At 47.7% G+C, this 144179-nt stretch overlaps 1 protein-coding gene across 2 annotated transcripts; it reads left to right on the top strand.

Moving 5' to 3' along the window:
* Window positions 1-30939: 30939 nt before the first annotated feature.
* Window positions 30940-88696, top strand: LOC138471810 (syncytin-A-like). Of its 2 annotated transcripts, none has more exons than XR_011268517.1 (2): window positions 30940-33271; window positions 49897-50304. XR_011268517.1 is itself a non-coding variant. In XM_069609646.1 (2 exons), exon 2 carries the CDS (start codon window positions 86713-86715, stop codon window positions 87985-87987), a length of 1275 nt encoding a protein of 424 aa, XP_069465747.1. In that variant the 5' UTR covers window positions 30940-33271; window positions 86476-86712; the 3' UTR covers window positions 87988-88696. The 2 variants fall into 2 exon arrangements, 1 of the variants encoding a protein (XP_069465747.1); XM_069609646.1 differs by lacking the exon at window positions 49897-50304 and adding an exon at window positions 86476-88696.
* The last annotated feature ends 55483 nt before the right edge of the window (window positions 88697-144179 follow it).

Here is a 144179-nt window from a genome sequence, read left to right as displayed (position 1 = left end):
AACCTTTGAAGCTCATTCTCTAGATGGATACAAGCAGGCCCATGTACACACCCAAACTCTACCTGTGCGGCCACATTTTTAGTGAGGGAAGTGTTCCCCAGGTGGGTGGGGTGGGTGTGAAGTGATGAGATCAGATAATGGGGCTCCTTTTTTAAATGCAGTCTTTGAAAAGATTAGCTTGCTGCTTGGTATAAAGCACAAGTTCTCGTCGGCGTATCATCCAGAAGGTAATGGGGGCTGTGAGAGGCTCAACGGCTTGTTAAAGGAAAGGGTAGCCAAGTTGAAGCTCACTCTAAAGAGGGAATGGTTGCACTGCCTTCCACTGGCACTGTATGGTCTTCGGAACCAACCTGGCTCTGGCCATCATCTTACGCCACATGAGATAGTCACAGGAAGAAGGATGAGAACTCCCATCACACCCCGAGATAGAGCTAGATGTGACGCCCAGTCCACAGGAGAGGTTCTAGATTCTAAATGCACAATTATCTGAACTGCATGACATCTTGCCTTACTGTAATTTCAGACCAGCTGCAGCGACAAAGAACAGGGTGCAAGGCAGCACAGAACACAGAAAGGGACACAACACCAGACTCAGTTCAAGGTCTACGTGTTCCACTTGTCTTCCATGGAGACATCGTCTTGGTGAGGAACCACACGAGGAAAAAGTGGGACGAGCCAAGGTTCAACGGACCACTCACAGTTGAAGAAGTCACTCCATCTGCAGTCAAGCTACAAGGATGAAGAGCTTGGATCTTCCTGGGTGATATCAAGCCATACATCGGAGGAACCCCCCTGCCTGCACCCCACCGCAAAGCGACTACAGACAACAGGGAAGAACCACAGCACGTGCAGACAAGATCCATGACGAGAAAGAAGGACGCATGACCAGCAAAGTAAAGACAAAAAGAACTTTTGCAAGTTGTGGCTTAACCTGGACACTTCCTCTAAGCAAAAAAGGGGATAAGGACATAACAACTGCATAAGCCACGACATGTGTTGTTGATTGAACTCTGAACCAAGCCACACTTAAGCCTTGATGAGGAAAAGACTATGACAAACTTTGATCAAGGATACGTACATTGGGAACAGATACAGCATCCCGATTCATCCAAAACCGAGACTTTGTTTGGAAGCACTTATGGTGTCCCACAGTAGAGACATCACAAAGGACGTGGTTATATATTTCAACCTAGTGGTAAGATCTTACCCATCACTGGTAGGGAGGCTCACCAGTGTTACAGACTTTCTCCAAGATCCTGAAAATGAAAAAATAATAAGACAACTGCTTACTGTCATTGCTGAACAATTTATCGTACTCCCTGAGTACAGTGAGAAGGAAACAAATGCTTCCACCACAGGCGGAAATAGATGAACTCATCAATACACTTTTCTTTCGCATAATCGAAGATTGCCGGGAGAATAACTGATACATTGACATTCCTTCGAGATCCAGCAAACACGGAACATTTGAGCCATCTGTTAAATAAGATCAGTATTTTGGTCGCACACCACGCGACCGGACAGTGTAAACATTATTTACGTCAAGGAAAGAACGTATAATCCTGAATCTCAACAAAGACTGGACAAATGTCCCTACCCACCAGAAGACAGCAGATTAGCACACAATGTCCTTTTTCACCTAGTTACCGACTTTCCGGAATTGGTGGGGAGGCCTGTCGAGGTTGACGTCCTCACCTTCATTAGAGAGCCATTCCTGTATGGAATAATACTCCAAGTAGAACTTTCCAACCATCAGAGAGAGTATCTGAGGAGATTCTGAAGAGACTTTGCCAAGGGACAGATCGAGGGAGCAAAGTCAAGAACCTTACCTGTTATATTTGTTGTCATTTCTTCCCTATTTTTTCATACTGACCAGTGTCCAACATGTCCTCAGGACTGAAGCAGATTCAGGGGGTGGACTGGGAACTCGTGTACTTCGAACATGCACAGTAAAGGTGCCTCATTGAAGTGTTATTTTAATCTATTTTTCCCATAGTTTAGCAAAGGAACTGTATCCTGTATTAAGAGACAATCGTCACTCGCAAGCGGGGGGGGACACTTGTGAAGCACCTGACACAAAACTCGGAGAACGATATTGAGTGGGGAACAATAACATTGACATTTGGTGAATGATCGAGAGGAGGGCCCAGAGCAGTAACCTGGTCCTCCCACAAGCAGAGAGGCACCCCGCTTCTCTGGAAGAAAATGCTGTCGCCTTACATATCGAACTACAACGTATTTATGCATTGTATTTATCATTATTTTACTGTCATTAACGATCAGAACTGCATTTTTTATTGGTGCACAAAGCATTCCAATTTCAGTGCACCTACCTGATAATGCACGCATGAAACCCACAAAAGCACCCAGACTTTATATAGTCATTCCAGTCCCAAGGAGATCTGAGGGTAAAGTAAATGAACTTGAAATGAATCTGATCAATAGTGATATACACATATTCAGGTTAACAAATGTACAGGAAATTTGGAGACAGGGTCAGCACGAAATGAATGATGAAAAGTCACTGACAACTACACGCGCACACACACACACTGAATGCACACGAACCAGGCCAAGCGTTAATGACCAAAGAACCTCAAACGAATGCAGCAGAGAAGAGGAGACTGCCTACTGAAAAACCCTTCACAGAAAATAGTGAAAGAAAACGAGAAGAATTAAAAGAAAGATCATAGAAGCAGTCTTGTCAGAAGCACTTCAGAAAACAGAAGCGGCCTCAGAAAGACTCCGCAAGGACACAAATGTTAGTAGACCGTCTATTTCCACACCTAACCAGAGCGAGAAAACGACAAGAGGAACTGAAGAACAAAATCACAGAGGCTGTATTATCCAGCACGCATATTACAACACAAGAGACAAGTACCAGACCTACAATACAACCATATACCGGACCAGTGTCAGGCTGGTTGGCATGGGCACTTGCACGCAGCAGAGAAAAGATGCATGAGAACCAGGAAAGAGCTGCCAGACTCTTGTCAACTCAAATGGCGCAGATGAAGAAGCCTGCACCATGGACCAGGATACCCGAGAGCCCTCCAGCAAGAAAAAGCCATACAGAGGCAGAGATGTAGTTATAGCAAACTACAGGAAAACACTAAGAATCGAGAGAAGCTTACATGAAGATAATAATGAACTAAACGATTACCTGGACAGCACAGCACATATAGGGAACAACATTTGGTACCAGCACATGAAAGAAGTTGGTAGACGAAATTCAGAAGAAGAATGCTTTGTTTGTGCACTTCTACCGTACACCATGGGGAAATCTAAGATCTTCATGGCTGTAGAAATCGATGCCCCGACAGCACGCTGTCTGTCACACGTAGCAATGTGCAACACCAGAGGCCAGTTCATGGGAAATGATGCCTCATTGATATGGGCAACTGAAACATATTATCCCGATGAAGACGATTATGTTCAGGACATTAAGGCGAGAAATAGAGCCCATACTAGGAATCACGTGATCAGGTATGAGAAACCTGAAGTTAAAGGAGTAGGGATAAGATGGGAAATAAACTGAAGATTGAACGTCCAAAGAAAAACTTCAGAAGAAGCTCAAATTTGGAAGAACAGAGGACAAATGCAGATTTGGGGAACAGTGCTTTCACCAAACGGATGGGAAGAAGGAGTAGTGATCTGTGGAGCATGGATGCCATAGAAAACTCACAGAGATTGTGCAAACCACTATGGCCAAAGATTACAAGATTACTGACATGGGCCGAAGACAGAGGAGGACCCTTGCAGATAGTGCCACTAGAAAGCCCGAAATTGTGCTTCAGGAACAATGGCACAAGGAAGATAGGAGAAAATCAGAAATGCGGACGTATTTGTGAAGCTCCAGGAATTACTCATGGGACCGCAGTAATCATGGATCATTACTGGGCATGTGGATCCAAAGCATACATCAGACTGCCGAAAAACTGGGGAGGTATATACACAATAGTGAATGTCCACGTTCCAGCATTAGTGACCCCGAAAAATGACCTGAATATTGATAGTTTCCCGAAAGCAGATGCTCACCTGAGGAAGAAGAGATCTGTGGAACCAACGACTCGAGTGAAGAGAGAAAATTATTTCTCTGCCAAATCAGAAGAAGCATTTCATGCAATCCCAAATGAACACAGGCTGTTCAGCCTCACCTCATCAGTGCTTGCGACAATCCTCATGCCAAGATTCCAAGTTGGAGCAAATACTAAATGGTTGTAGATAATCAGAGGGGACTTACTGCAAACTATCAACTCAACAATAAAGGGATTCAACGCGATGAAGGAAGAGTTAAAAGCCACCCGACTGATGACTCTCCAGAACAGATATGTACTTGACATGATCACAGCTATGGATGGAGGAGTTCGTGCAAAAATTGGAGAATCATGTTGCACATCTATACCTTCTCATGACGAAGAAAATGGAACTTAAACAGAAGCCAAAGGTATGCTGACAAACCTGCAGAACCAGATGATCAATGAAACCGACGAAGTTGATGATGACAGCTGGTTTGGATCACTGTTTTCATGGGTTCCACAATGGATGGCAGATGCATTCAAGTTCTTGGGAGCCCTGCTAGTAATGATATTACTAGGATTTTGTGTTATCAAGATAATAATCTCGCAATGCCAGAAAACTGTGAAGAAAGCCCTAGGGATGAAGCATGATTGATGTCAAACCAGGATGGAAGCCCAGAGATCTAACTGACGATGAAATAAGAGACTTTGTGAAGGCAAGCGAGCATGTGCCAGATGGTACAAAGTTTCATTATCCCAGAAAATGCAGAAATTATGAAGAAAATCGATCTATTGTAGCCCAAATGGACAATGTCATCTAATGACAAGGAACAAAGACGAACATGTAAAAACAGCAGGAAGCCTAAAGGGAGTGCTAAAAACATGGAGTCCAAAGAAACATTCTTTCAAACCATCATGTACAAACCCAGAAGATGAAGAAGAGATGGATACAGAAGAACCAAGTAAGATGAATCCAAAAGAGCAAGCGGAAGTGGTCGATAAACCCACTAGAGGGGGGAGTGTAAAGGAGGTCCCAAATATATCCTGCACTCCAGCCGCCCATTTTGAAGTACCAAGAACGTTTGCACCGAGATATGTGACGCATGATGAGCAAATAAACCAGCAGAGAGCCACATTAGGGCTCTGCCCAGTGCCCATCAGAAGAGCAATACCTATGGAAGTGCCAATAACCAGACAACCATGGCAGCAAGGTATCCATTGAGACAACCCTACCAGCAAATGACACGAAATGAAGATTGCTTAAACACTGTCCCAGAAGAAACCCAAAAGATCTTAATTGAAGACGAATGGTGACGACACAAGGGCCCGGACAGACTCACAGATGAAAGAAACGGCAACCAAAAGATGACGCACAGAGACAAAACGCCATGAATAAGTAGAAGAGATGACGTTGAAATATAAAGAAACTTAAACTGTAAAACAGGATGAAGCTATTCAACCAGCTAATGCCTGAACATATAACCACAAGAAGCTAATAAAACAGTGCAGCTTGCTATGCTTAGTAGAAGAATAGAGCGGCAAGCACCAACTATATATCTACCTCAAAGAAGCACACTATGTACGTGTGAGTCCACTTTATACAAAAGCACAATTAACCCAGGTTACTAAGCATCAAACAGGACAGGATTCATATTCTAGCTAAAACAAGAACAGACGTCGGAATCGAAACTCAGCAAGAAGCAGCTTGTGCCTGGGAAATCGAGGTCAAACCAAGAGAGGGAGGCAGACAGAGCTTCAGAGAATCGAAACTTAAGAACAGAGCAGCCTGCCCCGTCAAGGTCGAGATAAGGAGGCCCAGGCAGGTGGCACGCCGAAATGAGAATTAAAGGCACAAATAAAAGGAAAACTAAGCAGACTCACGGTATGCTAGCACATGGCCAGCCAAGCGAGAAGAGGCACCTATGCCTGGCTGTCTCCCAAACAGAAGATACCATAACTTTTCCTGACAAGAAGCTACAGTTTCGATGCCGACCACAGCCAACTAATTGACACATAGCACTAAAGTACAGATTGATGGAAGGGAGGCTGGGTGAATCTTGGGACATCCTGCATCTGGTTGACCATTCTGCGTGCTGCTAATTAAAGTGGAGATTTATGCATGGGGTTGAAGCCAACCCAATCATAGTGGACCAAATAATCTAGGGTCCTATAGATAGTAGAAACATTGAGACGTTCTACTTTTAGTGATGTCTACATGAGTAATGTTAGAGGGAAGGGCGTAGACGCCCACCTGATAAGGTTTATCTAATCCTCACACTCTGTTACCATATAGAGATATTGTACCTATAGTAAAGTTACCTTTCCCAACCAATAGAATTGCATGACAAACTTTTGAGTGTTACACGTCAATGATGACGAATTTTGGGTATAACTGTCACTGTTTGCATGAAGTTCTTGGGAGTTGAAGCGAGACAGGCTATCGCATCACTGTTGATTTCCATGTTTCCTCATTTTCTGTACTTGGCATTAAATGGACTCCCCTTTGCCAAACCATTGAGTTGTCCTTATTGATTGGTGTTGGAGTAAGCAATCCTACACGTCATCCACCTCAGGGTGCAACTATCTTGTCTTAAAGTATTCTAGAGCGAGCTCTGACTCTCTGGGCCGGTCAGGGGTCACTCTCTCTCCTGTACATGGTCAAAGATAGTTACAGCATTTGACTCAGACCCTATGTTGGGCAGTAGTAATCTTGTCCCTTGTGTGGGGAAACTCCTAGGTTTTTAGTGCGTATTTAACCCCTTAAATGCTATGCAAATAGGATGGGCATACTCGTCCTTGGCACTCATGGGCACCCTCCACATTTGTTTACATTTTGATCTCATGGCTAGAGTTGCTCTTGGGTAAATGATGCACCCTTGTGCAAACCGGGGAGTTTGGTGTAAGAATCAATTGTCGGATTACAGAATAAGGAATTATATATATCCCACAACCACTTACGTGCCGATACCCTTTTTAAAGTAGTGGAGGTTTAATAAAGTCTAACCCCCTTTTCCATGCCTTGACGCCTGCTGCTGGTCATGGTCTATTTTGTGTTCCGTAGCAGGCCAAGACATCATAAAACATTAGCAGTGAACTTGATTTACTGTGCTAATTTTGAAACTGCAGTCACATGTATCGAAAAGCATCATGGGAAACCATTTGTGTCCCCAATAACGTGACTCAGCTCTCAGCAGGGAGCCACGTGCAGTACTTATGCACACAGTATCCTAAAGGGTCGATTTTTTTTTTAATAACCTATTTTATTGGTTTTATAACATATAACCACTGGTCCTTGCCGGGCCAGATCACATTAATGTTTGATGGAATATGTGCTCATACAGATGACATATACTACATGGCATATTTTATGACAATTGATAAGTTCTCCATTGCAATGCTCATGCCCCCCAGTTTAGGGTGCCGAGATCCTGAGATTTAAAGGTTCATATTATGTTGTGTGTTCCCATCTGTGCCAGATCTTGTCTGCTTTTTCTGGACATCCCCTGGCCCTGTACACTCTCCTTTCAATGGCAATGCAGATTTGTACATCAGTAATCCATTGGCCTACTTGTGGCGGTTCTGCTGCTCCCCAGAGTTGGGCTATATTTCTTTTGATTATTGCTGTTGCAGTCATGAAGCATAGTTTTTCATATCTAGACAAATCTATCTTGCTGTCTGCTCCTAGTAGCAGTAGTTTAGGGTCTCTGGGGATCGTCTGTTGGAAGACCCTCGTGAGGATATCGCAGCACTGTTGCCAGTAATGACTGATACTTGGGCATTCCCATAATATATGAAAGAAGGTCCCTTCCTCACTATGGCAGCGTAGGCAGTTGGGTTCTGTTATTTTACCCCAGCGGTATAGGGCCACTCTCGGGTAATAGATTCTGTGTAATATTTTTAGTTGGACCAGCCGTAGTCTAGTTGATATGGCGGTTTCACGGGGGTACATTAGGATCTGCACGCAGTATTCTGGCATGATTTCCCCCACCTCCCCTTCCCATTTTGTCTTGAGCCATGTTAGTTCTGGTGTGGCAAATGAGGTAATAACGTTGTACATTACTGTAGTGACTTTTGCCAAATGTGGTCTGTGATCACGTTCTGTTCTAGCGGGGTGCTATCTGACATATCAGAGAGGCTTGGGAGATGTTGTTGTAATGCATGTCGGAGCTGTGTGTAGTGGTACCTTTCCACTTCTGATAGATTAAAGGACAGAATCAGTTCTTCGCAGGGTCTAATGGTGCAGTTTACTATGAAATCTCCTACTTTGTTTATCCCACATCTGACCCACGTTGGCCATTCCGGCAATGTGGCTACCTCGGAGAGATTCCTATTGTTCCATAGTGGTTGTATTGGCGTGACCTTGTCCTCCCATCCTATAAAAGCGTGCGACTCCCTCCAGATACGAGGTGTCTGCAATGCTATATTTCTGGGGTTTATTCTGGGTGTTGCAGCGTATAGCTCCAAGTGGGGTGATGCTCGTACATGCGGTAGCGTGATCTCCGCATGCAGTGCGTCATTTATTACCGACATTTGGCTGGGCCAATAGTATGACTGTAGCCTTGGCAGGCCAATGCCGCCTTCCCATATTGATCTTTGCAGTGTTTGGAGAGCTATTCTCAGGCATCCACCTCCCCATAGCAGTTTTCTGAGTGTGCAGTCTATTTTTTGGAACGTCTTCCCAGGTATATGCAATGGGGCATTCTGAAGTATGTATAGGTAACGAGGAAGTGTTAGCATTTTGAACAATGCAGCACGGCCCAGTAGGGTCAATGGCAGGGACGTCCAATGTTGCACATCCCCAGCAAAGCGGTCTTTGATGGGTTGAACGTTATTGGGTATGTAATCATTAAGGTCTATTATAATCTTAATACCCAGATACTGAAAGTGGTCAGGAGCTGTTCTATATGGGCAGTGTTCTGGGGTTTCCATGCCTAGTGGGTTTAATGCAAAAAGTGTGGATTTGGACCAATTCACCTTTAGGTCACTGAAGGTCCCGTATTTTTGAAGTAACTGTGTCACTATGTGCATGTCGGTTACCAGACATTTGATCGAAAAAAATTGATCGACTGGACAAATGGTCGAACCAATTTCGTCGAAAACCAAATGGTCGAATTTTTTTATTTTTACCCCCATTTTTTTTTGGGGGGGTCCCCCAGAACCCCTTTTTTTCCTAAAAAAAAACTTTTTTCCCTAAACTACAACCTTAAAAATATATATATAAATGAAAAAAAAATTCGACCATTTGGTTTTCGACGAAATTACGTCGACCAAATGTCCTGTCGACCAATTGTTTTCGATGAAATGTCCGGACACTGTGCATGTCACCTTGGGATCTCGCATATATATCAATAGGTCATCTGCGTATAGTGAGACTTTGTCTTCCCAGTTTAGCCCCCCCGGGATGCCTCTCCATGTGGGTGTATCTCTTAGCAACTGGGCCAAAGGTTCCATGGCTAATGCAAAGAGGAGGGCTGATAGGGGACAGCCTTGCCACGTCCCTATCCCCAATGCAAAGGATCTAGACATCCAGCCATTCACCCTCACTTCGGCCACTGGCACGCTGTACAGTAGTTGGACCCAGGACAGGAACTGCTCCCGAAACCCCATTTTACGCATAATCTCCCAGAGTGCCTCCCAGTGGATAGAATCAAATGCCTTTTCAAAGTCTATTGCGAGGACTGCTAGGGGGATATTCAGGGTCTGGGCACGCTCAATAGCTAGGTGTATTCTTAGAATATTCATTCTTGTGGATCTACTAGGCATGAAGCCACATTGGTCTGGGTGAATCAGAGATGATATGACCCACTGTAGGCGTATCGCTAACAGTTTGGCCAGTATCTTTGCCTCAGTGTTAATAAGGGAGATCGGTCTGTATGAGCTACACTTGTCTGGGGGTTTATTTACTTTGGGTATTACAATTATCGTAGCTTTTCTTAGGTCCGCCGGTAGGCATCTCATGGTACGGGCCTGTTGGTACATTTTGAGCAGGTGTGGGGCCAATTCGTTACCTCCAATCTTTTTCCAGGTTTCTATGGGGAAGCCATTCAGTCGAGGTGTCTTACCGGATTGGAGTTGCATCATGGCTATTATAATCTCCTCTTCCGTAATTTTCTTTTCCAAGGCAGCAGCTTGCTCGGCGTCTAGGGAGGGGAGGGAGATCCCTTCTAGTATGGAGGCCTCAGGAGGAGACGCAGGTGCCCTGTAGAGGTCCTCGTAGTATCTTGCAAATTCTTCCGCTATCTCCGCATCCGTGGTTCTGATTGGTGGGATGTGATTGTTCTTACCTGATTGTGCCCCTCGTCTCTCTTTTTCGAGCCAGGCAAGCATCTTCCCGTCTTTGTCACCTGTTTCATAGACTCTGGCTGCATGTGCCTTTTTTGCGTTGTCCAATGCAATGTTTTGCAGTTTTGTCTGGGCCAGAACCAGGGCTCTGTTTGTGTCAGCGCAATCCTGGGTTAGGTGTGTTCTCTCTGCTTGTTTTACATTTGCCTCTGCTTCCCTCACTGATTCCAAGTGCTTTTTCCTTTGTCCAGCAATCCAGGAAATGATTTCCCCACGTAACACCGGTTGTAGGCTTCCCATAGTGTGATGTGGCAGTCTACCGATCCTTCGTTTAGTTCAAAATATGTCGTGCTGGCATTCTATAAACGTTCTATTAGCTCATGAGAGCCCAGATGATAGCTGTTCAATCTCCACATCGACGGGGGGGTTGGTTTGCATGTTGTAATTGTCAGGAGCAGGGGGGAATGATCCGAGATGCCCCTTGGAAGGTATTCCGCTTGTGTTGCTGTGTGTATTATTGCTGCTGGTACAAAGAAGTAATCTAGGGGATGCATGCACCCCAGAGTGGTAAGAGTATTGCTGTTCTTCAGGATGTAGATCTCGCCACGCATCTCTGAACCCAAATGCCTCTACGAATGTGGCCAGGTTGGTCCGTCGGTCGGCGTCTCTGTTGCGTAGGTGTGTGCGATCCTGTGTATTATTCATGACATCGTTAAAGTCTCCCCCTAGCACCAGGATGTCCTAGGTATCATCGGTCAGCAAGGGTGTTATATCTTCCATTAACATGGGTTGTAATACAGGCGGAGCGTAGATCGCCAATAGGGATATTGTTTTGTTCCAGAGCGTGCCTCTGGCATACGTGAATCTGCCTCCATTGTCCTGCGTTGTTTTCGTGAGGGTGAGTGGCAGTCTTTTTGTGTACTAGTATCAGTACTTCCCTGTCTCCCATCGTAAAGCCTGCCTGTGTAGCAGTGCGATAGTTGGAACGATTAAATAGCGCATTGGTTGTACCTGCTATGTGAGTCTCTGTTAGAAAGACTATATCTGGGCCATGTCTATTCAGGAACTGACGTAACAGTCTTCTTTTCAGGCTGTTTCCTAAGCCATTCACGTTCCAGGTGAGAAGCTTTAGGGTTTGAGTCTTATTATCTTGCAGGGTTACCTCAGTACTCGCAGCTCTGGATGACATTGTTGCCTCTTGGGTTGGTGGCTTTGCCCGCCTCTGACATGTGGCAGAGAGCAATGGTTAAGATTTGTTAATTCTTGTTTTTTGTATTCCACAACATTCTGTTGAGCTTTTCGATCTTCTAAAATTATGTCCAACTCCCCCCTCCCCATACTTCTCCCACAACTGAAGCATCTGTCGTCCCTTCATAACTAAAACACTAATCAAAAAGAAAACTGGTTATCCACTAGGTGGTCACTTCCTTGTCCGGGGGGCGGCTCTGGTTTGGCCGCCAGCCATTGTGTACCTTGCGATTCATATTTCTGTTTGGAGCATAGGCTCCGTTACGTTTCAGTGTGCAGCAAATATATTGTGTTTTTGTGGTTGTTGCTTATCTGTTGTTATTCATTTCCTTGTGGCAGCATTTCCTCTTGTTGCTGTTGGGGTCTGTTGTCTGAGAGTCTCTCTGGATGTGGTCCAGTATGTTCACCCCCTGTTTTCTTCTTGATACTCCAGTCGCCTGCTATATGTCTCACTGCCCAGTTCCACGCTTCTTTTGGGTCTGTAAAATGCACTGTGGTTCCATTATGGTATATTTTGAGCTGCGCCGGGAAGATTAGGCCGTATTTTGTTCCCAGTGCCTGTAGCCATTTTTTGAGTGGGTCAAAGGATTGTTGTGCTTTTTGCACTTCCCTGTTGAAGTCAGGGAAGAAAGCAATTTTGGATCCATTGTAGATGATGGATCCTTTCGATCTTGCCATCTGCAGTACGGCATCTCTGTCCCTGTAGTTCAAGAATCTTGCGATGATTGTGCGTGGTGGCGCCCCTGGTGTAACGCTCACCTGATTCCCACGGAGGCGCTGACCCAAACTGGACTGCTACAGTTGCTTCTATGACTATGGTGAGGCGTAGAACTCGCAAGACGCTCTGGGCAGGACCTCCGAATATTGACTGTCTGGCTTGTAAGGTGAGTTTTCTGCAGGTGGAAGAAAAAGGGGTAATTACAAGCTGGTTGGATAAGTTCTCCCACCAATCTTCTGCTTTTCCCACTTCTTGGTTCTCGACTGGTCTCCACGAACTCTCACCTTTGGTTTAGTAAAGCCGAGCTCTCCATCCTGCTTCTGGTGCAGGGGCGCGTGGAATCCAGTTACGTCACTGGATGATTTCAGTGTTTAGGCTCAGTGTCCTCTTGTGGCTTGTAATAGTCCTTCAGGTGCCGAGGAGCTGTTGGCGACACCACCACTGCTGTGCAAGAAGAGGCTCGTGAGTATAGAAGATCTGAGGCCGCTTCTGAAGGAGCACCCTTTTATAATGTCCTTTTCTGTCTTTCAGGTGCCGAGATGCTGTGGGCGATGCCGCCGCTGTTGCACGTGCGGTGGCACGTAAGTATAACTGAATTGTGGGCGTTTCCAAATGGGTGCCTCTGATAATGTCTTTTCCTTCCTTTCAGGTGCCGAAATGCTGAGGGCGATGCTGCCGCTGCTGCGCGTGAAGAAGCGCGTAAGTATTACTGAATTGTGGCCACTTCAAAATGGGCACCTCTAATAATGTCTTTTCCTTTCTTTCAGATGCCGAAATGCTGAGGGCGATGCTGCCGCTGCTGCGCGTGAAGAAGCGCTTAAGTATAACTGAGTTGCGAACCCTTCGGCTCGGACACCACTAACAATGTCTTTTGTCTTCCAGGTGCTGGGATGCTGCCGAAGCGAAGGCCGCGGTGAACTCCGGTGTGATCACGGATGGATAAGGTAAGCGAGCGCAGCTGCGAGCGTGTTGCCCGTTTTCTAACCTTATGTCTTTATTTGCAGGTTGTCAGAGACTGGACTCTTGTGGCTGAATTCTGGTGAGTAGATGTTCCTGTGCCTTTTCTTCATCCAAAGGTTGCTGCTCGAGAAGCTGAGGGTGTGTCTGGACCTGGAATGCAGGAGCCGACTCGGTGAGCGTCCTGCTGCTGTTGCAGAATAACGCGAAGCATGTGAATTCTATCAGGCGTGGTTTAAATAGTGGAGAAGTGCTTTGGTGCGTATTCTTCCTCCAGCCTCACCCAGGTAAGAAAAGAGTTCCAGTGTCAGAGGATTAGCATCAGCCCCACCCAGGTAAGAAAAGAGTTCCTGTAACTTCACCCAGCTTGGATTGTTCTAGGTGAGTATGCAGCATGGTCTGCCACAGGTAAGTCCACCCAATCACTACTGCACACTTTAAGAATATGAGCCCGGCGCCCATGGCGCCGGGACTGTGGTTCCTTATGAGCCTGGCGCCAGAGGCGCCAGGACATGATCCAAAGGGCCCCTGTAGGGGTCTGCTGGAACCGGGGGTGTGGATGATGAGCCTGCTTCCGGGGACGCTGGGCCGGTCTTGGATCCTCGGGAGTAGCGCTCATGACAGCACCCCCCCTCAAGGCCCCTCCCAAACTTGTCCTCCCCGGGGGTTTTGGTTTATCGGGAAAGGTTTGGTGGAATTTCCTGACTAGACGAGGAGCATGGACGTAGTCATAGGGTTCCCAGGATCTTTCCTGGGGTCCGTAGCCTTTCCAGTCGATTAGGTAGAATAGTTTTGATTTGATGATCTTGGAGTCCAAAATGTTTTTAACTTCAAATTCGGGCTCTCCATTCACCTGAATGGGTTCTGGAGGTCTGGTCAGTCTGGTTCCAGGTTGCATGGGTTTCAAAAGAGATACGTGAAACACAGGATGTATTCTAATATGGGTTGGCAAATCTAATTTAACGGCCACTGGATTAATTATGGCCGTAATTGAATATGGTCCCAGGTATTTGGGGTTGAAGGTGCGAGGTCCTTTTAGCGATAAATGTTTGGTGGACAACCAGACTTGATCCCCAACCTGGTATTGAGGGGCATCGCTTCGGTGTTGGTCTGCTCCTTTTTTGTACCTTTCTTTAGCTTGTTGTAGATGTGCAGTCGCTTCCTTGAAAGCTTGGGTAATAACAGAGTGCAACTGATCTACAGCGGGTGTTCCAAGATCTTGAGGTAGGTCGAGGTTGGAGGTTCGAAGATGAATTCCATACAAGATGTAGAAGGGACTCTTCCCGGTTCCCGAATGAACTGAATTGTTGTATGCATATTCAGCTATCCAAAGGATGTCCTTCCAGTTGCTTTCAGACTGTTGTAGCATGCATCGTAAATATTGTTCGAGAGTCTGGTTTGTTCTCTCGGTTTGCCCGTCGGTCTGGGGGTGATGGCTGGTTGAAAGTCTTAGATCGATTTGAGCTGACCGACAACAACTACGCCAAAAGTGAGAAATAAACTGGCTTCCTCTATCAGAGATTAGTACCGACGGGAAGCCGTGTAACCGGACAATGTTTTCAAAGAATTCTCTGGCTAATACTGAAGCTGAAGGTAAGCCTTTTAGCGGAATGAAGTGGGCCATTTTAGAAAACAAATCCACAATAACGAGAATAGTGTTGTACCCGGAACAAGAGGGTAAGTCTGTGATGAAGTCCATGGAAAGGGTATGCCAGGGACACGGTGGAATGTCTAATGGTTGCAGAAGACCAGCCGGCCTTTTCTTTTGACCCTTGTTTTGAGCGCGCACACCACAGGACATCACAAATTCTTTTATGTCTTTTCTCCATGAAGGCCACCAGAAGTGTCTCTTCACTTTTTCTGTGGTTTTGGCGATGCCACGGTGACCCTCCATTAATGAATTATGATAACAGGAGATTACCTGTTTTTGTAAATCGGCGTGTGGTAGGAATAATCGTCCTTGGAAATAAGGCAAGTCATTGTTTACGGTGAAGTTCTCTCCTCTTTGTAACCAGCTCTGTAAGTCTGATGGGGTCACAAGTTGTTTAGTTTTTGCCTCAATATCCTCGATGGATTGCGAAGAAATCAGACCCAAGATCCTTTGTTCAGGAATTATTGGTACGGGTTCGGGATTGACAACGTTATCTCCCATTCCAATTCGGGAAAGAGCATCCGCTTTGCCGTTCTTGTTGCCCGGGCGGTAAGTGATCACGAAGTCAAATTCAGCAAAGGATAGAGCCCAGCGAATCTGTCTGGAGGATTGAGCTTTGGCGGTTTTCAGGTACTGTAGATTTCGATGATCGGTGATCTCCGTAACGGTGTGTTTGGCCCCGAGGAGATAATGCCGCCAGGCCTTAAAGGCGGATTTAATAGCTAAAAGCTCTTTGTCCGTGATGGTGTAATTAATCTCAGGCGCCGAGAACTTTCGAGACCAAAACGCCACAGGATGCAGTTGGTTAGTCTCTGGATCCCTTTGTGATAGAACTGCTCCCATTGCTAAGCTGGAGGCGTCGGTTTCAATGATGTAAGGGAGATCCGGGCGTGGGTGTTTCAGTATTGGCGCCGAGGTGAACTTGGCCTTTAGCTCTGTCTTGATATGGGCAAAATCTTCCTCGGGGCCAGCCCTTTGAGAGCAAAAATACCCAATTCAGCCCAAAATACAGGTTCTATTGTGCTGAGCAGTGATCTCATGCTAGTGACAAATGACACCCTCAAAGTTTTAGCATATTTATTCTAAGCAGTGAATTTCATATACATTTGGGATTAAAGTTAGAGAATATTACAAAGCATAAAACAAAGAGCAATGCAAAATATAGTGAAACATGGAACTTAGATAAACATAGAGAAACATAGAGAAATATAGAGAAACATAGAGAAACACAGTCTTACGTCCCTTTAATCAGCACTGGGAGACCATGGGTTTTTCATAGAAAAACAATGCTGGAGGACACCGTGAGAGCCAATTCCGGGCACCTGACTGTACACGAATCAAGTCCACAGACGATCTCCCCCTGATCCCATGTGTGCATGGATATTTTATAATCTCTTGCTGTCAGTCACCATGACGCATAGTTCCAGAACTTTCCCTGTGAGGCTGGTTCATGGAAAAAACCCAGCTCTCTCTGAGATGCTCCCTGCTCGCTCCTACCCCCTCCCTTGGTTCCCATCTGCGCTGGCTGAGGAATGTCTTATCAGTACCTTCCCAGAGAAAAGGAAGATTAGCTTGGAGCCAGGGCTACCGTTAGTGAGGCTGAATATTCTAAGGGAAGCAGGGATGTATTAACCCCATCTGCAAGCTCTAAAAGGCATGCACTCATAGCTTAGTGTTTATAGCGCTTAAGACTGGCTATCTAAGCGCTATATAGGTGCCATGATGTTCCAAACACTCCAAAAATACCTATTAGGTACAGAGCTAGGGGTCCTCCCTGCCTGTCTATCAACAATGCTTAATGTGACCTATTTCATACTAGGCCTGCATATTCCTTGTAGCTCACTACTGCATAATGGAAGTGCTACAACAGACTACTGTCAGCATTTTTAGCACATACTTTGAATACACTATTGGCTTTCAGCGGCTAATGCTGTCATCTAAAGCCCTGATTGGCAAGGTTGCAATTTCGTGTATCACTACATTCCACCCCTATTCAACGTGTGTGCGACAAAATGCTGACTAATACCTATCAATATAGTATTTAGTGCAGTGATAAAGACCTTGGGGCTTTGCAAGAGGTTTAAGCAAACTATCTTCTAGCGGTTAGTTAGCGTGGCATGCAAGGTAAAACACTACCTAAACAAAAATGTACACAAAGTGAACAGTGACATATACCCTTGCCAAAACCTGGCCTACACAAAAATACCTACACAAAGTGAACATGGACATTTACTCTAGCCAAAACCTGGCCTACACAAAAATACCTAAATCAATTTTGTATAACTGATTGTCAGTTAAAAAGCAGCATGCAGTTAAAATGTCAAGGCAATCCAGTGTAGTCTAATCTACAATGCACTATTGCATTTATGTATGGTTACTAATTCTAAAACCTGGCAGCCTTTCACCCTAAGGGCCTACCCTCCCCCTGATCCCCGGGCATTCAAGCGTGACTATGGGCTGTGTGACTAGACACTTCCCCCAGGTAGGTGGAACCCAACCAGAAACCATCTAATTTCGTGAACAAGGTGAACCCATGGGCACCAGGTTATCTAAATAAAAACAATTCTACTAATTTACATCAAAGCATGGCATGTGTTATTCATGCAATCAAAAAGCAAGCAATTCAATCCATATGTATGCTGGTAACTGTAGCTCTGCGTGCCAGTGTGTGGAGGATGGTTGCCCCCACCCAGTAAAAAGCCAACACCTGCTGATTTAACAATGTTTGCCATACAATGCATCGTGTGTATTTAGCAGTCTTGTTGACCTGCCCTATGGCAGACAAAAATGTCTTCATACCTAAAATTCTGCCATCTTCAGTGGTTGTCAATACTTGTAGCAGTGTTGGGCGTATCAATGGGCCCCACTAGGCCAGAAGTTCTATAGCAGAGCTGGCATCAGAACCCATAGTGGCTAGCTTATTGTGCACAGTTTCTATGTCACAAGCATATAAAGCTCCTGCAATTAATGAATCTAGCTCCCTAGCTACGCACACTCTGGTGATGGGCCATAGAAATGGACTCCATTTGTAGCAGCTTGGTAGTACTAAGGAAACATTGCCTCATAAATCTATGTCTAAGTGTATCACTGTAATAATGAAGGTGTGCATTACCAGTCTACCTATTGTGACTTGGAGAATACTCTTCTTCAAGTGGGATATCTACCATATACACTATTAGTTTTAGCCACAAACACCATACTACTATCCGGCAGTGGCTGTTTCATCACATTAAACAAATTCATTTAGTCAAGTTATAGTCCATAAAATCTTGGCGAGAACACTCGCTGCAGTTCTTGGTCAGAAAAACATCACATTAGACAAATTAAACAAATGGTATCCATTCAGTGACAAAAGATGCCCGACAATGTGCCAGGCCAGTACACTAGCAATTCCATGTGGATACTCATTTGTAGCGCTTTTCCAAAGAATTATTCCAAATGTCTACAATCAAAAGGTGACTCTTTGCATCAGTGTGCTGGAGACAGCTGTCCCCACAAAAACATGAAACTGGTTGGTTTAACAAAAACCGTGTCACACTCTGTGTCATAAAATCAAACATCAAGTCAGTCATGGTTTCATTTACCTGCCTTAAGCTGGCTGTAAAAGTATCCAGTGTTTCAAAGATTACCATTTCAAATTATAGCTCATACACTTGGCAGCATTACTTCAATTAAGAATCTTAACCTACGCACAGGTGACTTTGATGTGCGCACTCATCTTATCTCAAAATAAATTACACTCCTGCTTGCATAATTCTGCTGCCCCAACAATTCATAAATCATTTTCCTGCCTACGTGCAATGTAGAATATTTTTTTTTTTTTCAAAAAACAAAACATCTCTGGTTAAAGCAATTCAGTTGGAAGAGTAAAACCATTTCGTTTTTTCAGATTCATCTCAACAGTGCATTTAAAAACCATTTTTCAATGTGTTAGCATTCTTGTGGTGCCTGATGTTACAGTCCACCACTCATTGTCCATAGTCCTTTAAACGAGAAAGGGCAAAACATGTCAATTAAGTTATTTCCAGCAACTGAGTCATTTGAATGTGTAGCATCAAATACTTGATAATTAGCCAAGTCTGCATCGTGCCAGTTCAGCAAAAGTTATTACTCTGTTGGACACTTTTCGCAGGTTGCAGCAGCGTTGTGCGGTGCAGGGCACGTTAAAGTTGAAATAGCATGTCGCAGTGGCTCGCTTTCTCTGAGAATGCGTCTGACCCTTCTTTGATCAGTGTCACCCACAAACTGCATATTAACTTTCTGATATTGTGAAATGCCTGGTCTTTTTTGCCTAGGCAAAAATACAAACAAAAATGTTAGGATTTCATCAAAAGTTCAATATCATTATTCTTCATGTTAGGATGTCATCAAAACTTCAATATCAGCGTTATCCACCCCTTCCCATAATACCACCCCCATCTTCAAAAAGTCTCATCAGGTAACTACACACTTTGTCATTGCTACTGCAATTATTTATCACCCTTCTGCATGTTTCTGGGGGCTTATTTACACTCAACCATACGGGGTGTAGCTGCCTAATCACAAACTCATTTGTGCAATGCAATCATAGCTGGTCAATGGTACCTCAGACTGATCTGTGCTTTTACAAAGCCATATAGTAAGTACCCAGGTCGCACAATGCTTTTCTTTTTTCACCAAAGCGATCACAAATGCCAGGCGCCAACTTGCTTCCAGTGTCTCATGATCTTGGTTTAGGTTTGCCCTGCTGGCATCACTCCATTTTTCAAAGGTAAAGTCTTTCAGTCCAATGCCGCTTACAGTTGTACAAGCAGCAGCTTTGTTTATTCTTCATACAGGCAGTGTTTTTCAGGCCTCTGGTTTTTTCACTTGTCATTTTTTCAAAGGGTGTTTGCTGTTTCCTGAACCACCCCTTTGAGTGCGATAGTCTAAGTCAGTTTCTTTTGTTGCTTCAACAAATCATTCATTCTTGCACTAAGCCGTGTGGCTTCTGGATCATGGCTAATGTGCAGTGTTCATGTTGTACTTCAAAGCCCCGCTCTGCATGTTGTCTCTTGCAAAACGGCTAAGCACTTTTGTCAGTTTTGCTTCCATCTGGAATGCCATAATGTCTTTGTCAGTTACTCCATCCCTGGCAATGTAGCTTGCAGTTTGCCAGATGTGTATTTTCTCTTCTCAAAGCGCCTAGAGGTTTCTTCTCCAGTGCACAGCGCTTTACTTCAGTTCACATCACATGGAGCATTGGAATGCAGCTTGCACAGCAATAGCGTTTCACTTCACTTCACATCACATCACATGGGAATGCGGTTTGCACAGTAATGTCTGTTGGAATGGGCAGCTGTCTTTTCTTGGCCCATTCACAGATGCATAGGTAAATGTTCAGATGTGATGTGCCCGTCTGCCATCCTGCATGAAGCCTTTGTTCCCTACCACAGTTTACTGGGCAAATTCTTTACTTTTTGAACAGCTCTCTCTTTTTGCTCCCCCTTCCTCAGGAATGCAGGCATGTTTATCTTTCGTGTGCACCTGGCAGCGCCATGAGCACGCAGCTTATCTCTTTTGCCTATAACTCTTATACTGTGGCGGCTTCAATGGGAAGCACTCGTTTCAGACAGTTCATCCAGATTAACTCTTTCTTGTACTGTTTCTGCTTTTGTTTGCCTTCGCGCACCTCGCCCAAAACAGCTTCAAGGCACAAGCTCTGCACACACAGCAAGACTCTTGTTTTCAAAAGCGGCACTTTTCTTGTCATCGGATTCTACTCCATGTAATTTTGCAAAATGTCAAAGCGTCTTTTTTTTTCTTGTAATGTGCGATCTTTCAAGAGAACTCACAACCCATTAAATCTTTGTGCTATCTTATCACACACAGATGTTAATTCTGTTGTACCATTGCCAAACTATAACCACTCAGTTCAGTGCATTTAAAAAATAAAAAATGCCATATTTAGTTTGCAGCTCCCTGCACGTTTTTTTTTTTTCTGCAAGAACAACCCACACTCTATTGCTTGTGGGCTGTTTAATGTGTCAACAACATTTTTCCCCATGTATCACAGTCAACAGGACACTATTTCCAAATCATACATCACTTATAAGGCAACAGCATAAATCCATGGCATAGCATGGGGACAGTCAAAAATACTCCAGGGGCAATTTAGAAAAATATAAATTGTTTTTCCCCCCAACCATTGCAAACTGATTCTGCAAATTCAAATCAATACACAAAAATCGAAAATCCAAATAACATTCACTCACTTTCTTTTTAAGTGAGTCTCTCACCCATTAAAAGCATGGCACAGCTTAAAATGCAATATAACCATTTTAGTGTGTTTCCTTTAAACAGAATTTGCCATCATTAGCACATGGAATTTTACAGTTGCCAAAAGAAAGAAAAAAAACTCTTTAGGCTCTCAGCACAGATGTTACTCATTCTCCTAAGCATGGCTCCTCATTATTCAGGAATGCCAACATTCAAAAGCATACATCAAAAAAGCGAACCTTCGCCTCCGAACATTACAGCCCCCACTCGCTAGCACACTGGGGCTGAGTCAATGGTTAAATCACTATTCACAATTTGCATGTCAAATCCCTGCAATTATTTTTTTCCTGCCCTCATGACAGAATAGAGATGAGAACTCCGTCTCACTATGCATTCCAAATTACAACTTTAAACTTGGGAAACCGCATGATAAAATTCTTTTTCTAATTGAGCATACATCTTTCTTAACCATTCATCGGAGTGCTTTAAACAAAGCCATTTCCCGCTCGTTTATCGCCTTGTACTCCCTGGCACCAATCCCATGCAATAAGTCAGTCACGACTGATTTACTGAAGGGAGTCTTAACCACACAAGCTATCGGCCACGGCAAACCGACACAACATTGCTGCCTTTTGAAGTCTCAGAGCTGCAGTGAGACCATCAAGGAAATGCGACAGCCTGCTCCCCACTCTACACTGTGTTCTCTCACACCATTTGTCATGTCATAGCATGGCACTGCTCTTCACAAATCCCACAAAGCTGCCACCAAATGTCTTGATATGGGCAAAATCTTCCTCGGGGCCAGCCCTTTGAGAGCAAAAATACCCAATTCAGCCCAAAATACAGGTTCTATTGTGCTGAGCAGTGATCTCATGCTAGTGACAAATGACACCCTCAAAGTTTTAGCATATTTATTCTAAGCAGTGAATTTCATATACATTTGGGATTCAAGTTAGAGAATATTACAAAGCATAAAACAAAGAGCAATGCAAAATATAGTGAAACATGGAACTTAGATAAACATAGACAAACATTGAGAAATATAGAGAAACATAGAGAAACACAGTCTTACGTCCCTTTAATCAGCACTGGGAGACCATGGGTTTTTCATAGAAAAACAATGCTGGAGGACACCGTGAGAGCCAATTCCGGGCACCTGACTGTACACGAATCAAGTCCACAGACGATCTCCCCCTGATCCCATGTGTGCATGGATATTTTATAATCTCTTGCTGTCAGTCACCATGACGCATAGTTCCAGAACTTTCCCTGTGAGGCTGGTTCATGGAAAAAACCCAGCTCTCTCTGAGATGCTCCCTGCTCGCTCCTACCCCTTCCCTTGGTTCCCATCTGCGCTGGCTGAGGAATGTCTTATCAGTACCTTCCCAGAGAAAAGGAAGATTAGCTTGGAGCCAGGGCTACCGTTAGTGAGGCTGAATATTCTAAGGGAAGCAGGGATGTATTAACCCCATCTGCAAGCTCTAAAAGGCATGCACTCATAGCTTAGTGTTTATAGCGCTTAAGACTGGCTATCTAAGCGCTATATAGGTGCCATGATGTTCCAAACACTCCAAAAATACCTATTAGGTACAGAGCTAGGGGTCCTCCCTGCCTGTCTATCAACAATGCTTAATGTGACCTATTTCATACTAGGCCTGCATATTCCTTGTAGCTCACTACTGCATAATGGAAGTGCTACAACAGACTACTGTCAGCATTTTTAGCACATACTTTGAATACACTATTGGCTTTCAGCGGCTAATGCTGTCATCTAAAGCCCTGATTGGCAAGGTTGCAATTTCGTGTATCACTACAAGCTCTTGGAAGGCTTGCTCAGATTCTGCAGACCATTCAAAGCGCTTATTTTTTCTTAAGAGGGATGTGATGGGTTGTACCACTCGTGAAAACTCTGTAATAAATCTGCGGTGAAAATTGGCAAAGCCTAGCATGCTTTGAACGCCTTTCACGGAAGTAGGAGATGGCCATTTGAGGATTGCGTCAACTTTTCTCGAGTCCATGTGGACTCCTTTGGGTGTCAGAATAAATCCCAGAAATTCGACCTCGGTGACATGAAAGGCACATTTCTTGAGCTTGGCAAAGAGTTTATGTTGGCGAAGTTTTTCAAGGACCGCCCTAACATGATTTCGATGATCAGCTTCCGAAGATGAGTACACAATAATGTCGTCTATGTAGACGACAACACAGACATCAATGAGCTCTCTGAGGACGTCATTCATGAAATATTGGAAGGCGGCCGGCGCATTGCATAGTCCGAAGGGCATCACTTGGTATTCAAATAGCCCATACTTAGTGCGAAATGCCGTCTTCCATTCATCACCTTCCTTGATCCGTACCAAATGATAAGCTCCCCGGAGATCAAGCTTGGTATAAATACAGGCGTTTTTCACCTGGTCGAGGAGTTCCGGGATCAGAGGTAAGGGGTATCTGTTTTTTACTGTTATCTGATTCAGAGCACGGTAATCAATATAGGTTCTGAGGTCACCTTCTTTTTTGGGTACGAAGAACAGAGCCGAGGATGCAGGAGACTTTGACGGACGGATAAAGCCATTGGCCAGATACTGGTCTAAATACTGTCGCAGATGAAGGTTCTCAGGCTCGGTGAGGGCGTAAATCCTACTGCAAGGGGGAGTTGCACCGGGTAGCAGATCTATCTGACAATCGTATGATCTGTGAGGTGGCAAGGTGTTAGCCTGTTCCTTTTGAAAAACATCTTGGAACTCTCGATACTCTTGAGGTAATTGTGGACCGTCAGTCGTTGCTGACGCTAGGCCAATGCTGGGTCGTGGATAGCAGGTTGGTGCACACTCAGGGAACATTATCGTCTTTGCTCGCCAATCAATCTGGTGTGTTTCTCCAACCAAGGGATTCCTAGGATTACTTGGAATTGAGGAGCCTTGATCACGTCAAACACAATTACCTCCCAATGCCCGTCTTGGCCTAGTAACGTCACTTCAGCAGTGGTATGGGTTACCAGTCCGGAGGCGATTTCGGTCCCATCCACCGTGGTAATGACGTCTTTAACCGCCTTTGGACAAAGAGGTAGGTTCATCCTGGAAGCCAATTCGCGGTCCACGTAATTTCCTATTGCTCCACTATCAATGTATGCCTTAATAGCATGCAAACGTTCTGGTTGCTTTGGGTTTACGAGGACCATAGGCATTATGAAGTGCAAGGTCAAAGAAATGGTTTTTAAGCTCGGCAAGCGGACCTCTACACTTGTCGGGCGAGGTCGTTTCCCGGCTCAGGCTTTTCAGAGTTCTTGTCAGAAGCTCCTACTGTCTTCTTAGGTGGTTTTACCGGGCAATCTCGAAGAAAATGTCCAGAGTTTCCACAATAGAGGCACAATTGCATTTGTCGTCTTCTGTCACGCTCTTTCTGGGTTAAGGGACCCTTTACGGCCCCAATCTGCATAGGTTCAACGGTGTTGACCCCTTTGGCGTTGCTTTGTGTTTTCGTGAATACTCGTGTTTCAAACCTGGATCGGTCCGCCTTTCTGTTTTGGAGCCTATGATCCAATTGGACCACCAAATCAATATATTCCGAACAGTCCTGAGGAGGATTCACGACCTGGGCAAGGACGTCTTTAAGTTCACCACGCAGACCTCTGTGAAATAGCGTGATCCTTTTATCCTCGGGCCATCTAGTTTCCACGATTAACCTATTAAAAGATGCAATGTAGGCTAAGAGGTCCTGGTTGCCCTGTCGCAGGGAGAGGAGTTCGTTGTCCAGGGCCTGCCCTTGGGAATGTCTTGCAAAAAGTCTCTCCATACTCGCCTGGAAGGCTGAGAAGTTCCAAAAAATTGGGTCATCCTGTGTAACCAGAGGGATCGACCAATCAGCGGCGCTGCCGCTAAGATACGAAAGTACAAAGGCTACCTTGGTCTGGTCAGTTGGAAAGGCTGCGGGTCTACAAAGAAAGTGCAGTCGGCATTGATTTATAAACACTGCAAATCTTTTAGGGTCACCAGAAAAGCGTTCAGGTGGTGCCAATGGCACATTTCCAGGTAGGTTGATTTGAACGGGATTGGTTGAAGTAACTGGGGTATAATTCCCCTCTGAGTTAGGTAGAGGAGTTTGCCCCGCTTCACTCTGTAATAACTGTCTGGCGAGATCGTCAGTTCGTTCTTTTGACATTATCAATTCCCTCTTAAGGGCGTTCGTTTCCTGGCGAGCAGCATGGACTTCAGCTCTTAATTCCCCCAACAACTGGGCCAATTGGTCTGTGTCGGAAGTTTCCATAGCGCCTGGGTAGGAGATTATGGGTAGGCTTCGCGTTCTGTAACGCTCACCTGATTCCCACGGAGGCGCTGACCCAAACTGGACTGCTACAGTTGCTTCTATGACTATGATGAGGCGTAGAACTCGCAAGACGCTCTGGGCAGGACCTCCGAATATTGACTGTCTGGCTTGTAAGGTGAGTTTTCTGCAGGTGGAAGAAAAAGGGGTAATTACAAGCTGGTTGGATAAGTTCTCCCACCAATCTTCTGCTTTTCCCACTTCATGGTTCTCGACTGGTCTCCACAATCTCTCACCTTTGGTTTAGTAAAGCCGAGCTCTCCATCCTGCTTCTGGTGCAGGGGCGCGTGGAATCCAGTTACGTCACTGGATGATTTCAGTGTTTAGGCTCAGTGTCCTCTTGTGGCTTGTAATAGTCCTTCAGGTGCCGAGGAGCTGTTGGCGACACCACCACTGCTGTGCAAGAAGAGGCTCGTGAGTATAGAAGATCTGAGGCCGCTTCTGAAGGAGCACCCTTTTATAATGTCCTTTTCTGTCTTTCATGTGCCGAGATGCTGTGGGCGATGCCGCCGCTGTTGCACGTGCGGTGGCACGTAAGTATAACTGAATTGTGGCCGTTTCCAAATAGGCGCCTCTGATAATGTCTTTTCCTTCCTTTCAGGTGCCGAAATGCTGAGGGCGATGCTGCCGCTGCAGCGCGTGAAGAAGCGCGTAAGTATTACTGAATTGTGGCCACTTCAAAATGGGCACCTCTAATAATGTCTTTTCCTTTTTTTCAGATGCCGAAATGCTGAGGGCGATGCTGCCGCTGCTGCGCGTGAAGAAGCGCGTAAGTATAACTGAGTTGCGAACCCATTCGGCTCGGACACCACTAACAATGTCTTTTGTCTTCCAGGTGCTGGGATGCTGCCGAAGCAAAGGCCGCAGTGAACTCCGGTGTGATCACGGATGGATAAGGTAAGCGAGCGCAGCTGCGAGCGTGTTGCCCGTTTTCTAACCTTATGCCTTTATTTGCAGGTTGTCAGAGACTGGACTCCTGTGGCTGAATTCTGGTGAGTAGATGTTCCTGTACCTTTTCTTCATCCACAGGTTGCTGCTCGAGAAGCTGAGGGTGTGTCTGGACCTGGAATGCAGGAGCCGACTCGGAGAGCGTCCTGCTGCTGTTGCAGAATAACGCGAAGCACGTGAATTCTATCGGGCGTGGTTTAAATAGTGGAGAAGTGCTTTGGTGCGTATTCTTCCTCCAGCCTCACCCAGGTAAGAAAAGAGTTCCAGTGTCAGAGGATTAGCATCAGCCCCACACAGGTAAGAAAAGAGTTCCTGTAACAGAGGATTGGTCCCTCCCAGCCAGTGGCTGGGACTTCACCCAGCTTGGATTGTTCTAGGTGAGTATGCAGCATGGTCTGCCACAGGTAAGTCCACCCAATCACTACTGCACACTTTAAGAATATGAGCCCGGTGCCCATGACTGTGGTTCCTTATGAGCCTGGCGCCAGGACATGGTCCAAAGGGCCCCTGTAGGGGTCTGCTGGAACCGGGGGTGTGGATGATGAGCCTGCTTCCGGGGACGCTGGGCCAGTCTTGGCTCCTCGGGAGTAGCGCTCATGACACCTGGTTTGACTTGAGGCCCGCTCAATGGAGAAGAATTTTGAGAAGGATTTTGCATCATATATGTCTGTGAGCCCCTCCTCGAGGAATAACTCCACACTTGCTCCTTCTGTCTTCTCAGGGAGGCCAAGTATGTGGATGTTGTTGCGCCTGGATCTCCCTTTGCCCTCGTCTACTCTTGCTTCCAGGATCTTGAAGTGGTCTAGCATGCCGGACATGTGTCTGTTGACTCCCCATAGGCTGTCCTCCGCTTCCGAGATGCGTGCCTCGGCCTCTCCGGTGCGCGAGGTCAGTTTCTGTAGGTCGTGTCTCAGTAGGGATACGTCAGCGCCAATACTGTCCATTTTCTTCTCCATTGACGTTCTGGAGCTGGCAATGGCAATCATCACGTCTCTGAGGGAGATGTCGTCCTCCATGTTGTCAGGTTCAACTGATGCCGGCCGCTCCGGTGAGCGGGATATTGGTGTTGTTGTGTATTGTTCTATCCTGCTTTGTGTGGAGGTTTTCCTTGGTTTGTCCTTCCCCATGTTGGTTCAGTGTCTTGGTGGTACAGGGATTTCTTCCGTCACGGGGAGAGGTGGGGGGAAAAGGGGGCGGTCCTGCAGTATTGGTTCTCAGAAGTGATTCAGAGACTTGAGCTTTATGTTCTACTGGATCATGGAGTCAAATGGAGGGGTACACAGAGCGGGGTCCTGCTTTGTTAAGTCCACTTTGTGCTGGGAATATCTGTAGTCCCCAGGACTGAGGATGCAGCCGTATTCACCACTTTGGGTCCTATTATATGCGCTTCCACTGCTTACAGTGTTCTGTCCTGCTTGTTTCCCACTCAACAGTGTTTTTTCCTCCTCTCTACGGTGTAAGTTGTTGGTTATTTGGCACAACCGGGTCCACCGCGATACTTGGTTATCAGGTAGCTCATGTAGGATGTGCGTACCCGGCCGTGGGATCTTGGCACACGCCCTGGGGGGGTTGATGATAGTGTTGCACGCTGCAGTTAGTTGTGCCCAGTGCGGGTTTTCTCAGGGGCCAACAGCTTTTGCGTGTAGTGCACCACTGTCCAGCACACTCGGGTACCTGCAAGGTATTTGCTAGGTGGTCGTGTGGTTTCCGGGGTGCCTAGCGGGTTTTATCTTCAGGCATCGTTGACTTAACAGCACCCTGTGCGTTTGTTGCGGTGGGCAGCTGCTCTTGGTTGACTCGTGCCTATAATGTTGCTTCAGTGACGTAGTTTCAGAGTCTCAAGGGGTCATTACCATTTAGCCCTGGTAAAGTTATGTCCTCTTCTTGTTGTGACACATGGTTTAATTCAGGAGGGGTGTCTGTGTGACCATAGTAGCATGAGGCAACAATATCCAGGTCATATCGTGCCACAGCAGAGGCTGCTGGGGTCTGCGGGGACTTTATGGCAGTGTTGGTGCAGTCAGAGAGCGGACAGGGACCCGGACCCACATCCGCGGTCACCGCCCTCCACCAGCCTCCCCACCTCTTCCTTACCGCTGTTTCTGGTGGACGGGTCCCTGCAGCTCCGATGGGTGTTGCCGCTGTGTTGGGGAAATTGGCGGGCGCTCAACGCGAAGCAGAGCGCCCATGCCCGTGTCGTGGGGTGGGAGAAGGCCGCGCTACGGTCCTCTTGGGCCTCGGTGCTGCATGTGTTGCTTGCGCACCCTCGAACCCCCAGGTCATGTCCACTCCTTGCTGCTGTGTGGTGGCGGGGGAAGTGTCTCTCCAGCTCGGGCTCTGCCCGCCGTTGCCGTGTACCATGGGTATGGTGATCCACCACGGAGGACAGCAGGCGCAGACCAGCCCTCCCCGCTCACATACACCTCTCGGTTCTGACAGGTGGGGGCTAGTGCATGGTCCACCTCCTGCACTCCTGTCAGCGCTGCCGGGGATGGCTCTTTCTTGGCATCGGCTGCATGGCTAGCGTGCGTATGCCTCTCATAGGTGCTATAATTAACCAACTCGTAGCACTCATTTTATCACCAAAAGGTGAAAGGTTGGCACTGACTCTCCAATGACAAGCGATCGTCCATCTGACCTCATTTGACCATTTCTGTTTTTGTATCATGGCACCTGCAGTTCTGTGAAGGGAGGGGATTGGGGTGAGGAGTGGGTTCAAATGTGTTAATGCATAATAAATATGTGGTGGCGAGTGTCGCGATGAGACGCGTATGGTATTATAGCGACTGTACTGGTGACGTCTAGGCGCTAGCAGTGAGACATTTGTCTTGTCCTTTAACAAGGCAGGTGTCTGACGTTTTTTGGCAGTGCAAGTCTGTGATCCTGTTTACTGAGAATGCCTTCTGTGGTCTGGAAGGACCAAGGGGGTGAGGGAGCCAAATGTGTACCCAACAGCACAACATGTTCTAATTAAGCCAATAGATCCGGCGTGGCGTTTACTAGAGAGCCTCCAGACACCTTTCCGTGATGTTTACTGGAGAGCATCACTCCAGGCACCTCTCTGTGGCATTTACATGAAAGCTCACAGACACCCCTCCGTTGCCTTTACTGGAGAGCGTCACTCCAGACACCTTGTTACAGTAGAGGTGGTGAGAGGTGGAGCTAGATTGGGCATGCAGTGAGTGTTTGTTTTAACAGGACTTCAGTGAAGGACACACATGGGGGCTGAAGGCAGACCTGTCTAAGACAGTTTTATTACACCATTAGTGGATTTTCAGCTCCAATTAAGTCCTTAACTCTTGAAGGCTGCTCTGAGTAAACACTGCAAAGTTTGATGGTAAGGCTTGTTTAAAGCAAACTCAAAGAATTCCCATGGAGAGGTGTTTTGGATGGGGAGGGGCAGGAACTGGGTGACACTCTCTCTTGCAGCGATTATGACACATCCTATGACCACGCAGTGGTCAAAACCTTACCCTAACATCCCCAACCTATCCATAACCTCTCCCTAAACCTCATTCCGGTTTCCCTAGTACTTCCTCTTTCCTATCCAACCATCATCACCCTAACCCTCCTTCCCTGCTGGGGTTGCAGAGCCCTGTATAAGCATCGACTTGCAGCAGGTTCCAAAACCGCAGTGGGGGTGGTTGGTTAATGCCACTCCTGCGCCTCGGAGCTGTGGACCCTGTCACAGAACTGTATGCAAAGTTATGTTTTATGAGTTGTGTTGTAATGTAACAGACACATGAACCCTCCATAAGTAGCATTTTCCGTAAAGTCGTGAAGTGACACTATTCACGGATGATGGTTTGAGGGTCACTTTTTAGCAGGAGAGAGGTGGGCCACTTTTTTGAGGTGAGGGGTGGGCCACTTTTTTTTGGGTCTCCGGGCCTATTTCTTGTCCCAGTCCGACCCTGACTATGGTGATCTGCCTTCCTGTTGCCGTCAGTAGCCAATCACATAATATTTAGCTCTTTACATTATCCTCTAATTGTGTCCTGTGTGTCCCGTGAATGCCATGAGAAGTTGGCACATGCAGACATTATCCCCCCCACCCGTTTTCGTTTTGCTACCAAAGGGAAAACAAAAACATGGGTTCGTTTTTACATTTTAATTACAAGACACCCTATCTCACTGTTAGTTATTTTACCAGCCACGTTAAAGTTTTAAAAGCTATGCTGATGTCATGGTCTGTGTGGTAAGATGGTTTTCTTTAGCCAGCAGTATCCCTGTAAGCTGAATCGCGCATGGCTTGACCGACGCCAAAGCACTTTTCATACCTTACGGTGTCTTAATTAGAAGAAAATGTGTGTCTTTTGATTTAGTTGATTGTATGGGTTTTTGTTATTAAAACACTTTAAACAGCTTAAACTAGTCTTTACAAGTCTAGAACTACTCTTACTTGGGGAAAAATAACAGATTTACTGCACAATAGCTCGAAAAGAAACCAAAGTGAAAACGGTATATATTGTAATGTGATGTTTTTCTAGTAAAATAAAAATGGTTATTGTCTAAGATCCAAGCCATTAGAAATGGACGTGCAGGGGGAGGGCACTGTTGGGCAACCAGACAAGATGGCCGCTTGAATGTGGTGCTCCAGCCCCATAAAATCTGATTCTTCAATAAAGCTGTTCCTGCCTGATGAAATATTCTCTGGACGACATTTGTAAGGTTTGGAAGGGTCCGTGCACCCATGAGTAAAATCCTGGAGTAAATCGGTGATCCGGCGAGGTGCTGCTAGCCTCTAGTGATTCGGCTGGCCAGCTCGCTCGTGAGCGGCGTGCTGTGAGTGGGGGAGGTGACAGGAGACTCTCCCCGCGTGGTGCTGGTGTCTCTGTGTAGCTGAGGAGCTGTTACTTCGTCCGACTTGTGAGCACAGCGGTAGTGCTCCACAGTGGTTCGCTAGTTGCTGATTCTACGTCCACCGGACCTTGCCCCGACAGGCGGCGCTTCCTGCTGGCCCCGAGACAATCTGCAAGTGCCCCCCGAGACAGCACCCACAGCGGCTTGGGCACATCTTCGTATTGCAGCGGGGGCTCCTCTGCGTGCTACTGGATCGCTGCTCGCCCTGAGGGCCTACCCAGTGTGGTCCACCCTGCGCCCTAGGAGACCCTGCGCAGTGGACGAGTGACCCCCCCCCAGGGCTCCCGTGGCCCAGACTGCCACAGCCCTTCGCTCAACCCGGGCAGCGGTCTATGGTGGGCCCCCGGCGATGCGATATTGAAGCCTCATTTGGTCGCGTGTGGCCTCCCAGCCCTGCTCATTGTACTCCTAAGTGATCCCGGGGACGCTGTGGGCCCACTACTCTTCAGGTGAGTGTCGCCTGGGGCAGCGCGACACCCGCACCTGAAGGGCACGTTCTGACTTTGCCCATCCGCCTGTGCGTTGTCGGCACCTGCATCCCCCGTCCCCCCCTGCGCTGTGACTGCGCCTTTGGTCTGGAGCCGGGGGATGTTTGGGGGCGCAGTCCGGGTGGATCCTTCTGAATGCTCCCTTGACACCTCTTGATCCACTGAGGGGGGCAATTGTGTACATTTTGCGGTCCCCCTCGGGGGGCTCTGTCTTGTGGTGGCGCAGGGCACATGGTGGGGGACTGTGACCCACGGTGTACATTCTATCTGAACCTGGCTTGGTGGCTGGAGTTGTGATTAGATCCACTCCCCTATATGTGAGGCCGTACTTGCTTTAGTCTTCCTGTGGCGACCGTTGCTGCCTGATTCCCTGGGGTGAGGGCGCTGCCTGGTGCTCCAGTGGGCTACAGAACAAATCCATCCTAAGCCTGCTGGACGCCCTCCAAACTTACCTCGCCCACTCTGTGGTCATGTAACTGGTCCGGCCCGCTCATTTTGGACTGAGATTCATTTCTGGAATGGAGTCGCCATAAACATTGCAGGCTGGTCCCCTCTTTGGTAGTTTCCCCCCTTGCTTCTCACTCTGGTGTCCAGTGCAACACATCATTTCCCTCCTGTGCGGCTGAACCTGAGCATTGAACTACATCTGACTGGGACCATCACCATTGAGCGCACTGCCCTATGGGGCACATCTGGGTAGCGCCTGGCTATATCTTTTTGCGGTGGCGGGCTCCCCCTGGCGCAACATACTAAAGCGCTGTAGCTCCTGGAGGTCATCCCACATTAGTTGACTCGTCTACCCTTCTACAATAGCCATGATCAAGGGAGCCACATCCAAGAAGAAGGGCCCTATGGACACTTACACCTCCACCCTAACTACTTCCCAACCTGCCGTGAGCAACCCCCTGGTCGATGGACGGGCTGCCTCTCCTGCGACTGCTAGAGAGGACCATTTGCTGGCGACTGTACAGAGTGGCTTCCTCGCAGTAAATGTCAAGCTGGATGATATAGTCTCCACCATCGGCTCACTGAAGTCCAAGTTGGAGAAGGAGGGAGCCCGCATTACGGAAGTCGAGACAAGGGTCGGTGAATACGAAGATCAGATTGCTAAGCACGGCCGTGACGTCGCTCACCTGCAACAGGAATTTAGTAAAGTCCACAATAAATGTGATGACCTCGAATCACGCTCACACCGCAATAACATTCGAAAGGTGAGAATTCCGGAGGCGGCTTGCAGAGGTCCGATGGAGCAGTATGTCGATAATCTTCTCAAGTCACTATTTGACCCTACCAGGTTCTCTCAGCATTTCCTGGTGGAGAGGGCCCACTGTGTCCTAGCCCCGGTCCCCAAACCGGGTGCCCCCCTCGTACCACAGTGGCGAGGCTACTTAACTATCACGACAGAGAACTGGTACTGCGCATGGCTAGGGAGACGGGCGCCCTGTGCTATGAATCCTTTGACATCCACATCTTCCCCGATTTTGTGGCAACTGTCCTGGCCAAAGCACAAATCGTTTGACCCTGTGAAGAAGCTACTGCGAATGCGGTAGGTGCAATATGCTTTGCTGTACCCTGCCAAACTCTGTCTGCAGCATGGGGGTAGAGCCCTCTTTTTTGAGGATACAGTTGATGCGGTGTCCTATATAGAATCTAACATCTCCATACCACTACCAGCGAGGGGGCCCAGGGGCGCGGGTAGTGACTCTCCGCGGGACAATATCCCAGACATTATGCATAATGATTGACCTTGGCGCACTACACGATCTACCCACTATCTCACAATAAGGGCATAGTTTCAATTCAGTCTGGGGCTGCCCCACGCTGCCCGACGGACTTTCTGTACGTAAAGGCTAACTCACAGTGGTCCCCATAGAGTCTTAAATGCTGTTAAGTGTATGGGAATGCATTGTCAAGTTTGGGGTGACGATGTGGGTGGGAGGACCGTTGGGGACTGTTTTCTATTGCAAATGTTTCAGACATGTTTGTGCCAGTGTTATGCAATCCCTTAGCTCTGTTGGCTTACTATCAGGACTGTTCCAATATTTGTTGAAAACCAGTGAGGACCTTTCTACTCGGGACATAGGTGTCTCAAATGTACTTAGTGACCAACAACAACTGCTCTCAGATTTCGTTGATCTGCAATATGCTGAATACTAATATCACCTTTCTAGCCTGGAATGTACGCAGCCTTAACCATCCCATGAAGGCCCGCAAAGTGGCAGCTTACATAAACCACATAGCTCCTAAGGTAATAATGTTTCAGGAGACTCATGCCCTGGGTGCCACTTGCGATGCATTCGCCAAACCTTGGGGTTCCCAGCGATTTTACAATACTTACTTGTCTCAGTCTCGTGGGGTTCTTACAATGATACACCGCTCTATACAATTTAAGGAAACCAAACGTAGCATTGACCCGATGGGTAGATATGTTGTAGTGCGGGGCTCCCTGGCTGGGGTTAGGGTCACTCTTGTGAACACATACAGCCCAAATATGGACGACCCACAATTCTATGGCCAAATTCTTGATCTCCTGCTCGATTATTCTCAATCACAAATCATTTGGGGGGTGATTTCAACCTCATACTTGACTGTGTGTTGGATCGCTCAAGGGACATGCAGAGGGAACTAACGGCAGCCGGGTGGATGCTGTTGAGCGTGATGAACCATTTAGACCTATCAGACCCGTGGCGCTGCCGCAAGCCGTCCAAAAGTGAGTACACGTTTTATTCCACCGTTCATGACGGCCTTTCCAGAATAGATTTATGGTTGATACCCTCTGTGTTACTCTCACGAGTGGCTGAAGCTGCAATACACCCACGCACTCTTTCGGACCATTCTCCCATCACATTGTCACTCCTATGGCATACATCTATGGTGCCCCGCCCTCTTTGGCGCATGTCCCCTTCTTGCTTATTGGATTCAACTCTTCTAGAGCATCTACATACTGAGTCTGAGGAATTTTTCCATAGGAATTCTGCATCGGTTGACAGAGTTAGTACGGCTTGGGAGGCCTACAAAGTGTGGGCAAGAGGGGAGATCATTTCCACTGCCTCTGGTGAATTGCGTGAGACCAGACAGAATCTTGCGGACTTAGAGGGTGATATTAAAAAGCTAGAAGACGAATATGCACACACCCGTGACTGGACGCTCCTGGGTAGTATAAAGGGAAACCTCCTGAGGTTCAAGGAACTGGCGGACAAAGAGGTCCACTTATTATACCGCCCAATTCAGGCTAGGAGATATGGTGAGGCTGACCGTCCAGGACACCACTTGGAGCTGTCGCTGGGATGGGAGACGGGGACACAACATATCACAGGGATCCTCGATGCTTCCGGTAATGTCCTGAACTCTCCCGAGGCAGTGAACGCTGCATTCCATGGCTTCTATAATACATTATACTCCAACTCCGACAGATGCTCCCCTGCGGAACTGGAGGCCTATCTCGACTCAATACCCTTGCTAAAACTGAATGAGGAAGCACACCAGGCGATAAATCTTCCTCTTTCTGTCGAAGAAATAGATGAGTCTATCAAATCCCTCCCCTCCGGGAAGACCCCTGGTCCCGACGGCCTTGGGTTCGAGCTATATAAACAACTGAGTGCAGTTTTGGCTCCCAATCTGCTTTGTACGTGGGAAGAGGCACTACAAACTGGGACTCTTCCCACCCTCAATGACTGAAGCATTGGTTACTGTGCTACTAAAACCAAATAGACCCCCCCTGATGACATGAGCTCATACAGGCCCTTGTCCTTAATAAACTCTGATAGTAAAATCCTTGCCAAACTACTGGCTACCAGGCTCCTCCCGTATATGCCAGATTTAGTCCATCCGGACCAGTCTGGGTTTATCCCTGGGAGGACCACGGCGTACAATCTGCGCAGAATATTCGGTATAATTCTATAACAAGACGGAGGTGAGCATTATGCTTAACTCTTTAATTTGCCACCAACACAGCAATTCAAAATTTATATGAACTTTTCAAAACAAATGTTTCTTTCTGCGTTTAGTAAAAGAAATCGTTTAGTTTAAAAGTTTCTCCTTCTCTCTAGAGGCTCCACACAGTTTCCACTACAAGTCCCATGAGCCTCCTCGTAACCAGTAGTCCTTCCTCCACCAATACGGTGCTTATCCCTCCTATAAGGACCAACAGCACAACGTTCCTTCCTCTTTCTTTTTGCTGCCAGCATACGAGATAAGTGCATTATTCCCAGATTTAAATGTGCCGCTCTCTTAGAGTTTACTTCTTTTATGATGTGTAGAAGTATTGCGGAGCGTATATGATTATATTAAAAAAAATATATATTATATTTATAAATGATATTTCTTACTTCATTTGATACACGTGCTATCAGTATCTCAGTCTGTAGCGCGGCGCCCTCGCGCCCGCTCCAGCTCATAGTAGAGCGGCTCTGGAGAGCTGCGCAACGAAGAATCCCAGCTCTAGGCTTGGGACGCTGTGGAGTCAGAGCCGCGGGCACTCTCACTTTGTGAAAGGCAGCCGGCCCGCTCCACAGACGGTCGCACGGAAGGCGTGCACTAGGACCCTGAGGGAGCGGGAGGACACGAGCCTTCCCGTCTCCCCCCGGGCCCTTCCGGCGTTCGTTTCCCAGAACGCATAGGTGAAAGGGAAAGAGAGCTGCATGTGCGAGTGGCCTGAGGAGGAATTAAAAAAAAATAAAAATCTTTATTTTGATTATTACACAGAGCACGTCTGGATACAGCTGCTGTCAGCAGTATTAAAAAAAAAAAAGGATACAATTCGGCTCGTGTCTCGTGAAGGCCTGCAGCCCTAGTGCTGTCTCATTCTGTGGGCCCAATTTTTCACAGTCGACAAAAGAATATTAGCTTTGCTAACACAAGGAGATCATGGCCCATTATGAAGGGGATCACTCTACAACTCCAGACTATAGTGAGGAAGAGTGGGAGGAAGAACCCTCTCATCAAGAAACAGAGCTGTCGCTCAACTTTAAGAAAGTATTGGGAGAATCAATGTCCCTAGCAGTCTCAGAAGGTGTGCAGCCAATCGCTCAGAGACTGGACATGCTTAAAGCATGGATTTTAGAAAGAGACCAGAAATCCCCCAGAAAAAAGTTGCCCCTTAGCCCAGGCGAAGGCCCATTGACTGGACACCCCTCAAGGAGGGGTTGAGCAGGGGTGTAAAGCTCAGAAGAGCAAAGACTCTTTGACCCCCCCCGAGCAAGGAAAGGAAGGTCGACCAGGACCCCCACAAGACAGGCGACCCTGTCGCAAGACTAAAGAAGGCCTTCCTGGCGAAATCAGCAGAACGCCAGACCCCCTGCCCCAGGGGTGGATAATTTAGGGGACATAGACGAGGGCTACTCGCCCGATAATGAAGGAGGGGAAGAAGAAGACCCGGAAGAAGACAGAAACAATATGTTCGATCCGGAGGCCAAAATCCACCGAGTGGATACCCTCCCCGAAAGTAGTGCTCTACATGGCGCAACATATACGCAAACCGCTTGACAAAGAAGTACGATCTCGCATGAGATCTGAATGTCCCCGCCCAGACCTGCCTGACAAGCTATCCGAGACTCCCGATCTAGACCCAAAAATGGTTACCTTCGTAACAAAAGCTTCCAAAGATGTCAGGAAGGGCGTGGATAGAGCGTGGAGTGGGTACCAAGACAAGGTCCTTGACTTAGCAGGCCCTCTAGCAAAAATTATGGATCTGGCTGAGAAAAGCCAAAGACACCGGGACCGCCATAGATCCTCTCGTCCTAGCAAATTGGGCACAAAGAGCCGTGTGTTTCCTGGGTAACGCCAACTGCGCCCTCTCATCAGAGAGGAGAAGAGGAGCACTCCTGAAAATTGACTCAAAACTAAGCGACTTATCGTCATACAAAGCGGGGCAAGGAGCAAAAGGATTCCTGTTTGGCGAGGCTTTCGCTAAAGAAATGTCGCAATTTGTGGGAACTTATTCTGCCCTCAAGAAATCTCAGAACTCCATAAAAAGAATCTTTCCCGGGGCGAGTTTTTGCCAGGGCCGGACGCTAAAGGGGCCCAGTGTCCAGTCGATATTCCTTTCATCGCAGGCACCAAGGTCATAGAGCACAATATTGGGAGGGAAGACAACAGGATGCCTTCTTCCCCTCCAGAGCGAAGTTCCCGAGAGGTCGCAGACAAAGAGGAGCCTACAGACATGCAGGTGCCGCTGGTGGGGAGTACCTTGAATGTACAAGTGGGGGGCAGGACCCTTAAATTCTTAAGCGCATGGCATGCACTATCCAGCGATGCTTGGGTTTTACACGCCGTAGCAGGCTTGCGCATAGACTTTCTAGGCGACCCCTTTCAACGGCAAGAGCCGCAAGCGATCCTCCTATCAGAGCAGGAAGCAGTGCTTCTTCAGAGCGAGCAAGTGAAGCTTCACCAGAAAGGCGCGATAGAGCGCAAGACACAGTCTTCTCCGGGGTTTATAAGCAATATGTTCCTCTTGCACAGAAAAGAAAAAGTCCGGCCGGTTATCAATCTAAAAAACCTGAACGAATGGCTGAAGTACAATCACTTCAAGATGGAGGGAATCCGGGGGCACTGTTGCGCACGACGAAGATGGCCGCCTGAATCCTGAGTTCCTGCTCCAGTGCAAGATCCGTTCAGAAAACATCAGTTTTGGAGCCACCTAAGCACCCACAAATGGCTGTGTAGACCAGCCGAGGCCTGGTCCCCAACGTCTCCAAATCCTGGTGGAAATCGGTCTCTGGCGCTGAAGTTACGCCGCTCTGAATTTTGCCCGACTGGTGTTGGGAGCGCGATCTGGCTCGGAGTTCCAGGCAGAGGCAACGCGGAGCCGTGGACTCTGGCGAGGAGGAGGCCGTGTGGGGGCGGGGCCATTGTCAACGGCCCGTGCCTGACTCGCGCCCGCGTTGGACGGCTACGGACTGAGAGCTGTTCAGCTGTGAAGACGAGGAGACGCTGAGCCCCCCTCAGGTACGACACCAGCTACCCTTCTGTGGCCCCCGCACTCCGGAATTTGCTGCGGAGACGCCACTAGACATGGCGGTGACATCCTGCTACGTGGCTTCCCCTTGCAGCTGGAGACACTCTCCGTGCTGCGCTCGGCAGGGAGCCGGCGCGCGGGACGCGGAGGAACTGGCCCCAAGTGATCTGACACTCCCAGTGGACGGGAAGCCGGTCTCTGTGTTACGCGCGCGCCCGTGCCAGCTAAGACATTACATAAATTTACGGAGGCCAATGCCCACGGCTTCATGAGGCAGCGGGAAGTGAGGGGCCCCTGTACCAGTGAGGGGGGATCAGCGGAAACGCCCTATTAGCGGGCAACATTGCTCCGGACATTATATTGCATGCCCTACATCCGTGAAGTCTGCTGCGGAGCCCTTACCTCCCGGTTCCCATCCAGAACTATCTGTTTGTCGTGGGCGCACATACACAGGAGATTACACTACCTTTGGCAGCTCAAGGCACGGTCGCCCTGGCGCATGAAGCCCTGTGCTGGTGGCCTGGCCGACCCCACGCACTGATGGACACCCAGACATCTATATAAGCCCTGTTTGGCGTAAACTGTGGCGCACCCTGAGATTTGACACCTAACTACGTGGGAGAAAATATCCACCGCTGGTGCCTAACATTGGATTTTAGTACCCTGGTACTGGGGGCTCTGCCGGAAATCTACAGGCGTCCTGGGAGCAGGGAGGGTGAGGCGGAGGACCCCTGGTGCCCTAGCGGCACACTCTGTCGTCCTGATCCGGGTGGCTTCACCGAATATCCATAAACTACGGGCGGGGGCTCGGACACCCAGCAGTAAGGGTAACTGAACCAGGTACTGTGGGACGGCACCATGGGCGAGCCACACAAGGCTGGGAAGGGAGGCAAAACACCCAGTAACAAGAGGAAGGGTCCTATGGATGCATTTACCGGCAGCCAGGCGCCGAACGCCATAACTGAAGTGCACGCTGACGCTAATGAAACCCCACCTGCAGACATTGAAGGACGGGGGGACAAGCTGGCCATGCTTGTGGAAAATGGATTCCGAGCAGTGAACATGAAACTGGACGACATAGTGTCTACCATTGGCTCCCTGAAGGCTAGAGTTGAAAAAGAGAGCATACGTGTCACTGATGCAGAAAATAGAATTAGCAGTAACGAAAACGCTATCTCACAACATGGCCGTGACATCGCCCAGCTTAAGGAAGCCATGTCTAAAATGCAACATAAATGTGAGGATCTTGAATCTAGATCGAGACGCAATAACATCCGTGTGGTCGGCGTGGCAGAGTCATTTGGGAAAGGCCAAATGGAAAAACAACTTGAACAACTGCTTAAAACACTATTTGGTCCTGAGTCATTCTCCGAACATTTCTTGGTGGAGAGAGCTCACCGTGTTCTTGCCCTGGCCCCCAAACCAGGTGCTCCCCCTCGCACAATAATTGCACGGCTGCTTAACTATAGAGACAGGGACACAATCCTGCGGCTGGCCAGGGAGGCTGGAACGCTTCAACACGAGGAGTGCCTAATACATATATACCCAGACTTTTCTGCCGCCCTATTGATCCTACCAGCAGGGCGGCTCCATTTCATGTGACTATTGGAGATCGGAGCTAATCAGGCGGCCATGTGAGGCAACATGGCTACCCCGGGAATGTTCCACGAATTTCTTTGGGTACATCGTCAAGTTGGGGGTGATGATGAGGGTGGGGGGGAGGTAAGAGGGGTTGGAAATGGGTGTTCTTGGTGTGGAAATTTGGACCACCTGAAGGGGTTTCATTCGAATACAAGGTTGGCTTCGGCCGAAAGTTTGGTCAATGCCAAAACAAGCTCGACCACGGTTATTGAGTGGGTCAATATTCCGCAGATGATGTGGGCGGTGGGTGGGACAAAGTTGGGGCAGATGTCATGGGTTCCTGGTGTCAGATCGGGATGGTTCAGGGAGTTTCTGTTTAAAGGAGTTCGATTGTTAAAATTGGAGAGCGGTTACATGGCAGAATGGCCGTATCACTTGCGACAGGGGCGAGGCTACGGACAGATGATCTTTACAATATGCGGGTATGGCACACGCTGATAGGGGCTTAAAAGTCAAGCTACTCTCTTGGAATATTCGCGGGCTTAACAACCCAGTGAAGGCGAGGAAGGTGGCAGCATATGTTACACGTCATGATCCTCATATTCTTTTCATTCAAGAGACGCACTGGGAAATGTCAATTCTGCATTCCTGCCACGATGGGGCCCCCAGAGATACTACACGGAATACTCAACACAGTCTAGGGGAGTGTTAACCCTCATACACCCCAAGCTGTGCTTTAAATACCACTCCAGTAAAATAGATCCGCTTGGCAGATATACACTAGTCTGGGGGGAGTTGGCGGGATACCAAATAATACTTGTTAATACATATGGGCCAAATGTGGATGATCCACAGTTCTATTGTACGATACTTGATATGCTGACTACGTCAGGGGAGGCACTGATAATTTGGGGCGGCAATCTCAATACTATTTTGGACCAGTCCCTTGATCGGTCCACTACTGACCCCAGGTCCCCCTCCAGAGCCGCATTGGTTGTGCGGCAGTTGATGGAACAGATGGATATGGTAGACGCTTGGCGCACACTGCACCCTACTGAGAGGAAATTCACATTTTACTCTTCTGTCCATGATTCCCATTCACGTATCGATTACTGGTTCATTAGCTCACCCCTTGCCGGCATGGTCGCCAGTTGTGAAATACACCCCTGCACCCTCTCTGATCACTCACCAGTAACACTTGGCATTCAGCTGGGTGATGCCCCTCCTCCAGTTAGAAGGTGGAGAATGCCCCCGCCATACTTAGGGACACTAATATTTGCGAAGCCCTCCATACTGAGATCACAGAATTTTTTTAAATAAATGAGGGATCGGTGACCACTTATGCTACCCTCTGGGAGGCATTCAAGGTCTGGATCCGGGGTACTATCCTGGGCAAGTCCACGGGTATGCTTAAAGCTGTAAGACGAGAGCTGGGCGTAGTCGAAACTAAAATAGGCCTGTTACAAACTGAATATGGTGCCACACAGGACAAGGCAACGCTATCGCAAATGCATGTCGCGTTGAAGGAGTTCAACGAGTTAGCCAGCAGGGAAGTCTTATACATGGCTGCGCCTGCCAAGGCCCGTAGATATGGGGAGAGTAATAAGGCCGGGAAATTCTTAGCTACCATGCTTAAAGCAGATAGACATCGGAGTCCAATCCCTGGTATTCTGACACCCACTGGGACTTTGGTTAATAAGGAGCAAGACATTAATTCCACCTTCGCTGAGTTTTATTCCTCCCTTTACTCCAATCAGGACATCGAAAGTAAAGAAGACACGTTCCGGTATTTGGATAACCTAGACCTCCCTACACTGACCACTGAGACCCGTAACATATTAGATCAGCCCATCACTATTGAAGAAATTGTAGAGGCCATTAAATCTCTGTCAGGGAGCCGCGCCCCCGGCTCGGATGGACTTAGCGCGGAACTATATAAAGAATTTAGGACTGAACTAGCCCCACTACTGTTAAAAGTGTGGGAAGAGGCGATGGATCAAGGGGCCCTTCCAGAATCGATGCACAAAGCTATTATCACTGTCCTCCTGAAACCCCGTAGACCTGCACATGACATGGGTTCGTATAGACCGCTCTCCTTGATCAATACCGATGCAAACATTTTCGCCAAGGTGTTAGCCACCAGACTCCTGCCGTACATGTCGATCCTTGTCCACCCAGACCAGGCAGGCTTTATACCAACTAGATCTACAGCTCTCAACCTGAGGCGCTTGTTTAACGTTAAATAACACATTGATCGCGCAGCAAAGGCTGCCGTGGTGGCCCTTGATGCCGAGAAGGCCTTCGGTTCTGTGTCCTGGTCTTATCTCTTTCTGGTGCTTGAACGGTTTGGCTTTGGCCGATACTTCATCAAATGTGTACAGCTACTATATACTCACCCGATTGCTAAGGTTCTGACCAACGCCACTTTATCCCCCTCGTTTAGGCTCTATAGAGGTACCAGGCAGGGCTGTCCCTTTTCACCTCAGGGCTTAGGATGTCCGCCCCCCCCCAGATCATTTCACTATATGCAGACGACACCCTGCTATATGTCCGCGACCCAGAAGAGAATGTACAGCTCATAATGTCAGACATACATGAGTTCTCGGAATATTCAGGGTACAGAATCAATGTTCCCAAGTCCGAAATATTTCCCCTTACAGATTGTACGGGTAACATTGCTGCAATTGCTGGGCTTAGGCCCACTCCGACTCAAGTACGTTACTTGGGTATCATGGTGGCCAGGGACAAACAATTGTTATATACACAGAACCATGGTGAACTGTTACTGAGTTTGACGACCAAGTTCCAAACACGGGCTAGCCTTCCCTTGTCCTTGTATGGTAGAGTGGCTATTCTCAAAATTGTAGTCTTGCCCAAACTCTTATATTATTTTAAAAACATTCCGATATGGCCCGGCAAGTCCTTTTTCATGAAACTCAGGTCGCTCGCCTCTAATTTCATTTGGAATGGGAAGACGGCCAGATTGGGGTGGGATAAGATGGTGGAAGCGTTCTCACGGGGTGGCATTGCTGCACCAGATTTTGAACTATATTATCTGCCTGCACAGGCTCAATTTGTTAAACACTGGTTTGACCCTGAGGACACATCTCCCCACATTCCCATGGAGAAACATGCTGATCGCCCCAATGATATCAGATCAGTTCTTCTTAACCCTGTCTATGGAGACATATGCCCGTTTGACCCGGTATATACAACCATACGCGCATGGGCCAAGATATATAACAGATTAGGCCTTGAGACCCCCTATTACCCGGAGGTCCCCCTGTGGAACTTCTCGAGTATATCCCCAACATTGATAAAGCCATTCAACAATCCTGGGATCCTAACAAGCTATTCACACTAAGGGACATGTTCCCAAATGGCACATTCTGTGAACTCACTGACTTCATCGGGATGGTGGGAGGAGACCTACTTAAACGCTTTCAATATCATCTTATGAAAACTGCTTTTGCGGCTAGATGGCCATCTTTCCCGTTCGAACCCCAGGTGCATGAATGTATTAGGGCAATAGTATCCCCTAACAGTCACAATAAAGGGGTCTCGTTGGTATACTCATTAGTACAGACCCACTCCCTGTCACGTAATATGATGAGAGAAACCTGGGAGCGGGATACAGGCACTCAGATTGATGAAATACGGTGGTCACGCTTCTGTCAACTCACCAGATCCGTCTCTATGAACGCAGGGCTACGGCTGATCCAGTTTAAAGTTCTGAATCAGCTTCACTATTCCCCCGCCAGACTAGCCAAATTTGTTGAGAGTTGCACGGGAGCCTGCCCCAAGTGCAATGCACCAAACGCGGGTCCTTACTGGTCATGCCCTTTGATTATGGAATTCTGGCGGGAAGTGGCAGAACTCCTTGAAGACATAACGTCGATTCCGGCGACTCTGTCCCCTTTGAAGTACTTGCTTGGTGACATTAGTAAGGTGAAAGAAACTACGAGGCGCTTATTTAATATTTCATGTGTTGTCGCCAAGCGCTGTATCCTTAAATCATGGAAGTCTACAACTGCACCATCCAGAGCCAATTTCTTAAAAGACTTATGTTTGGTAAACGACGATGAAGAACTTTTTGTTTTATCGGTCCCGACACAGTGTCGGCCCAAAGACATTTGGTCGCTGTTATGTATTTACTTGTGTTCCCAGATACCGGACGAGGATGCTACGCCTCTCTCTTCACCATGATGTGTGATGTTTGTTGTGTTTTTCTTGTTACTCTGTATATCTGTGCCAGTACCGTACATGCCTCAACACCATGTCAAATTCTATCTTTTGTGGACAGTCTGAATGCTAACCTGCTCTCTTAATAAAATAAATGTTTTTAAAAAAAAAAAAGATGGAGGGAATCCATCTTCTCAGAGACCTGTTGCGCGAAGTCGCAACTACAGCCGGTTCAAAGGATAGAATTTCTGGGGTTTACCATAGACACAGTGAAAGCGACTCTGGAACTCCCGAACCAGAAAGTGAGAGCAATAAAGAATGGTTAGCGCATCTGGATCTGAAAGACGCATATCTCACAGTGCCAATAGCAGAAGCCCACCGCAGGTACCTATGTTTTCGCTGGAACAGGGAGGTGTGGCGCTTCAAATGCCTATCTTTCGGCCTCGCCTCAGCCCCATGGGCCTTCACCAAACTGATGAGGCCAGTGGCGGCAGCCATAAGAGAAAGAGGCATTTGGATCATAATATATCTAGACGATATTCTGATCCTAAGCCAGAACAAATTCTCCCTAGTGTTAGGCAGAATCCTGTGCAGTGCCCTTAGGGACCACTACACACAATTAAGACCACAGGTGGCAATACAAGTTTTACCTTTGGTACAAGCCTGTACTACTAAGTTATAGTGGTAGCAGTAGCAGAGCAGCCAGGCTTATCTCAAGAGTATATGAGCAGTAGCAGAGATTACACAACGGGACCACAATTACTGTGGCTCAAGCCAACACTCACTCAAGGTTTCAGGTAAAAAATATAAGTACATTTATTTTTAAACCATCAGTTATAAACACACCACTTCTATTAACCTTTAAACAAAACCACACGTTAAATATACTACAACTAACCAATTCACTTTGTACAGTATGGGCCTCATTATGAGTCCGGCGGTAACCGAGGCGGTAAAACCATTCTGCCTCCGTGGCTCCCGGAAATACCAGGGCATTACAACCCTGGTGTCCCGGGAATTCCGGAGGCGGAATTCGGTAAATCCCCATTCCCATTGAGTCCCATAGGACTCAATGGGAATGGGGAAGTGGAAACACCGGCACCATCTCGTGATGGTGCTGGTGTTTCCACGTCTGCCTGCAGGCGGGCGGTGTTAAACCCGCCAGGTCAGACCTGGCGGGAACATCACCTCCCACCTGCAGAAGTCGGGATCGGGCGGTCCGGAATTAACAGTGGCGGCAGGTTTACCGCCACTGTCATTTCCGGACCGCCCGACCTGTAATGAGGCTCTATGCCTCAAGGTAAGTACCCTGTGTTTGAATGAACCGGTGTTATGAACAAAACATGATACCGCGGATATGGTTGCGATCACTTTTTGACAGTTCGGTCTACTAAATAAAAGTGTATCCGTGACATGAAATGCTACCGGGGCAAAAACACACTTAGCACCTGAGATACCCAGAGGGAGTTGGAGGCAAAAATCACAGGCAATATTTAGGTTAGGCAGACAGCATCGAGAAACACTCAGAAACAGGAGTTGAAAAGTCAAAGGGCCGGAGCCAGGGTTAAGTGACACTGGAGACCTGTTGCCGAAGATCACACCGTTAGACAGTTCACGATTCAGCGTAGCCCAAAAGTACTTTGATATTGTCAATGTTCGGAAGCAAAAGTTATAAGAAGGAGGGAAGACAAGGGCGAGCCTTGAGCATGAAGAAAACGGAATTCACCCAGTTTCCTCGAGCAGAACACAGTACCTTATTCCAATGGTGCAGATTTTGCCCTGGCAGTTGTTCCTGTTGGTTTCCCGCAGGCCCACGATTCCTGGAGCTTTGTTGTGAAGGAGGACGTCTGAAGGAGGTCTGCACCACACAGGGATGAAGCCAGCAGCAGTGACAACGAATAAAAGGTGCGCTCCTTAAAAACAGGAAAGGCTCGGCAGGTGGCTATCCAGACCACTACAGCAGTGTGCAGCGATTTCGACCACAACAGAGACCTCTGTCTGAAGAAGATGAGCTGGTTATCCCCACCAGGCTCAAGGGAAGAAGACTCCGGACTGTATCTTCTCTTAGTCGTCGAAGGGTAGATAGCTCAGGACTGCAGCAGGGCTTCACCGGGACGAGGTAGTTGCAGCAGCCGTCGTTCTCTCCGCTTCTCTTCGGTTCCTTGTAGTTCCAGAGGCGACTGACTTCTAGCCCAAGAGACCTGCCTTTTATGCGCAAAACCCCCATTCACACAGCCTGGCTATCAATCACGCAGCAGGGGGGTTGTCCAGCAGGGACAACCACCTCAGCCAATCATGGCAAAGTGCGACTTGGGTTTCCTAGGATGCCCTGTGCAGGGGGTGACTACACCCCTTCCCCACATTCAGTCTACCTAGACACCCAGGCGCCAAGAGGAGGGCTTCTCTGCAGAAGCCCGCCAGAAGACGGTGAACAAAGGAGGCAAACCTAGTTTGCCGCGCAAAGTAAAACACAAGAAGGACTTTAACAAAAAGAAATGGCAAATAAACCCAACCGGAGCCAAAAGAAAGACGATTTGGTCAAGCGAGTTTATGCTTAAGGCTGTTAAAATAGCCTTATGAAAAGTTAGGGTAGATACCACTGCCACCAGCCAAGTCTAAATGTTAAAAGAGCGAAACAATGCTCAGGGAGGTACAGACAGAAAAGGGGTACAGATTAGCCCTTTCCAGTACTCCATGTAAGATGGGATGTACTGGGTCTGTGGTAAAAGTGACTATGTAAAGTAAATGACAACTTTACCTTTCTCTGGGGGACAGTAGTCAGCCCCAGCAAAATGGAGTCAGAGGGCAGTCTTAAAGACAACCCTGGGTTACTACACTGAAGGTGCTGTGTAACCCATACAAGAACAGGGGCACCTGGAGTGGTGTGCTCCAGTGCCCAAGATCACACAATGAGTAAAAACACATAGGCCAAAACACATGTAAGAGTGAAAAAAGGATGTACACTCTTACCAGGTGGAAAAAATAAACTCCAGAAATCCAGCAAAGCTGCTGGGGGACTCACTAGGTGAGGGAAATTAGCCGTAGAAGGAGAATTCGACCTAACACCTAGCCAACGACGTACGTTGGGTTTTCACCTTACTATCTTCTCTAGGCTTTCTTGTGAACCTCGACAAGTCGCAACTACAGCCGGTTCAAAGGATAGAATTTCTGGGGTTTACCATAGACACAGTGAAAGCGACTCTGGAACTCCCGAACCAGAAAGTGAGAGCAATAAAGAAGGAGATCAGAACAGCCCTAGCGAAGAAGATCATCTCGCTACGATATCTAGCCAGGATAGTAGGGCTTCTTGCAGCTTCCATTCAGGCCATTTTCCCAGGTCCCCTGCATTACAGAGCCCTTCAGAGACTCAAGGGCAGGCACCTGCAAGAGGTCTAGGCTACCACCAGCTGATAACATTAGACAGCGAAGTAATCTCAGAGCTGCATTGGTGGCTGCAAAACATGGAAGCCTGGAACGGGTGAGCCATCTTTGGCGATGTACCAGAGCTGATAATAGAATCCGACGCAAGCAGAGCAGGGTGGGGAGCAAGATGTGGACAGAGGGACAGGGGGAAAATGGTCACAAGATGAGTTGCAACTGCACATAAACTGTCTCGAGCTACTAGCAGGCTCTTTCGCGGTTCAGACTTTCACCAAGGGCAGAGTCAACTGCTCCGTGCTGCTAAAGATGGGCAACATCTCAGCAGTACGATACATAAACAAACTGGGTGGCACCAGATCGAAAATGCTAGCAGAACTAGCGAAAGATTTCTGGCACTATTGCCTACAACATCAGATAGCAGTAGCGGCGGAATATCTTCCAGGAGCTCAGAACAACATAGACTGGAATTCGGGATACCTGACAGATTCCAGTGACTGGATGCTGCTTCCCCAAGTCTTTCACAGACTAGACCAAGTGTGGGGCCCTCTAGATACAGATCTATTTGCATCCAGACTGAATGCGCAAACAACCAAGTACTTCAGCTGGAGGATGGACCCGGGGGCAGCGGGCACAGATGCGTTCCTACAGTCGTGGACAGGACCAGTTCACTACGCGTTTCCGCCTTTCATAACGATCACAAGACTTCTAGCGAAGGTTCGCAGAGACTAAGCAGAGCTAGTACTAGTGGTTCCCCTCTGGAAATCACAGCCCTGGTTTCCAGTAGTTATGGAACTTTCCTCAGATTTTCCGAGGATAATCCCTCATCAACCAGATCTACTCCTCAGCCCAACCGGCCTGTATCACCCTCTGGAGGATGCGGGCTCTCTGCACCTAATAGCTTGCAGAATTTCAGGAAAAGATGGGAACTGACAGGAATTTCGCAGATTGGTGCAGACTGTATTAGAGATTCCTGGGCGCCTTCCACCTTTAGGAGCTATAGTTCAGCATGGGATGCTTGGTCGCGATGGTGCTCAAACCTCCAGCAGGATCCCGTTTCAGCACATGTAGTACACTTCATTAACTTCCTAGCAGACAAATTCCACGAAGGCTGTGCATACAGGACTTTGGGAGTATATAGGTCAGCTCTATCAGCAGGGCACGACAGGGTGGAAGCAGCTCCCGTAGGAGAGCACCCAGCAGTGCACAGGCTACTCAGAGGGATTAGGCTCAAGAGGCCGCCGGAACCCAAGTACTCTTCCTTGTGGGACGTCCGTGACGTTTTACAATTGTTCATGAGATGGCCAGAAAATGATCAGCTATCTAGATCTCAGCTTTAGGGGAAATTAGTGATGCTGCTCTGTCTGACAGCATGCCGGAGAGTTTCAGATCTAAAAGCATTAGAGATAGACAGAAAGTTCTTCTATCCAGAGGGAATAGCGTTTACTATTGTGCAAAGGACTAAATCCGATTCCAGAGTGATTTCCTACACCTGTTTCCCCGAAAACAAAAAAACTATGCGTAGCGCAATGCATTAAAGACTACGAGACCGCAACAGCGTTAGTCAGGCCGCAAGGCGTTACTCAATTACTAATTGCGCATAGAAAACCCCATCATGCGATTGCCACAGCGACAATAGCTAGATGGGTGAGAGAGGTCATGCAGTGGGCAGGCATAGATTTAGCCCTGTTTGGCGCGCATTCTGTCTTAGGCGCAATGGCTTCTAGGGCCTTTTCAGTAGGAGTGTCCTTACAAGACATCATGAAATCAGCTGATTGGTCCTCAGAATCCACTTTTAAGACTTTCTACTTTAAGCCAGTTTCAGAAGTGGCTAGTGGGGTGGTAGCAAGCTTTGAACAAGCATAATGCTCGCCTCCGTCTTGTCATAGAATGAAAATTGGCCATGCTAGCTGCACTGGTCAGTCTTGATTCTATTAAAGACAAGGAGGCGAGCATTATATCCCACCCAAATGAATGCGAGGAAAATGATTACATAGTGGAACGTATATTGTGCCTACTGATCTGTGTCAAGGCATCGCATTCCCACCCTCATGATATTTTTGTCGCTCTCTTAGGGCATGAACAGAAACCCGCATGAAGTCGCAGCAAGCTGATGCGATAGTGAGCCAGTTGTTCCATTGGACCAAATGGATTGCCGGCCGTGATCACAGTTGCCTCGCGGAGGAGTTAAAAGTTGAAAAGTTATATTGACTTTGGACTATCTGCAGACAAAGAAAGAGGAAGGAACCTTGTCCTGTTGGTCCTTATAGGAGGGATAAGCACCGATTGGTGGAGGAAGGACTACTGGTTACGAGGAGGCTCATGGGACTTGTAGTGGAAACTGTGTGGAGCCTCTAGAGAGAAGAAAAAACTTTTCAACTAAAAGATTTATTTTACTAAACGCAGAAAGAAACATTTGTTTTGAAAAGTTTATATACATTTTGAATTGCTGTGTTGGTGGCAAATTAAAGAGTTAAGCATAATGCTCGCCTCCTTGTCTTTAATAGAATCAAGACTGACCAGTGCAGCTAGCATGGGCAAACTTCATTGCACAGCTTAACCCAGATGCGCAAGCCGTGGCTGCCTCATTAGATGTTGAGAAGGCGTTTGATTTGGTCTCGTGGCAGTTTTTGTTTTCCGTGCTGCGTTGGATGGGCCTAGGAGAGTTCTATATCCAATGTGTGCGCCTACTTAACTGTTCCCCGAAGACGAGAGTTAGGACGGGTGCCTCAATTTCTCCCCTGTTCCTACTTGCCGTGGCACTCGCCAGGGATTCCCTCTGTCGCCGTTACTCCTTGCCCTCACTATTGAACCTCTTGCATGCATTATGCGACTCAGACATATACATCAGGATCTGCCTATGACCGTCCCCATGCACATAATCTCTTTATATGCGGACGACTCATTGCTCTATATAAGAGATCCAGTGGTGTCACCTAGCCCCACTGTTAGAAAAAGTCCAGAAATTCTCTATATACTCGGGATACCACATTAACAAGTCCAAATCGGAGCTGTTACCCTTAAATAAGCCCACAACTCCCTCGGCGGATCTCCAGGGCTTTTGGTGGGTACCTGAAAAGATGAAATACCTGGGCATAGTGATTACGCGACAGCATAACACACTCCTTCTCGAGAATCACATGAAATATATGCTCACACTGGCAGACAAATTGAAACTATGGGCTAGAATACCCATCTCGCTGTATGGCAGGATTTCGCTGCTGAAAATGATTGTTGTGCCCAAGTTGCTATACTACTTTGTCAATATCCCGATGTGGTCATGGGGGGTGTTTTTTGATAAGCTCCGGTCCATGGCAATAGGCTTCACCTGGGGCGATGACACCCCTCGCATGAAATGGGAGGCTATGACTAAACTGTATGAACAGGGTGGCCTTCAGGCCCCTGACTTTGAGCTATATTATGAAGTAGCCCAAGCACACTTTCCCAGTCACTGGTACACCGCACACACTCGCCCCCTACACACAGACGTCGAAAGACTCAGTGCCTACCCCACAGAGTTGGACACAATTGTTCTCACCCACAGTCACCCAGACACCTGCACATTCGATCCGGTTCGGACCACTGTCAATGCATGGGCGAGGCTGTAGGCTCCCGAACCTTACGCTGGCTCTATTCCACTTTGGTGTTGCCCCGGACTCTCCCCAACATATGATCACTCTATCCAAAGAAGCTGGGATCCCTCCAGTGAGATGCTACTGCAGGATCTCTTCCCCAACGGCACGTTTGGATCTTTACCCATTCTTGCAGAGAAACTGGGGCCTTGCCCGATCAAAACACTACAGTACTATCGAATGAGGGCTGCGGTCAGGGCGAAATGGCCTTCATTTCCTAAGGAGCCAGAAGCGTGTCAGCCTCTGGAGTCGGTAACAGCTACTGGCTACACACGGGGGTTGATTTCTACCTTATATAAGAAATGTCAAGATGTTCATCCCACTCCTGGGGCTGCCAGGCTGGCCTGGGAGGAGCACCTGGGCTCTCCAATAGATGCCGCTAGATGGGCGCAATGGTGTCGTCTCACCAGGGACGTCTCCTTAAATGATAGGCACAGGTTGATCCAGTTTAAAATACTTAATAGGCTTCATTACACCCCGGTGAAGATCTCCAAGTTTGCCCCCTCAGTGAGTCCCAAATGTAATAAATGCTATGCTGCTGCCGCTGATGCGTATCACATGTACTGGTCCTGTCCTAAAATTGCTCAATTCTGGTCTGCAGTGGCTGCAGTATTAAATGAGTGCACTGGTGGTCCCCCGGTGTTAACATTCCCCAAGTACTTGTTTGAGGACATAGGTAAGGTCTCCCCAAAAAAAAAGGCGATTTTTTAATGTAGGTCGTCTCATTGCCAAATAATGTATTTTACTTAAATGGAAATCCAAAATTGCTCCGACTGTTAATATGTGGTTAAAAGAAATGACACACGCCAATGAATGTGAGGAAACATACATATTGTCGATTCCCCCGACATGCAGACCAGGGAATATTTGGGAACCCTTCAAGAAATACCTATGTAGGCAGACAGGATGTACGGACTAAGTCCCCCGCGCAAGATATGTACATGTACATTGCATTAGCTGAGGAAAAGAGTTGTTGATGATTGTGCACAATGGCCCTCATCATAAGGTTGGCGGAATGGGTTTACCGGCACCGGTAAAGGTGCCGGTAAACCCATTCCACCCTACCACGAGGTCTCCTCGCGGGACCCGCAATGGGTGCCTGGAAAAACCAGGCGTCCATACCGGGTCCCGCGAGGACACCAGGGAGCTAACAGGCCCGTCATTAACGGGCCCATTGTTAGCTCCATCCCCATTCCCATTGAGCCCTATGGGGACTCGAATGGGAATGGGGATGGACCGATCCGGGTTCCTCGGATGGGGAATTACTGGGTCCGCCAAGGTCACGATGGCCCGGTAAGTCCTCATTCGAGGGACCCGGGCCCGGATTGCGGTAAGGAGGCAACCATGCCGCTAAAAGCAGCATGGTTACCTCCAACCTCCTGATGAGGGCCAATATCTGTACCCTACTGACATACTGTTCCTGTAGATGACTGTTTTACACTGTACTAAAATAAAGTAAAAAAAAAAAAAGAAATGGACGTGCAGAAAATCGCAAATATATTGGCTCTGATGTCTATATAAACGTAGTCTGATGAAGTGCGCTTGTAGCTAATGTTCCTGTAAGATGCTCATTCAAACTTTTTTTTATGAACCTACCAATTCTCTCTTACTCTGCTAGCATGTACTTTCAACAGCCCCTATAGATTATAGCAATTTAGCACGTTGTAGTTTTAAAATGCCCCGGCACATTTTTTAAACACTACTCAAAAAGGCACACAGGGCCTCATTCCGAGTCTGGCTGTCCGAAAATAAGAGTGCTGGTAGCAATGTATCGGCACCCTTTCCGGACCGTCAGACTACGAGAATGCCTGCAGATACCAGCACCGGCACCGTTGATAACAGTGCCAGAGCTTCCGTCCCACGGGAATGGGGACTTAAAGTTTCCCCAGGCCGCCGGGACTTGTAATATCCCGGTGGAACCGGGAAATCATGTGCCGGAACGCTGTTACACGCTGTTACGAGGTAGCACCAGCGGGTTACCACCGACCTCTTAATGAGGCCCAGAGTTCTGCATTTGTGTATTGGTGACTTTAATGAGAATTTTTTCCGAAGGGCAAATCCAATTAATTTTGTTTCATTATCTTAAAACCCAATTCCTGTTGCCCTCATGGAGATGAAGCAACCGGTACATGTAAGCCCTTATTTTCTTTTATCAACTGAGCACAGTTGGTTACCCAGAAGCAGATTTATTCGAATTTCATGACTACATATGCCTATTTTAATTTGGCGAAATTCAACATTTTATTCCACTTTAATATATTATACTTGTACAATATATTTTGTAATGTATATATCTTTTATAATGTGTAGGTGTGTGCAATTTTACATTATGTTTGGCTTTGCAAATGTGAATGATGCACAAAATTCGAATTGGAGCAAAGAAGTGTTCTCTGTTTCTTTTCAAAGATCAAATTGTTTGACTTTCAGTGTGAACCTTTTCTTTTGCACACCAAAAACATTCAGAAAAGTATGTGGTGAGGTGTCCCTTTTTAATGTGACCTTACCTGCTTTTATGATGATCCTAGGATGGAGTAGCTTCACAGCTGGTTTCTTTTGGTACTTGGGCTCTGAATCGTTTGTGACTGTCTTATAAGGCCATCGAAGGACAAGAATGAAATGCACAGTATGGCTTAGGATACAAAACTGGACCTTCAACCATAAGTGTTTTGTATTTCTTTCAGCAGATTGTACTCCTATGTCCCGTCTTCTTTCCTCCATACTTGTGAGACATTCCTTCCTTTGGGACTGGACCAGGACATTTTGTAGCACCATACAAAAATGTTCTGTCTTTTTATGTTGCGTGCATGAGCACATGCGTGGCCACAGGCCCACCTCCCCAAGCACTGCCTTCGGGCCTAGCTCCTCAGTCTTCTCTGCATGGTCGGGGTTTGATGCTTTAGCACCTGCAGGTACTTTTTTCCCAGCCTTTTTTCCTTCTGTCAGAATTTCTTTCTCCCTCGCCTCTGGTATTTTTCATCCACGTATGCTGGGACTAAAGGGATTTGCCTCCTGCGCATTGTGCAGTCAAAGCTACTCAGCGTCAGAACCTCAAGCCCTGTGCTTGGAGTGCCTCAGCCCAGATCACAGGTGGGATACATGCTTTGCCTGTCACGCACTTTCAGCACAGGACCTCACTCGACTTCTTCAACGCTGGGAAGAAGTCTTCAGTCAGGTAGCGCCATAGTACATACAGGAGTTCGTCTTGTTGAAGAAACATCAACCGGGAAGAGATTTCTTTTTCAGGGTACCCCGGGCTGGGGGTTCCTCTAAGGAGGTCTCCGGTCAAGGGAGGGGTCAGCTGCATCCTAGCACTACCAGGACTTGTCTCAAGGCCCTCAGGGCTAAATTGGATATCGGAACTCGCTCCAAGGTTCCCCAACACAGGGCTAAAGTACATACTGGCAAAGCCGAGGTTCCCCCTTTGGGGGCTTAAGTTACTGGGGTCTCCCCTGAGGTTCCTTCTAGAAGGGCTAAAGTTAACACTGGCAAGGCCAAGGTTGCCCCATTGGGTGCTAAATCTACCGGAAACCCCTCTAAGTTTCCCTCAAGCAGGGCTAAACTTTTTCCTGGTGCTGCTGAAGTTACCCGGGCCGGGGCTAAATACACCGGGGCTACCCCTGAGGGTCTCTCACTGAGGGCTAACTCTGATACCGGCACCCCACAAGCTTCCCTGTACGAGGGCTAAACACCACAAGGGCCTTTTTGGTAGTGTCAGAGACCAAACTGTAGCCAGCTCCTTTAGGTGTTTCACCCTCTGTGACTGCTACAGCGTCTTCGGCGCCAAAGGATAATCTCAAATCCACTCCAAGTGCGTCGTTGGGACGGGATCCATTTAGGTCTCTTTCCAGAGCTCTGTTACACTTCAGGCTTCCCCGCGGGCCTCCTTGCAGAATACGACTTCTTTGCAGGCTCCTCTATGGTCCAGGTACAAGCTACCATGGCGTCTGTACAAACGTCGACGCACCACCTGACACGTCTTGTATGTAGAAGACGTACAGCAAGCCACGCCCCTCTTACGACTATAAAACCACCATCTTCCAAGGGGCTCGTTGCTGCTAATTAGCGTTTCCAGCTACACGCGGTTTCGTCCGTTTCCTCTTCGTGTCTCCCTACACGATTCCTCATCTAAACTCCTGGTTTTGACCTTTGCCTGACTTTTGGATTGCCTCGTCTCCTCCTTTGTTCCTGTCGTGCTCGTCTGGTTGTTGGACTCGGAACGCTACTGGATCTGGCTCTCTTCTGTGTCTTGCGGTTCTTATTCCTGGTTGCCGCTCTGCACACCAAATTGCTGTCTACTATCTGGATCATCTCAACGGCTACTCAACTATACTCGTGTACTCAGGTACATACTTGATTGACAATCCTCATCTTTGCTATTTGTTACCTCCACGACTAGTTTGGATATTTGTCTTCTGTTGGATTCTGGGACATTGAGTGACTTTCCTGTGAGATTGCTCTTACGTGCATATAAACGCTTTCCTGAACTGCACCAACCCGGCACTAGTGCATCCCTCGTGCCGTTCGGGGTTCCTTCCCTATAATAACTTCCCTGTTTGTTATTTTTTCCTGTCGTTGTCTTCAGAATCCTGGACTCCTCTTCCTCCATTTATCTTTACTCAGGTCAGTTGTTATCAATTCTATAGCTATAGTTGGAACCAATACTGATTTAGAGCATTTCCACTCATTTGTGTTATTCTTTGTAGATCATCCCGGGGAAACTTCACTCCAATATCTATCTAGGTAGTTGCCCAATTATTTCAACTGTTCTAATCACTTGCATAATCTCAACACTGTCTAATATCTTTGTATTCCTTTGCAGCTTTGGTATTGGCAGTGTGTGTTCTCCCCGCTCTTTTATTCAATTGACACCTCTGTCTGTCCCAACTGAAACAGCAGAGAGGTACATTGTGGAAAAGAGCCCCTCTTTGACGAAGCCTGACTCTTGTACTCAGGGGAGCTGGGATGGAAGGCTGAATTTTGAATCTTATACCACCAACATCTCCAAGGTCATTTCCTCTGCATCTTCGGCCTATTTCGGCTTTAGATGGTGAACCTTTTACCCCTAAAGTGGAATGTTCAGCACCTACTTCGATGTCCTTACCACCAACTCTGTCTCTGCCCATCACCTCCTCTCTGCTGTATAAAGCAGATCTGTGGATGTCTAGACAATCTCCCCAGAATCATGGTCCAGGCCTACGCCACCTCAGAGGTCTGGTCCTCAACTACAGAGACCACATGATTCTGAAGATGCTTTCTTTCATATGTTCCACGCATTATTTCATTTGGATGCTATGAGGGAGTACTTTAAGGGCATTTTCAAGGAAATCATTCTTAAACCTCTGGAAATCTCTAGCCCTCCTCCTCTTCCATGGTTCCTCCAGGATCCTGCTCCCCTTGGCAGCACCAGCCTTTCACAACAGGCTATGGACCTGATGGGATTCCTTGAAATCCCTTTCCCTGACCCTCCACTCTTAAAGGGAGCGGTGCTAGCAGGGTCTGAATCCATTAAGAGTCTGGAAAAATCAGGGTTAAGCCTTCAAAAGGATGTCATCTTCCTCAGCAACCTCACAAGTGTCATGAAATCTCGCTTCTGTCCCCACTGGTCATCCTGGTCTATACGGAATTGTACCAGAGTGAACTCACATGCCCCCCCAACATGGCGGACACCGCTTTCGGATCCACGGTCTAACTCCTGGGAAAACCAACACAGCTAGATAAGCACCCCTACCTTGGAATCTCTTCTCAAGCGGTTCCATCCTGTTCCACCCTTCCTGGACTGTTCGACCGTGACCTGCAGCCTTAGGGCGATTGCCCTCGGACCGAGGCCCCTCCTTTTTGGACTTCCAATAGTTGCGGTTAACTTCGGACCGCTGCTCCTCCTTCCTGGGCTTGCAATGGTTGCAGTGCCTTCAAACCGCTACAACTCCTCCCTGGGCTCCTGCATCCACAAACTTACGAGGTTGCTCCTACTCTTCCCTGAGAATACTGTCTTTATATCGGATAACTGAACTACTACCCGACAGAGGGGCGTCGGAAGAAACATGTCCTTACCTCCACAAGACCCGCACCTCCAAGAAGCGTGGGCAGCTTGAGTCAACAAAGAAGAAACACTCCAAACTTTCACAGGCCAACAAGCAGGTTCTGACAACAAGTGCTGAGCAAAGAGATCTTCGCTAACTCTGCCCTCTTGCTTAGGGAAACTAATACCACAGCACTCTCAGCAGCTATGAAACCGAGGCTGTGGAAGGATCAGTATTAGCCTAACTGACCGATTATATTATGAATCGATTGAATGGTACATTCGGCCGAATTCGGCCAGTACCATTCAATCAATTATAAAACATACCGAACATGTGGAATGAGGGTTGCGGGGGTGTCCACTACTCCCCATGTTTGCTATGTTTGGCCTTGGGGGTTGCAGGGGACCGGAAAAAAGAAAGAAGAAAATATGGACGGATCTTACCCTGCAGGTTTACCGTGGACCTGGAGGCGAGCAGGCAGTTAAGTAGAGGTGGGGAGGGGGTATTTTGGGTGAATATGTGTAGCGATTGGGGATGTTCTTAGTCTGATAATTGTTTGCATGCGAGCAGATTAATTTCAAACAGTTTGCCGCAAACACTTATCAGAGGAACAAACAACCCCAAACCGAAGGATCTAGGGGAATTTGAGAAGTTCATTCCACCTGAGCAACTTGATGAGTTTATAGGCGGCCTTGCGAATTCCAGGATGGTCGCACAAGATCTGCTGGAGTCGGTGGCGCACCAGGTTCTTTGGGTAGAGTGGTTTGTGATGGGAACTGATGCATGTAGATAAGCATACTTTCATGCCACAAAACGTACAAAGGAGGTACAGGATAAAGTTCTTGACCTCCTGTGCGACAGACTATATTTATTCCACAGTTCAACAGATGAGTAGCTAGTGCAAAAGAAGGCTAGCACAATAACAGCAAAGTCACTGTCTGTGCTAACACAACAACGGCATCAACCAAGCAGTCACCATGGTTTAGGGCCTATGCACGCTCCAGACCCTTCCCTGGTTTCAAGGGTTTTCAGGAGTGAAAGGCGAGACTATAAGACAGGTCGTCCAGCACCCAAAGGAAAAAGCAACAGAAAACCTCTATTAGGGTTGGTTTTCTTCCTCCAAACCATAGCTTCAACTAGTTCTTCAGCCTATTCTGCCGATAAAACACCTAAATGTTGGGGCTCGGTTCCATGGAACTGCAGTAGGAGGGAGACCTTCCCTATTTATGGGTGCCTGGGAGACCATAACTTTGCACTCCTGTGTGTTGTCTGTGACCAGCCGGGGATTCAGGCTCCTGCTACCTTCCCCTTCTGATCCACATTGGGTCTCCCTCTCTCAGGTGAGAAATCTCCAGCCTACTGGAGACGAAAGCCACAGAGGAGGTCAAGTCCAGAAGCTGAACTGGGTTTCTACTCTCGTCTGATCATGGTGCCAAAGTCCAACAGGACAGACCTGTGCACCTTCTGGATCTTGCAGAGTTCCATTTTTTCCTTCTCAAGAAATTTAAGATAATTACCCCTGCACAAGTCCGCTCAGACTTGCATCAGGGAGATTGGATCTGTGCAGTGGATCTGAATGATGCTTGCATGCATATCCCTGTATGGCCCCTGCAATGGAGGTTTCTGAGATTTCCGGTGGGGCGGTAGTTTCGGGTTCTTGCTTTTGGCCTCAATTCAGCAACCAGAGTGTTCACAAAAATGATACTGACAGTAGCCTTGTTTCTCTGTCTCCAGGTTATACATGTCTACCAGTACTGGCTGGTAAGGGGTCAGTTTACAGGAAAAGGTAGAGGCTCTGCTCTGCTACCTCCTGGACTTGCTATATGACCTGTATCTGTCAGTGAACTTGAAGTCAAATTTCACACAATGAACCCTTGGTTTTGCACAGACTTCCTTTGGGGACACCTGACTAGCCAAAGTCTTTCCAACTATCGAGAGGGTAACCGAATTACAGCAAACCTGTTCCTTTCCTTCGCCAACACCACTGTGTGGAGGTTCCAGAGGCTGCTGAGATTGATGGCATCCTGCGCTCGAACAGTCCCTCTGGCTAGGTTAAAAATGTGACGGACCCAGATAACACAGAGACTCTCCTGGTCCCAGGTATCAGATCTTCAGTCACAACTGTTTAAAATCCCCCAAGACTTGACCCAGCACTTAATTTGGTGGGCCAAGCCTCAAAATCTGACAGAGGGGGTTCTTTTCCATGACCCCTCCCACCCCATTCTCCCAGATGGTGATCACAATGGATTCTTCTCTCCTGGCCTGGGGGGTAACATTAAACAACCTTCAGGTCTTTGACCTGTGGGTGGAGGAGGACCACGCTCAGGATATCAACTACCTGGAACTGAAAGCAATTTGCTTGGCATGGAATGCCTTTTCTTCAATATTCAGGGCAAGATGGTATCAATAAATATGGACAATTCCATCTCAATGTTCTTCATCAACAAGCAGGGGGGAACAAGTCTCCTCCCCTTACATGTCTGACCGTGGGAATGGGCTGTTCAACACAACATCTGGCTGCATGCAGTTCACCTGCCTGGAGCATGAAACACAGAAGCGGATCAACTGAGCCGCCTCACGGAAGCCAACCACAAGTGGCAACTCCGACCCCAAGTGGTGAAATATCTGTTCCACTGGTGGGGGTCCCTTCAAGGGGATCTTTTTGCCTACAATCTCAACTACCACGGTCCTGTGTCTGCATCCAGGGGAGTACAATACAATCACATACGATAAAATAGGCCACCGAGCCCTGTCACCACACAAGGGCACTTAGTCCCATAAGTTATCTATATAAATAAAAATGTAAAAGTTCGTTTGTTCACAATCTTAAATCTCCGAAAGTTCTTCACCAATTGCTTTGAAATTTTGACACAACATTGCATTCAAATAGGCGCGTGTTTTTATATGCCTACTATACATAGATATCACACCTGTGACAGGTAAAAACATGCTTTTTCTGGAAAACAGCGCCATCTGTTGGATGTAAAAGCAACACACACTATACTAAATATTTTACGATTCCATTTCAATATTTCCGATTTAGAATGGCTCAAATATGTGCCGAGGAAGCAGCAGAACGACGTGCAGCCAGACTTCAGGATGCACGGTTGCGGGCACGGTGATCGCGTTCTGCAGCTTCAGATCTGCTTCGTTCTCAACAGAATGAACTTGACAGGCTGAGAGTGGCTGAAAGATGTCAACAAAAAATAGCAGATCAGCGTCAAAGACGACTCCGTGCTCAGCATTCACGCGATTACAATCGACTTGCATTCCGGTACAACCCAGCTGATGATTATAGTTTGAGCCCGCAAGGTCTCATCGGCACCATGACTGAAGTGTGTCCTTATTGCCAGGCTCTGAAATTTAATGGAGAAACGAAAGGAATGTGTTGCGCCGCCGGAAAAATTAAACTGCCTCAACTTGGAGAACCGCCAGAGCCATTTAAAACTACCCACAAGCATTGTGAAATTAAACATATTAGAAACGTGCGCTTTTTCTTTCTTTTCCATTTAACCAGACTAAGCCACAGCAATGCGTGGCCGGGGACAGTTAGTATTTTATATAAACTGAATTTGTAGCTTGCAACTGAAACACAATTGCTCGTAGGTTTTTCAACTAACATGAACACATTTTATTGATTTACAAAAAGTTTAAAATCGTACCACATTAAAAAATATATATATATACTGGAGAGCAAACAAGAACTCAGTGCAATAGTTTACAACAGTGAATCATGAAGTGCATCAAGGTTAGTACCCAACAAGGTGCAAAGTGCTTACAAATATGTCATCCATCTTCATGACAACATTGTTCTGCTATTCTGCCTGTGCGGCCGTGGATGCTTTGTCGTTCGAACTGATGATGATGTAGCAGACTTCCCATAGGTATGTGTGCAAGATTTTACTTCCTCATATTCATGTGTTGTAAGTCTTTGATTGGGAACCCTCACACCACCTTGCTTTTCTATGAGCATTCCAGTGAAAAACTGCAACACACTTTTAAGCATTTGTTGATAGTGGCACTGCCATTTTTCTTTAATTGTACTCTGCATTGTTATCTAGCCTCCCACTAGAAAAAAGGTGAATGATCAACGTGTGTACTTGCTTAATAGTTTTACATTCTGAAATAGAGCCTGTGTAGTTTCTATTGGTTTCCCATTGAATATGACGACAGCATTATGTCAAGGGATACACCAAATCGCGTGGCAGGTGATATAACCACAATTTCGCCTGTTGTGCATTTGAAGCTACCGCTCAGGTTAGTCTTTTCTACCAGGGACATAGTCCTCATACATTGATGGCACATACATTAGTACACTTAAGTAGCATACATACATGTTGAGCTTTAGGCGTTGTGGATTGGTCCACATAGGCATAATGGTCTGTTCCTTACGAGTAATTGTCCAATACTATTACTCCTGTACCACAAATTGAAGCAGAGCTCTATATATTATTCACAGAGCCCTACCTTGAAAATGCCTACTACATTGTATTGAGAGATGCATCGAATTTACTTCTTTGTGAAAAGATTGACATTTCACCCATCATGCACTTAAAGCACTAATCAAGGTTAGTCCCATAGTTCGGAGAAATAGCTCACATCTGCAGGCTGCTGATATTTGGTTCTATGTCAAAAGATCTCATTTGAACGGTCTCAAGAGAAGACAGATTTACAATTCCCTGATCGGAAAACCAGCATTTAAAAAAAAAACAAATACCCCCCACCAAACTCCCCATTGTTGCAATCCGCCCCCACCATCTACAGCGGGAATCCCCATCTTTCATCCCCAGCCCCAGCCCCTTTACCCCCCAAACCAAAAAACATACATACACACACCAACACACATGCACCCACACCCTCACTCATACTACCTTAATATCAGACCAACTACATTCCTACCTCAATTAAGCCAAACTATCAAGGACCCTAATGCCAAACTATCAAGGATCCTAATGCCAACCTAGTCGCTAATTCGGGTGCCACTGAAACCATAACCCCATCACAAGGGATCAACCTATATGCTAGGAAACCTACACCTAACCAGCCTTGCTCTACTAATGTAAGAAATGCCAGGCTGTGTTCTAGATTTAACCGAAACCTCTCCCTACAGCCTAAACCACATGAGACGCCTACTACCCCGATAGTAACTAACAACTGCACCTTAAAAATTCCTAAAAAAAGAGACAACCTAGGAGAGACTAAAACTAACCTCCCAGACGCATCTAGCTTTCCGCTAAAAGGTGCCCTAATTAACGCTAGATCGCTGGTGGCCCATGCCACTGACATAGCTGATTTAATTAACACAAGGAGACATAGACTTCTTAGCTGTATCCAAAACTTGCTTACACGAGGCTGCAGGACCTTCACTCCTACTAGCTATACCCGAAAGCTACACTATTGTAAGAGCTGATCGTCACATCGAAAAGGGGCGGCATTGCCTTCATCGCTAAGTCAAGTCTAGGGCTCAGAGTAACCACTTTGCCTATCATTAAGTCCTGCAAATTACTTACAGTTAAACTCTCCACAACTAAGACAAGCACATTAAGCATCCCCCTAATTTACAGACCGCCAGGCCCCATCGGGACCTTTGAAGAAGACATTATGACCTTACTCTCGGACAACACCAAACCTACCTCACAAATATTGCTACTAGGCGAGTTTAACCTGGGCTACCACGACCCCAATGACCATCAGGCTAAGGTACTATCTGACGCCTGAGCTGAATTAGGCTTCACGCAGAGAATTAATCAACCTACTCATATGAAAGGTACCTTTACTACACAGACCAAATGAATAGACACCAAAACTAAACAACTAGTGCCACCTACCCTCACGAGGAGCAAACAGAACATTACCACGGATAAGCTTATGCCTCTTCTCTTACCTACCTTAAATGCTTCATCAGAATTATCTGACCCAGCTGAGTTGGTTGAATTGCACAACTCCACCATGACCCGAGCTCTAGACACTACTGCGCCACTTAAAATGTACAAAAGTAAACAAAAAGCCCACCTCAACAACTGGTTTACCCCTCAGTTCAAAGCTATGCATGCTGAAAAAATAAAACTAGACGTCCTAAAGAGAAACTTCCCCTCTGAAGAAAATAAACTTAACCTGAGCGAAATATCTAGCAAAATATCCGGTGCAGGCTAGGATTGTGTTCAGGCTTCTCCTTATTACGCACAAATGCATACATGGAGTCATGCCACTTTACTTGAAAGAACTAGTCTCAGTATAAAATAACATCCGATCCCTTCGATTGGATGAAACAAATACTTTGGCTATGCCACGCTTGAAAACTAAAAAATCCAGAGACTCAGCTTTCAGCTCGGCAGCTCCCCCTAAATGGAATGCGCTTGCAGCCACATTGAGGACCACTTCCACCGTGGAAATTTTTAAGAAGGGGCTGAAAACCGCACTTTTTACATAAATTCTCTCTCCTGTAGGCCAGACCTGATCCATGCATGATTATTGAATATGAGCCTGTCTTGGATTTGGTCCCTTCTTTTCTGTTTTCTGTATTGTTTGTGTGTTGTCGTTTTTAAGCGCCCTTAAGCCTTAGGGTACCTGGTGCGCTATATAAATGCTAAACATAAACATAAACATAAATGCAAAGCTGAAATCATACAGACCAAAAGAGAAACGTATAACGACAGGATTAATAAAGTCAGCTCCAGCACCAAGGAACTCTTTGTGATCCTAAGGGAACTGGAATCCCTCATAGCTCCTGAAAATCCTTGTATCAAGGACAAAGCATGGTGCACAGACATACAAAATGCTTTATCTAACCCAATTGCAGCCAAAAGACTTACTATCACCAAATTATACTCGCACCTGGAACCTGTAGACTTGCACATAAACCGCCCCCCTAAATTCAAATTCTCCCAAGTCCCTACCACAGAGGTAGAAAAAAGGATTGCTTTACTCAAGCCTTCAAGATGCCAAGGCGATACCTGCCCAGCCCAAATAATTAAAGAAGCCACCAAAGACCTGGCCCCATTTATTACCAAATTAATAAATGCTTCATTTTGCACTTGCAGAGTCCCAACTAACCTTAAGGATGCCTGGGTCCTGCCCCTAGCGAAAAAAAGCATCTCTTGACCAAACCATTCCAACCAATTAGAGGCCTATTACAACGGTCCCATTCCTCCTCAAAATCTTAGACAAGGCGGCATACTTCCAAATACAGCAATACCTCGAGACTAACAATCTCCTAGGTCTAAGACAATCGGGCTTCAGACCACTCCATGGCACTGAGACGGCTCTAATAGACCTGAAAATGCAAATTGACTCTCTAAAGGACAAAAGACAATGTGCTCTACTCCTTCTACAAGATCTCTCGGCCACCTTTGATCTGGTGGACCACAAAGTCCTATGCAAACACTTGTATTCTGCAGCTAATTTCTCTCAAAAGCCACGGACTGGATTCAATCCTTTCTTAATAACAGGTCATTGAGGGTTTTCTCCCAGTAGGCAGCCGTGGAACCCTCTACGATTACATCTGGAGTCCCTCGGGGCTCATGTGTGTACCCCACCATTCAGGCATGGATGGTGACCAATGGCTTATGCCTGAATGACGACAAGACAGAAATCCTTATCCTTGGTGCTCCAGCCCATCTTAACAAACTTGATGCGCAATACACATCTTTCTTCATTGATGGTACAGCTATCAAAGTAGCTAAAGAAACCAAAACATTAGGCTTTTACCTAGACGCTACTCTGAACATGGGCAAACAAGTCAATGCCACCTCCTCCGCAACAGCGTACACATGCAAGCTGATTCACGCTTGCAAACCCTATGTATCTACTAAGAGCTGTACTACTCTAGCGAGAGCTTTAATATTGTCGAAACGCGACTATTGCAACACCCTATATGCAGGAGCCAGAAAACATTTTGAGAGATTTGTTAAGCAAATTTTACACCACAATTCCTTTCTCAGAGAAGGGGACGGTGTGCACCACACCTGGGATGTATCCAGCCAGGGTGGCAGCGTTGATACAAGCATACTATGCACAAAGCACAATAAGAGGGATACCCTCACATGCAGAGATGTTCTTGTATGGGGTACAGATACTGCTAGGATGGATCCCAGGGATAAAAGGCAGGGTATTTTGTCTGTCAAATGAATTCCTGTTCAGACCACTGTGCCCCTCCAACATAACACCAGGCACACACACACACACATACATACATACTGCTGGAATGGCAATCAATAGAGTGCATCGATCCCACACTATCACTGACAGGAGTGACTGACGCAGAATTGTTCGTTACACTAGTTGGAGAAGAGGGGGAGATGATGTTTCAGCTGAGCATACCTTGTCCAGTGTAGATAAAGGAAAGAGAGGTGTCCCAGATGACATAATTGGTGAACAAAGAGACTGAACACACAAAGGAAGATTTGGAGAAAGTGCCAAAGAGTTTATGGACAACAGAATCTCATGATGTGGGTATACTAAAAGGGGCGGGCAGTTCACATTAAGATAAAGTAAGGAGCATTGCTAACACAAGTAAAGAAATACCCCCTCTCACGAGACGCAGATGAGGGCATATATGAGACACTGGCCCTCATTACGACCCTGGCGGAAATCGAAAAACGATGGCGGAAATGCAATACCGCCATCGAATAGCGCTCGGTGCGACTATGACCCGTCACCGCAAAGTACGAAGCCATTAGCGACACCGTAGTGAACGCCAACGCTAACTGCACCAAGCACGCGCGCGCGCGCCATGCCAAACCGCAAACACCACCATGGTGCAACGGTACGCCAATTCCGACCCTAGCGGACATGTACCTAACGCCATCAGGCATGGCGTAATGTACCATTCCGCCATGGCGAGAAGTACGGCATCGCGAATCAACCGTAAACGGCCCCACTGAGTGCCTGTACACCGCTCCCTGCCCACAAAGTACAACTCCCCGTAGGTGCAATGAAGCCACAATGCAACCATTGAAATGTACAAGTCACCCATGCATGCCAACGAACAAAAGAAACACAACAGGGGCCAATGGGAGCTGCAGGGCACAGATGGCATGAATACAGAAGCCATCCCAATGGACATGACCACAGTCCCCCACCAAGAAACGCACGCAAACACAGGCACCTGTGACCAGCAATATTCCGAAAATCACATCATTCCACCAGTCCACCTGGCTGACCGGCATCTGTTACACAAAACCCAATCCCCCGCCCCTGAGCATGACAACATTCAAACTGTCATATTGGCAGCCCCCATCCCTGACCTCACTGGGCTTCGTAGGCAAACGCGGCCAGTACAGTACCATGCAACTAAACCCCGAAGCCGGAACCCGATGCAGATCTCCCCACAATACATCGCCCCCCAAATTGGCATATGCCACATCACTTGCAAAGAAAAACGCTACACGGGCCAAATCCGAATAGAAATTTTATGCACATCAAAATCACCAAGCCCATACAGCCATCAGGCCATGAACTCCAAAACACCAATCACCATTGTGGGCTGCTTCCGCAAGAAATGACCAGCCACTACCTGTGTGTCGCCCTGTTCCCCCATGGTACACAGAGCCACAATCACGTACGAAAAGGCAACATGGAAGCGCACAGAACCGCAGGGCCGTCCCAATGGGGAGGCACTAGTCCAGCTGAAAGGCCGAAATGTTGCTCCGAGCCACCAGTACTGCGTAAGGGCATGTGGGCCATTGGCGATCGTCCCATAAGATCATAATGCTGCTCCACTGATTAACACGAAGCAGCAGGTGTCGGGAGTAAAATCCATCTGCAGGAGTGGCATACAGATGGCAGTGGCAAAAGGGGAGGAGATACCTGTCAACCAAAAGAAAAGAAAAAGAACAGAATGGCCATCAGAACTACATTCCAACTACTCACTTCAATGATCACACGAAATCCACAGCCATATGCATGCTAGCCCAACCAAAAGGATCATCACCACCCCAAAACCACTTGCGACTCATAACCATCTATATCGAGGTGCAAACACCATCACAAACGAGTGTACCTGTGCATGCGTCTGTCAAAACAGATTCCATCAGATGGGAATGTTAACGTGCATGGACACAAGTGTCTGAGGGCGCCTCGAGACAGGGAGGGCTCAACAAGGCCAGATGGACGATGGTCCCACAATGGCAGCCCTGCATCACATAGCGTAGGGGAGGCGGATAGATCCCAAGAAGCCCTGTACATGGCAAACTCTGTATCAAATCACCTGCCCATGCATCCATCCATCATTCCCTCATCCCGGGATCAAAATGCCTGAATAATTACTCACATAACATTAGAAACATCCATTGAGTCCGTGCGTTATGCAGCCTGCTAAATCCACAGTGCCCCAGCCCGTAATTCCAGTGTTGTGAAGTAACATGTATTTGGGGAACGGCCGGCCTCATCGCCCACGTAGCTATTGCGCATCCCAAACTATTCATATCAATCATTGCTCCCTCGCCATGGGCCCTGTCTCAAGGACATAGAACAATAGAACGTTACATTTGCAGTCAGACCTGTGGGCATCTCCTCGCCGCTAGCTGGAAACCGAAAGCGCCGCCCCTCGAATTCCTCATTTGCAACATCACGTCGAAAAGGCATCTGTGGCCGTTTGAAATCACTAATTATTCCATCGAGTGCGGCTGTGTGTGAAAATGGCAACTGCCTTCACCCACGAATGGGACGCCCCGCCCGTCGTTGCAACTCGGTACAGTGATGCATGAGGGCCCACCGTTACTCGAGTACTACGTTCCACTGACCCCTCACAAGTCAGTTCGCGACTGCACAGATAGTATGTGAAACAATGGGACCACAGCAGAATGAACATATCAACCAATCTTACACGGCCATCGGGTACAAATACATGAGTGCAATAGCAAGATACAATTCCCCGAATTGCAGCGTTGTGCGCGGGACGTGCTCGGCCAAAGGGGAGAGCAGTTTGCACAGGTGGAATCAATCACCACAGGTGGAGGCCATACAGCCTGAAAACACATAAATTGCACAGCCAGTCTCCTCCAACAACCACACCGAAATGCTACCGGCAGGACTCGCGATGTTGGCCCTGGGGGACCTGATAGCACTGCAAGCGCTCCGACTCCAAGAAGAAGACGAACACCAACTACAACCAGCCGCACGGAGGAGACGCAGGAGGAGGAGGAGGCCAAGGCAGGGCCAGCAAGGGCTGCCAGCACAGCCACTACCACCACGCAGGCAGCCCGCAATCCCACGCCTCCGAGCACATCCGTTCAACCTCACTGATGAGCAGATCCACACCCTCTACCGTCTGGACCGGGACACCATAACCGCCATTGTGGACATGACACAGGCTGACCTTGTCAGCATGATAGATAGCCCAACCGCCATCCCACCCCTACTGAAGGTGGTGTCTGTACTCCACTTCCTGGCCACAGGCACCTACCAGCACACAGTCGGACAGTTGCATGGCATTTCTCAGCCACTGTTCTCACGGACACTATTGCAAGTGCTCGATGCCCTCCTGAAGCACGCAGACGACTACATCTCTCTACCACGCTCGGAGCAGGAAATAACCAACACAAAAGTGGGATTCCATGCACTTGCCGGCATACCGGGTTGCATTGGTGCCATCGACTGCACCCATGTTGAATTGGTCGTCCCACATGCCATGGAGGCCCAGTACCGCAACCGAAAACAATTTCATTCCCTGAATGTACAGATGGTGTGTGACTCCAACAGGATCATTACACATTGTTGTGCCCGATTCCCTGGATCAACCCATGATTCTATGGTCTTGAGGAACTCTACAATACCACGCTACATGGAGCGACACGCAGGGAACAGATCCTGGCTACTCGGTGAGTCTCATTACATGCATGATGATGTGGGGTATGTGAATTGGCATTGACCTGCCAGGAAGGGGGGGGGGGGTGTGCGTACGTATCAATGGCATTCCACATCATACGTTTCTCGTCCACATACAGGTGATGCTGGATATCCACTGAAGAGATGGCTCCTCACACCAGTCCGGAACCCACGGGACCAGCACGAGGAGGACTACAACCATGCCCACTCACGTACCCGTGTAGTCATTGAACAGGCATTCGGCCTACTGAAGACCCGTTTCCGCTGCCTCAGCAGGTCTGGCGGGGCACTCCTGTACCGCCATGAGAAGGTTGCAAAGATGGTGATGGCATGTGTCATGCTCCACAACATGTGCGTACGTAGAAATGTGCCCATGCCCCCTGACGCAGAACTGCAAGCACCTGATGATGGTCATGATGAGGGTGGGGATGTGGCAGCACCTCATGGAGTCTGCGAGGCACCGGAGGCCCGTGACATTCGTCAGCATCTCATTGATGTATGCTTCTAGCACTCACGCCTGGTGGCTGATACATGGACACGGGACTCGTTGCACTACGTGTGTCTGGGACATGCACAATATGGACTGTACGCCTATGATGGCCTAGTACACAAAGATCAATGTCCACACTTCTCATTGGTTGATCGTGCACTTTTTATGGCATATGTGATATCATGTTGAACACCCTATCGACCCGCCACCCAAGTGAGCCCAACACACCCCCTCCACCCTCCTACCTCCCCCCCGAACACCAGTGTCCAAAGATGCTCATTGTCAGTGGGCTGTCGCTATTGCATGCCCCCTCTGCGGGTATCAGGGGCACCCCTGCCTGTGGAGCGCAGGTTCCTTCCAGATCTACGTTGGGGGCTGCCCTGGACGGAACTTGCAACGGATGATGTGTCTGCCTGCTCACGTCCATGCATGTCCCTAAGGGTTTGCGAGAGCTCAGTGAGCACACGGCGCACTGCGGCAAGTTCGGCACATACGTCTTTGGACGTCGCATGCAGTTCCCCCCTCAGGCTCTCGGTGCTTCTCTCAATTTGTGCCCTTAGCGTCTCTGTACCTCTCTCCATTTCTGCCCTAAGTGTCTCAGTTGATGTTTCTATGTCTGCCTTAGTGCCCCCACATTCATCGGCATGGTCCTTGAGGAGTGTGGCCAGTTGCTGCTGTTGTTCGATCAACTGGTCGAGGGACTGTTGCCTCTGCTGGGCCATGGCCATTTGCGGGGGTGTCACAGAGGGGCTGTTGTCCTCATGTTGCCTTGCCACAGGGCTTGTGGGGGATGGGCAGTCGTCGTCTGGTGGGTGCCCCTGCGTGGTATCCTCATGTTGTACGGGATGGAACAGACAGGGGGATTGGGACAGGTCATGGATGGATCTGACTTCGGCATCCCCGTTTTCTGTGTCCGAGCATGCTGCCATCAATGGGGTGTCACCTATGGTGCTGCTGCCACCAGAGGCAGTGCCTTCTGTGGCATCCATTGGGGGGACCTGTGGTGGTGGTGTTGTGGGCATGCTGGCTGCTGGGGTGCCTGTTGATGTTCCCTCCTGTGTGCTGCCACCTGATTTGTGCTGCTGCCGTGTCTTGATGCGTGCAGCTGAGGTGGAGGGTCTCTGGCCGTTGGTCTTGGCCCTCTTTGCAGGTGTGCTGGTAGGGGTGTCCTGTAGCTCGTCGTTTGGATCGGACCCTGTGGTGGAGTAAAGGAGGGCGAGGGTTATTGATGGGTCTGTGGGAATTGGAATGGCATTGTATCACATGCATTGGGGTGGTACCTGAGGGTGATTTGGGTCGGGGCCTTGGAGGTGCTTTGATTTGTGTGTGGAGTGAGGGTGCAGTTGTCTGGCAGCCTGCAGTTAGGGTGTGCCTGCTGCACGTGTAGTGCGTGTATTAGGGGTTTTTAATTATTTATGTATTTATTGTGGGTTTTAACGTGCGCTTGCAGGCCGATGTGTGTGGCCGTTCTCCTGGACATGTGTTTCTGTTGCACTATGTGGACGCATGGTACTTCACATGGATGGAATGTGTGGATTTGGCATTGTTTTATCTGGCCCACCTACCTGAATCTTCGGATGTCTGCACTCCTTTCTCCATCCCTCCGACTCCCTCTATGCTCTCCATTCCGATGGTGGAGGCACAGATTTCTTCCCAGGGGGTCAACTTGATGGGTGATTCAGGACCTCCCCCGGTGGCTGTGGCAATGTTGCGGTTGGCAGAGAGTATGCTGCGGACGCGTATCCGCAGGTCGTCCCATCGCTTGCGGCATTGCTGTGGGGTGCGGGGTGCGGTCCCCACCGCACTTACCCGCTGTGCCACCAGAGCCCATATGGCCTTCTTGTTTGCAAGTGCCGTCCTGGTCATTTGCGTGGAGAAGACGACGGCAGCATTCTCCTGGAGGGTCTCTGTTAGCACGGTGAGTTCCTCACGGGAGAAGTGGACCTGCCGCTTGCGGTCGCACGCTTTCTTCGCTACTTTTCCCATTTTTCTTGGTTTCGCTAGGGTGGTTGACGGGTTGGGGTGTGTTTCAGGGTAGTGATTTTAGTGGTTGTGTGGTTTTAGTGTATTTATAGGTGTACGCCGGGATGTTTCCCGTTCCGGGCCCATGTTTTAACTTCCGTTTCCGTATATTTCCGGGCACCGTACTTTCCGGTAGGCGCACACTGCGGTGGCCGCTAAGAGGGGTGGCGGTATTGCACCTAGGGCGCCTTACGGCGGCGGTGTGGGCCGTTTTGGGGTCATTTCCGCCATCGCGGACTTTGCACTTCCGCCATGCCGTGGTGCTCGTGCCCGATGGGTCGGAATGGGCCGCACTTTGCTCCTTCGTGCAATGGCGGAAACGCTATTTACGCTGTGGCGCTCCGGTCAGTCGCTTTCCGCCAGGGTCGTAATGAGGGCCACTGTATGCTTTATAGCTGCAAGGAATTGTACAGGAATCTACATCAACATGTAATACGGCAGTATATCCAATTAAAAAATCAAAGGGTGGGGTGTGGTGTTTCAGACAGGATTTACACCCTCTTAATGACATTATCAAAGCAAAATATCCACTGGCCCCAAACCCTGCAACAATCTACTGTAACATCCATGCAGAGGCACACTACTTCACAGTAGTGAATTTGAAGAATGCCTTCATCTCTATCACCCTGCATCCTGACTATTTGTATTTGTATTTATTTTATTAATAGAGTGCTCCTGGCCCTGGGGCATCTGGGCACAGGTAGTATCTCACCGCGTTTACGTATCGTGGGATGGGATTGCAACACAAGAAAATGCCTCAAGGGCATATGTATCCAGGGTAATACAAATGAATTTGAGCAATTAAAAAGTAGCAAGCACAGTAATACAGTACGTGGATGACCTTTTAGTGTGAAGCACAGCAGAAGACGAGTGCGGGAAGGATTCAGTGACACTACTAACATTACTGGCTGACAAAGGATACAAGGTGGACAAAGAGAAATTGCAGTATTGTCAAAAGGAAGTGGTTTACTTTGGACATATTGTGTCAGCAGATGGGAGAAAAATAAAAACAGAAAGAGTTGAAGCAATACATAAAACACCCTGACCAAAAACAGTGGAATAAATGCAACAGTTCCTGGGCTTATGTAATTATTACAGAGCATGGGTTTTTGATTACTCTACATACACCAGGCCACTTCTTCAAGCACTCAAGGAAGCTCAGAAAAACAAAAGCAACAGAAAACAGACAGCTGAAATGAATTAAAATGTTGACGAACTCAAACATGAACTGGCACATGCACCAGTATTGGCTACACCCAATTATAAAGAGAAGTTTCATTTGTTTTCCCAATCAGACGGCAAGGTAAGGACAGCTGTGCTGACACAAAAGAAGGGACAGGGTGACAAGCCACTGGCCTATTACAGTAGATCACTAGAAGCAGTGAAGCAGGGACACTTTCTTTGTCAGCAGGCACTTGCTGCCACTGCATTCGCAATTGAGAAAGCTTCAAAAATAATTATGGCATGCCCAGTAATATTGTACATGGAACATGCATTGTTCACAGTACTAGAGAGGTCCAGATCAAAATTGACAACCCAGAGAGCATTGGTTATGAGATTATACTGACAAACCCTGCAATAGAAGTGGTGAGATGCAGGATGGTGAACCCAGCATAATTCATTGCAGAACCAAGAGAGGGTGGAGATTACACACATGATTGTGTGACATGTATGGACAGGAATGAAGGGAACCTCCTGGTAAAAGAAGAAAAACTTGAGGGGGGACATGATATTCATTGATGGGAGCTCAAGTATCGACCAGTATTCAGGAATTGATGGTGTTTTCTTAAACACAGCTATCAGCACACTATCTGCACAAGCAGCCGAATTGGTGGCATTCATTGAGGCACTCAACATGTCAGAAGGGCATGCAGTAAATATATTTTCGGACTCCGAATACTTGCCATCCACTGTACGTCCAGGACTAGCAAGGTGGGAAAGTAGAGGATTCAGGAGAAGTGATAGCACTCCAGTACAACATGCAGCACTTCTGGGTGAATTATTGGAAATGCTGCAACTCCCAGTAGAATTGGCTCTAGAATAAAGTGTAAAGCCCATACAGGAGGGCAAGATTTTATTTAACTCGATAACCAGAAGCAGACAGAGCAGCGAAAGAAGCAGCATATCTGCCAGAAGGGACACATGTGCTGTTCACTGGTGAAGATGAAAAAATACCTGTAGCATTGATGAAAACAAATAAAGGAAAAGATGCACTGCCAGAAAGCTTTAACGCAATGCAAATAATAGAATTACAGGAAGAAGCACCAAATGATGAAAAAGAGCTAGGGAAGAAAAGAGGATGCTCTCTGTCGCCAACCGATTTCTTTTGGCGGCATGACAGCACAGGCAAAGAGGCAATGCCAAATGGAACAGCTTCACTACCCTGCCCACGTGTCGAAAGAGCATGTGGCTGTAGGGATACGTGAGGACTGGTTTGTACCCAATTTGTACGAGTAGGTGTCTGAATTTGTACATAATTTTATGAATTGACAAAAATTCTTGCCAGGTCACACTTTGAGAGTGGTACAGGGAACATTACTGCAATCACAGGGGCCCTTCCGGCACTTGCATATCGACTGTCGATATGCAAGAGCAAGACAGATGTACCTCTTATAGATCCATGCTTACTGTGGTGTGCCTGTTTTCATGTTGGCTTGAGGCTGGTCCGAAAAGAGTGCTGAAAATTTGGCCACGATTCCCAAAGGGCTTCGACTATCTTCGAAGGCAGCCACTTTTTTCAAATCTCTACTGCTTCCGGGTGTGCTAGCTGCAGCTAATGCAAAGTGGCTTCAGCTGACAAGGTACGAATTGCTGCAATTGCCCAATTCAACAGCAAAGGGCCTACATGTAGTAAATGAGGAGTTGAGAGCACTACGTCTAGAGGCTCTTCAAAATAGGTATATTTTGGGCCTTCTTACTGCTATAGAAGGAGGTCCCAAGTTTGGGAGCAGTTGCTGCACAGTGAGGCCCGATGGAGATGCTTCAAATTAAATTTGAAAGCAGCAATCAGTGAAATACAGACACTTCACGAAAGGATGACAAATGAAGTTAGTGGGGTGCAGTCAAACAACTGGCTGGACAGCATTTTCACTAGGGTGCCCGCTTGGCTTTCCTAAGTATTTAGAGTCACTGTCCCTGCATTGGTCCTCATGCTTGTCACCTTCTGCTTTGGCAAACCCCTTTTTACACTCTATACTAACAAAAAGAGGAAAATTCATGCTGCCCCTGAATGTTAACGGGGTAAAAGGCAAAAATGAGCATACTAACAAACTAACTAAGGACGAAAAGATTGATGATGAAGTTGACTGGTTAACAACACAGCCTGAGGATTTAGAAAACTATGATGCATACTGGATTTCATGTGATAAGGATGACTGGGGGTGTATAATAATAGAGGGACCCTTGGAAAAATGGGGGAGGGTGATGGCGATATGACAAGACTAAAGAGTGTGGATACCTAAGAAGAAAGTAGCTGAGTGGTCTGAAAAACCAGAGGGTGTTTCAATGCCTAGAGTCCGGGGATTCCTTACTCAGGTGGCCAGGGAATGGCCATCGCCTTTGGATCCAGACCCTGGTGGTGGATAAGTGTTAGATGGTCACCTGAGTGGGAGGTCCTCAGAGAGTAGGGGAGGAGCATCCGATGTCGAGACATGGTGTCCCCTTTTACAGATGTCCCATCTTATTTTATAGGACATTCCAACTTCCCAGATTTCCCCCCCTTTCCTACACAAAAACTGATCCGAGGACGAGGAGGTCTGAGGCTAAAATGAGTACCACCCATGCAATACATTGGACATGTCCCACTTATAAGATCGGGCAGGGTCAGGCACTTGATCTTAATTACATACACCTGGTACCTATTAGCTCTCCCACATGTTTAAAAGGTGGAACACTGAGACACACTCAGAGCAAGGCGATGCACGGGAAGGAGCAATTCTTCCAGGGCGACAGCAAACCAGGCAGAGCAGAGTGACAGGCCGAGAGATGGAACTGTGGTATGGAGAAACCTTGGACACCCCGACGAGAGATCATTACCTCCGAAGGGCCTTCAGGTTGCGCAAGGAATCCCGGCCAGAGAGAAGAGACAAACCTCTTTTGTGTTTCAAGGATACTAGCCACCCTCACGGGTGAACGGCAGAGTTGGGAAGGTGCAGCGGCAGTTGTGGTATCAGCCTTGACTTCAGGATCAAAGCCGCAAAAGACAAAAATAAATTAACACAGTTGGTGAGTTGATGAAAGCAATAACAGTCTGGTCTGTGTTAAATGAAACTTGATGGCAACAGTATCCGATGAATTAAGGTTGTGCGTGTGCCGGTAAGACGCGAGTGAAAGCAAAGCATTGTAAAGAACTGTAAATTAAAGATACAAAGTAACAAAGTGGTCCGGCGATAGAAGATTGCCCAATCGAAAGTCTCTGTGAAATGTCTGATGCTGTAGAAGGGGCAGGAAGAGAAAGAAACTGAAATGCAAGATTTGAACTGTTAGGTTTGATCCCGGCAGAGGGAAATCTGGATGATGCTGTAGAAGCGGCAGGAAGAGAAAGAAACTGAGATGCAAGATTTGTACTCTTAGGTGTGATCCCGGCAGAGGGAAACCTGGATGTGAGAGATGTCTTTGAACAGTTAGGTTTGATCTCGGCAGAGGGAACCTGATGTGAGAGATATTTTTGAACTTTGAAATAAGTACTGTGCTAGAAACTACACTTACCAAGAGGCCTTGATGTAGGAGAGAAAAAGTGACGTTTGCCACTTCAATCTTCTCTTCTTTCATCAAACGTCACTTTTGAGGAGCAGAAGGAAAGTGAAAGGAGGCTTGAGCCCAACGGAGGGAAGCCTATTATGGTGTGATTGAAGCTTGGGCAAGGGAACCCCCACAAATTGTGATTGAAAGGTTTGAGCCTGGCGGAGGGAAACCTGTACTGAATTGTGGTAACCAGAAGGAAACAAACTTTTGTTGAACTGTATTACAAGCTAAAAGGTGACCTGGGCTGGAGTGAGAGAAAGCCGAGAGGTCCCGCAGATAAACTATTGATTTTTCGTGGAAGGCCAAGTGGGCACTGATACATAAAACAAACTGCATCCTTGTGTCCAAAGCCAGAGTGTGTCGTAAGGTCCAAGTGTGCCACCTTACTCCATGCTACAAAACGTGGGGAAGGGAGTTTACTTCTTTTGAACACTTATTTTCCTTTTTGCATTAATGATAATGATGTGTTAGTTATATAGCGCCTTTATCCAAAGCGCTTTACAGAGCACATATTTACATACAATATCACCCAACCGAAATTGGTACTCATTTATCGACCTCGGAAGGATGAAAGGGTGAGTTAGCCTTGCCTGGATTCAAACCTTCGACCTGCAGCACACGCTCAGATTGCAGCAGCGAGCGCTCATCCCGCTAAGCTATTTTACTGGCTTACACATTCCCTTTACACATTTATTGTATTAGAACGAGGGCAGGCATTAGGTTTATTAATATAGGTCATTTTATTTTGACTAACGACTGATTAGGACTGTATTTTCTTTTTGTTTGATGGTCAAGAATACTACCATCTTAGTTATAGGGCAAGTTAGGAGTTTCGTTTTTCAACCCTATTTAAACCATCAGTAAAGGTTTTGAAACATGCAGCTCTTGTGTCAGTATCTACTTGTGATACCATGATTCCCTCACATATGGTAAGTGGGATATGACTCAATTGAAACAAGTTGGGGAACCTTAACATTTCAGAAACTTAGTAACCGAGCCTCAGACCCCACTACCGCTACAAAAGTTGAAAACCCATGTTGATTATTGTCATACCGCCCAAAGGAGAAAAAATAATTATTGAAATAGACAGTAATGACTGGATATATAGTATAAAATATAGTTCTCCCAAATACATATCCCTGTCATCCAGCAAGACACATTTCTTTCAGTCTCAGGTTTTACTGGACACCCTACCTCTCTCTCATTACCATATACAACAGTGGTATCGGCTAATCCTAAGAATAAGACAATCCCGGGTCTTTATGAGGCCTGGGGCATTGAGTTACCCCTTTACGGAAACATTTCTCTTTAATAGTGAATCACCCTCTCATTCTGGTCTATCTGGTGTAAACTCTGGTGCTCCGGGATCCCCACCTCAATCGGAATCAAGTACCGAGGGACTAGAGTTTTTTTAAACCTCCTCTGGAGAAAGCGAGACCATCTTCTTTTCAGGATTTGTGGGTGAGTCAGAAAGAATCCTCACACCTACTGGGAATATTTCTTTAATTGAAGATGTGCTAGGACAGTTGGCCGCCCATCAGATACAAGCAGAAACCCGTCTCCAATCAAGCTTAGAGCAACTATTTGCATTACAAACAAAACCCCTATTACCTCAAGGCATACTACAACCCTATTAAGATGGAGAAGATTTGGGAAATACGTTTGGATGGGGTGAGAACCTATAAATCTGTTATTTGGGATCACTATTGAAGGGGAAATTGTAAACCTCCTATCAGTTACTTATGGTAGAGAACGTAGATATGTTCTGGACATGCTCTGGGATAACAGGGAAGAAAGAGAAGAGGCACCCATTCCTCATTCCTCTTTCACAAACGGCCACCAGATTGCAATAGCAAATGAAACTTGTTTGAAATCTAGTCTATACTCATATGGAAAAAGCCCAAGCACAACAAAAGTCCACCTAAGACAAAAAGGTAAACTTAAGATAATTTTCAATAGGACAAAAGGTACTAGTCGTCTTACTTACCTCGGAAAACAAACTTGTCTCAAAGTGGTATAGGCCGCATGAAATATTAGAACAAACAGGAACCTGTACATTTAAGGTAGCCCAACCTGACAGGAAACAAAAGACCCATCTCTACCACATAAATCTCTTAAAAGAGAGGAATGAAAATCCTTCCGCCGCCAATGCCACGATTTTATCTTGTTTGGTACCCGAAGAAATGGATAACTTTGAATTAATTCCCCAAGAGCTGTCTAGTCAACAAGATTTAAAATATTTAGTTACACTTAGGCACTTACCACTACATTAGAATTCCCAAGGGAAAAGTGGTCCATCTGAAACCGTATAGACTCCTGGAAGCCCATAGACAGACAGAGGTAGTGGAAGTGAACAAAATGCTAAAGGCAAATATCTTCGAACCCTCCTCAAGCCCATGGTCCTCCCCTATAGTATTGGTCAAAAATCCTGACCATTCCAGCAGGTTTTGTATAGACTTCTGCCAAGTCAACGCCATCTTCGAATTCGATACCTAGCCCATGCTGAGCAATGACAAATTAATCGATAAACTCGGAAATGCACATTCCTATCCACCCTAGACTTAACCAAGAGGTACTGGCAGATGCCAATTCATGGACAGCTTTCTCTATGCCCCTGGGACTATTCCAGTTCAATATCCTCCCTCTTTTGGCTTACACAGACTCCTGCCACTTTCCAACGACTTAAGGACAAAATATTACAGCCCTACTCTGATTTCTGTGGGGCTTATATTGACGATATAGTCATTTATAGTAAAAGATGGGAAGACCATTTTTTCCATCTCTTTACTGTTATGATAGCCCTCAGAGAAGCCAGCCTAACTCCCAATCCATCCAAATGCAACCTGGCTCAATCAGCTGTGAAATACCTTGGCTTCTTTGCAGGGAATGGTAGTGCCCAACCTCAACACGAAAAAGTGAAAGCCGTCCTAGATACCCCACGCCTAAAACTAAGAGATCTGGGGGGGTGTGGCTTGGAGTCATGGCGGTCGGTTTGGCTCTGTGAGAGCTCCCGTCTGGCGCCACGCTACCAGCTACAATGTCCAGTGAATACTGAGTTCTAAACGACTGAAAAGTAAGGCAGTGCGGCAGAGATATAGGAGCACATTTTGAGAGGTTCCGACTCGGCTCCGACATGGTTATCGGCTGATCCCTCTGGTCCGGAGCTGCGGGGAGCCCACCCTGAGAGCGAAAAACAAGATGGCGGACCTGGCTTGATCCTGATGGCGCCATTGGAGGGGCAGCCCAAGCGGAGCTCATGACCTATGCGGGGCGCTGAGGGGTGCCGGAGCCTGGCTGCGGCCCTGTGAGGGATCCGGTGGCCCCAGCGGACCGAGTGAGGAGCCCCCAGCGGGCAGCGCTCTCTGCCTTCCCGCGCTCTGCCCTCCTCTCCCCTTCCCGCCAAATTAATCATCTTGGGGATATCGGGGGGTGTGAGGCCTGCTTGTGCGACATCGCACCTCGGACGCAAGCAGCGGAGGACGTCCATCAGCACTGGGTTCCCCAGCGAGCCCCAGCGGTCCCTTCGGAGACCTCCACCTGGGTGGCAGCCTCAGACGCGAGGACAACTCTGGCTCGGCCCTCCTCCTGCTGCCATCGGCCGGTGGCCCTGTGGTGTTCGAGCTAAAAAACATGGCGCTGGTGCGCAGTGCATTCTGGGGGAACTCAGAGCCATGATGGATATTTATCCATGCCTCAGTGGAAAGCTGCACTTGCTTTGCGAAACAACATGTTTTCAACGTTATTCGCTGATGGGTTTGGAATGCAGGCCTTCTCAGCCAAGGACACGGCGCTGGGAAAGCTAAGATCCGCAGGTGCCGGCTGGTACCTGATAACGAAGTTTGTTATGCCTGCGCCAAGGTTTTGAGATGAGTTATGGAATTGTTTTCCGGGGCGCTTAGGAGAGGGAAGCGCTGTGCTCCTTGAGGTTACTGTCGGTTGACCCAGCTGGCAACCAACGGTCACCCATCAATGCGCAAGCGCATTTGCCAGAAGGTTCGAGAAGTTGCCACCCCTTGTTGAGGAGGGCATATATGCGGAAGCCCTCAACGGTCAGACGGGATAAGCACAAAGACCTCAGTCGGAGGGGGGACGCCCTGGTCCGATATACCTGTGGGCTGTTGTGCTCTTTGCCTGGCTGTTGTCGGGGTCTTTCAGCCGCTTCTGGCGAGATGAGGTTTTGTCAAGTTACGCCCATGGTGATGTATTCCTGCTAATTTCCTATGATTTATCTGATTTATGCTTGTATTGTATATATGCCTAACTACGAATAAATAGCCGTATAAGTGCTACTTACTCTCTAAGCGTGCGTGTGGTTGTAAGTCATTGCGTTGTCTACCTGCGTTCAAAGTATTGGCTCTGCGGCTGCACTGGTGATGAATTACTGTCCGTGCACTATTGGCGAGCAATACATATTTTGGCACTGCGGCTGTACTGGTGATAAATTACTGTCCGTGCATTTGGCGAGCAATACATCTTTGGCGATGAGGATGGGATGGTTTGTGATCAATTGTTCCAAACATTAAAGAATCCGGTTGAACGCAGATAGGTTTTGCTTACATTGCGAGCGAAAGGTTGTTTTCATTTGGCAGAGAGTGCTGGACGGTGTTAATCTGTTCTGTGTGTGTGTGTGTGCGTGTCTGCGCAAGTGACTGCGGTGTGGAAAGAAATATTTATATATATATATATATATATAGGGGCTTTGTACATTACTGCAGTGATGAATAGTTTGTTCAAGAAAAAGGGAGTTCTCGCTGGCGGTGAATGTCCCGATGTGATGATTCCAGGGTGGGTGAAAAGCCCATATGATAAGTTGGCTCAGTTATGGGCATGCGGTGCAGGGCTGTGTGAAACATGGGATGGTGAAGTGGGAGACGCTGATCCGTCAGAAGTAATGTCTTGTTTACAACAGATTTCAGTAAAAAGGGGAAAGGAATGCGCCGCGCTAGGCAGGCGGGGTTGGGTTCTCCTGCATGCCTACCGCAAGATGCATCAGAAAAATGTGGAAATGAATTATAATATTTTGCGACTGGAAAAAGAGTTAGCTGCTGAGAAACAGATTGCGTTTAATGCAGCAGATTCAGATGAAACTTTTCAAAGACAAAGCTGACAAATATCAGGCTGTGGCTGAAAGGGCAGCAGTCAGAGTAGCCCGATATAAGTATAGAAAAAGACGGGGAGGGGTCAACCAAAGAAAAGTGGCAGCGGTAATCGCTACCGCAGATGTAAATTGGGATCCCGATAAATGGGATGGAGACATCTTTGACTCAACAGGCCCAGAGAGTAGCTCGGCAAATGAGTCAGATTCCAAAGCAGAAATTAATCAAAAGGCAGTGGCAGCCAAGCCGGTTAGAAGACGCCGTGCTGGGCCCCACCCGCAGGACCCTGGAGGCGGGGTTGTGGATTTAACCACGCTGGAAGATTACACTCAGCAGGAGGTTGGAGAAATCATTACTCGTTTGAGGCAAAAGTCAGGGGAACCTTTATTGACATGGATGGTGAGACTGCTAGACGGGGGAGCTGCAGGGTTGTTCGTAGATGCTGCAGACTCACCGCGCTTTTTGCCTTTGTCCAATGACACTAATGTACAGGAGGTCTTAAGGGCAGGGCCGCCCCCTGATGAGAATGGCCAACTTTCACAAATGTCTTTGTTGAACTTAGCAGCCCAAACATGTAACCGCAAGTACCCCATTACCACAGATTGGCCTAGTGAGGAAACAAAGTGGTATACTTTGAAAGAGGCGATTCAAAAGGTCAGAGAGCATGCTATGAAAGAGGCAATTCATATAGATGCTCCAGGACACATGGGGGCCGTGTCACTCTCAGTTTCAACTAGAAACATGGTGATCAGAACTGCACCGCCCGCATACAAAAGTGTCATTATGACTTTGCTCGTAGGTATGACGGGCAAACCCACAGATGAAGTAGTGGATGCCATTCGGCAACTGGCAGATTTAGGGGAGTGGGATAAGAGTGACACCAGGCCACGGGAGAGAGAGGGGCGTAGTGAGAGAAGAACTGAAGGCAGGAGGCAAGATAGTAGAGACTCCCGAGTGTCCAGAAAAGACATGTTTTTGGCCCTGTTAAAAGATGGTGTGCCACGGGAAGAAATTGATGGCATTGAAACCAGGGTCATGTACGAACTATACAGAAAGAGAGGGCTTGCAGCCAAGGAGCGCTACAAACAGGTTAAGAAACAGGTAGTGACTAAACCACAGGGGGACACCACCCCTTCTGCCCCTCCTGAGGAAGAACAGGAGGAGGGGTCTATGGGGACACCTTCCCCGTACCAACCGACATATGCTGATTTGAGGAAGGTGGTGAGTGCGATGCTAAAGGCAGAGTCAGGTTACACTCATTCAAAATTTGACTAGGGTTATGGCCAAGCTCCGGCAGCGTCTGCTCGCATAAAGGTGGATAGGCGGCCCCATGTTAATGTTAAGATTTTTTGGGGACCAGGAAATACGCAAGGGGTGCGAGCATTGATAGACACCGGGGCGGAGGCCTCTCTGATTCACGGAAATCCGACACGATTCAAAGGCAGACACTTTACTATTACAGGTCTAGGGGGGAAGGAGACCCCCACAGTACAAACTGAAGTGGAAATGAAAATAGGCAGTTTGGCTAGGCAGAAATACCAAGTGTTGATTGTCCCGATACCTGAGTACATAATTGGCTTTGACATTCTGGAAGGGTTGACTTTAGGACTTGGAGGTAAAAAATACCAGTTTGGAGTGAGTGCATTAATTTGTACACCCATTACAGTAGGCAAATTGAAGATGCCCCCAGTACATCATCCTGTGGCGACCAAGCGAGTAGCAATGAAGCAATACCGCATTCCTGGGGGGCAAAAGGAAATTTCAGACACCATCAAAGAGTATGTAGAGGCGGGTGTGTTACGACCTATCACTACCGCCTGGAATAACCCCCTCTGGCCCGTCAAAAAAGGGGATGGGTCTTGGAGGATGACGGTGGACTACCACGAGTTAAATAAACACACTCCTCCCTTGGTGCCCGCAGTCCCAGATGCCATTACCTTGATTGAAAATGTCCAAAAGTTTGAGGGGACTTGGTATGCAGTGGTAGATTTAGCCAATGCATTTTTCTCTGTGCCAATTGCTGAAGAGCAGTTTGCATTTTCTTGGAGCGGGCGTCAGTACGCCTTCACAAGGTTACCTATGGGGTACATACATAGCCCGACTATCTGTCACCGGCTGGTGGCAGAGCACTTAGACAAGATACCGTGTAAACCGGACATACAAATCTCTCACTACATTGATGATATTTTGAGTCAGGGCAAGGATGAGCGCAGTGTGCAAAACCAATTAGAAGTCATTATGGAGGGATTGAAGAAGGAAGGGTGGGAGATTAACCCGAACAAGATTCAAGGCCCAGCTGAGACAGTGATATTCCTAGGGATTCAGTGGCATAATGGGCATCGAGAAATGGTGCCAAAGGCCCGACAGAAAATACTTGAGTTTACCACTCCAATGAACAAAAAGCAAGCTCAGCAGTTCATAGGGCTGTTTGGGTTCTGGAGACAGCACATTCCCCATTTAGGGCAGATACTGCCCCCCCTTTACAAAGTGACACGAAAGAAATATGAGTTTCAGTGGGGGGAAGAGCAGCAGAAAGCATTCGAGTTGGCAAAAGACACCGTGCAGCAGGTGCTCGATCTATGGCCATTGAAGGAAGGCGAAGTGGAATTGAATGTGTCTGTACAAGACAATTATGCTAACTGGAGTGTGTGGCAGAAACAGGACAGGAAACGTGTGCCATTGGGGTTTTGGAGTCGTAAGTTGCCCGATGCTGGTAACTCATACACCCCATTTGAAAAGCAGTTGCTGGCATGTTACTGGGCCCTGGTTGATACTGAGCAAATGACGGTGGGCCATGATGTATTGATGAGGCCAGAAATACTGATTATGCAATGGGTGTTGAGTTCTCCTAAAACACACAGAATAGGACATGCCCAGGAAGCCAGCATAATTAAATGGAAATGGTACATTCAAGACAGAGCCAAATCAGGAAAGGGTGGGGTTGCAAAGTTACACGAGCAAGTAGCCAACATACCGCCCTCGGATTACATACCACCAGAAGTGTCTGAGAAACGCGAGTCTCCCGTGAAATGGGGAGTACCATATGGCGATTTGACCGTAGAGCAGACAGAGCATGCCTGGTTTACTGATGGCTCAGCCCGATATGTGGGAACAGAGCGATACTGGAAAGCGGTGTCATATAATCCCAAGACAAAAAAGATTTTGACGACGTCAGGGAAAGGGAAGAGCAGTCAGTTTGCAGAGCTTTACGCAGTTTACCAAGCATTGAAACAAGAGACCCCTGGTCGATGTCATTTGTACACAGATTCATGGTCAGTGGCGAATGGGTTGGCGGTGTGGCTGCCAACCTGGCAAAAGAATGGGTGGAAGATTCATTCGAAAGAATTGTGGGGAAAAGAATTGTGGCAAGATATTGCAGAAATGATATCACAAAGTGAAGTCACAGTGTATCATGTGGATGCGCATTGTGCGACAGATTCATTGGAACGTTGGTTTAATTCTGTTGCAGATGAACACACCAAGATTTCATCTGTGGATGCGGAGGCTCAGGAAGACGATTTGGAGGGTTTGGCCAAGTGGGCTCACCAGAAATGTGGGCACCTTGGAGAAAAGGCTACTATCAGGTGGGCACAAGCTCGAGGAATTAGTATTCCTTTAGAGGTAGTGAAAACAGTTATCTTGCAATGTCCGGTGTGCCAACACCAACAGCATAGGCCTATCCCTCAGATTGTTCACGGCACGTTGCGAAGAGGAAAGTTACCAGGTCAAATTTGGCAGATCGATTTTATCGGTCCTCTGCCAATCAGCAAAGGTTGTCAGTATGCATGCACTATTGTGGATACTTACTCTGGATACATGATGGTTTTGCCATGCAAGCGTGCCACACAACTGAATACCATTAAGTTGCTAGATCAGATCACATTGCATTACCGAGTGCCTTTGCAAATTCAAAGTGACAAATGGTCACACTTCAAAGGCAAATTAATTCAGGACTATTGTCAGGAGAAGAGTATAGAGTGGCTTTACCACGTGCCCTATCACCCGGAAGCGTCAGGGTTAATTGAAAGAATGAATGGGTTGTTGAAGGAACAGCTACGCAAGTCTGGAGATGGCAGTTTGGCAGGTTGGCGTGATCGTGTGTTTGATGCGGTGCAAGTGTTGAATAATAGACCGGTGAACAATCATGAGACTCCATTGTTGCGACTAATGACTCCTGCTTTACAGATTCAACCTAACCTAGTTAGAGAGACTCTATTGTACTGGGAGATCACCCCGGGCTCTTTAGCTCCCTATCGGGCGACTCCCGAGTCAGCAGGGGTAGACCTGCATTCTCATGAAGAAATCAGATTAGACCCGAGAGGGATTGTTGTGATTGAAACAGGGATTGGAGTACAAATTCCTCCAGAGCATATGGGATGGATTGCCCCGAGATCTGGACTAGCATTGAAGGGAGTTCAAGTGCTGGGAGGGGTCATTGATGCTGATTACCAAGGCGAGATCAAAGTCATCTTGATGAATAGTGGGGACCAAGTGTTACCGATTCATAAGGGTGATAGAGTGGCTCAGCTAATTATCATCCCTGTTAAGTTGTCCATGATTAAAAAAGGGGAGCCTCCCGCAGTGTTAACTACCCGTGGGGATCGTGGTTTTGGCTTTTCAGACAGCATGATACCGGGTGCAAAGGTGTGGGTCGAAAGGCCAAGTGGTCCACCAGTGCCCGCAGATGTTATTGCATCAGGCAAAGACCAGATAGTCTTAGTAATGGAACCTGGTAAAGACAAATGGCAGTATGTGCCCGCAGACAAATGTTACCTAAGAGAGTGATTTTCAACACTGATATCTCTTTTCTGGGTTTGCCTTGTAGATCCTGTGTCTGGCTGGTGTGATTGTGGAACTAAATGGACTCCATTTGGGAGAGTCAAACGGCATGATGCTCCGGATAAAAAATGTCATATCTGTGCCAATGATCCATGGGAGATCGATGATGAGGAGCAATGACGTCCAAAAGCAGCTCGATACCGATGCCGAAAAGCCAGCCAGACCAACGACATGGATTCATGGAAGGCGATGAACACGTCAGGTGCAAGTGCAAACAACATCGATGCCAGCTATGCAAGAGGCGTCTTTAGGACGGCGAAAATATTCCCCGATGATTACCCAAACGGAGAATATGTGGACATACCTGGCACAACAAGTACTCAACATTATGCACTTTTGCTTAACCGATGTGCCCAATGCTGAAGCTTTACTAACTACGTGTTTAGTTGCAGTGCCGACGCCAGTCCCGGTTCTAAAGCACATTTTTGGCGTCACACACAATGATTCGTTAGTTCAAGATTCCGATATCAGACAATCTTTTTCCGTCTATGAGTACTGCAGGTTTTGCAAGGAAACGGATCGCAAATGGAGAAATCTGACACGTATTATAACCTACAATATAACTCAAGGCGATGTGTGCTACTTTATGACCTGCAATACTAAAGAAATTGGCAAATGCCAACAGCTAAATTTAACCAAACAGAAGAATCAAACTGTGTTCGAGAAACGATTGTGTTCACGAGTTCCAAGCACATGTACCAGTGTGAATAATACTATGTCTTGCAATCATACCGTAATAGCTGCCAGTCATCTAAATCATGTGAAACTTCCAACAGGATGGCTCTTTTCATGTGGTAACATCACATTCACTTACATTCCAGCTAACATTTCTGGAGGTCTGTGTGCCTTAACTCGATTAGGACTAATGATGTTTCCTTTACACCCAGCAATATCTCGAAACAAAAGATCAACTTTTGAATCTGTGGGTCTATCCCCCGATTGTGATTCACATGTGCATTTACTATCAGAGGCTGAAGTTCTAGCATTAACCCTTTCATTAGTAGGAGTTTGGGGTTTATCTGCTGGGGGGTACACGTCTTTGATCAAATTAGCATGTTTAGTAGTAAAAGGACTCAATCATACTTCTCAAGCTTTAGAAGAGTTACTCCTTGACAGCAAAGTTATTAGAAAAGCTACTTTGCAAAACAGAGCTGCTATTGATTACTTATTGCTGAAGCATAATTTAGGCTGTAACGCAGTTGAAGGTATGTGTTGTTTCAATCTAAGTGACCATTCACGATCCATTGAAAGTCATATTCGAGGTTTGAGGGATCTCATTTCTCAAGTGTCCCAAGAGCAAACTGGGAATTGGTGGGATTGGTTATTTTCATGGATTCCTGATATTGGAGGTACACTGCGTTATGCCTTTGCTTGCATTTGTATTATATTAGCTATCATAATAGCTTGTTGTTGTTGTATTCAATGTATTCCCAACTTGGTTTTAATATTTCGGCGGTTTCAAAGACCGCCTCCTTTGCCAGTGGGCTATGGAAGGTAAATATCCAAGGGTGGATTGTGGTGTTCGAGCTAAAAAACATGGCGCTGGTGCGCAGTGCATTCTGGGGGAACTCAGAGCCATGATGGATATTTATCCATGCCTCAGTGGAAAGCTGCACTTGCTTTGCGAAACAACATGTTTTCAACGTTATTCGCTGATGGGTTTGGAATGCAGGCCTTCTCAGCCAAGGACACGGCGCTGGGAAAGCTAAGAGCCGCAGGTGCCGGCTGGTACCTGATAACGAAGTTTGTTATGCCTGCGCCAAGGTTTTGAGATGAGTTATGGAATTGTTTTCCGGGGCGCTTAGGAGAGGGAAGCGCTGTGCTCCTTGAGGTTACTGTCGGTTGACCCAGCTGGCAACCAACGGTCACCCATCAATGCGCAAGCGCATTTGCCAGAAGGTTCGAGAAGTTGCCACCCCTTGTTGAGGAGGGCATATATGCGGAAGCCCTCAACGGTCAGACGGGATAAGCACAAAGACCTCAGTCGGAGGGGGGACGCCCTGGTCCGATATACCTGTGGGCTGTTGTGCTCTTGGCCTGGCTGTTGTCGGGGTCTTTCAGCCGCTTCTGGCGAGATGAGGTTTTGTCAAGTTACGCCCATGGTGATGTATTCCTGCTAATTTCCTATGATTTATCTGATTTATGCTTGTATTGTATATATGCCTAACTACGAATAAATAGCCGTATAAGTGCTACTTACTCTCTAAGCGTGCGTGTGGTTGTAAGTCATTGCGTTGTCTACCTGCGTTCAAAGTATTGGCTCTGCGGCTGCACTGGTGATGAATTACTGTCCGTGCACTATTGGCGAGCAATACATGTTTTGGCTCTGCGGCTGTACTGGTGATAAATTACTGTCCGTGCATTTGGCGAGCAATACAGGCCCCCCCAGCAAAAACCTACGATCCTCTGCCGGAACACCGCAGAGGGGGCCCAGCTCCACAATCAAACTCTGGTCGATTGGGGGAAAAGCCGGTGGCCTGAAGCGGAACACTCTGGGGGGGCTAATATCCGGCACATGATAGAGCAGCGCGCTCTGGCCCCACCGCGGATTCTTCGGAAACTCTGGGACACAGCGAGTCCACGAATCCACTTGCATGAAGGCTTCAACCACAAGGGCCTCAGAGTCCCCTCCAGATCTCAAACCGGGACACAATTTCCCCCCCCCCGGGACACAGCATTGGGGGGGGCCTGCCTCCGGGGTCGCTTGGGTCTGGAGGGCCCTTTCCAAATCCTGGACCGGGTCGCTGGGGGTCTGCGGCTGGGGAGGCTCCGGCGCCCTCCCCGTCATGCAGGACTTCCCGAAGGAATTCCAACGGCCTCAGCGGGCCGACTGAGGTGCCCCCCCCAGCAGCACTCTCCATCCTCCACGGCCCTCCCGTCCTCCAGAAGCAGTCATCTGGCGGGGGCCGAGTGGTGTGGGGACCGCTCGCTTGGCAACACAACCCTAAGGCAAGCAGTGGAATATGTCCTCCGGAGCCCCGACGAGCCCAGACAGACCACGCGGGGGTCCCCCGCAGGGGCGCCAGCATCAGGGTGCAGGGCCATCCTCGGATCACTTTTCCTCTGGGCAACTTGTCACACCTGCAGCCAGGAATGCACTGTCCACTGGGGCCATCTCTAACATCTGGACAGGGTCGTGGGGGGTCTGCGGGTCTGCGAGCGGGGGGCTCCGGCGGCAGGGGCTATGGCGCCCCCCAACACTCAGCCCAGGACACAACAAAATCAGGAACTTGGCGGCCTCAAACGATCCAGCCTCAGAGGCCTCGACATTCCTTCCGGCTCCCAGACCGAGATACAGCAGGCTTGCGGGACTGCAGCCGGGGAGGTTTCAGCCGTTGGGGCCCCGGCGCCCTCCACAGCACCCAGATCAATCCACAGCGAACCTGCAGGGATCCTGCGACAACATACCCTCGCCTCCCCAGGGGGTGGGCCGGGCTGCGGACTGTGCTACGAGTGGGCCCGCCTGGGGCTGCCTTCCCTAGGGCCGACAACAAATTGAGACTGTGCCAGCGAACAAGAACCTTCCATGGGGTGGGTTTAGCTCCCACCACCAACCTAAAATAAGGTAAGGCGGCACCTGGCACACTGCACTCAGTGGGATACTAACCCAGAGGGCCAGGAACTGTTGAACCAACGGTGGATCCCTCCTCCCGGGGCCAAATTAGCTCTCTTTGGAGTATATCAGCGGCTTAGATCTGGGCTGCGTGCAGCGGCTACCTATTGGCCTGGACCCTGGGGCGGCCCGACACCCTTGGCTGCCCAACATCCTCCTGGGAGTCGCCCAGGCTCAGGAGCTCAAAACTGACCCCGAGGGGCCCCCTGACGGCAGGAGCCACATGATCAAGCCACACCTCCTAAGTACTATCCGCTAGACATAAGTAGGGAGCTCATACTGTCACTATCGGAGATCAGGGACAAGGTGCTGGTTCCTGCCCTTCGCTTCGGGCCGCTGAGTGCTCTGGGACTGAATTGACCACCTCCCGCCACGGCCCGCTTGGTGGCCGCCTGTCAACAATCCTAAGGACTAACAAGTCCCCTCCCCTCAAGGTTCAACGCAAAGTGAAGTACCACGGGAGGAACCGTGAGAATCTTGCCGGCACATACCCCATCCGTACGGGTGTGCACTGCATCAACATGACCAAATCCACCAAGGCTACTAAGCAAACAGACATTTCAGCACTACTAAATATGCCTGTGGGGGAAAAAAAACAAGAAAAGTGAGCGCAACGAGGGTGGGACGGAAAATATTCCGCCCGAGGGGCAGGCAGCCATGGCAACCGAATCTGTCACAAAATCAGACTTGCAAGACCTCCTATCAGCTCTTACCAAGGAATTCCAGAAGGGCACTGAATAAGTAAAGAGTCAAATTGCAAGACTGGATAAAAGAGTGGGGGAGATCGAATCAAGAACCGAGGAAATCGAAACTACACTATGTGAACAGAACTTTGAGATCAGATAAAGGGCGGACAGAATTAGAGCCCTAGAATGCAGATGCGAGGCACTCGAAGCCAAACAAGAAGACGCAGAAAATCGCTCGAGGCGTAATAATATCAGGCTACGAGGAATCCCAATGGCGATCTCGGAGAAAGACCTCCCATCCTACTTATCTGACCTCTTCCGCTTTATTATCACCCTTCCAGACGACACCCCCCTGGAGCTCGATCGAGTGCATAGGGCGAGACCCAGACAAAGTTCCATGGGTGCAGCAGACGTACTGGTGAGAGTCCACTTTTACAGGCTCAAGGAGGAGATAATGCGAGAAGCCAGGGCCATGGAGCACATTCACTTCCGTGATGCTTCGATATCCCTTTTCCAGGATTTAGCAGCATCAACACGAGCAAAATGAAAAGCTCTCAGGCCCATGGCTGACTGGCTGCACGAACGAAAGATAACCTACCGCTGGAGCTTTCCCACAGGCCTCGCCTTCACATGGGAGGGCAAAACATGGCAAATCCTCTCCCCGAAAGAAGCTGAATTATTCATGAACCCAGACACAGAGGAGGAGGTCCCCGGGAGCTCGAACCATTCTCCCGAGGGGGCTGGTGGAGAGTCCCTCCGCGCCTGGTCCTGGGTGGAGGGTCGACAGAGGGTGTGCGGCTCGTCTACCAGGGGGAAGAAATTTAATAACCGCAGAAGCTGCCCCCCCCCACACCGTGGAAACTCCCCCTTTGTGGGTTACATTCATCGAACTAAGCCGCCTGGGGCTTCCTGGGTGGGGGCTCCCAGACGGACGGCTCATTCCCCTTGGACCACCGGCATGGAGTCCAGAACTGCACAATCGAACTGGCCCCCTAGGATCCAGCCGGAGTAGTCTTAAGGCAATAAGCTCATTCGCCATAGGAACCAACTGTACCCAATCCCACACTGCAACAATTTCACTGACACAGCATGAGACCCTTGGGTCTCCTATCTATCTGGTAGTGATGGTCCAGCCGACAGCCTCGTTGGTAGAAGGCTGGTCTGGAATACCTGTTTTTGTATTTGTTTTAAGTTCTGTTCTCGTTCTTTTTTTGTTTGTTTACTACGGTCGGAGGGAGGGGGGAGGTGGAGCCAGGGAAATGGCGGGAAAAGGAGGGGAGCCAGGTAACATGGAACACACCGCAGGGGGGTACTTCCCTCTACATGGAACCGCCCCAACAGTGGAAGCTCAGCCCACTGGGGAGTGGGAGACTAAAGTCTGGCATTTCGAACAAAGGCAGGATAAGTCCTCCAACTAACCTAATCACAAATGGCCCCGTCGGATAGAGAGCTATCAATATTGTCCTGGAATGTCCAGGGTCTAAATGACCCTCGGAAAAGGAAGTCCATAGAGCACAGACTCTCCCAACAGGTGCCTGATATCGTCTGCTTACAGGAGGTGCACCTCCTTGGGACAGACGAAAAACGCATCTCCTTCCAACACTATCCAAGATGCTACTTTGCTTCTGCGGGCCTCAAGAAAAAAGGGGTTGCCATATTGATAAGCCGAGACTTACCGCTAACGCACATCACTGTCAAAAGAGATCCAGAGGGGCGGTACATACTGCTGAAAGGCCTCCTAGTGGAGCTTCCCACTACCCTAGCCGCCATATATTGCCCAAATGTGGCACAAAGCCTATTTCTTCGTAACCTCCTTCACTGAAGGTCATCTGATCATGGGGGGCGATTTCAACTTGACACCAGACCCAAACCTGGATAAAACGCTCCCTCCATCTAAGGAGGACTTTGGCAAGGCTCTCACCATGGCAGAATTCCTGAGGGAAACCGACACCATAGATGTATGGAGACTGGCCAACACGGGGGCAAGAGATTACACATTTTTCTCCCATCCCCACCTTGGGCATTCTAGGATCGACTTGCTGCTTCTCTCCAGTGCTCTCATTCCCTGTGTCGAAACCATACAAATAGGACACAGAGCCCTGTCGGACCACGCACCGGTCACAATGAAACTGAGGGTACAAGGCTTTCCCGAACCGGTTCAGCGACAATGGAAACTACAAGATCATATTCTGACAGACATTGCTATCAGAACGGAAATGTCAGAAGCCCTCAAGAACTACTTCAGGGAGAACACCACCAAGGACACATCAATATCTACCATTTGGGACGCCATGAAACCTGTCATCAGGGGTATTGCAAACAACTGCACCACCCGGCTCAGACGTTTACACAAGCTACAACAGGATAAACTTGAGGCGGAGGTGACCGAAGCGTAACGCATCCTCAAACAAGGCCAGAACATGAAAGCGATCTGTGCGCTACAAAAAGCGAAAAGAACTGTAGAAATGCATTTAGCAGACAAGGCAGCCAGAGCACTAACCTACACTAAACAGTTCTATTATGTGAACAGCAACAAAGCAAACCGGCTTCTGGTCTACAAGCTTAAAAAGCTGCAGTCGAGAAACACTATTCAATGTCTCCTGGACGCCCAAGGGACTCCTCGCTACTCTAATACAGAGAAAATAGAAATCATGACAGCACACCACAAGGGAATCATGTTGGGTTCCCCCACAGCTACACAAGCACAGGCTAAATACCTAGCAGGAGTAGAGCCGGACGCCCCACACCCCCAACTGATAGCCCTAGAAGACCCTATCTCGGCAGAAGAAGTGAGCGAGGTCATATCGAAACTGAAAAACTCAACTCCACGACCGGATGGGTTCACGGCCCAATTCTATAAGACGTTCTCCCTTATACTCGCATTTCCAGTTAGAGACCCTGTTCAACTCATTTCTATCATCAGGAACTACCACCCCCTCTATGGAAGAGTGTCTAACGATGTTGCTACTGAAGCCTGAAAGGGACCGGAGCCACTGTGCCTCTTACAGACCCATCACCCTCCTGAACAATGATGCCAACATTTTTGCCAAAATCCTAGCGAACAGGTTAGCTCCCTTACTAACAGATATCATACACCCGGACCAAACCGGATTCATCCCTGGCCGTAGTACCCACGACAATATAAGGAGGACCATAAACACTATCGAATCGGCCAGCAGGAAGGGCTTGGAAATGATGGTCCTATCGCTCGACGCTCTTAACGTTTTTGATATGCTAGATTGGGGCTACATCCAAAACACGTTAAGGCACTATGGATTCGGGCCTAATTTCATAAAATGGACACTAGCCAATACCAGCACCCATCCACCAGACTTAGAATGAATGGGATCAGGTTCGACATAATTAACATATCAAGAAGCACAAGGCAAGGATGCCCCCTATCCCCCCTTATCTTTGCCCTCTCTATGGAGCCGTATGCGAACAGGGTTCGTCATAACACAGCTATCCAAGGCTTGGTAATCAAAGACCAAATATATAAAGTCGCCCTTTACGCCGACGATGTCTTCTTAACAATGACCAAGCCTAAGGAATCCATGAAAGCTCTGTGGATGGAATTGAAGGAATTTGGGGAGGCATCGGGATTTAAGATCAACCTTTCCAAGTCGACAGAGCTAAGCATCAACCTGCCTCGATCTCTAACAACAGATTTGGAAAACGACTATCTTATACCCTGGGCGAAAAGGCAATTTCCTTACTTAGGGGTCCAGCTGCCAGGCATACCCACTGGACTATACAAAGCAAACTTCTCGCCACTTCTCAAAGAACTCAAAAGTGATCTGCTACGCTGGCAGAAACAGGAAGTGTCTTGGTTTGGTAGAATTACGGCCCTAAAAATGAACCTATTTCCTAGACTACTTTATCACTGCTCAGCCTTGCCAACTACCATCCCGAAACAAGCAGTACAGAAACTGCAAAGGAGCATTATGAAATACATTTGGGAAGGAAAACAGCCACAAATTCCGAGGAAACTCATGCTTCGAGGACGGGCGGTGGGAGGACTGGGGCCTCCCGATGTTGCCAGGTATGTCCTAGCTGCTCAGCTTTCGCATTTGTTTGCCTGGTCACCCAATACGCTGAAACCCCACTGGCTGGAGCTGGAGAAGGCTTGGAGTCCAGTTCCGATAAACTGCCACACATGAAATGTCCCAGTGACCGTGCGGGCATGGGGCCTCTGTCAGCGACCGAAAACACAGTGGTGAGCTGGAGGAGGGCGGCGCGACTGTGGAAAGTCCATAGTATAAGAGGCCCACTCACCCCGGTCTGGATGAACCAGGAATTTTCGCCGGGCAACAGCCCCAAGAACTTCCTGAGGTGGAAAGAAGGAGGACTGGAGAAGGTGCAAGACTTTTTTGAAGAGGGAAACCCCCTAGAGTTCGAGGCCTGCAAAGTGAAATTCAAAGTTCCGGAAACTTAGAGGTTCAGATATACGCAGCTAAGGCACTGGCTCTCAAGTAGGGTCATTAAAAATTTCGGAAGCAGAGACCTTACAGCCTTGGAGCAAACCCTCACAGCGACACCCCCAAAGGGCAGAATATCAACCCTCTATAAGAGTCTCGACAGAACTGACCCTACCCGCAAGGAGCCATATATGCTCAAATGGGAGAAAGACATTGGGAGGCCCATTGAACTGGAGGAATGAGACCACATCTGGACGAGAGCACATAGAAGTGTCATGATCACTGCTTCCAAGGAGTCAGGAACAGCCCAACATCCTTGGAAGCAGGCCCCTAACCGTTATCTTAGGCACCAGCCGGTCCCCACTGGGACCTTTTGGACCTTGTCCTGGCGCCGGTGGCACCAGGCTCATCAAAGTCATCGGTCCTGGCACTGGAAGCGCCGGGCTCATATTATGTATGAAGATGCTTGGGTGGACTTACCTGCAGCAGACCATGCTGCTTACTTACCAGCCACTTAGAAGTCCTCTGTGAACAGGAACTACTTTCTTACCTGGGTGGGGCAAGCTCCACTCCCTGGATACAGCACTGGAACTCTTCTGGAAGAGGAACTCTTTTCTTACCTAGGCGGGGCCGTGGAGGAAGATGCCTCATCACTCCAAGGCTATTTAAACCACACCCGATAGATGAAACGTGCTTCGCGTTATTCTGCATCTGCAGCAGAACGCTCACCGAGTCTGTTCCAGCCTTTCTTCTTTCGATCCTGAACCTGCAAGAATTATACTTACCATTCCTGTATCCAGTCAACAACAGCACCTGCAAAGACAAGAAACAACAGGTTAGCAAGGCAACCTTTACACGCAGTGCTTACTCACCTGATCCATCGGCTGCGGCCATTTCTTCACGCTGGACCTCCGCCTGTGAAGACAAAAGCATTGTTATTACTTACCGGCACTCCGCGAATTCCGGATTTCTTCACGCTGCATCGCCGCCTGTGAAGACAAAAGAAGAGACATTAGACAGGTATTTACTTACGCCCATCGCGCTCGTCACAATAGAACGCCTGCAAATACTCCGGCGTCTCTTCAGCACGAACTAAGCAGCAAGGGAAAAAGACAGTTTGAGCGCTTGCATTTACTTACTCATTTCCAGGCGCTTCACTCCATCTTCCATCTCCAGAGTCCTGCAAGACAAAAAGGGAAAAGCATTATACAGAGTCCTGTTCAATATTAACGTGCCACGCACCTAAAGACTATAAAGACTAAAAAGGTGTCCGGAAACTCACCGCTCGTGCAGTTAACGACGGTAACGAACCTCTGAGTTCAAGAGGCCTATGTTTCACCAGTGAAGAAACTGGCAACGGCACCCTGCACCAGACGCAGATGGAGAGTCCAGCATTCACCTATCTAAGGTGAGCACGGTGACCTGGGGGCTCTACGGAGAAGCTAGGAAGAGAGGGAGAGAGAGAGGGACATTCAACAACCCAGACCCTTAACCCCCATATTCTTTCACCTGCAGAAACCTCACCCTTCGAGTTCGACACACAGTGAGAAGAGGTTCGACCCCAGAAGCCAATCGAGCCTGCACATCACTTTTCGAGTCACAGACACCTTCCTGCCAAGACCAGCGCCTCCGTGGGAATCAGGTGAGCGTTACAGAACGCAAAGCCCACCGCAAAACTCCTACCCAGGCGCAATGGAAACCTCAGACACTGATCAATTAGCCCAGTTGCTCGGGGAATTAAGAGCAGAAGTACATGCAGCTCGTCAGGAATCAAACTCTCTAAGAAGAGAGGTGATAATTTCCAAGGAGCGAACAGAGGACCTCGCTAGGCAATTGCTACAAACGCAGGCAGGACAGACACCTTTGCCCGCTCCAGGAGGAAGTTATCCTTCTGCATCATCTTTAAATCCAGTGCAAATCAATCTACCCGGTAATGTGCCATTGGCTCCGCCCGAACGCTTTTCTGGTGACCCAAAGAAATTTGCAGTGTTCATCAACCAGTGCCACCTACACTTCTTATGTCGACCAGCTGCATTCCCAACAGATCAGACCAAGGTGGCTTTCGTGCTTTCTTATCTCAGTGGCGCGCAGCAGATTGGTCGATCCCTTTAGTCACCCAGGTTGATCCGGTTTTACATGATTTCCAGGCCTTCCAGTCCAGCATGGAGAAACTGTTCGCAAGACATGCACAAGGGCAGGCCTTGGACAATGAACTTCTTTCATTACGACAGGGTAATCAAGACCTCTTGACTTATATAGCCTCATTCAACAGACTTATAGTGGAAACTCAATGGCCCGAGGATAAGAGAATAACGCTTTTCTACCGAGGCTTGCGTGGAGAGCTCAAGGATGTGTTAGCTCAAGTTGTGAATCCTCCACAAGAATGCTCAGACTATATTGACTTAGTTGTCCAATTGGACCACAGATTACAGAACAGGAAGGCTGATCGTTCCAAATTTAATACCCGAGTGTTTTCTAAACCACAGACCTCTACTAGGGGAGCTGACACTGTGGAACCCATGCAAATAGGGGGCATGAAAGGACCTTTAACCCGAAAGGAGCGGGAAAGAAGAAGACAGCTGCAATTATGCCTCTATTGCGGAAACTCAGGGCACTTTCTTCGAGACTGTCCAGTGAAACCAGCTAAGAAGGCTGTAGGAGCCGCAGATACCTGTACCACAAATTCTGGTCAGGGAAACGACCTAGCCCGACAAGTGTAGAGGTCCTCTTGCCGAGCGTTAAGATCTGTCCCGTGACCTCGCATTTCGTGGTGCCCATGGTCCTCATTAGTCCTGATCGTCCGGATTGTTTGCATGCAATTGAAGCTTACATCGACAGCGGAGCAATCGGTAATTATGTGGACCGTGAAATGGTATCAAGGATGAACCTACCCCTTGTCCCTAAGGCAGTAAAAGACGTCATTACTACAGTGGATGGCACAGAGATAGCCTCCGGACCAGTAACGCACGTCACCCAAGAAGTGACGCTAGTGAGCCAAGATGGACACCGGGAGAAAATCGTGTTCGATGTGATCAAGGCCCCTCAGTTCCAGATCATTCTGGGAATCCCTTGGTTAGAGAAGCACAATCCTCAGATCGATTGGCGAGCAAAGACGGTTCAGTTTCCAGAATGTTTTACCACTTGTTATCCTCGGCCTGATGTTTCACTGGCGGCAATCTCTTCTGAGGTTCCCAAATTACCTCCCGAATACCAGGAATTCCAAGACGTCTTTCGGAAGGATCAAGCTAACACCCTGCCTCCTCATAGGTCTTACGACTGTCAAATAGATCTGATACCCGGAACAACTCCTCCTTGCAGTAGGATTTATGCCCTCACCGAGCCAGAGAATCTTCACCTCAGACAATATCTGGACCAATACCTAGCCAACGGGTTTATCCGTCCTTCAAAATCTCCAGCTTCCTCGGCTTTGTTCTTCGTTCCGAAAAAGGAAGGCGACCTTAGGACTTGTATAGATTACCGCGCCCTGAATCAAATCACCGTTAAAAACAGATACCCGTTACCTTTGATCCCTGAACTCCTGGACCAAGTCAAAGACGCATGTATATATACAAAGTTGGACCTCAGAGGAGCCTACCACTTGGTACGAATAAAAGAGGGCGATGAATGGAAGACGGCCTTCCGCACCAAGTATGGGCTGTTTGAATATCAAGTTATGCCCTTTGGACTTTGCAACGCTCCTGCCGCCTTCCAGTATTTTATGAATGATGTCCTTAGAGAACTCATAGATGTGTGTGTTGTTGTCTACATTGATGACATCCTCGTCTATTCATCATCTAAAGAAGAACATCGGAAACATGTTAGAGAGGTCCTCAAGAGACTACGTCAACATAACCTTTTTGCTAAACTCGAAAAATGCGTTTTCAACGTAACTGAAGTTGAGTTCCTGGGATTCATATTGTCACCCAACGGAGTCCATATGGATTCAAAGAAAGTCGATGCAATTATCAAGTGGCCTTCACCAACCTCTATAAAGGGAGTCCAAAGCATGTTAGGCTTCGCTAATTTTTACCGCAGATTCATTCCTGAATTCTCTCGAATAGTCCAGCCCATCACTGCTCTGTTAAAGAAAAACAAACGTTTTTAGTGGTCTACTGAGGCGGAACAAGCTTTTCAGGACTTAAAAACTAAATTCATTTCTGCACCTGTTCTAAAACATCCTCGTCCAGAACTCCCCTATATCGTAGAAACAGATGCTTCAAGTCTTGCTATGGGGGCAGTTTTATCACAAAGAGATCCGGTCACACATCAATTACATCCTGTAGCCTTTTGGTCCCGCAAATTCTCGGCTCCCGAGATCAACTATTCAATTACAGACAAGGAACATTTAGCTATCAGATCGGCCTTTAAAGCCTGGCGGCATTATCTTTTGGGAGCCAGACACACAGTCACCGTAATGACTGATCACCGCAACTTACAGTATCTGAAGACGGCCAAAGCTCAGTCTTTCAGACAGCTTCGCTGGGCTCTGTTTTTGGCTGAATTTGATTTTATAATTACTTATCGACCTGGCAGTAAAAATGGAAAAGCAGATGCCCTCTCCCGGATGGGAATAGATGAACATTTGACCAATCCAGAACCAATACCCATAATCCCTGAACAAAGGATTTTGGGTTTGGCCAGCGCTCAATCCTTTGAAGACATCAAGACCACAGTCAAATCACTTCTAACTCCGGCCGACTTACAGGACTGGCAATTAAGGGGAAAAGAATTTTCAGTGGATCAAGACCTACCTTTTTTCCGAGGACTATTGTACTTGCCCAGTGAGAATATACAAAGACAGGTAATCTCCTGTTATCACGATGCACTAATGGAGGGTCACCCTGGCATAACCAAAACCATGGAAAAGGTCAAAAGACATTTCTGGTGGCCATCATGGAAAAAGGATATTAGAGACTTTGTAATCTCTTGCGGTGTATGCGCCCAAAATAAAAGTCTGAAGGAGAAACCAGCCGGCCTCTTACACCCACTAGACATCCCTCCCTGTCCATGGAATACCCTGTCCATGGATTTCATCACGGACTTACCTCCATGCTCAGGGTATAATACCATTTTAGTAGTCCTGGATCTATTCTCCAAGATGGCTCACTTCATTCCCCTGAAGGGCCTACCTTCAGCTTCAGTATTGGCCCGAGAATTCTTAGAAAACATCGTTCGGTTACACGGTTTTCCCTCGGTTTTGGTTTCCGATAGGGGAAGTCAATTCATCTCCCACTTTTGGCGAAGTTGCTGTCGTTTAGCCCAAATAGATGTGAGACTTTCTACCAGTCACCATCCCCAAACTGACGGACAAACCGAGAGGACAAATCAAACTCTAGAGCAATATCTACGTTGCATGCTCCAACAAACTGAAAACCCTTGGAAGGACATTCTTTGGATTGCTGAATACGCTTATAACAATTCAACTCATTCTGGAACCGGAAAGACTCCCTTCTTCTTATTATACGGACACCATCCTAGAACCTCTAACCTGGATCCTCCCCAAGAATTCGAGGCACCTGCTGTGGATCACTTGCACTCGGAGATCACTTGTGCTTTTAAGGAAGCCACTGACCATCTGCAAAGAGCTAAAGCTCAATTCAAGAAAGGAGCAGATCAGCACCGTAAAGAGGCCCCTCACTACGCAGTGGGAGATCAGGTCTGGTTATCCACTAAGCACCTACCTCTAAAAGGACCCCGCACTTTTATCCCGAGATACCTTGGACCTTATCTTATCTCTGCCATAATTAATCCAGTGGCTGTTAAATTGGAATTGCCTTTGCATATGAAAATACATCCAGTATTCTATGTCTCCTTACTAAAACCAGTACAACCAGGAACCCGATTGACCGAACTCTCAGAACCTGTTTTAGTAGATGGAGAAATTGAGTTCGAAGTAAAGAACATCCTAGACTCCAATATCTCCAAATCTAAATTATATTACCTGGTTGATTGGAAAGGATATGGCCCCCAGGAAAGGTCTTGGGAACCCTCAGAACATGTCCACGCACCTCATCTGGTCAAGAAATTCCATTTGAGTCACCCCGACAAGCCAAAACCCCCGGAGAAGACACGCTTGGGAGGGGCCTTGAGGGGGGGTGCTGTCATGATCACTGCTTCCAAGGAGTCAGGAACAGCCCAACATCCTTGGAAGCAGGCCCCTAACCGTTATCTTAGGCACCAGCCGGTCCCCACTGGGACCTTTTGGACCTTGTCCTGGCGCCGGTGGCACCAGGCTCATCAAAGTCATCGGTCCCGGCACTGGAAGCGCCGGGCTCATATTATGTATGAAGATGCTTGGGTGGACTTACCTGCAGCAGACCAGGCTGCTTACTTACCAGCCACTTAGAAGTCCTCTGTGAACAGGAACTACTTTCTTACCTGGGTGGGGCAAGCTCCACTCCCTGGATACAGCACTGGAACTCTTCTGGAACTGGAACTCTTTTCTTATCTAGGCGGAGCCGTGGAGGAAGACGCCTCATCACTCCAAGGCTATTTAAACCACACCCGATAGATGAAACGTGCTTCGCGTTATTCTGCATCTGCAGCAGAACGCTCAGCGAGTCTGTTCCAGCCTTTCTTCTTTCGATCCTGAACCTGCAAGTATTATACTTACCATTCCTGTATCCAGTCAACAACAGCACCTGCAAAGACAAGAAACAACAGGTTAGCAAGGCAACCTTTACACGCAGTGCTTACTCACCTGATCCATCGGCTGCGGCCATTTCTTCACGCTGCACCTCCGCCTGTGAAGACAAAAGCATTGTTATTACTTACCGGCACTCCGCGAATTCCGGATTTCTTCACGCTGCATCGCCGCCTGTGAAGACAAAAGAAGAGACATTAGACAGGTATTTACTTACGCCCATCGCGCTCGTCACAATAGAACGCCTGCAAATACTCCGGCGTCTCTTCAGCACGAACTAAGCAGCAAGGGAAAAAGACAGTTTGAGCGCTTGCATTTACTTACTCATTTCCAGGCGCTTCACTCCATCTTCCATCTCCAGAGTCCTGCAAGACAAAAAGGGAAAAGCATTATACAGAGTCCTGTTCAATATTAACGTGCCACGCACCTAAAGACTATAAAGACTAAAAAGGTGTCCGGAAACTCACCGCTCGTGCAGTTAACGACGGTAACGAACCTCTGAGTTCAAGAGGCCTATGTTTCACCAGTGAAGGAACTGGCAACGGCACCCTGCACCAGACGCAGATGGAGAGTCCAGCATTCACCTATCTAAGGTGAGCACGTTGACCTGGGGGCTCTACGGAGAAGCTAGGAAGAGAGGGAGAGAGAGAGGAACATTCAACAACCCAGACCCTTAACCCCCATATTCTTTCACCTGCAGAAACCTCACTCTTCGAGTTCGACACACAGTGAGAAGAGGTTCGACCCCAGAAGCCAATCGAGTCCTGCACATCACTTTTCGAGTCACAGACACCTTCCTGCCAAGACCAGCGCCTCCGTGGGAATCAGGTGAGCGTTACAAGAAGCTCTAAATACGTATCCAACAAGGAGGGGGCATTCAAAGTATGCTACAGGTGGTATCGAACCCCAGAGACGCTCAATAAATGCAACCCTGCAGTCCCCCCTTCATGCTGGAGAGGATGCCCAGACCAAGGCACACTATACCATCTGCTATGGACATGCCCCAAGGCCACCCAATTTTGGAAATCTGTGTTAGATCAAGTCAACACGATCACGGGCCTGACAATCCCATGGGATCCGGGTATTGTGCTGCTGGGTGCGAGCGGCGAGGGCCAATTTCCCCCACCTTTTGACGGCTGCTAAAATCTCAGTAGCAAGGCTTTGAAAAATCCAGAGGGCCCAGCAGTCCAAACGTGGTGGGCTAAGTGTTGGGACATAATAGCGGCCGAAAAATAACAGCCCTCCGGTTTGGAAATAGAAACACATTTTTCCAGACTTAGGCCCCATTCCTGGACTACACACAGAAATACCCAGGCCTGGCCCGACAGCCTCCCTCTCTACGATGGATGGACGAACAAGACTGAACAGGAGGGTGGAAGAGCAGGACAGCAGATGTATCTACCTGGGGAGATCCTCTCTGGCTCGCAAGAGCATACACAAACTAATGAAGGCCTAGGACTATGCTGATCCCTCCCCCCCCAATACAAACTTGAAGCATGAACAGCCTCCCTGGCTCTTACCCCAACTGTATATTCTATCTGCTCACTCCCCCCGCCCTTCCTCCCCTGCCTTCCCCATTGACACTTTTCCAACCAGTTGTTGCTGTTTATGTTTATTATCACTTGTATTAACAAGCATCGTAGCACTGTTCTCAGCGCTTGCAACTTAATGCCATAATGTCTAACTCGCTTGTATAAAATCAATTAAAAGACGTTTGAAAACTTCTCGGATAGGACAGCTAGGCTGACAGACAAATTAAAGAACGCTGAACCCCAGAAAATTCATTGGACTGATGAGGACGATATATGTTTCAACAATCTATAACAAACCCTATGCCAGAACCCGATCCTACAGGTAGTAGATTTCTCGAAGGAATTTGTTCTGCAAACAGACCATCTCCCTTACAGGTCTAGGAGCAGTCTTGACACAAATTTGCAACCGATTGGAACACCCTATCTTATTCACTAATCGCAAACTAGTCCCACGTGAAGAAAATTACTGTGTGCTGAAATTAGAAGCCCTTGCCATCAAGTGGGCCATCAACCACCTTAGATACTAACTCTTAGGAAAGAAGTTCACACTCATCACGGATCATTCTCCATTAGTATGGATTAGCCAGCAAAAGGATTCTTACCCTCATGTCATGCAATGGTTCTTAGACCTGCAACCCTACTGTTTCACTGTGGAGCACCAAAAAGACAAAGACCAAGGAAATGTAGATTTCCTTTCTCGGTTTCCTTGTGAAACAGATGCAGTTACATCGCATAGGGGAAGGGTATGTGAGAAACCTAAAGTTGCCTCACCCGCTAGTTCCCGGGGATCTGTCATCCAGGTGGCCAGGACACGGCCATCACTTTTGGATCCAGTTCCTGGAGATGGACCAATGCGGCAGGATCCCCTTGGTGAGGGGATTTCAGGGAGTGGGAGACCGGATGGCAAGATGCAGTCTCCCCTTCTTTGTAACACCTTTACCCCCATCCTACCAGATAGAATACTCTCAACCGCCCCCTTTACAACGCAAACACTTTCTCACAGACAGCTCGCTATGAGAGAAAACGGACTAACACCCGAGCCGTATACCTGACATGTCACAATAGAATTGTCATGCAGGGTCAGGCAATTCCTGACCATCACGCACACCTGACTTCCATTACACTTCCCCACATGGATAAAAGGCGAAGCACGAGAGCACACTCTGAGCAAGTCAAAACATACAAGGAAGCAGCAGTTCCAAGATGGCAGTTTAACACGAGGAGAAAGGTGGCAAAACAAAGGGATCGTAAGGAGGGAAGTGCCCTTGACCTTTTCGACGAGGGGCCGTTACTTTAATGAACCCTCGAGAATCGAAAGCGCAAGACCAGGAAATGAGGCTGTAGAATCCGGTATTGTGTGTCGGAGGTACCCGGGGTCCTCCCGCGTTGATAATTAAGGCAGGGAGAATCACCTGCTGCCATGGTACTGTCCTTGGCTCCTACAACAAAGCAGTACTAGTGAAATCAACACAGCTGGTGAGTTAGGGAGACTGACCCCAGACCGGTCTGCGCTGAAGCCAAGGTTGCAAGCAGCAACATTGTATGGTGAGTGCTGAAGCGGACAGTGTGTTAAAATGCATGTGATAACCAACGCGAGTGAAATTGAACAACAGATGAGTGATTGAACTTTGAAACTAAGATAAAATACCTTTGACAGAGTGGTCCGGCACTGCGTGTGTGCTCATTCAAAGATCTCTGTACGGTATCCAACTAAGAGTGGAGAAAGGTTAAACAGTGACAAAGAACTGTGCATCGAAGTGGTCCTGCGACGGGTCAAGCAAAATCCTGTGCAAAATCAAAAGTCTTCGATGTTGACATTGCCTAATGAATTAATGACAAAGTGTCATGACTTACCGTGCCTGACCGTTTTGGCAAGCTTGGAGGTCACGTATGTGGATCACGGCGGCAGCCATTTCTTTCACCAGGATGGCGGCTGCAAGTGTTCCCGGATAGGTGTGAACGCTGTCTAGTCTTCTCAGACAGCGTTCATATGCACCGGAGACACAATCGAACCTAGCGTCTCAACGCTTGGTTGCACCTTCCTTGCCTCGTTACGGTCAGTACTTCCTAGCTCAGTGCTCTTCTGTTGTAGTCCCTCCTCTCTTCTTCCTGGATTTTCCCTGCTTCTTGCGCTCCATGCATTGTTTGTCCTCCTCGCCTTCCCGGTCCTGCCATTCCTTGTCATTTCCTTGCTCTGCATTATTCCGCTGCTTCTTCCTGGATTACCTTGCTCTGCATCCTTCTGCTGCAATTCCTGGATCATTTTACTCTGCAAACATTCTACTGCATATTCCTGGATCAGCCTGCTCTGCATTACCCTGCAACACTCTTCTGGATTTACCTGCTCTGCGTACCTACAAAATACAGTTTCTTTCCCCTTTTTGCCCCCTGATACTGGGTGGTCTCCCCGGGGTCATTCTGTCTGGTGCTTTGCCTACTACGCAGGGTGGCGCCAGGGGAGGCTTGCCCCTTTCTACATTAAACCTGGACAAAAAAAAACACCAAGACTAAGACAACTAAGAAGTCCTCACGAAAGATTCCAAAGGTGAGCTCTGTTCCACAGTCCCCAAAACCTGTCAGTTTGAGACGGCAAAAGACCACTACACCTGCAGATATGGATCACTCAGTCCAGGATCTATTGCAAGGCATGCAGGAACTCTCCACCGAGGTCCAGAACTTGAAAGGCGAAAATGCAGCCTTAAGGCAACTGGTTTTGTCCCGAGATACCTTTATGCAGAAAGGAACATCTAGGGGGTGGGGAGGGGTGGTAGAGAAGTACGATGGTTCCCCTAAAATGTTGCGGGTGTTTTTGAATTCCTGTATGGAACACTTTACCTTTAAGCCCTATTTTTACTCTAATGATAGGGCCATGGTGGGCTTCATTATATCTCACCTTGCTGGTAATGCCCCCACCTGGGCTTTCCCCTTAGTTGTACCTGTAGACCCGCAATTGGACAACTATGATGGCTTTGTTTTGTCCTTTAAAGCCATGTTTGATCGGCCCAACATGGTGTTTTCAGCCCAAGAGAAGCTACTTGAGTTCCAACAAGGAACGCAGGACATGCTTACCTATGTCACCAGATTTAAGCAGCTGGCTAAAGAAGCAGATTGGTCAGCTAATGCTTGCTTAACCTTATTCCAGAGAGGATTGAATGAGGAGATAAAAGATGAGCTAGCACGTGTTGCCCAGCCAGGCTCTTTTCAGGTTCTCCTTGGCATGGCCATGCAAATTGACTACAGCCTTCAGAAAGTATTGCTCCTTACCTCAGAAACCTACTCCTGTCTATCCGAGTCCCCGTGAAGCATCACAGTCCTCCATGGGAGAACTCTAATGGGTTCATTACGAGGACCCCTTACCCCTGAAGAGAGGAACCGAAGAGTGGAGAAGGGATTATGCTTGTACTGTGCTTCCCCTAAACACATGGTACGCAATTGTCCCATTGTTCCTCCTAGGTGTTCGGGAAACACCAGCTCCCGTTCCTAAATGGAGCCCAGACTCGGAAGGTCGAAACTTGCTCCTTTTTTCTGCCTCTCTGGGACCTACATCACATTCCTCGTTGGTGGTCCTTCAAGTTTCCTTACTGTCAAATCAAGGTGAAGCCCATTTTGTACTTGCATTGGTAGATTGTGGTGCAATGGGAATATTTCTTGATGATGAATGGGCCCAATAACATCGGATTCCCAGAGAAAACAAGGAACAAGTCCAAGCAGTGGAAGGTATCGATGGACGTCCTTTGTCTTCTGGAACGATTACACAACAGCCTAAGCCTCTTTTCTTGACCATAAACAACCACCAGGAATACCTCTGTTTTGATATCATCAAGGCAGCCCATTATCATGTGGTTTTGGGTATGCCATGGCTTCATCAACATAACCCTTACATTAACTGGTCTGCGGGTTCACTGTTTCTGGGTTCAGAATACTGTTTTTCTCATTGCTTGTCGAAAGACCCAAACATCATCCAGAATCCTCCGATTGATCATACTGAAGATCATCCTGTCTCTGTTTCGAATATCAATCCTGTCCACAGGAATACCAGGACTTTGTTGATGTCTCCTCTGAATCTATTGTTCAGTCCTTACCCACTCATCGTCCTGAGGATTGTGCCATTGAGACAGCAGAACATGATATAATTTCATTTGGAAGAATGTTTATCATATCCACCCCTGAAAGGAAGGCTTCGAAAGACTTGACAATAAATCTGGAAAATGGAACAATTCGACAATCTAAGTCTCCAGCTGGAGCCTCTCTATTTTCTGTCCCTAAGAAGGACACAACAGAGTAACACCCCTGTCTGGATTATATAGGCCTAAATCTGGTTACCCAGAAGGCTAAGTATCCCTTACCTCTAATTTCGGATATTTTGGAGGCAGTTCTATTTTCTAAATTAGACCTTCCGGCGGGCTTAACACCTTATTCGGATAAGGGCAGGTGACGAATGGAAGCCTGCCTTTCTGACTCCTTTTAGCCATTTCGAATATTTGGTGATGCCCTTTGGCCTGACTAACGCACCAACGATCTTGGAGCATTTCATGGATCTGATATTTTCTGACATTTTGTTCCTATTTGTAATCGTCTACTTGGATGACATACTGGTTTACTCCCGAGATCCTAAACTCCATCAGGAACATGTTACCAAGGTATTGGCTAGACTCCACGAAAATCATGTGTTGACTAAACCTGAGAAGTGTCAGTTTCATGTGTCTACCATCCGCTATCTCGGATTTGTTTTAAGCCCACAGGGGATTTCCATGGACCCTAATAAAGTATCTGCTGTCACGTCATGGCCTGCACCCACTACAGTGAAACAGATCCAGTCCTTCCTAGGACTAGTGTCACGCTCCTTAGGAAGCGCTGGTCCAGAAAGTACGCGGCATCCATCTTTTTACCCAAGATGGCGCCTACAGAGTTTGGTTGCAGTCTAGTTATTGTGTATCCGCATGGCAACCTGACTACTCCCTCTCAGCCGAACGCTGCATATCAGTCCCGTTTGTCAACAAGCAGGTGCGTTGCTACTCCAGCATTACAACGCTACATAAGTTCAGACCTAGGCTGTGTCTATCTGTCCTTACATAATTATTGTATCTATGGACCTTCTCTTCTCTTTCCTTTACTAGCTATCCTTCTCCTCATGCAATAGGATAGAAACTGCTGTACTGTCTCCAGAAGATCAAACGATATCTCTTTCAAGGGACTCTTCCGGGGTTTCTCGGATACCCGAACCAGAACTTCCCTCGGTTACTCCCGAGGTACAGGAACCGGGCAAGGTAAACCTGTTTTCCATCTGTTCGGAGAGATTTGTTCTAAACTTATTTTCTTTCCTTCTCAAGCTAAAACCTCAATTCCGTAAAACAGTGATATACTTAGCTGAACCACAGTTCAGCAGACAATCCGATTCCTCTAAAAGGTATTTCTTATGACTGAGACCCACTTACCTCTGCTTCCAGTATCTCTGCCCATATTCAACCCCCTTCTTTCTGTTTAGTGCATCCTTCCGAAAGCTGGCATAACCATTGCCCAACCGCTACAGGTGCTAGCTTCATCATACTTCCCTCTTGTATTGAATTCTCTGTTGAAGTGAATTGTCCATTACCTTTGCCTAACGTGTCTCTTTCATTTTCTGACATTAGGCTACACGATACTCCTTACCTTGAGGTGCCACTACTAGAAGACATCAGAGGGCTGACGAGGGAGCAGAAGCGCAGGGTTTTCTTCCCACTCGAGGGTTTCCCTGGGAGCTCTCTTCTTTTACAGGGCTTTTGCCACGAAAGGGAAGGGAGAGCCCAGTGGGATTCATTTTCAGCTACTTCCTATCTGGTATCCGGTTTCGAGTAAATTCAAGAGACCTTCTTTGCGGGTGAGCCCACTCTAAGCCCAGATCGCCCAGGCCACCGGAGGTGCAGGAGCACCCTACACTGCAGGAGCAGTGTGGCAGCAACCACAGCTGCTTTTCTCGATGCAAGGTAGGCATCCCTGCCTATTTTCCAGTCCCTGTCACCGTTCTGCCTCTGACACGGAAAGCGTTGCATCCAGCAGCATTATTCTTTAATAGCAAGGATAAAATCCTTGCAGGCTCCGACTCGAGCCCTAAGCCCTTTTTCGCCCTCTCTACACTCGGGGGCCACCATGGAACACACAAGGTGTTCCCAATCAAAGATGGCCGCAGGCACCCTCTCTGCGACCACCTGACTCGACCCAGCTGATCCCATTGGGCCAGCCCCTGCTCATCATGGCCTACCACGAGCCGACAAGCGAAACCCGGCTTCCTCCCTAAGGAGCTCCTCCACAAGGGGCACTTCCAGTCTGGAGCACCCGGCCCAGATCGCCCAGGCCACCGGAGGTGCAGGACCACCCTACACTGCAGGAGCAGTGTGGCAGCAACCACAGCTGCTTTTCTCGATGCAAGGTAGGCATCTGTAGAGATATCGCGAGAGCCCCCACTCTCGCGAGATCTCGACCGCGGCCACTAGGGCCGCCCCCGCGCGTTCGGCGCACATTTTCGGGAGCAGCAAAGGACGTGTAAAGACGTCCTCTCCCGGCTCCTCCGAGATTTAGGCCCCGGCCTAAATAAAGTCATTTACGGCATCCCAGCTGTAACCTCTTATCTTAGGAGCAAGCTAACCGAAGGGACTTGCCATCTACCTATCGTTAAGTGTTGAATGATGTCGTGTGCTGAATAAAGGACATCACTGTTATCAAGAAGCCTCCTGTCATCATTGCAAGTATTATACTACATAAATTGGCGACGAGGATCACCACTACAACCCACGTGAACCATGCAAGGCGCGACACCACCTCCGCCCTTCCTACAAACTCCAGGTAAACCCGCCATCCCGTGGCCGCAATGGCAACCGCTATTTACGACATACGTAGAAGCAGTGGGCGGTGCGGGATTTTCGGCTGCTCGGCGCAGGGCAATGTTACTTAACGCCCTAGGGGTAGAAGGACAGAGGGTGTTTGAAAGTCTCACCCCGGGCCAGGTGGTTGGAGACAACAATGACGTATTTAAGGAAGCGGTAAGAAGAATCGTAAAAAGGTTCGCCAGTAAAGAGAACACGGTTCTCCACAGAATTCGTTTCTATAGTCGCAGACAGGAAGCCTCAGAACCCGTTGACGACTACATCACGAAGCTACGCGAATTGGCAGCGCTATGCAACTTTGGCGACAATGCTGAGAGTCTTATCTGCGACATGTTGGTGGTTCACACCAACAGCAGGAAAGTGCAAGATAAATTCATCATGGAGAAAGAACTGCTGTTAGAGAGAGCAGTGGAGATTGCCAGGGCAGTCGAAGAAACAGCTGGGAGGCGTAAAGAACTCACGGGAAGCCATAGCTCCACTGAAATACAAGCAGTGGCGTTTCGTCCGAAGAAAGAGAGACAAGCATCGAACATGAAAGAGGACAAAGGGGGCACGAGAGAACCACTGAAATGCCACAGGTGTACCAGCACGAAACATTTGGCATTTGACAGGGAGTGTCCGGCCAGAGATAAGGAGTGCTCTGTCTGCAAACGCATTGGCCATTTCTCAATTGTGTGTCGGTGGAGTAACAAGAAAGTTACAAATGTCAACGTGAGTCGCAACTCGGAAAAAGAGTCGTCCTCGGAAGATGAAGGGAGACCCACCGTCATCATGGTGAACAGTACACGGGCCAGGAGAGAAAAACCCCATTGCATTATCAAAATTGACGGGATGGAAACAAAAGTCATGGCGGACTCTGGTTCTGACCTCACCATAATTCCTCTACGCACATACAAGGAAATGATGGGGATGGAAAAGGTTCAAGTGCTCACCACACGGCACAAACCCACGGTTTTTGGAGGTGCGTCAGTCGACCTTCTGGGCTATATCAATGGGAAGGTCGAGTTTAAAGGAAGGGAAACCACCACCAGAGTATATTTCAGCCAAGAGGGCCCAGCAGTATTAGGATGGGACGACCAAGATAAACTGAAAATCAAACTGGATCCCAGCACGGAAGATCAAGTACTTTCTGTCTGTGGGAGAAGCGTACCGATAGTCAAGAGCGATTATCCTGAACTTTTCTCGGAGGAGCCGGGGCATATCAAAGGCTTTGTTCACAAAATAATGCTTAAAAGGAATGCGGTCCGAGTCAAACATCGCGTGAGGCCAGTACCAGCAACCGCGAGAGACGCACTCAGGAGTCAATTGGACAAAATGAGGATGGATGGCATCATTGAAGAAGTCGAAGCTTCTGAGTGGCTGAGCCCAGTCGTGCTCATAAAGAAACCCAACTCACCAGAGCTAAGGGTTTGCATTGACCTCCGCAGTGTAAACTTGGAAGTCATTACGGACAGTTATCCGCTACCGAGCATAAATGAACTGATTCTAATGATAAAAGAAGCAAAACTTTTCTCAAAATTGGATATGAGAAATGCATACCACCAAATACAATTGCACAAGGAATCCAAACCCCTCACAGCATACATCACTCCGTTTGGCACTTATCAGTTTACCAAGATGCCTTTCGGCTTATCGTCGGCTGCATCGGCTTTTCACCGAATGATGGATGTCCTACTACGAAAGGTCGAAAATGTGGCATATTTTCAGGATGACATCCTGGTCTATGCAAGGGATGAACAGACACACGATGCCGCACTGAGAACGGTTCTAACCAAGCTGCAAGAAGCTGGGGTGAGGTTACGCTACGAGAAATGCGTATTCAAGGCGAAAGAAGTTGAGTACTTAGGGTACAAGATATCTGAGCAAGGGATAAGTCCCAAACAAAATTTACTGCAGGCCATAATAATGGCACCGGAACCCACCAGCAAAGAAGAAGTAAGGTCATTCCTAGGACTGGCGGAGTACTACGCAAAGTTTATTCCTAAGTTCTCGGAAACCTCAGCACCCCTCCGCGAACTCCTCAAAAAGGGGTCGGAGTACTTGTGGCAAGAACCCCAAAAGAAAGCCGTAGAAAGCATAAAAAGGCACATAATGGAAGCACCGTGCCTTCAACCATTTAACCCCGAGTGGAGTACTGTCATCACCACAGACGCCAGTGCGTACGGATTGGGAGCTGTCCTAACGCAGAAGAAAGGTGACACGGAACATGTGGTAGCCTTTGCCTCGAAAGCCTTATCCTCGGCCGAACAGAATTATTCCACCATAGAAAAGGAAATGTTAGCGTGTGCATGGGCGGTGGAACATTTCAGAACATACGTGTGGGGCACAAAATTTAGGTTGTTAACAGACCATAAACCCCTCATCCACATGCTCAGCCCAGGAGGCACCAAAGCGTCAACACCCAGACTGGCACGCATAGCAGCCAAATTGCAGGAGTACACATTTGAGGTACAGCACATCTCAGGATGGAAGAATTCGCAGGCAGACTGCATGTCAAGATTACCTGAGGGTAAAGACAAGGCCACCACGTTTTTGCAAGAGGAATGCATCGTGGCATCCATCACAGATCTCAAAGCACCGGACTACTTGGAACTCAGCGAGAAGCATTGGGCCGAAGAAGATGGAAAGGACCCAACCATGGCGAGAATACGAGAATGGATCAGGGAAGGGTGGCCAAATGAAAAAGCGATGCCAGAAGGCATGAGGCCCTATTGGAAGGTAGCAGACGAGATATCAGAAATAGATGGCATTATATTGAAAACAGAACAGATAATCCCACCCGTAGGCATGAGAAGGACCATTCTCTGCAGAGCCCACGCGGGCCACCTAGGGAACACTATGACCCGTTGCAGAGTGAGAGAGGCCTACTCTGCGTTAGTACCCTCACTGCAACACCACTGTGCATTAGCATTGTGTATTAGCATTTCTCTGATTCTCTGCGTTAGTACCTCCACTGCAGCACCATTGTGCATTAGCATTGTGTACTAGCTTTTCTCTGATGATTTTGTGCGCCAGTACCCTCTAAATCAGATATGATAACCTGGACCTTCCTCATTATGTTCCCATTCTGCCTGGTCCCCGATGACATCCCTTGTACAGGGCTACACTTTCACTCACACCCCAATGGCCTCAGCAGACTAGCCTGCCCCAGACATTATCCCATACCCTGCCCCACCCCCTTCCTACCCAACATCAACCCCTTCCAGCCTACCTCCACCATCGACTCTCACCGCATAGCAGACACCTCCAGCCCCCAAAAAGCATCACAAACTACACCCATCAGCCCGTCCACCATCACGAACCTCACTACCAGCAAATCCTATCCCTGCTCAGGCTCGTCGAGACTCACCCGACTCAGATCCAGAACACACACACCCGCGTCCTTCCTCAATCTAGGCAACAAACAAAATATAACCTTAACCAAATCTGCCCCTCCCTGCACACGCCCTATACCTCCGACAGACCAGATATCACACTGCCTGAACGCACCCTCCCCCCGCACCCACATCAAAAAACCATGCATCATCACCGAAACCATCAAAGGTGCACTCATCAATGCGAGATCTGTAGTCGCCCATGCCCTAGACATAGCCGACATTATCTCCATCAATGATCTCCACTTCATAGCTATTACAGAGACCTGGCTCCACCCAGCGTCTGGCCCCTCTCTATCACTTGCTATACCCAATGACTATACCATCTACCGTGCAGACAGACAAACAGCTAAAGGTGGTGGAGTAGCCACTATTGCAAAAAGCTCCATCAACATAAGACACATACAAAACCAATCCCTGCCATCAGCGGAACTACTCACCCTCAAACTATCCACAACGCACACAAGCACAATCACCATCCACCTCATTTACAGACCGCCAGGCCCTATACTATACTTTAATGACGACATAGCCCTTTTACTCTCTAACAATATCAAACCTAACTCTCGACTACACATCCTAGGAGACTTTAATCTAGGTCTCAATGATGAGAAAGATGACAAAGCTAACACTGTCGCCAACACCATTTCAGAATTAGGACTCACCCACCATATCGCACAACCCACCCACAACAAAGGCCGAATCCTTGACTGGATAGCTGACCTTAACTGCAACACTACCATCCTTTCCAACACTCTATGCGCTTGGACCGATCACCACCTCATTACCTTCACCATCAACAAAGGCACTCAAACACCAGGGCCTTCCCCCAATGCCCCACCCACACTCACAAGAAACAACAAAAATATCACAGTAGAGAAACTCCTCCCGTTACTCCAACCCATCATCGACTTCTCACCCACCATGACCAACCCTACTGAACTAGTAGAGTTATACAACACAACCATCCTTAAGGCCATTAACACCATAGCACCACTCAAGCTTCGGAAAGCCAAACCACGCGCACACCTCAATTCTTGGTTCACCCCCGAACTAAAAACACTCCGCAAATCCAAAAGACAAGCTGAATTAGCATGGAAACAGTCACCATCCACTATTAATAAGACATCTTACGCACTGGCCTCGAACATCTATAAGTCAGCCATCGTCCAGTCTAAAAAAAACATGTACAATGAAAGAATCTGCAACGCCAAATCCAATACCAAAGAGCTCTTCAATATCCTGAGAGAACTCGAATCACCCTCCCCCATTCCAGACACTTGCAACAAAGACATCCATTGGTGCACGAACATTCAGGATGCACTCCTAGGCAAAATTGCCACGCTACAAGCCAAAATCCTGACAAAGAAAGAAAGCCTCACCCTCACTGATAACATCACCCCCTCTACACACACCTACACCACCCCCCAACATGATGACAATAACCTCTTTGAGTTTTCCACCATAACCATCAAAGAGGTTGAAGAAATAATCTACTCTCTTAGACCGTCCAAATGCCAAGGTGACACTTGCCCGGCCCCAGTCATTAAAGATGCAGCCAAACAACTTGCTCCCTTCATCACTTCCCTCATCAACTCCTCTTTCACATCCAACTTAGTGCCCAACAACCTCAAGGACTCCTCGGTTCTTCCTTTACTTAAGAAGCCCACCCTTGACCCAAATGTCCCCACCAACTACAGACCCATTACGACTGTACCCTTCCTACTAAAAATCCTTGACAGAGCTGCCTATCTCCAGATACAGAACCACCTTGAGAAAAATAACTTACTAGGACTCAGACAATCAGGATTCCGCCCCAAACACGGCACTGAGACCGCCCTGATTGACCTTACGACACAGATGGACAACATTAAAGATAATGGCAAACTGGCCCTCCTTCTCCTTCTTGACTTATCGGCCGCCTTCGACCTGGTCAACCACGACATCCTCTGCAAACATCTATCCTCAGCAGCCGAATTCTCAGATAATGCCAACGCATGGATCCAATCCTTCCTTAACAACAGATCCATGAGAGTCTTCGCACCCACAGCCTCTGCCAACCCAGCCCCAGTCACTTGCGGTGTCCCCCAGGGCTCCTGCGTCTCCCCCACTCTATACAATGTGTTCACGAAACCCCTCTTTGACATATTGGACCGCTTGGGTGTCATCTACACCAACTACGCAGATGACACCCAAATACTGATCCCTTTAACAGGCGACTACTCCACCGACCTCACTGCTCTCAACAACATTTACTCCATTATCCAAGAATGGATGGCCAAGCATGGCCTATTCCTCAATGACGACAAGACTGAGCTTCTTCTCCTAGGTTCCCAACCCAGACTTAATAAACTCGACAAACTCTATCAGGCATTCACTATAGACGGCAATAAAATCATCGTCTCTAACAGCGTCAAAACCCTAGGAATCTACCTCGACTCCTCCCTCACACTGACAAGACAGATCAATTCCATCTCATCCGCCACTGCTTACACCTGTAAGCTCATCAATGCCAGCAGACCTTACCTCTCACCATCCAACTGCACCACCTTAGCCAGAGCGCTAGTCCTCTCCAAAGTCGACTACTGCAATGCCCTATACTTGGGCACCAGTCAGAAAAACATTAACAAACTACAAGTCGTACAAAACAATGCCTTGCGAGCAGCCCTGAACATACCTAAACATGAACACATTTCGGACGCCAGACGCTCCTGCCATTGGCTATCCATACCACAAAGAATTGAATATAAAACCATCTCACTCACACACAAATGCCTAGCTAACCAAGCACCCAGATACCTATCCGACAACCTCACTCACCACACCCCAGCGCGCCCTACCAGATCAGCTCAAACACACTGCTTAAATATCCCAAGATTTAAGCTCCAAAAAGCAGGTGGCTCTAGCTTCCCCGTGCTTGCCTCCAAACTCTGGAATTCACTTCCACTCGAGCTGAGATCAGAACCGTCCTTTCACAGATTTAGACACAACACCAAAACATGGCTTCTATCCAAAGAAAAGTAAACTGCCTAGCCCTACCTTACTAGCATGCACCAAGACTGTAAATTTGTAAATATGTAAATCGGTCTGTACATTACCTGTAACTGCGTGATAATGTCCCAAATGTATTGCTCTCATCCACCTTGACCATGCTATACCATATATGTAACTATCTGTAATTGAAACTGATTGACAACTCCCTCAATCTCTGTTACTGGTCCCCTCAGACCATATTTTATCATATTGTACTGTTGTATTAATCTTGTTGTATTCATCGCAAGCGCTTGGATGCCCCAGGGCCAGGCGGCGCTATACAAATAATAAACTAAACTAAACTAAACTAAGGTTTTCGTTCCTTGTCATTACCACTGAAGTTTATTGTTCACCTTCATAATTGTACAGTTGTTTAACAACTAGCTAGTTTCTTCAGAAAATTCATTCTGAATTTTTCCACCATCGTACGGTACGGCCAATCATTGCATTACTCAAGAAAAATACTCCTTTTGAATGGACCCTTACTCAAGATTCAGCCTTCAAATTACAAAAAAAAAAGAATTAACTGACGTCCTAAACTTTGATCAACCAGAAATTTCCAAAACCTTTCTTGTGCAAACTGATGCTTCCACATTTGCTATCAGCATGGAACTTAAACAAGAACAGGAAGACAGGCCCGAACATACCATTCCTTACCTATCCAGGACCTTGTCTGACAGCGAAGAACCTTACTCAGTCTGGAAAAGGAACTATTAACCATACGTCAAGACTTTGTGGAATGGCAACATTTCTTGTTAGGTGCGGTGTTTCCTGTACAGGTTAAAACAGACCATCGGAACCTCCAGGTATTGCAGTTGATGGAATGCAGAAACAGTAGATGGGCCCGTTGGGCCTATTTCTTTGCCCAATTCAAGTTCCAGATTACCCACATTTCTAGACCTCACAATGTAAATGCAGACGCTCTCTCATGTCGTCCTGACCACATCATGAACAACTCTGCCATTTCCTAGGATGTGTCCTGAGACTGTTTTCGTCAGTCATGTTGATGATTTCCAAGAAAGAGTTCTTCAAGATACCCATTCCTGTGAGGAGTGGTGAAAACATCCTCATGACAACCCCTGGGGCTTAACCGTTAAAAGAAGGAAAGCTCTTCAAAGGCAAGGCCTTGTACCTAACCTCCAAGACCTTAAGAGATCCGGTTATGAATCTCTGTCATAGCACCACCTTTTCTGGACACCGGGGAGTCAAGGTTACCATGCAGAATCTCAAAAGGTATTTTTGGTGGCCTAAGATGTCAGTTGATGTATAATCATATGTGCAATCCTGTTCCGTCTGTGCTCAGAGCAAATATGATACTCAACAGCCATATAGTATACTATTGCAGCCTGAAGTTCCTTCTTGACCCTGGCAAGTTATTGCCACTGATTTCATTGTGGAGTTATCACTGTCTAAAGGATATACTACCATCATGGTTACCATTGATCTCTACACTCATATGGCTCACTGAACTCTGCTAGGTAAACTACCCACCACTTGTGAAATGGCAAATGTTTTTCTTTCTGAGATTTTCCGTTTACATTGGTTGCCATCTACCATTTCGTCTGACCAGGGTACTCAGTACACATCTCGTTTCTGGTCTCAACTTTGCCAACTTCTCGGAGTTCAGAGAGCATTGTCCTCTGGATATCATCCTCAGAGCAATGGGATAACCGAAAGGGTCAAACAAACCCTAGAGCAATATTTGCAATGCTTTTCGTCTCAAGTCCAGGACGATTGGGTGACACTTCCTACTGTAGCTGAATTTGCATTTAACAACTTAGATCACTCATCCTTGGACACCAGTCCCTTCTTCTGCAACTATGGTTTTCATCCTTCCATTTTGCCTGTAGATTATGCTGGAGTCAGTCATGTGCCCTCTGTGGATGTCTGGATAAACAATCTACAAACCACTCGTAAGAATGTAAAGGAACATATGTTGAGAGCCAGAAGCAAAGAAGTTTGCGGACCGTAAACAACGTCCATCTGTCCTATATGCCATAAGTGATGAGGTCTGACTATCCTCTAAATTCTTTCCCCAGCATTTGCGACCTAGCAAGCTATCAACACGTTTTTATGGTCCTTTTCCTGTGATAAAAATGATCAACCCTGTGGCATTTTATCTTAAGTTACAAGTTTCTTGGGGGGACATGGCTATCAGCCATGGAGTGAGGCTGCCTTAGAGTGAGCTCCTGCCTAATCCTCTACGAACCGGCTGAAAAAAGCTGATTCTGCCACGTCGGTACGCTCCTTGATGGTGTGAGCACTGTTATAAATCCTGCGTGGTGTGTTTTCATCTTTGCAGGGCGGCTAGCAGCTCCGGAACCCCGCAGGAGGCCCTGCAGAAAGTGAACAGAGACTGCTGAGACAAATCTAAGATGGCGGCTAGGACATCTTCAGCAGAGCAGGAGCTCTGGCTGAGCCCTTCCGTGTGGCAGGAGCAAGGAGCAGCACCTTTCTAATCTTCACCCTGCTGGGTGGCAAGATAAGCCTCTGGGCATATTTTCCAGCAGCCCCCAGGGTCTTTCAGGAAAGCACGGCATCCCACTGCTCATTTATCCTATATTCCGCTCTACCGCCGAAAAGTATCCTGATCATCTTCTTCTGCTGAATACTGAAGTTTATTGCCCATTTGCGCTGACTGCATTCGCCATTTCACTACACAAGGTTCAACCCTCTTTAAGATGGCCGCCCTGCTGTATGCGTCCTCCCCCACCCTGAGCCACCAAGCATAGGACCGCCTGGATTGGCTGCAGCAGTCATCTTTAAATCCAATCACTACGCGCTGGCTCATGGAAGAAGGCCTAAGGAAAAAGGCTTCTGACTGAGCCTCACAGCCCAGTCCATCTTCAGCAGAGCAGGAGCTCTGGCTGAGCCCTCCCATGTTGCAGGAGCAGCACCTTCCTAACCTTCACCCTGCTGGGTGGCAAGTTAAGCCTCAAGGCATATTTTCCAGCAGCCCCCAGGGTCTTTCACGAACGCGCGGCAGCCCGCTGCTCCTTTATCCTATATTGCGCTCTACTGCCGAAAAGTATCCTGATCATCTTCTTCTACTGAATACTGAAGTTTATTGCCCATTTGCGCTATCTGAGCACATTTGACATTTCACTACACGAGGTTCACCCCTCTTTAAGATGGCCGCCCTGCTGTATGTGTCCTCCCCCACCAAGCATAGGAACGCCTGGATTGGCTGCAGCAGTCACCTTTAAATCCAATCACTACTCGCCGGCAGGCCAGCGCTGGCCCACGGAAGAAGGCCTAAGGAAAAAGGCTTCTGACTGAGCTGACCGAGCGTGCCACGCTGCGTGCTGCTCCAGGTCCCTAAGCTCTACCTTCCTGTTCTACCATACGTCCGTTCTCTTGCCTGCAAGCCTGTCTGCCCGGACCCCTGGCCCTCCAAGGCACACACGGTGCGACTCTGTTGCACTCACAGAATAACGTTGTCCGTCCTGTACCACTGTATTGTGTACATCACTTCACAACGTGAGACTTTTCAAGAGACTTCCTGCGTACTCCCTGTTGCCTCTCGCCCATGACATTATTACAAGTTGTCCACGCTACGGACCCTAATATTGTTACCTACACCACCACTATGTATATTATATCCTGAAACCTAGTCATATTGCGACTTCCCTGCATCTGGTTATCGTCTATTGCCCACGACTCTACTGTCCATATGCCTGTTTCGTATATGCCTGATCTCACAATCGGCCTATCAATAGTACCAGCTATCACAAGGCGTGTTATCTCCGCCTCGGCCCCCATGCCTCTACCCCCTCTTGGCAAACATCTCTGTAATACTGAGCATTCTAGTACAGCTTGAAAGCTAGCCCCACCCTGCTCTACACTGCATTCCGAATGTATTGACAAATTGCCAATTGCCTGTATGCACAAATTGCCTGCTACCTAGCCTTAAATTGCATTTTATCTGTCTACTGCTACCTAGCCTTAAATTGCACTTTATCAGCCTACTTAATAAGCGTATTACTGCTAACTTGAATGTCGACCTTCCTTGATTCACTACTCTTGTCATGGATGTGCCTGTTAATTTGCCTTGTACCCTGCAATCTTTGCTATGCTTGCCACGCAGTTCCCCAGACACATTAATAGTCTATGCTAACTATTCATAACAGTACTTCCTTTAGACCCTTGCACTTTGTACTTCGTCCCAACCCACCCGTGGACTTATCTGAGGGTATAGTCATTATGCACTGGCAAAGCCCTTCCTCTGTGGCCAATCACTCCGCTCTGCCACTCCTCCTCAAGTTATTAGTACTAACGGAGGCATCTTCTCTTAATCTCAACTCCATACCTGCAGCCCTATCACACACCTGGATGCACACACCTCCACTGCCCCATCACGTCCCGCAACTAACGCCCACCACACCTCCCACCCCACATGCTCACAGCCTTAGCATTACTCCGCTGACCAACCTACAGTATCACCCTACCTCAGCTATAGCCACCCTTATTCATTCTACCAACCCATACCTTAACTCCCCTACCCTCTGACTCCAACACTTTGCCACCAGACCTACACCTAACCAACCATGCACGGTATCCGTAAGGAATTCCAGAGTTGGTTCTAGACTCCCTCACGCCTCTCACCACCATACGAACTCTATTTGACATAACAACCATTCACCTTCAAATGTAACAGCCCACACCACCGCTCCACTTACGCCTATTACGGACCCGAACCTTGATGAGAGCACCCCACCTGCTCCCAAAAACACAACCAAGGGGGCATTAATTAATGCCAGATCCCTTATGGCTCATGCATTAGATATGGCTGATCTTATCATAACACATGACCTTGACTTCATTACCATCACAGAAACATGGCTCCACGCTGCCTCAGGACCACTACTCTCATTAGCTATTCCTTCAGGCTACACCATCATCAGATGCAATCGTAATACCAGTCAAACCAAAGGAGGTGGTATTGCTATCATACATAAAAATTCTACGAACTTCCGCATTTCCCATGTGCATCAAATCTCATCAGCAGAAGTACGGACAGCTAAATTAGCTCTAACCCCGAATCAGACTATTACATTCCATCTTATCTATAGGCCCCCTGGGCCCATATCCACCTTCGCCGAATACCTGTCCTACATTCTTGCCGACAACACAAACTAAATCTCAAATCATCGTATTAGGAGACTTTAATTTGGGTCTCCAAGACACTAATGATACCATAGCCTATGATATCAATAATCTGCTCCCTAATTCAGGCTTCATGCAACATATCAACGAGCCTACACATTCCAAGGGCAGAATCCTGGACTGGATAGCTGACCTAAATTGCGAAATTAGCGTGGATTCTAACCAACCATGTGCATGGACAGACCACCACTTAATCACCTTTAATATTCCTGCTAGAATTATTAGTACCACTCAAGACGTCGCACCTGCGATCTCCACAAGAAATAAGCGAGACATAACTTGCGAAAAACTACTCCCACTAATTCTTCCAGTTCTCAACAAACACGCCTCCTCATGCACCGATCCAACTGTCATGGTCGACACGTTCAATCAGACCATGCTGAAAGCCCCTGTCTACATTGCCCCCACTAAATCTAGAAAGCCTAAACGTCGGGCTCACCTCAACTCTTGGTTTACACCACAGTTGAGAATCTTACGCAAAGAAAAGCGGAACCTTGAAGCGCGCTGGAAAAGTAATCCCACTGAAATAAATAAAGCAAGTATCATTCTTTCCACTCTGAACTACAACAAGGCCCTACTTCAGGTGAAAAAAAGACACCAATAACAAGCGTATCGAACAAGCTAAATCTAATACTAAAGAGCTGTTCAGAATACTAAAAGAATTGGAATCCCCTGTCACCCCACCTGACACCTGTACCAAAGACAGCACCTGGTGCGCCAATATACAAAAGGCGCTCCTTGGGAAAATAGCTTCTCTCCAAACTAAAATCAATGACAAAAAAACAGTCTGCAGATTGACCCGCAACCTAATACCCCTATGGTCAAAAACAACTCTAATCTCGACTCGCTGAAACCATTTAGCTTCTCACCCCTCTGAATCACTGAAGTCAAAAATATTAACAACCTCAAACCCTTTAACTACCAGGGTGACCTATGCCCTGCTCCTATTATTAAGGATGCCTCTCATGATCTAGCTCCTTTCATTACTACTCTCATAAACTCCTCATTTAGCTCCGGGATTTTCCCTGACAACCTCAAGAGCGCCTGGGTCATCCCGCTCCTTAAAAAAGCATCACTGGATGCAAATATACCAACCAATTACAGGCTCATCACTACAGTGCCAATTTTGCTAAAATTTCTTGATCGAGCTGCTTACTTGCAGATCCTAGATTACCTGGAATCCAACAAACTCCTGGGACTGGGGCAATCTGGGTTCCGTCCGCGGCACAGTACTGAAACTGCCCTTATTGATCTTAAAACTCAGATTGAAGACCTAAAAGATAAGGGCAAACCCGCCCTACTACTTTTACTAGATCAATCTGCGGTGTTGGACCTTGTAAATCACCAAATACTTTGTGGACACCTCAAACTAGCTGCCCACTTTTCTGACAAAGCAACGGACTGGATCAGTTCATTTTTGGAAAACAGATCTATGACGGTTTTCTCTCCCTCTGTGGCCGCAAAACCTTCACCAGTCACCTGTGGGGTACCACAAGGATCGTCTGTTTCCCCAAACTTTGTACAACGTGGTTACAAAGCCACTATTCGATATCTTGGATTATCTGGGTGTCACCTACACTAATTGTGCAGATGACACCCAGATACTTATCCCCATTACAGGCGATCATACAACTGACACTCTCGCCGTTAACTCCATCTACCAAGTCATTCAAGCCTCGATGGCGCAACATGAACTTTGTCTGCAGGACGGTAAAGACAGAGCTTCTCATCCTAGGCTCTCACCAAAGACTCAACAAATTAGACCCTCTGTTTAAATCCTTCATCATTAATGGCAACACCATCAAGGTTTCAAAGGGCACTAAAACGTTAGGCATCTATATTGACTCCACCCTCTATCTGGCCAGACAAACTAACGCAGTCTCCTCTGCTGCATACACATGTAAGCTCATCACAGCTTGCCGTCCATTCTTATCACCAGCCAACTGTACTACACTGGCTAGTCTAACACAAAAGGAAGAATTGATTACCCCTCTCTACACAGGACTGGAAGTGAGAGATGGGAGTAGTTTTTACACAATGTTTAACATACAAATGACATGGAGATCACTTACTCGGTGGACACCAAGAAAACAGTACAAATGAATTAGAACAAAATAGAGCTATTTTAATAATAATGGTACAAAACTTAAAAGAACAGTGCTAAAGAAAAACTGAACAGATAAATGCATAAATAATAGAGTCGAACAAAAGACTAACACAAAGATTGCAAGAATCAGTAAAACAGGGATAAAGATCACTGAATGAACAGTACTTTACGAAATTAATTAATCAGACTACTATCATTGGGAGTCTTTTTAGGAGATAGTCGACATGTTTCAGTGTAACGCTCACCTGGTATCCAAAGGGGACGTCACTCAGCCTGTTCTGACCTCCTACGACTTCCAACCCTTCCCTGGAGTCTACTTAATCAGAGACTGGGCCTGAAACACAGGATTGGTAGGGTGTAACTCTTTATTGTCTCTGCATGCTCGAACCCCTTCTTTCCTGGGGTCCAACCCTTACCCTTGGTCCACACCTCACCTTATTTCCTTGTGTAGTGTGCTCTCCATCCTGCTTTCAGCGCAGGGGTGCGTTGATTGATGCAGGCTCGTTGCTGCCTAGTTACTTCACTGGCGAGAGTCCGATTGGTAAGTATAAAGAGTCTTTATGAACAGTTCCTTTCCTTCCTTAGATGATGGCCGGCTTCCGGGGATGACGGCGTGCTGCTTGAGGTGAGTAACACTGAGGGTGAGTGAGAGTGCAATGCGTGATGCAACCTCTTCATACTTGTATTGAACAGAGTTTGTTTTTCTGTGTCTTTTAGGTGTCGCAATGTTTTCAACATGGATGCCAGTAAAGAAGAAGAAACGCAGTGAGTAAGCGCGATATGTGGCACCTCTGAATGTTTTCCCACGCTAACCTGGTGTGTCTTTTCCCACTTGCAGATGGATGAGAAGCTCTGGAGAAGAAGTACCCCCAGAGCGGCTTGGATTCAGGTAAGCGTTTGATTCTGGTACAGTCTTTAAAGTAATCAGCAATGCTTCTGCTCTTTTTCCATTTTTTAGGAAGCGGCGTGCCAAGAAGAAGATGACACCGCTGAAGGTGCCCGCAGAACTGAAGGAGCGATGGATGATGGGCGGATGGTCCGCAAGGTAAGGCTATTCATAATGGTGTTCTTGTTCTTGCAGGTGCTGAGCGCAGATTAAAGAAGCAAGGCTTCTGGAGACCAGTCCGAACACTGCGAGTGTCACGCTGCAGGTGCAGAGAAACGCAGAGCATGTTTCTCGGCCTGGGCGTGGCTTAAATAGTCTCTGGGTATCCCAGGTGTCTCTGGGCTGTACCACACCCAAAAGGCTAGACTGCATATGCAGTTCTAGGAACCGGAATATGTGGGGGCATCCATCTTGTCCCACCTCTGCACTACAAGTCCAATGCTCACTGCCATCCTATGGGAGTGTGTGAGTCTGGTGCCACAGGTGCCAAGTCTGACTCCAAGTGGGTCTTTGGAGGGATGGAGAGGCCCTTAAGGGCCACGTAGACGATCACAGCCTGGTTCCAGCCTGACATTTAGGAGGGCTGGGGACATGAGGGGCAGGAATCAAGACAGCACTCCCCCCCCCCCAAGGCCCCTCTCAAGGTGGCTCTTCTGTCGGGTCCTGGTTTGGTTGGATGGTTTTGATGAAATCTTCTAAGCAAGCGAGGTGCATGGATGTACTCACAAGGTTCCCATGTCCTGTCTTGTGGACCATACCCCTTAGTATAGTATAGATTGGATTTGACGTACTTAGAATCCAGGATGTCTTTGACTTCGAATTCTGGCTCCCCGGTGACTACTACTGGCTGCAGTGGCGTTGCTACTCGCCAGCCAGACTTTGTCTCCAACTTGTTAATTGGGGGCCTTTACTCGATGTTCATCCGCAAACTTCTTTTGGCAATCCTTAGCTTGAAGTAGGTGTTCAGCTGCTCTTTTAAAGGTTTGAGAAATGGTCGTATATAAGGTTTTGATTGCTGGCATTTCCAAGGTTGTAGGAAAGTCTAACTCAGAAGTACGTGGATGCCTGCGATACATGGTGTAGAAGGGTGTCTGCCTAGTGCTGGTGTGTAGGGAATTATTATAAGCATATTCAGCTATCCATAATAGGTCTGACCAGCTTCCTTCAGCTTGGTGTAACATGCAGCGCAGATACTGCTCAAGCGTTTGATTTGTCCTCTCAGTTTGACCATCCGTTTGGGGATGGTGAGTGGTGGATAGTCGGATGTCGATCTGGGCCATAGACCAGCACTTTCTCCAGAAGTTAGATACAAATTGAGTGCCTCGGTCTGAGACCAATATTGAAGGAAACCCATGGTGCTGTACGATGCCTTCAAGAAATACCTTTGCCAGAGTGGAAGCGTTTGGGAGTCCCTTAAGAGGAATGAAATGTGCCATTTTAGAAAACAGGTCCACGATCACTAGAATTGTGTTAAACCCTTGACTGGGTGGTAAGTCAGTAATAAAATCGAGGGACAACGTGTGCCAAGGTGCTGGTGGGATTTCCAATGGTTGTAAGAGCCCAGCCGGTTTCTGCTTGGAAGACTTGTTTTGAGCACACACTCCACAAGATAGGATAAATTGGATAATGTCTTTATGCCACATGGGCCACCAATAATTTCGTTTCACCTTGGCCAGGGTTTTAGCGATTCTGGGGTGGCCTTCGATCAAGGAATCATGATAACCGGACGAGTGGGTAGGTTGACAAAAAGTCAACCTACCCACTCACCTGAAGGGAAGAACCCTAGACTGGGTTGCTGATGCTAACTGCTCAGCGGCCATCTCCTCTACCACACCACTACCTTGGACTGACCACTCGTTGGTCTCATTTAACCTACTGACCTCCAGACCACCTACCATAACCGTGTCATTGGCACCACCCTGCCTAACAAGAAACAAGAAAAATATAACAGTAGAAAGAATCATCCCAGCCATCCTTCCAACGCTAAACGCATTGCCAGACAATCTAGATCCCAACACACTAGTTCACGAATATAATACAATTATGTTAACTACAATGGACAAAATTGCCCCACTTAAACTTCGCACCAGCAAGCCTAAAACCCACTTAAATAAATGGTACACACCTGAACTCAAAGCCTTCCGCCTAAAAAAGCGAAAATGTGAAGCTGCTTGGAAACTATGCCCCTCCAGTGAAAAGAAAGCCAGCCTCGACACGATTTCTCGTCATTACAAAGCTGAAATCTGCTTAGCTAAACGGAATTCCTACAACAACCGCATTGCCAACTCCAACTCAAGTATGAAGGAGCTCTTCTCCATACTGAAGGAACTTGAGTCACCCATTGCCACACCCGACACCTGCACCAAGGACCAGACTTGGTGCACAGACATCCAACAGGCACTAGCAAATAAAATAAACACCCTACAAAACAAAATTCAACTAAAAAAAGACTCCTTAAACCTCACTAACCTTCCCACATCTCCGCCTAATGCTTTACCAAGCACACACACTAACTCATTTGCCTTCTCTAAAACCACCACCCTGGAGGTCGAGAAAATCATACTTTATCTCAAACCCTCAAACTGCAAAGGCGACATCTGCCCTGCACACATAATCAAGGAAGCAGCCAGAGACCTGTCGCCCTTTATCTCCAAACTTATAAACGCCTCTTTTTCCTCAGGTAGTATCACTTCCAACTTAAAACAATCCTGGGTGCTCCCCCTCCTCAAAAAACAGACACTTGATCCTCTTATCCCCACCAACTACCGCCCCATCACCACGGTACCCTTCCTACTGAAAATCTTGGACAAAGTGGCCTATGTCCAGATTAAAAAATACCTAGAACTACACAAATTACTAGGCTCCAGACAATCAGGTTTCCGCCCATTACACGGCACGGAAACAGCCCTCATTGATTTGAAGACCCAAATTGATGATCTGAGGGACAAGGGTAAGACAGCACTCCTCCTCCTACTCGACCTCTCCGCGGCATTCGATCTCGTCGACCACAAGGTCCTCTGCAGACACCTGGATTCAGCTGCTCATTTCTCCCCAGAAGCCATCAGATGGATTGAATCCTTTCTGAGTGAGAGAACAATGAGAGTCTTCTCCCCATCAGCAGCAGCAGACCCCTCTCCTATTACTTGTGGAGTCCCGCAGGGCTCATGCGTCTCCCCCACACTATACAACATCTTGACCAAACCTCTGTTCGACGATCCGCAGTTTTCCGATTCCTTGATGGTGTCATCCTTGTCCATGGTCCCCTACCGTCCTCCTCAGCGTCTTCACAGGGCACTCTTTAAGGAAATGACCTGACCTTCCACAGTATAGACATAACTGGTGCTTTCTCCTTTTATCCTTTTCCGCTTTAGTCAGGGGGATCTGACCACCCCCGATTTGCATTGGTTCTCCTGAACCTTCCGTTGTTCGGGAAACATTGTCTTTTGAACGCACATACATAGGGCGAGGGTCCAGTCTGGTTCGATCTGCTCTCCGGTCTTGCAACCTATGATCCAGTTGAACAACAAAGTCAATGAATTCTGAGCAGTCTTTCAGGGGGTTCACTCCTTGTGCGAGAACATCCTTGAGCTCCCCCGCAACCCTTGGTGAAATAACGTGGTTCTCTTCTCCTCAGGCCATTCTGCTTCAACTACGAGTCTATTGAACGTGGCTATGTATGTTAATAGGTCTTGATTCCCTTGACGTAGGGACAGAAGTTCATTGTCTAATGCCTGCCCATGAGTACGACGGGCAAACAGCTTTTCCATCTCCTGCTGAAGCCTTTGAAATCATGCAGCAAAGGATCATCTTGGGCCACAAAGGGTACAGACCAGTCCGCTGTGCTTCCGCTCAAGTAGGATAGCACAAAGGCGACCCATGATTGGTCATTCGGAAAGGCCCCTGGTCTACAAAGGAAGTGCAGGCGGCACTGATTCATGAACGTTGCAAACCTCTTGGGATCCCCCGTAAATCGTTCAGGCGGGGCCAATGGAACTGCCCCAGGAAGAGTTATCTGAACGGTGTTGGCTTATGGTGCTGGCATTGAGGGCACGTTTCCTGGCAATGGTGCATACCCCGCTTGTGACTGGAGAAGTTGCCGGCTTAAATCATCAGTGTGTTCTTTGGCTACTATCAACTCTCTCCTCAGGGTGTTGGTCTCCTGCCTGGCTGCATGTACTTCCGAACGTAGCTGCCCCAACATGTGCGCTAACTGATCGGTTTCTGACGTTTCCATGATGCCCAGGTGGATTTTGGTGTGAGTCTTTGCGTTCTTTAATGCTCACCTGGTATCCACGGGGACGTCACTCAGCCTGTTCTGACCTCCTACGACCTCGAACCCTTCCCTGGAGTCTACTCGACCGGAGACTGGGCCTGAAACACAGGATTGGTAGGGTTTAACTCTCTATTGTCTCTGCGTGCTCGAACCCCTTCTTTCCCGGGGTCCAACCCTTACCCTTGTTCCACACCTCACCTTATTTCCTTGTGTAGTGTGCTCTCCATCCTGCTTTCAGCGCAGGGGTGCGTTGATTGATGCGGGCTCGTTGCTGCCTAGTTACTTCACTGGCGAGAGTCAGGCGGGTAAGTATAAAGAGTCTTTATGAACAGTTGTCTAACTCTCGTTCCTTTCCTTCCTTAGATGATGGCCGGCGTCCAGGGATGACAGCGTGCTGTTTGAGGTCAGTAACACTGAAGGTGAGTGAGAGCGCGATGCACGATGCAACCTCTTCATACTTGTATTGAACAGAGTTTGTTTTTCTGTGTCTTTTAGGTGCCTCAATGTTTTCAACGTGGATTCCAGTTAAGAAGAAGAAACGCGGTGAGTAAGCGCGGTATGTGGCGCCTCTGAATGTTTTCCCACGCTAACCTGGTGTGTCTTTTCCCACTTGCAGATGGATGAGAAGCTCCGTAGAAGAAGTACCCCCAGAGCGGCTTGGATTCAGGTAAGCGTTTTAATCTAGTACAGTCTTTAAAGTAATCAGCGAACATTTGCAGAATGCTTACTAATGTCTTCTTTCTGCTCTTTTTCCCTTTTTCAGGAAGCGGCGTGCCGAGAAGAAGATGACACCGCCAAAGGTGCCAGCAGAACTGAAGGAGTGATGGATGATGGCCGGATGCGCCGCAAGGTAAGGCTATTCCTAATGGTGTTCTTGTTCTTGCAGGTGCTGAGCGCAGATGAAAGATGCAGGGCTTCTGGAGACCGATCCAAACACGGTGAGTGTCACGCTTCAGGTGCAGAGAAACACAAAGCGTGTTTCTCGGCCTGGGTGTGGCTTAAATAGTCTCTGGGTATCCCAGGTGTCCCTGGGCTGAACCACACCCAAAAGGCTAGACTGCATATGCAGCTCTAGGAACCGGAATATGTGGGGGCATCCATCTTGTCCCACCTATGCACTACAAGTCCAGTGCTCACTGTCATCCTATGGGAGTGTGTGAGTCTGGTGCCACAGACGCCAAGTCTGACTCCAAGTGGGTCTTTGGAGGGATGGAGAGGCCCTTAAGGGCCACGTAGACGATCGCGGCCTGGTTCCAGCCTGACATATAGGAGGGCTGGGGACACGAGGGGCAGGAATCATGACATTCGGCCATACAATAAATTAGACACCATCTCTGGTGTCTTTTCAGAAGTTGATGTTGCAGCCATCTTCAGGACTAAGGATTTCTTCCGGGAAATCTTCAGATAAATGATTAACCCTGTTTGTGATGCTAGAACAGCATGTTAAGTTGTGTGTCCCGAGGACGAGGCGTACCTGTATCTCCAGGAGTCTTGCGTGCCGAGGTAGCCAGGTCGTGGTAGATGTAGACTAGTAGCTGATGAAGTAAGTGACGCAAAGAACCGACCCCGGACCCGTCAGGCAATACAGGATTGAACTGGGGCCTGCTCCTGATGCCACGGATGACACTTCCCAATATTAACGTGGCGCCAGAACAGTGCAAGCACTGATCGGGAAGGTCGTAGATGTTACTGGCAAATACTGGCAAAGGATCCCAAACAGCTTTCCAGGATGGTGTAGGTTCGAGGTAGCCAGTACAGGAAAGCAGAATGTTCAAGGTACCAAAATGTGATTAGCAGCAAGTCCAAAGTACCAAGGTAGGAGGAAGAACAGGGATCCAAAGAGGCCGGAGAAGCGGGCCAGGACCACAGGAACCCCAGCACAGGCGAGCAAGTTAGGCAATAGAAGGAGCAGGAGGGAACCAGGAGGAAGGGACCAGAGAAACACAGGAGAACAGGAAAGGGGAGGGAAGAAGTCTGCCTGATCAGAAGAGGAAAAGGAAAGGACCCAACCCAGGACCAGGATCAAGACCCAGAACCCCAGAATCAGGAAGCGTAGCGGAAGGGAACCAACTGCGTTGAGACGCGATGAAGAACTGAATCGGATCGCTTAAGTAGCGGTCCTGTGTGAAACCGAGGCTTGGACCGCGCTGCAATGCGCATGCGCGAATGGATGCCGCTGCGCGAACGAGTCTTGGAACGCAAACTCGCTCGAACAGTTCGCGAACTGCACCCGTGCCCTACACGGGTCAGGACAGAGTAACTCCGCCGGGGAAATGTGCCCAGAGCGGTGCGACGTCTCCACAGCCTGAGACGTGGGTACAACTGCCAGGAACCAGCACGCCCCCTAGAGCCTCGTCGCCCCGCACAAGTAGGTGTTCTAACACTATGCTCCCCACCAGAAAGACCCGGGGCACCCGGTTTCCAGGGATTCCTACGAAAAAAATCCCGCAGTAATCGGGGGGCATGAACGTTATCACAAGGCTCCCAAGTACGATCACAAGCAGGGTAACCCTTCCAGTCCACCAAAAATTGAAGCCTACCCCGGGAGAAGCGGGAGTCACAAATCTCCTGCACCTCAAACTCCTGAGTACCCCCAACATCTATAGCCGCAGGTCGGGAATGTGAACGACCGTACGGATCAGACCGGAATGGCTTAAAGAGGGACACGTGAAAGACGAGGTGAATCCGCCAGGACTGCGGCAGATCCAACTTGAATGCCACAGAGGAAATCCGTCTGATCACCCGGAAGGGCCCCAGAAAACGGGGTGCTAATTTAGTCGGGAGATTGTGCACTGGTAAATTCTTAGAAGAGAGCCACACCATGTCTCCAACCTGGAATCCTGGCTCACAACTCCTTCTCCTGTCCGCCTGTGCCTTCATACTTTCACATGCCTTAGCGAGGGCTCCCGTGACCTGGATCTGATTCTTCTGTATGTCTGCAACCATCTGATCCGCAGAAGGAACCGTACTGGAAGGGACAGGATGAAATGGAATCAACTTGGGATGAAGACCTGAGGAACAATAAAAAGGACTCATTCCAGTGGCAGAGTGTTTAGAGTTGTTATAAGCCACCTCCGCTAGGTCCAGATGTTTTGCCCAGTTGGATTGAGAAGCATTAGAAAAACAGCGTAAGTATTGCTCCAAAGTCTGATTAGTTCGCTCCGTCAGGCCATTGGATTGGGGATGATAGCCGGAACTGAGAGCACGCTGGATTCCCAAGCGATGACAAAGTTGCTTCCAAAAGGCAGAAATGAACTGAGATCCATGATCTGAAATAATCTTCTCTGGAAGTCCCTGCAAGCGATAAATGGAATGAAAAAAGGCCTGGGCCATACTACCGGCTGAAGGCACCCTTAGGAATGGAATGAAATGGGCTAACTTAGAAAAACAATCAATGACCACCATAATGCAAGTATATCCTTCCGAGGGAGGAAGGTCCACAATAAAATCGGTGGCAATAGTATGCCAAGGATATGGTGCTCTCTCGGTGGGTTGTAGAAGTCCAATAGGTTTCTTTCGTGGAATCTTGACCTGAGCACACACTGGGCAACATTCCACATACTCTCTTGTCTGCCTAGCCCATCCTGGCCACCAAAATTGACGAGAAATCCGTTCCTGAGTGGATCGAATGCCGCGATGCCCCCCAATCCTAGAATCGTGTAAAGCTTGCAGGACGGCAGTCCGAAGTACCTCCGTGGGAAGATATAACCGTTTGTGAAAGAAGAGCAGACCACAGTTCTCCCTTACGAAAGGGTGTTGTAGAAGTGAGGAATACTTGGGATCCTTTAAAGTGTCCTGTAGGATGGTATCCAAGCATTGAGATGTAACCAACAAGAAGTGTTTAGAAGGAAGTATTTGTTGAGCTCGATGGTCTAGTTCAACGTCGTTCTCTAGAGAGCAAGAGAGGGCGTCAGCCTTCAGGTTGCGTGACTGAGGAATGTAAGAAATCGTGAAATCAAATTGGGAAAAGAACAAGACCCAACGAGCCAAACGAGAAGTACGACACTGTAGGGAGCGTAGGTACTGTAGGTTCCGGTGATCAGTGCGTACTTCTACTGAGAATCTTCCCCCCAGAAGATGGTGACGCCATTCCTCAAATGCAACCTTTATGGCCAAAAGCTCCTTTTCAATGATTGCATAATTTCGTTCACTGGATGTCAACTTCCGGGAATAATAGGCAACAGGAACCTCCAACCCTGTCCGTGGATCGTCTTGAAGTAGGACAGCCCCAACAGCAAAATCGGAAGCATCTGCCTCCACAATGAATGGCCTGTTCTCATCAGGATGATGTAAAATCGGGGAAGTACTGTATGCCTCCTTAAGTTTCTTGAAAGCACTGGTCGCTACTGAATTCCATATGAATGGAGTCTTGTTGCTAGTCAAATCTGACAAGGGAGCGGTTACTTCAGAATAGGCAGGTATGAAGCGCCGGTAGAAGTTGGCGAATCCTAAGAAACGCTGAAGAGATTTCAAATCATAAGGCTGTCTCCATTCCTGAATCGCCCGTACCTTAGCAGGATCCATGTGTATTCCGGTTTCACTAATGACATATCCAAGAAATTCGATACTACTCTGATGAAAGTGACATTTCTCAGCCTTGGCATATAAGTGATTCTGGTGTAACCGACCAAGGACCTCCTTCACATGACGTAGATGTTCCTCCTTCTCTTTGGAGAATATCAATATATCATCGAGATATACCCATACGGATACTCCAATCAAATCCGAGAATATGTCGTCCATAAGGCGTTGAAAAACGGCCGGAGCGTTGCACAAACCAAACGGCATTACACGATACTCAAAATGCCCTGCTGGGGTCTTAAAGGCCGTCTTCCATTCATCGCCGGGTTTGATACGTACTAAATGGTATGCCCCTCGGAGATCTAGTTTGGAAAATATTCGGGCATTCCGTAAAGATTCCATGATGTTGCGTATCAAAGGCAACGGATATCGATCCTTTCGTGTGATGTCATTTAACTGTCTATAATCCACACAAGGCCGTAAAGTGCCCTCCTTCTTTTTCACAAAGAACAAAGGAAATCCCGCTGGTGACTTAGAAGGTGTTATATAACCCTTCTGAAGGCAGTCATCCAAGTATTCTTGCAGAACCTCCTTTTCGTGGGGTGATAAGGAATACAATTTGCCATGGGGAATTACTGCATTGGGCAGTAGTTCTATGGCACAATCAAAGACTCTGTGAGGTGGCAAAGGAATGGTACCGGGTTCATAAAAGACCTCATGATACTCATTGTAGTCGGAAGGTACCGAAGACAAGGTACACACTTGGAGCAGTCCTGATCCTTCCGTCTGAGTGGCAGTGGTGGAAGATCTGGTACTAGGTCCGAAGGTACAACACTCCCAACCACATCGATTGGAAGCGAAGGTCAAGGTACGGGAAGCCCAATCAATAATGGGGTTATTATGTAATAGCCACGGTAACCCCAGAATTATCGGGTATGAGGGTGACTTAATCACATCAAGAGAAATCAATTCACGGTGTTCCGCAATCTGTAGCTGTAGAATTCCGGTATGTTGGCGAACCGGACCGGAGGCCAAAGGGGTTCCATCAATTACCTTCACCAGAGTAACACAACCCTTATCAAGCAGGGGAATCCCATTCTTCTTGGAAAATTCAAAGTCCACATAATTACCTGAGGCTCCGCAATCCAGAAGACCCAATACGGTCACTGATTTATTCTGCCAAGTAACCCTGATCTGAAGAGCCATAAGGGCCACCGGAGTCATGGGTGGATGGGTCGTCACAGGAATAGGAAGGACTGAAGAGATCGAAGGGCCTGTCACTGCCTTCCTCCATCACGACAGGCCTATTAGTTTTCCGACTTCTTGATTGGTCGTAATGAACAAGTACTGAGAAAATGTCCGGCAGTCCCACAATACAAACAAAGGCGGAGATCTCTCCTGCGTTTCTTCTCGGCCTCCGATAATGGTCCTCTTAGTGCCCCTAGCTGCATTGGTTCTAGGCCCATCTCCGGACTGGCAGGTATGCCTCCAGCCTGAGGAAGAGGTCTGGGAAGGAACCTCTCTAGCCGACGTCTCTCACCTCTTCGTTCAGCCAGGCGATGGTCAATTCGTAGGACCTGCTCCTGGAGTAACTGCAGAGTCTCAGGTTCGGGTATGTGAAGTAACTCGTCCTTGTATTCTTCTCTTAGCCCACGTCTGAACAGAGTCTTTTGCGTTACTTCGGGCCATTGAGAGTCCGTAGCCAATTGGCGGAACCGGCTTATATAAGTGATCATATCGCTGGATCCCTGTCTTAAATCCATCAACTGGTTCTGTGCCGTAGCCGCCAAATTGGGAGACTGAAAAACCTCCAAAAATGCTTTCTCGAATGCCACAAAATCATTAAGAATGGGGCTGTTAGCAGACACCAAGGGAGAAGCCCAAGCCAAGGCACTTCCCGTTAGATTTCCCAAGATGTAGCCAATCTTAGCCCTTTCTTGTGTGAAATGTGATGCCCGGAACAAAAAATGTATCCTGCAATGGTTGCAGAATTCTGCCACACGCCTAGGATCACCATCGAACTTCATGGGTGCAGTAGTAGCCATTGGTGTCTCCACTTGTGGATTAGCAGGGGTGCCTTGCATGACCATCTGGCGGAGATTGAGATTCTCCTGACGTAATGCCGCCATTTCAGCTCTTAAGGCTCTGACCTCGTCATGGATATCCTGGGATTCCTCCATCTCTGTCTCAGAACTGAGGGTAAGGCGTCTCAATCTGTTAAGTTGTGTGTCCCGAGGACGAGGCGTACCTGTATCTCCAGGAGTCTTGCGTGCCGAGGTAGCCAGGTCGTGGTAGATGTAGACTAGTAGCTGATGAAGTAAGTGACGCAAAGAACCGACCCCGGACCCGTCCTGCAATACAGGATTGAACTGGGGCCTGCTCCTGACGCCACGGATGACACTTCCCAATATTAACGTGGCGCCAGAACAGTGCAAGCACTGATCGGGAAGGTCGTAGATGTTACTGGCAAATACTGGCAAAGGATCCCAAACAGCTTTCCAGGATGGTGTAGGTTCGAGGTAGCCAGTACAGGAAAGCAGAATGTTCAAGGTACCAAAATGTGATTAGCAGCAAGTCCAAGGTACCAAGGTAGGAGGAAGAACAGGGATCCAAAGAAGCCGGAGAAGCGGGCCAGGACCACAGGAACCCCAGCACAGGCGAGCAAGTTAGGCAATAGAAGGAGCAGGAGGGAACCAGGAGGAAGGGACCAGAGAAACACAGGAGAACAGGAAAGGGGAGGGAAGAAGGCTGCCTGATCAGAAGAGGAAAAGGAAAGGACCCAACCCAGGACCAGGATCAAGACCCAGAACCCCAGAATCAGGAAGCGTAGCGGAAGGGAACCAACCGCGTTGAGACGCGATGAAGAACTGAATCGGATCGCTTAAGTAGCGGTCCTGTGTGAAACCGAGGCTTGGACCGCGCTGCAATGCGCATGTGCGAATGGATGCCGCTGCGCGAACGAGTCTTGGAACGCAAACTCGCTCGAACAGTTACGCGAACGGCACCCGTGCCCTACACGGGTCAGGACAGAGTAACTCCGCCGGGGAAATGTGCCCAGAGCGGTGCGACGTCTCCACAGCCTGAGACGTGGGTACAACTGCCAGGAACCAGCACGCCCCCTAGAGCCTCGTCGCCCCGCACAAGTAGGTGTTCTAACACAGCATCACTGATTTTCTTTTCCAGGCTAGGTGAGAAAAAAAGGGTTGACGTGAATAGGTCAATCTGTATAATTTCTTTAGGAGTGCCACAAGGGAGAAACCAATATTGAGGAGGTGGCAGGGGACGTCTTGTCTTTCAAGTGTAGCAGGTGGTGAAGCACTTCAGAGCGTCATGTCTGCAATCAAGATATGCTTCTGGGTGCTGAAGATAACGAAATCTACACAGCCCACAAGTGGTGGATTGGTAGGAGGACCCTCCAGAGTTATGCACACTAACAACAGATCTGTATTAAGGCAACTAGATAAACCTGTGTGATCAGACTGATGTTTTCAGAAAGCCGTTTAAAGACAGCAAGCTGGAAAATTGTAGAGAGTGCTGCAAGGATGCCCCGTGATTTTGAAGTGTAGTGGTGCTAACTTACTGCCGAGTAATAATCGGTCAGTGCTAGGGCCGAGGAATACAGTAGTTTCCACGGAGCCGTATAATGGCGACACGCCAGTGAATGGGGCGAGTTGTGAAATACGCGATCAGGACGTCGTTCTTTAACACTGTTCTTTTAAGTTGTGTACCATTTTTATTAAAATAGCTCTATTTTGTTCTGATTCTTTTGTACTGTTTTCTTGGTATCCACCGAGTAAGTGATCTCCATGTCATTTGTATGTTAAACATTGTGTAAAAACCACTTCCATCTCTCACTTTCAGTCCTGTGTAGAGAAGGGTAATCAATTCTTCCTTTTGTGTTAGACTGTATTTACACTCCCGTTTAAGAATTGATCCCCCTACAACAAAATATTTGGGAGTTTACCTTTTCCCTGTGATACAATACACTAGCTAGGATACTGGTGATGTGCAAAATCGACTATTGCAATGACCTTTATCTTGGCACCAACCTTTGCAATATCAATAAGCTACAGATCATCCAAAACAATGCCATTATAGCTGCACTAAATATCCCCAGGAACTAACACATTTCTGACACCAGACGAAGCATCCGATGGCTCCCAGTAACACAAAGAATCTCTCTGAAAACACTTGCTCTAACTCATAAATGCCTCACCGACCAAGCCTCCAGCTATCTGGCCAATAGATTCTCTATCCACACTTCCAACAGACCCCTCAGAAGTGCCCGGACCAACTGCCTATCCATACCCTGTTTCAACCTTTAGAGATCTGGTGGGATCAGTTTCCCAGTCATGGCGGCGAAACTCAGGAACTCGCTCCCCAACTCATTTGGAGCTGAACCAACCTTTCTGGCTTTCAAAAGCAAGGCTAAAACCTGGTTGTCTTCCCAAGACCTGCCCCTGATTCAGACCGCTCGTTAGCTACCTCTTATGCTGTGGCCTACGGCTCACTCCTGTGTAAATATGTAATTAACTGTCCTTCACAATCTGCTTATGTATATAATTTTGTAAATGCTTTTGTTTATGCTTATACTTTGTTGTAACCTAGGTGATGCGCCGGATGCCTTTGGGCCTGGTGCGCTATATAAATAAATCAAATACAAATACAAAATACATGTTGAGCGGGTCCCCCGGGTGAGGAGAAGCTGACGTGGCTGTGGACACTGACGGCACACGCAAGCTCCCTGACCAGAAAGGAACAAACATATCCGGGCAGTGACTTAAACGCGAGCTGAGCAAACTATATTGAACCCAGCGTGTGCTAGCGCGTGGCTCTGCACAGTGCTACAGCTGACCTAATAAGCACGAAGCTCAGTGTCCCTCAGCACATGCTGGGCCTCATTACAAGGTGGGCAGTAAGGGATTACTGGCAGCAGTAAGGGCACCGGTGCCGGTAATCCCTTACCGCCCTACTACGAGTTCCCTTTGCGGGTCCTCCCTTAACGCCTGGTTTTTCCAGGCGTTAAGGACAGGACCTGCAAAGGGACTCTGGAGCTAAAAACGGTACAGTTATTAGCGCCTTCCCCATTCCCATTGAGCCCCATGGGGGAATTACCGGTCCCACCAACCTTGGAATGGGCCGGTAATAGCTCCATTCACCATGGCGGAGTAGGTAAGGTTTTGGAGGCATCCATGGTGCTAATAACGCCATGGTTACCTCCAACCTCGTAATGAGGCCCGCTGTGTCTTGGCGGTGTTCTGCAGCCAAAAAGCCTTTCATAAGCCATCGAGCCCGCCAGGACACTTTCAGGTTTCAGCACACTATTTACAATGTTGTGGGCAGTGGCGAGCCCACGTGGGCTATGTGGTCCATCAATTTAGCACAGCAAAGGAGGAGCCTTTGCACATAATAAAGCAGAGGGAAGATAGACGAGGCGCCAACTCAGACCACACCAGGTATTTGTATTTTCGTTGCAGGGGAGTGCCTCTGGTCATCAGTTAAACTCAAAATCGAGGCCCCCGGCGGCACTTGCGCCAACAGGCCACTTTTTCATCCAGAACTTGAAGTTGCACCTGGTGGCTGGGGAACTTACGGGAAATGCTCCCTGTAAAATAGTGTTATTTCATTTGTGGGTTGCCCCACACTGGACTGAACAGCAGACTGGATACATGCCAGAGAATTGCTTGTGAGAGGTTAGACGCTTACCTATCCATTGAGTGGACAGACAGCCTGGGATTGGGATTCCAAACTGGAGACTGCAGGTCCTAGATACTACCAATCCCCTACAGATTAGTTATATGAAGATCCAATAAATGACCCGCATTGTTGACGCATTGTTCTGGGTTTGTTTGGTTACAAGAGAGATTCAATAATCTTTCCCAAGAGAGAGAAGCTGTTTATGGGACCGAGTTATAGGAACCGGGACCATAGAGGAAACAATAGAGAAGTCTACAGGAAGCAAAAGAGAGAAGTATAGGGGTGCACAGACAAGTTAAATAAAGGTTTGAGAGTGGAAGGATTGTGAATAAGAATGTATCAACAAGAAATAGTGTGCAAATGTTATACAAAGACTTCTGGTGCAATCGGGCTGTCGTCACAAGGCCACTTGGGACAGAGAAAACCAAACAAATCCAAAGCTGTGTATTGCTACCCAGCAAGCCCAGATGCACTCAACAGGGACAATAAGTACCCTCTATTTTAAATCAAAATTCATTTAAACATTTGGCGCCAACAGGGCGTAAATTCTACGGTGTACAAACAAATAAGTCGCAAACAAAGTCAGAAGCACTGGGAGAGAGACATTACTGACTCCAAAACCACCCAAGTCGGGCGAAGCACTAGTTTACGTGACTACCTATTCCATGCAGAGCATGAAGATTAAGAGGGTCATCAAAAAGAACTGGAGCATGTTTAGAATGGATCCACAATTACAGCAACTGTTTCATGAATCTCCAACTTTTGCCTACAGGAATAGTAGGTCATTACGCAAGAGCCTTGTCAAAGCTGAAATTCCATCTTCTAGTCCACAGAAAGTGTTTAAGGGTACCATTCCATGTTACAATTGCCAACATTGCGGTAACATCATTAAGGGCAACCGCATATCACACCCCCACTCTGGTAAACCCATTTTTCTCAAACACTCGTGCACATGTGATGCTCAAAATGTTATTTATGCATTAAAATGTCCATTACGTGGTCATGACCACCAGAAAAGTTAAAGTTAGATGGTCTGAACACAAATCGAATATTCGTACTAAGAGTCTCAAGTCACCAGTATCACTACACTTTACTGAAGCACGGCACACCATTGCACAATTGAAATGTTATCTTGGAGCAAATCACAGCAGGAAGCAGGGGAGGTGATGTGCAGCGTAAACTGTTGCAACAGGAGATTTTGTGGATTGAACTGTTGGACTCGTTGAGCCCACGTGGCATGAATACCGAATTCGACCTTATGTGTTTTGTGTAAATTTATGTGTTTGGAAAACTGTTTATTGGTATGCTTTGCTCGTAATAACATGTCAATAACATGTCATCTTAATAGCACCGCCTACCCTTTCTGTTCATGAGTATTGTTATGTCTCAAATCTGACAACATACACCATCTGAACATGGACTTTTCACATGGCGGACTGTTGTACTTATTCCATCGCTTCAAGGTGACTCTCTTTGCCCCTTCTTGTGGTTGATTTTATCTTTTTACTCGCCCGATGACCATAGTTTCTCCCCGACTGATGTTACCTGTCTAGTCATCTTTTTAGCCTTCGCTTTAGTTGTGGGTCAGGATGCTGTACCTTTGCCAGCGCCCATCCTTTCTAAGGATCCCTTCAAGCTTTTTATACATTGTGTGATTACTTTGCTCCACTTGATTTGTTTATTGGGTTTAGACCCCACTAGTTGTATCTCCTGCTGCTTCCGTTCCTAGTTGTACCTTAGACCTATGTGTTGCCTTTTACACTTGCTGGCTGACGGCTGCTGATAGATCTTTGAACTGTGTTTACCTCCGTGCCGTGGGGGCACACCGTAGTTCCTCTGAGCTACGGTTGCTGCCCCCACGTGCGCGTTCCCTTTACACTCTTTCCATACCTTCATGATGACTTATTTTATGTCCCTTTGTTTTCCTCCCATGCGATACTGCCCGGCCCACTGACCGCTCTGTCTCGGTGACATTGTCACTGTGGTTTGTTTCATTATCTCCAGGGTTACGCCACACTCGTTTTTTCCCATACCAAGATGGATGTCGCCTTGGTGCACTCAGGCGCATGCGCGAGTTTACCAAGGCGACGCTTTTGTTTGGATTGTGTGAACAGAGTCAATTTGCGCGCACGGCTGCGGCGAGATGATCTGTTTTCTCACGCATCCGAAGGTAAGCTATCTGTTTCCCTCTATTACTTGTCACACTCGGAATATCCCGGTTCACGTTACTCGCTCTGAAGAGATTTGCTGACTGTGTTAGTGTGCTCGTTTCTGATGTACACTTTTTGAGTTGGTGTGCAGCTACCCCTAAACTTCATGCATTTCTCCACATGTGTGGCTTAATTGATGTCTCTACCTCCGTTACTCGTTACGGTTTGCATGTATGGGCCTTCATTTGTTACTGCACTTATATCGCCCCTAATTTGGTACTTTTGCCGCCCGTTTACTTTTCTACTTGATTGTTCGACTATGGACTGTTAGCCATCTGGCTTTTCTAAATGGATGGTCTTTTGATCTTACCCCCACAGATATCCTAGCAATCTGTGGCATTCGGCTACCCATTGCTTTTTGACTGGATTTCTTTTCTGTGTCTCGGCTCTTGTATCAGCAAGCTTAGTGACTTTGACTCTTTTCACTTTGATAATGGATTTCTTACAAACTGAAGAGTTCTACTGAAAAATCTTCTTTCTTTTACTACTCCACAGAGACTGTGCTATGACTTAATGGTTATGAATATGAAAAATGAAGTCTATCCCCTGAAGATGGTTCTTTGAACCGAAACGCGTCGGTCTCATTTGTTATATCTAAATATGAGACTTCATTTGTAAATTGTTGAATGGTTGAACCTATGCATTTAGAGCTTTGTAAACTGTAAACTGCTATACAGATTTGAAATTGTGCTGCTCTATACAAGCTGTTTTCTATCTACGCCGTTTGTTCCTACTTGTGTTATATAGAACACCCACAAGTGCTCTTTCCATATGTAAATAGAGTACACTGATCGTACTACTTTTTGTTTATTCATGTACGATTTATTGGATTAAGAGGATTAAAATCCAAAAGTTAACTTTAATGTCTTGGTTCTGATTGTTCCATTCATTTTACACCTGTGTTTACAATTTATCCTTATTAACATCGTTAAATTTTGTAAAGACATTTTCTTTTGGAAACTAGAGAAACTTAGGCGGTGTTTGTACACCGTAGAATTTACGCCCTGTTGGCGCCAAATGTTTAAATGAATTTTGATTTAAAATAGAGGGTACTTATTGTCCCTGTTGAGTGCATCTGGGCTTGCTGGGTAGCAATACACAGCTTTGGATTTGTTAAGTCTACAGGAAGCACCAGACACATTTCTGCCCCTGAAGAATGTCCAGTAAATAGTAACATCAACGACAGAAACTTATATAAGTTGGGCCAACTTTTGTACGCAGTAGGAAGCAAGAGGAATTGAGTTGCTACTGCGTAGTGTTTCAAGTATTTGTAAAACTTGACTCTGTGTGGTGGAATAACTACTTTTAACATTGTATACTTTTTTATGTGCTGTAAATGTATTTTTAAAAAAAATGTTTTTTGATACTTGTGCGATTAAGTAAATGAATTAAAATATGACATTTAAGTGAAAATTGTTGGTATACGTTATTAATTAGATCACACACAGCCCACATTTGCTGAGTGTCTGGTGGCAGTGTTCAGATTTCTGAGGGTAACATGTTTTGTCATTAAGTATGTATATGTCCCTTCTTTTGATGAAATATATTATATATATATTATACCCTGTAAAATAGTGCCATGATACCCACCACTCAGTACTACCTTCACCGAAGAAAGAATAGCCACGGTCAGAAGCCCTGCGGACCAGTAGTGCAACCTGACGTGCGCCACTGCCTACAGTTGGACAGGTCCACCAAACACTGAGAACTTCAGCACCCCACGGCAAAGGGCAATCCAGTGCAAATGCCTTCCAAAGCAGCTAAAACCAAAGGAAACCAGAATACGATGGATAGTTATGCAAACTTACGCAAGACCCTGCAAACGCCACAGCAGCAACATTGAGCAAGGATACCAAAGCCGACAGAGAGGACAACCAAACCCTGCTAGCCATTGCAGAGTTAAAGACCTATTTAGGGTAAAAAATAGACGCTGGCTTTGTCGATGTGGGTCGATTGCACCAAGATGTTCGAAAAGTATCGGAATGGACTACAGAATTGGAAAAAGAACTGACGAAAAACAACGCGATAACCCACGAGACCGATGCCCAAATCTGCATCATGCAGCAAAAGGTGGAACTGTTGGACAACAGAGCAGAAGACGCCAATGGCTGGGCCCGAAGAAACAACGTTTGCATTGTCGGCCTACCTGAGGGAGAAGGGACCGACCCCACAACGTACATTGAGAATATGTTATTATAAGAGATTGGGCCGGGGAACCTTTCGCAAGGCTTCACAATAGAGAGCGCACAGAGCCCTTGCAAAGAAACCGCCACCAGGTGCTCCCCCGCGTCCTATTATTGCAAATGTCCTGAACTACAAAGATAGGGACAAGATCCTTTCTTACTCGAGGCAAGGAGGCATAATACGGAGGGCGTTGTCAAACCTGGCGGTGTACCCGGACTAAGCCTTTCAAGTCCAGAAGAACAGAGCACACTTCTCCATGGTCAAAGCCAGACTCGGCAAAGCAGGCTTGAAAAATATGTTTTTTTTAACATACCCAGCGCGTTTAAAGATCCTGTACAAGAACGGCGCCTTATTCTTCGATCACCCAGAAGAGGCACAGAAGTGGATGGACATGGAACAGATCGATCCTTGTACGGAAGACCGCACCATCCCACCTTAACACTAGGTTTCCTACGTCACTAGCAAGAACACAAACTGGGAACAGACC

This window comes from Ambystoma mexicanum, chromosome 8 (assembly GCF_040938575.1).
Source record: "Ambystoma mexicanum isolate Mex_15411 chromosome 8, UKY_AmexF1_1, whole genome shotgun sequence".
Lineage (NCBI taxonomy): Eukaryota > Metazoa > Chordata > Amphibia > Caudata > Ambystomatidae > Ambystoma > Ambystoma mexicanum.
This window is presented reverse-complemented; position numbering and strand designations above follow the sequence as displayed.

Bases quoted from the DNA above. Each gene is read 5' to 3' on its own strand.
- LOC138471810 (XM_069609646.1), top strand. From the start codon at position 86,713: ATGCCAGCTATGCAAGAGGCGTCTTTAGGACGGCGAAAATATTCCCCG.